General features: G+C 36.1%; 3 protein-coding genes across 3 annotated transcripts in view; all 3 read left to right on the top strand.

The window, feature by feature from the left end:
• Positions 1-15,106: 15,106 nt before the first annotated feature.
• Positions 15,107-89,288, top strand: LOC120626929 (synaptic vesicle glycoprotein 2C-like). The gene is made up of 12 exons (XM_039894737.1): positions 15,107-15,452; positions 52,214-52,267; positions 74,893-75,054; positions 76,174-76,318; positions 77,033-77,172; positions 79,022-79,269; positions 80,987-81,186; positions 82,623-82,749; positions 83,868-84,000; positions 85,314-85,473; positions 87,204-87,331; positions 89,163-89,288. The coding sequence occupies exons 1-12, from the start codon at positions 15,437-15,439 to the stop codon at positions 89,219-89,221; spliced, it is 1,572 nt and encodes a 523-aa protein (XP_039750671.1). The 5' UTR covers positions 15,107-15,436; the 3' UTR covers positions 89,222-89,288.
• A 2,534-nt stretch (positions 89,289-91,822) lies between these two features.
• Positions 91,823-102,997, top strand: LOC120626930 (organic cation/carnitine transporter 7-like). Its single transcript, XM_039894738.1, has 10 exons — positions 91,823-91,989; positions 92,709-92,867; positions 94,712-94,874; positions 95,448-95,569; positions 96,561-96,796; positions 98,099-98,253; positions 99,685-99,817; positions 100,689-100,963; positions 101,259-101,386; positions 102,885-102,997. Exons 1-10 carry the CDS (start codon positions 91,845-91,847, stop codon positions 102,941-102,943), a joined length of 1,575 nt encoding a protein of 524 aa, XP_039750672.1. The 5' UTR covers positions 91,823-91,844; the 3' UTR covers positions 102,944-102,997.
• Positions 102,998-110,090: 7,093 nt separating this feature from the next.
• The window catches only part of LOC120627143 (synaptic vesicle 2-related protein-like), a 19,718-nt gene continuing 12,130 nt past the window's right edge, over positions 110,091-117,678 (top strand). The window contains exons 1-4 of the mRNA XM_039895012.1: positions 110,091-110,845; positions 114,332-114,493; positions 115,188-115,350; positions 116,861-116,982. Coding sequence (XP_039750946.1) covers positions 110,734-110,845; positions 114,332-114,493; positions 115,188-115,350; positions 116,861-116,982 — 559 coding nt within the window. The 5' untranslated portion in view covers positions 110,091-110,733. The remainder of the gene's footprint in view (positions 110,846-114,331; positions 114,494-115,187; positions 115,351-116,860; positions 116,983-117,678) is intronic.

The following is a 117,678-nucleotide window of genomic DNA, read 5'->3' as shown; positions in this document are numbered from 1 at the left end:
TCGTACCGGGAATCAAACTCGGTCTCGCTGAATGGGACAGCCACAGCCAATAGGCTATATTACTGCTATTACTAGCCTATACTTTTTATACTTAACATTAATAGACAAGTTGGGAAATAAGTAATTATTTATAATTTCATTAAAAAACACCGACTATTAATATAATGTACATTATTCTACTAGTCAAGTCCTTTCATTCGATAACAATATTAGGAAAACTGTGATAGAAATTTATCACACTGTGTAGTAGTAGTAGTATTCTACTAGAAAATAAATCATTTGATACCCATATTGATACGTAAAAAAATATGTGTATTTTGGACCGATTTTGAACAAAAAAATCAACCAAATCGGATCACGTGCTCACACACACGCACACACACACGCACAAACACATACACACACACATACACACACTAATAACACCCCGTCGTTTCAGATTAGTTATACAAGCCTGCGTAGCCCGTAGTGCATTACAGTAGTAGGCAGTATGTAGATTACATAGGTAGTCGTATGTAGTAGGCAAACACGCGAAAGCGGCGTGAGTCGTGACTTCAGAATTTCATCAGTATTTCTTGGGCTTCATTACAAATGTCCCTCGCTTGTTTCCAGGGCTGACACTACAAATGAAAATATTTGTCATTTTATTTAATAACTATCTGATATTTATCTTTTTATTTAATAATTCGTTTGATTGCTTTGGTAGGATGTGAAGGAAGAACGATTTATCTTGACAAAATACGAATGTTCCTCTCCATTGGGAGTTTGATGTTATTCCAGGACCAAAATAAGCCTATGTAACTTTACCTCCTTTTAACTAACTGTATGCAACGAAATAAAAACAAATTGTTAAGGCATAAGTTAAGGCGTGAAGGAAGGACAAACAAACAGGAAGGACAAAAAAACAAAAACATTTTCGCATTTATAACAATTACTATGGATGTATTCTTAAAAGGCAAAGATAAAATAGTTGCAAGAAAGATACATTTACTCTTCTGTTCCTCTCTTTCTCTCTCTTTTAAAATGTAACTTGCTTCAACGGTGAAGGAAAACATTGTGAAGAAACCTGCAAACCTGAGAGTTTCTCTATAATGTTCTCAAAGATGTGTGAAGTACACCAATCCGCACTGGGCCAGCGTGGTGGACTACGGCCTTAACCCCCTCATTATAAGATGGAACCCGTGCCCATGTAGTGGGCCGGTAATGAGTTCATATGATAATGTTGATATAGGAGTTTTAATTTTAGAAATAAAAATATTATTGAAACAATATTTTTGAAATATAATCGTTGGATAAGAACCACTTTGCGACCATTACTATTTACAAATATGTGATCTAAACCAGATATTGAGGTATTTCGTTTATTAAAAAGGTTATATTTTTTAGTCTGCTATTTCAGTGGCATATAATTTGAGTGGATTAGGGGTCTGTACACCAGAGCGTCTGACTCGTACACAGTGCCTTGTAGATTTGTTGTTTCTGGCTTCTTATCTCGTTATAAGTCGTGGCAAAGAATCAGCAAGCTGTTGGGAAAATGAGCCACGCCACTGAAATATCGCCAGCAAGCATTTGCGACACTGTTTTTTTGACTGTGGTGATAGCAAAAAAATCGGCTAAGGTAGCTGTGGGCTCTTCTGAGAACAGGACACGCGTTTGAAACTTTAGTTTTAAGTTAATGAATGTAGTTATCACCAACATCTTACAATAATGGTAACATAGTATATGTATGAACGCTTCATAAGTAACTGATAAACAGTGTTTTTAAACCTTTTTATGACACGACCCCTATAGTATGAAGAAATATTTGGCGACCGTTTTTTCGTTTTCATGTATTTTATTTCGTGACAAATATCAATGCATCATATATTAATTTTCATAATAATTAGCGTTCGGGTGAATACTTAATTAAATACGTTAACACATTTTTGTGCATCAAATACATCGCGAATCGGTAACGTAATTTACGAGCATACGTAACCGGTGGAAATCTGATGAAACTTTATTGTTTTTTTACTGCAGACTCACACGTTCAAAAACACTGGTCTACATGAATGAAGCATTTGCATTTGTGTTAAGTGTTCAAGGTAACTATTACACCTCTTCGGAAGCCGTAGAGAATAATATTTAATTCAATGAGAATTCCCTACTTAAAGAAAAGGTATCCTAACTACTAGGTAACTACCGAGTTATAGCGAAGTGCGCTAGAAGTAGACGGACGGAGTCAAGTAAAATACGAGAACTCGCTTTGGTCTGGTAACAAAGAATTTACACCTCCACATAAAATGTGCCAACCCTAAAATATAACATGGACTTTGATCGGTCCATATATTATTGTGTGCAAGTAAATAAATGTCGATGATACAAAGTCCATTCTTAAATAGAAAAATACTCATTGGACTTTGTTTTGATAGTGGTTTTTTTTTATTTTGTTTTATATTAGACTGCCGATTGGCGCAGTGGGCAGCGACCCTGCTTTTTGAGTCCAAGACCGTGGGTTCGATTCCCACAACTGGAAAATGTTTCGTTTAATGATAAGGCCGCCTTTACACCCTAGCACTTAATACTATTACTGTTTTCCTTGTGTTTTCCCTATTGTGTTGTGTTGCAATAAAGTTCTTCTATTCCATTCTATTCTTACGACAGTTTTACGACAGGCATAATCTTGCGATCACTTTTGTGTAACTTCACTTTTCCATACAATAAATAAACAAAAGTGACGTTTGCAAGCAGACGCGCATGCTTAATCAGACACTGCATGGAAGATACATTATTTATGATTTGTAAAATATCACCGATCCAGCACAAATTTAAATTACTCGTACCTATACTGTCGTAACAAGCACATGTCATAAACTGTGAGAAATGTACACAAGGTGATTTGGAAACAAGAAGTAGGTATAATAAGTAGGCAGAAAACGAATTGTACCACGTAAACAGAATTACTTTGGTGGTTGGACAACCAAGTTGCCAGTCTGTTTAATGGCCTTCCTACTGAGTTTAGGGATACAAATATCTCTGCATTTGTGTCCTTAAGCACAGCATACAATAAGTCTTTAAAAAAGGTCCTAAAAGGCTAAGAAATGTTTTTGTGAGGGCCCCGAAAATGCTATTAAAGTAACCATTTGCAGCTCCATCATAAAACCATTGATAAAACATTTGTTTTTATAATCTATCTACTTAACTATTCATAAGTTGAAATAGTTGTAGCATCTGAACATACTGCGTTATTATAAGAGAGTTGTTCCCGTCAACAAACTGTTCTACAGTTTGACGGAATTTTTCTAAAATATCTTACTATAGTAATTGTAACTGAAAATAATAACACACGAAAAACTGGGTTGGTACTTAACTAGGAGAACATTGTTATAAGTTTGCCGTTTTATTTTGCAGTGTTTATGAAACGCATCCGTTTCCGATTATATTGCTAATTGAAGCTAACAATTATTTCTATAAATGTACTCTAAGCTCGCTGCAAACACTGCTTCTATTTAAATAATAATTGTTAAGTAACTTAACAAGTATACATTGTAAATTCAACATCTCCTGAGGATGCTCCGGTTTCGGAGCGAAACGTGCGTAGAGGATCATTGCCGAGGATCTGTTTGGTGTGGAGTATACAGATTGAAGTAATTATAAATTACACCATACAGATTCTCCTGAGTTGAGCAAATTAACCTTAATTTTGATAATATATTATGGATTTCCGTAAAGTATCTGCTTCTATCCAATACTGCTTCTATTTGTAAAGGTTCAGATGCTATCATATCAACCCAATATCGACCCAATACAAGGCACGGGTCTCCTCCCGCAATGAGAAGGGGCTATGGCCGTAGTCCACCACGCTAGCCCAGTGCGGATTGGTGGAATCCTTTTTTTATTTTTTTTCTAAACGAGCGCTTGACTGCAATCACACCTGATGTTAAGTGATGATGCAGCCTAAGGTGGAGCGCGCTTGCCTAGAAGATAGATGCGTTTTCACCCTTGATTTGAAGGTACTCATATTGTAGGTACTGAGGAAAATGGAAGCTGGAAGGGCATTCCAGATCCTAGCGGTGCGAATCAGAAACGAAGATCGCGTCCGCGGTTTATCAACCATGTAGGGATGCAGATCGTTAAGGGGCCCCGCGGTTCGATGGTAAAAAGGTGACTCACCTTTGAGAACATTATGAAGAACCCTTAGGCATGCAGGTTTCCTCACGATGTTTTCCTTCATCGTTGAAGAAAGTGATTAAAACGCATATAACAGAAACGTTAAAGCACTTTTGAACCGTCAAGTCTGTCTGTGTGTAGTGACTACCACAGGTTCGGAAGGCAGATTCTACCGAGAAGAAGCCGGCAAGAAACTCAGCAGTTGCTCTTTTCTAACATTAACAATTTACATTTTACATTTCAAAATTCATTTTTCTATCTTGTGAGAGATGAAAGCGGAGCCGGATGCTTCCAAGCAACCTTGTCATTAAGAAATTCATCAATTGTTTAATAACCTCGCTGTAATAAATGTGTTTTAACACATTCTTTGAACTTATGCATTGGTAAGTCCAAAATTACCTTAGGAATCATATTATAAAAGCGTATACTCAGTCCCACAAATGACTCCTGCACTTTTCGCAGACGATATGCAGATGTCACTAATTTATGACCATTTCTTGTAAGTCGACTGTTCATATCCACTTTTTGTTTATAAAGACTAATATGTTGTCTTACAAATACTAATAAATAAAAATAAAATAAAAAAGCCATTTATTTCTCATTCCAAATATATAAAATTTACATTGATTTTTAAATTCTATTTTATACAAAATTTTACAGATAAGTCTTGACCAGAGTTAATTTTTATTACCGTGCATTTACTCAGCATAAGTTTCATGTTTTCATGTCAATATATATATGTACTTTTTTTTTTTTTGTATACTTAGTATCTTTATATTGTCGCAGTTATATGTATATGTTTTTTTTTTTTTTTTTTGTTTTTGTCATAGTATTTTCTTATTAGTTTGGTCATTTGGTTTTTATTGTTATTGTAACTTATTATTGATATTATTATTATGTTTCATTTATTGTGTTATTTGTCATGTGTGGATGAGAACCCCTTACGGGTATAGGCCTCCTCCAGAGCTTTCCAGGATCCTCGTTGCGAGGCTTTCTTTACCCAGTCTGTTTCATTTATTGTGTTATTTGTCATGTGTGGATGAGAACCCCTTACGGGTATAGGCCTCCTCCAGAGCTTTCCAGGATCCTCGTTGCGAGGCTTTCTTTACCCAGTCTGTCCCGGCTATCCTGCAGATGTCGTCTGCTTATTTAGATTTGGGTCTGCCTCGTTTTCTTTTTCCTTTAGGGCCAGTCCATGTTGTAACTTTCTTGGTCCACCTGTCGTCAGTCAGCCTGGCTGTGTGTCCGGCCCATTGCCATTTTAGTTTCAGCGCGTGTGACAAGAAGTCTATGACTTTCGTTTCTGCTCTGATATCTAGTGAGTTACAAATACTATATTGTTATAAATATATTGTGAGGCTACCGTAAGGATACTTATTTCTTTAAATTTTTCACGGAGGGATTCGAATTCGAAGTCCTTACCTCTGTGCCACAAACACATTACATTCAGGTTAGTGTTGCCCAAATTCAGTCTTGGTCTTGCAGTCTTGGTCTTGTTCTTGCGTTTTTGCAAGACCAAGACCAAGAACAAGACCGCGTATTTTTAGCAAGACCAAGACCAAGACTGACCGTGCAAGACTTGAGCAAGAACAAGACATAGCCTGCAAGACTCTTGCGTCTTGCAGCTAGGACTTAGCGCTATTTCACGGAGTAGTTAGGTGTAACAGTTCGGTGTATAGGTAGGTAGGTACGCTTAGGAATTCTATGAGACGCAAAAAACTATATCAAAGAATATGAAAAACTGGACCTATGCGCATTACGACTAATACCATAAACATAGCGAATAAAAAAATATCTATTAAAATCAAACTGAGTGCATGCATAGTTATGTTTTAACCATCGGCACTTTGATAATGCGGCATCAAAGGTTTTGTACTTACTTCTCAAAGAAATTTGCCGCTTTTCGGAAGTACATGGTTATGATACACGCGCCGGCGGCTTCTTTTGAAATCTAAAACAATCGTTGCCGCCGCGCCGAAATCATAACATTTGACACTATTCATGCAAAATAATTTCGAATTTTAAGAGTACCTACAGGTGTTCCAAAGAATAAATAAGTTTCAGATTGGTGATTTTAGATTGGTGGAGGACGCATGAGACAGAGTATCCGATTTTATCGAAAATGGCCCGTGATTTTCTCTCAATACCTGCAACTTCAGTACCTGCTGAGAGGTTATTTTCTAAAGCATCATTAGTAATTAGAAAACATAGAAATAGGTTAAGTGATGAGTCAGCCAGATGGTTACTTTGTATTAATTCTTGGTCAAAAGAATTGATATAAAGTATCATAACCTAATGATAAAGCTGTTGATTTGTGTTGTATTTTATTTTTTATTCAAATAAATGATAAATCGTAAAACTCTTTTATTAAATTTCTTATAAGTTGAGGGTTCAATCTCTTTCTAGACAGATAAGTATTGTTCTTTAAAATACAGTCAAGTTATTGTAATTAATTTGTTTTTTTACATGTTTTAGCAAATGTAAGCTTATAAATCATAAATGTTTATTAAGAAACAGTTACTTCCATGGAAAACGACATATAGGTCAGTTGATTTTTCGAATTTCTTATCAAATCTTCAGTTATTTATTAATCTGCTTGATCTTTACTATGGCTATGTTAATTCAAGCTCACAATGTTCCAATTCTAATACGTTTTTCTAAGATTTAAAGTAAACTTTAATAAATAGTAATAGACTAACAGGTAATTGCAAGACTTGCAAGACTCTTGCTGCAAGACCAAGACCAAGACCAAGACTGGGAGCGCAAGACCAAGACCAAGACCAAGACCAGGTGTATTGGCGCAAGACCAAGACCAAGACTGGCTAAGTCTCGTCTTGTTCTTGCATTTGGGCAACACTAATTCAGGTAGTCTAAAAATATGAAACTCGTACTCGGTTTTAGTTAATCAAGTAGTATTTCTGTGTTCCGGTCCGATGGGCGTAATTGCATGTTAAGCTGGCTAGTTTCACTAACATGTGATAAACAGCCCACCAACCCGCATAAGAGCAACCTGGTGGGTTTGCACCCTAAAAATAAAAAAAAATAAAAAATTCATTTATTTCAAGTAGGCCCAGTTTATAAGCACTTTTGAAACGTCAAATCAGTCCGTTTATAGTGACTCTACCACCGGTTCGGAAGGCAGATTCCTAGTAGAAAATAGGAGGAGGATAAGAGGCATTTGTCCATCAGCGGGACGTTAGTAAGGTAATCATAGAAATAAATGTAAGGCAAGCAGGCTTCAGTGGTCAAACACATAAAGCTAGCTAAGCCCAAGGTCGGCTAATGGCGGCTGGGTCATGTCAACACTCGTATTTACCCCGCCCTGCCCGTATTTGCCCTCCCGTCCCAGCCAGCTATAGTCAAGGACATAAGTTAGCGTAATTAGTTTATTTACCTACTTCTTTTGCACGTCTACTTTAAGCATTCTTTGTTAATTTGTTTGTTTATATCAATCATTATTGGCCCTACGAGTATAACAGCTTCGCATGGCTTGTAAGCACGTGCTATGAAGTGCCGGGGGCGTAGGTGCTAAGCCTCACGTGTCTGTTATCACGCCGGTAACCACGCCCTTCAGACCTGATCACAGTAATGCTGCTTGACTGCAGAAATTAGTATAAGAGAAAAGCCGAAGCCGAATCTGTGCCACGTCTTAAGAGATGAGCTACAATAACTGCGTCATCTTATAATGATGGACGAAGTACAGAGCAAAAGATTTTGAAGAAGGAAGATGTCCTGTTTGCGCAATATAAACTTAGATCACGTAGAATCCCTTCGTACCAAATTTAAAGAAATATAATCTTTATTAAACAAAACAAGTAATTATAAACAAAAAGTAGATATAAACAGTCGACTAACTAGAAACGGACATAAATTAGTGATATCTGCATATCGTCTGAGAAAAGTACAGAAATCCTTTGTGGGGATGGGTATATGCTTTTATAAAATGATACCGAAGGTAATATTAGATCTACCTTTACCTAAGTTTAAACAATATACTAAAACACAATTAACAAATCGTGGTTACTACAAGATTGATGAATTCCTTAACGACAAGGCTGCTTGGAAGCAGGCCACTCCGTTCTCATCCCTCACAAAACAGAAAAATTCTAAAGATTGTTAAACTTTAAAATGATGTTGGAAAAGAGAAATCTGCTGTTTCTTGCCGGCTCTTCTCAGTGGAATCTGCCTTCCAAACCGGTGGTAGAGTCACTACAAACAGACTGACTTGACGTTTCAAAAGTGCTTATTAATTAGGCCTACTTGTAATAAATGAATTTTGAATTTGAATTTGCAACATCCGTGAAGAGACAAAAATCACTAGCGTGGAAAAATTGTGTCGCGTCTTGTATCTATTGCACAACAACTACTTACCGAGCTCATCATGTCCGTAAATATACTTATGTCAAAACTTTTTTCTTACCCTCATAACCTCTGCTACTACTAACTTGTATATACACCAGTATCGGCAGAAGGTATCTATGGCATAAAACTACTTACCGATCCCTTTGTGTCAATAAATATACTTATGTCAAAACTTTTTTCCTACCCTCATTACATCACTAGCGAGAAAGAATTGTTTCGCAAAAAGCCGCAAAAGTACACCGAGCTGACGGCCAACCTCCAGTTGTGAAGAGGCACTAAATGAAGAAGACAATATTTGCCGGACGAGCTCTTCCACAGAAACCTCTGCTACTACTAACTTGTATATACACTAATATCAGCCGAAGGCACAAAACTTCTTACCGATCCAATCGTGTCCATAAATATACTATGTCAGAACTTTTTTCCTACCCTCATTATCGTTCGATTACCTGTCACTTCACTGTCACCGCTGATTGAAGTGTTCCAGAGTGCTCGGTGAAAGAATAGAGTAACGCGCACAATAATAACCAATGGCCAGGGCTATGTATACTCCATTTTCTAGGGTTCCGTACCCAAAGGGTAATATGGGATCGCATTCCTAAGTCTCCGCTTTTCGTCCGTTTGTCTGCCGTCTGTCACCAGTAGAATTTCACATCAAATATAAGAAAACAAAATAAAATAAAATTGTATAAAGCGTTCTTGGTACGTTATAAGAGCATAAACCTACTCATACTGAAGGTAATATTACATTTATTTTACATAAGTTCAAAGAATGTATTAAAACAAATTTAACACATTGAGGTTATTATACTATAGATAAATTACTTAATGGCAAGGTTGCTTGCAAGCAAGCCGCTCCGCTTTCTTCTCACACAAGACAGAACATTGATTGTTAAATTGTAAAACTTCGTTGGAAATGATCTCCATCCATTATTTCATAATCTAACTATCCCAATGAAGCGCCAACAAGTTGTGATGGCATTGAGACTGCGTGCTGGACATGTTCCTCTAACCAAATTTGGATATCTTATGAAAAGGGTCAGTTCACCTAAGTGTGAAATTTGTAATATAGACGAAGATGTCTTGCATTTGTTGGGGGAGTGTGTTCGGAATAGGCGAATGAGGGACCAATTAATATGTAAATTTAAAATAAATCTTTATGATGTGGGGATTTGGCAAAGTAACCTGGCGGCACCTTATTATACCTTATAGAATCAATTTGGGAGTTAATGAGCTTAAATAAGTAGATCAAATGAAAATATTTTCAACGAAATTGCAAGCTTTGCATCCCAAAGTGTACAAGCCTGTCATGGTAAGTTGTACGTTTATGGCCGAAGTGATGTCGATATGACAATATTCGTAAAAATTTTTTTTGAACAGCTTCTAAACGATCGCAATGAATGGTATAATACGGTGACCATATTAGTGAGTTATACTCCATTATACTACGGACCATAGTTTGATAAAGTTGTATCGAGCTTGTTAGTTTTGTAAAATCTCTCGTTGACCTTAAAATAAATCCCACAAGTTTGTTGCATTTAGCAATGATATACTGATATACTTATTCATAGGTAGCCAGAATGCTATTAGATTCTAAGTTAAGATAAGAGAAAGGAAGTATCAATTTTCGTAAAGGGAACGATGGGGCTGACATTCTTATTGTTAAGAAAAGTCCTGAATAAATAAAGAGTTAAAAAAACACACAAAAACTATCCCAAGGAATGCACATAAGGTAAGTGTAGGAATGCTGTGTTAAAACCTAATCGGAAAAAAAAAGACCAGCAAGATTTTAAAAAAAAAAAAAACTCTTTAGATATATATTGGATATTGGATAGAAGTAGGCGTTACTTTGCGGAAATCCATGATATATTATGAAAACCCGAAACCGAAAGTACAATTATTCATAGTAAAGTCAACATCTCCTGAGGATGCTCCGGTTTTGGAGCGAAACGTGCGTTGAAGGTACATTGCCGAAGATCTGTTTGGTGTGGAGTATAAGGATTGAATAAATTGTAAATTACACCATACAGATTCTCCTCATTTTCGCGGAGTATAGCAAATTAAGCTTTATTTTCATAACTCTCTTTATGTTTTGTAATTTCGACTAGTATTTAACATAGGTACATAAAAAAACGTGAAACCACCTTGTTTTAAGTCAGTTAAAACAAAACAAAATTCGACACGTAAATTCCAACAATGAATGCAAATTACTGAATGATATGAAGTAGGTAGTTAAACTTGAAATTTAATTATCGGTTGTCATTCAAAAAGTAGGTTATCTTTTTTCATTTTCCACAGTTACAGACCTCAGTAAACAATTTTTAAAATAAGTTTGTGTATACTGTAAAGGCGTGTGAAGTCCACCAATCCACACTTGGCCAGCGTGGTGGACTACGGCCTAAACCCTTCTCATTCTGAGAAGAGATCCTTTATTATAGTATAGTATAGTAGTATAGTTAAGTAATATTGTTTAGTAGTATTGCATAGTAGTATATTATAGTTCGGCTTTCATATAGTTTATGACCAGGGTAGGCTTAAAGCAGGAAAATAGCATGAAATGGAAAAATCCTCCTACCTATATCTTATATAATCCTCCTAGGTATATCAAAAAATTAGGGTAGACATTGCTTTTACGAACGTATGAAGTGCACGCCACTGATCCATATACTGTATGTATGTAGTTGGCCGATGATTATGTTAATGACGATACTACTATATGCTATACCACTGAACCGATTCGGATGAAATATCGTCGCTTAGATAACAATACCGCGCTAGTAATTTTCTTTTCTTCGACAATACACACATTGCCATTTAGCGCCAAAGTTAGCGTAGCTTGTGTAGTGGGTACTAAAATCACAGATGAATATTTTTATGAATAATATTGATAAATACTTATAATATAGTGATAAACACCCAGACACTGAAAAACATTTATGTTAAACACACGAACATTTTCCCATTGTGGGAATCGAACCCACAGCCTTAGGTTATAAAACAGGGTCGCTGCGCACTGCGCCAAGAAGGAGTCAGATTAACATTGGGAGTTACTATTGCAACTCTTCTATCATTTTAACAAAAATATCACCTGTCTCTATTGTTAAAAAAAAATATATACCGTTATATAAAGTAATAAATTATAATTTTATATAAAACTAGCGGACCCCAGCGCCATCTGCCGGTCTGATTTGTGAATCTAAACCATCCAAGGTGCCACCAAAACGCATACCGAAAAATTCATTCAAATCGGTCCAGTCGTTTAGGAGGAGTTCAGTGACATACACACACAAGAAATATATATATAAAGACTAGCTGTAACCTGACACGCTTCGCTGTGGCACATTGTGATTGAATGGTTGAGAAAAATAGATGAAAACAATCCTTGATGCGTATTATATATCATGCTAAAATTTCAGCCCGATCGGTGCAGAACTTTTTGAGTTTGTTAAGCACAAACCAACATAACATTCTTATATATATATTTATATATATATAAGAATGTTATGTTATAATTATATTCTTTAATCTATATATATATATATATATATAATTATGTTAAATAAGTCAATGTGCTGGTGCTGAACAATCAGATTATTGAGCAACGAGAGTGCGCGAATGTTGTAGCATTTCGAGCATAATGCGTACGTAAAGAATCTTGTGAAAAAAGTTGTAAAAAAAAACAAAGTCTCTCGCTACGGCTGTCTGTCTGTCTGGGCGCGAAAACTACAAACGGATTTTCATACGGTTTTCCTTAATAGAATATAATATAAATAAATAAATATACTACGACAATTCACACATCGCCATCTTGCCCCAAAGTAACTTTTCCAGTTGTGGGAGTCGAACCCACGGCCTTGGACTCACTCAACATTGCCCGCTCCGAATCCTTGGATCGAGATAGGTATATGAAATTCTGCACATTTTTTTTTTTTACCTAAAGAAGTTGCATCACCACTGAGGCAAAAGAGGCCAGATTTTTCGAAATCCCGCAAGGATAAGTCGTGAGTAAAAATACGCGTTAGCAAAAATTAAGCGTTACTAAAAACCAAATGAATTGTACCCGTAAAGAGTTTAATTTCAGAGTTTGATTATCCGTAAAATTCGCATGAAATTAGATGTCCTTCCAAACTGCGGAAATGCAGGTTATTGTGTTAAGAATTCGGCCTGCCAATCAGACAACTTAAGGCCGCACAATAATATGTATTACATAACGAAATTCCGAATAATTACCATTGGTTTCTACTGTTATGGATTAAATGAATATGCTCTTTCATCACGCTCGTAACGTGGACCTTATTACATGGATATAAGGTTCATAATCCAAGATATACTCGTAAGACACGTGTATTTTGTTTAAAACTACCGTACTTGTGCTTTACGATGACCCGATTAAGTTTAGGGTATGAAGATGGAGCATTTTTAGTTTAGCCGGGTAATACAGATTCTTTTTTTTCAACCTTTAAAGAGGTTTTATGCGACTATAGTAGGCATTGCAAAATTGCAAATTAATTTCCCAATAATGATTAATCAACGTTTAATTTTATCAAATAATTCCTAATTCAAAACTACTTATGTTTTTGAAACGATAATATTCACTTTATCATATTTTTAACATAGGCTGTATACAGCGAACGATGCTGGCTGTATATTGGTTGTCTTGGCGCGCGAAAAAAGCTCACGCGCCTAATACCGCCTCGACTGTAAAATGCAATATAACCATACTTGATGCATAATTTACTATTATAACACCAATCAAAGTAGATACATAAAGGATGGATGGATTATGGAAATGATATTAGAAATGCAGCATCATAACTTGATTAACGGAATTCAAAATTCAAAATTCATTTATTTCAAGTAGGCCTAATATAAGCACTTTTGAAACGTCAAGTCTGTCTGTTTGTAGTGATTCTACCACCGGTTCGGAAGGCAGATTCTACCGAGAAGAAGCCGGCAAGAAACTCAGGAATGAATCAGAACTCAGAATTGGATGATTATATTGAGTCCATTATAATACGCAAAGCGAGCAAAAGGTTTACTTATATGGCTTAAAGCGGTATTATTATATTATTCTTGACGCTTTTGTTTCAGAAATATAATACTTATTTAAGGTTTGTCATATGAAATTGAGATATAATAAAATTTAAAATCATCATCATCAAATCAACCTAATACCGGCCCACTGCAGGGCACAGGTCTCCTCCCACAATGAGAAGCTGTTAAGGCCGTAGTCCGCCACGCTAGACCAGTGCGGATTGGTGGACTCCACACACTTTTAAGAACTTTATGGAGAACTCTCAGCTTGCATGCGTGAGTGTCTAACCTTTGACTGTTATTCTAGCTACAAGGCCAGCCCACGAAGGCATCGATTATTTTGATATGTTGTCCTTTATCCCATCATGCCATAAAACAGTATTATTTTTCATTTATATTAAGCGGTGATTTGATTGGGGCTGGATGGCGATGTGTGCATTGTCGTATATATATATTTTATTTATTTTATTTTGCCTCCATTTAATTAGGAAAATAAACTAATATATAAAGCTTAAACCTGCAACCACACTGTCGTAACTAACGAGAGTCCGAACTCAGTAAAATGAAATAAAACGTTTAATAATTACTTTGAGATATGTATCCGAGGTGCTTAAAAGACTGACTTTCAGCTTCAAACAAAACAAGGTGATACATTAAAATACCAGCCTAGAACGTGTGGGACTTAAGCGACGAAGGTTCCGTACAAGGTAAATTTAATAAACTAAAATAATTGTTAATTGTTTCAAATATAATAATTTGATTTCAAATAACTAAGTATGTTTTATTAAATTAATGTTAATAGCATATTATGTTTCTTAAAGTTGACTTCCTAACGACAAAAAAGCATCTGCAATTTTAAAATCTACACGGTACACAGTATAACGATTGAAATAAATAAATTACTATTTTTTGCTTTGGATATTCGGCGATAAGGAATAAAAAGCATTTAGTGAATGTAGAACCTTTTATTTAAAAGAATGTGTGAATTGTTCATACTCTTTGGCTACGTCAAACCCTGCTTGGAAACAACAATACTTACGTACTAAATAATATATCCTTAACATTGAATTATTATTAAAAATATCGTAGACAAAATGTGAATTTATTAGTGACAATACGCCTATTGCCATCTAGTCCCAAAGTAAGCGTAGCCGTAGTATACATAAAAATACTAATATTAAATATTTTTTTGAATAATATACCTTAATACTTATAATATACAGATAAACCACCAGACTCTGAAAGGCATTCATGTTCAATACACAAACATTTTCCTGTTTTAGGAATCGAACCCAGCCTTGGACTCAGAAAGATAAGTCACTGCTCGGTGTGACAATCGGCCATAAAAAAAAATCCTTTTATTTAACTAGATTATAACGTTTTTTTTTATTTTAGGTACGGAACCCTAAAAAAAATGCCTAATCACACAGAGATAACGTCAACAAAACCAAAACGGCGCTACGTACATTTTCTTTCAGAGCTCAGACGCGCGAAAACTCAACGGAGTAGCGAAATTAATTGCGCGTCCGTCCGTCGATATAATTAGTATCGATAACCGCTTGCGTCCCTAGCGGCCAGTCCTGGTTTGAACGTCGACAAAGTTGCACCTACCCGCCCAATGCCGCCTAAGTACCGAACTCGCGTTAAGCTGAAGTAGAAAAAAAAAACTGTTCAACAAATAAACTACCGACAAATGGGATAAAAGTAAAATAGAAGAAGTAATAAACACTTTTTGGTGGAAAGTGAGACATTTTTCCAAGTGAATTGAATTGTGATTATTAAATTAATAAATAATTAATTAAATTAAATTCCGTGTGATACTAGGTTCTAAGTTATTGTAAGTTTGTGCTTGACTTTTGTGTTTAGTGTACATTCAAATAAATTATTTAGTATGGAAGAGCACGCAGGTATGTATACGTTTTTAAATTTATTTTATTTAAATATCGTATTTTTTTTGGATTAATAAAAATTGCATCATTTTTTATAGGTGATGCAATTTCTACTATTATAATTTAATAATGCGATAATAATAATTTGGATTTATCCTTATACCTTTTATCAATAATTAGGTATTACGCTTGATTATTTTATGATACTTTTTTAAAAGTTCTCTAAAGTATGTATTTTCTATCGTTCTAAGGAGATATTTTATAATTCTTATAAGAATTATAGAAATATGAAAGCCTTACTTTTAGTAGGTCACTATTAAATTTATTGAAAAACCCGCAAAACATATGTAATTAATTACGAAAAATTGCATATCAATAATATTTAAATTGAATTTGCTTGTTTATTTAAATAAACTTTTTAAACGTTCTTTAAAGTATCTTTTTTTATTGTTCTATTTTTGAATCTGACTTTTAGTAAGTTATTGTAATTGTTATTGAAAAATTCTCAAAATTTATGCTCGGTATCTAGAAATATGTACATCTAACTTTAGTGTGTCACTGTAAATTTATACAGAAAGACCCGTAAAAACTCTGTATAAATATTTTCTAAGAATAGCCTTCGAAAGCCTTTGTAGATAACACGATAGACTGTTGATCAAATCAACAGGTTCTGCTCCAATTGTCCGTAGCTTGTCTTTTGAGACATGTTGTTTCAGGAAAATATATTGAGGGCGGTGACGTCATCATGAGAATTTATTCGTTTGATATATTGATTTTTAGCCTTTTATATTATGAAGGTACTGTGTGATAATAATTCGAAGAAATCAGATAATTTATGTGAGAGTAGCCTTAAAGCTAAAGCGTTGATAGCCTTGTGGTTTGGACTTCGACTTTACTCTCGGGGGGCCGACTTCGAATCCCAGCACTTTGACTTTGACACTTAATTTAATGGTGAAGGAAAACATTGTGAGGAAACCTGCATGCCTGACAGCTCACCAAATGTGTGTGGAGTCTACCAATTTGCACTGGACCAGCGTGGTGGACTACGGCCTTAACCAATTTGGGCCGATAATGGGTTGATATGATGGTGATGAAGCTTTTAATATACTTACATTATAAACCTACCAACATTATAAACATTTTATTGTATTATTTGTATCTACCTTACCTTATCGGCATGACGGCCGTCATTTCTGAGTCCAAGGCCGTGGGTTCGATTCCCACTACTGAAAAATGTTTGTGTGATGAGCATTAATGTTTTTCATTGTCTGGGTGTTTATATGTGTATACTTAGTTATATATTAAACTTATAAGTTTTACCCTGATAAGTTTCTATCTTGCACATTGTACGGGAACGCGAAATCGCTTAGCGACACTTCTTTCGACCTACTTTTTAACTACAGAAATGTTTTTTTTTAATTAACATTCGTATAGAACTCTTAAAAAAACCGACATATTTATACCCACAGCCCCCCATAGGGAAAAATATGTTAAAATTATATTTTAATCAGTTCTGTAGTTTTAACGTGATGACAGAGAGACAGACAGACAGACAGATAGACAGATTAAATAAAAATCTGTTTTAGACTTAGTATCGATTATAAAGCATCCCCCGGTCAAAATTTTCAAAATATATTAAATGTACAGAAATCTTCCAGTTACAGTTTTATTATAAGTATAGATAGATAGTATAATAAATTATTTTTGTCTGATATTCTGAAAGACAGGCAACCTTGCCGCGATACTCCAAGCTCTGAAGTATTAAACGTATTTGTTATCTTAGCGGAATGTGTAAACACTGATAACGTAGTGAATCACGAAATAAGTCGTAGTTGAGCTTTTTGTGACAGAGCTCGTCCGGGGAAGTACTACTGCCACGCATATGTCTGCCGCAAAACAACATTGCCGTGTTCCCGGTGCGAAGGGCGTGGTTGCCGGAGCATATTTTATTTATACTGTTATTTATACTCTTTATTTGTACACCACTCAGAAAAACGAGACAAAATAAGAATAAACACATGAAGAATGAAGCAGGATACAAAAGGCGGCCTTATCGCTAAGCAGCGATCTCTGCCAGGCAACCTAAGGATTAGGAAAACTAAAAAGAAAACAAATAGGTTGGGTACACTATTTAGTACAGACATACGAACATCTACATACTAATACATAAACCAGACTACACAAATAAAAAATACTCTTGATAAATATACTAATACATATCTTAATATACCATAAATACTTAAATACGAGTTTGAGTAGATAAATAAATAATAATAGTCGTCTTTACTGACCGAGATAATGAGCATTTTTAAATATGCCCAATGACTTCGACTGTCTTATGTTCAATGGAAAGCATATGAAGCTTAGCAATGCCCCAGTTTGATGTCGGCAATTGTTGGACACGTTCCTTGTATGCCCTGCAAAGAGTTTGCTGTTTACAGTTTTTCCACTTAACATCGGGCCTATCTTCTTGGTCAGTTATTAAAATAAAAAAAAATTGCTGTAAGGCTTTTTTGCTCTTGTTTATATACTCTTTGGACATACAATTGTTTAAACGTAAAACGTTACGTAAACTGCAGTCAGTACTGGTTCTAACCTGCTGGTAAGTGATGATGCAATCTAAGGGGGTATAGTAGTTATATTAAGTCCGTAGCCTAATCGGTTTCGACGCGTAATCGTACCGGAACGCTACATCGCTTAGCGGCACTTTGTCGGTAGGGTGGTAACTAACTAGCATTCCCCGGCCGTGTAACAAAGCCAACAAGAGGGACATGCCGTGGTGGTTTATAGTATTCCTTTAGAGGGGGGAGTCCCTCATAACCTCCGGCCTGCCCAAAGGTCGGAGGTAGCTTTTCCACCAAGCCAAAAAAAAAAACGGACCAGAAAAAATTTTGAAATTATAAATTCCCAAATCACCCTTGCCGGAGATCGAATCCGGACCTCCCACAAACAGAGCGCTGCCCGCTGCACCAGGAAGGTCGTCCATTATAATGTACAGTCTTAATTTGCCGAAATAAAAAACAACCATTTTGATACCCGTGCTTCGACTTACCTTACCTTTCGTCAGACAGTTTTTTAAAGATACACAATGCTACTGATTGTCTTTTTAAAGTTCTGTACCCAAAGTATAGAATGTTACCCTATAACTAATTCTCCGCTGTCCACCAATCAGTCCGTCTGTTAAAGGGCTGTATCTCGTATCTCGGGAACCGTGATAGTGAGCCAGTTCAAATTGTCACAGAAAATGTATGTTACAGTAAATTTTTAAAGTGGGTCAATAATTAATCTTTTGATAACGATAAATTCATATTTGCCAGATATTTTATTAAATAGTTAATAAATAGTTTTCAAGAAAAAATTAAAATTATATTTGATTAACAACCAATGTTCATGACATTGAGTTGGTGGGTATTTCGATATAAATACGACTGCATTATCGATGCACTTCAGTACTACATGGACTCGAACGATGCAAAGATACCTCCCGGTGTCTTAGTCGTTTATCATGTACCTAAATATTTGAGGGGGGTTCTTAAACAACAGACATGATTTTTTTGCCGTTTTTTATAAAAAAATGGTACGGAGCCTTTCGTGCGCGAGTCCGATTCGCACTTGACCGATTTTTCTCTTATTCAAAACCACAAAAAAACCGGCCATGTCGGACTCTGAAAGCCATGTATATGGGTAAGTAATACACCAAGGTTTCGTCAACTGTCACGGTGACTTTCCTACATTATTAATTTTTCATGTCATTTTACGACACGCTTTTGGTCAAAAAAAAAAACAGTAATATATTATTTTAATTTTTTTCCTTGTAACGTAATGTTTTTCTATTATTTCCAGTAAAATTTAATCCATTAAAGATAAGATAACCACTAAATCCGTGCTAGTTTCCGGGGTGTTCATCGAAATCGCTTAATTTGTTAGTGATTTTTTCACTTGGTACTTTATCTATCTGTTTATCTTTTTAATTTTTTACAAATATGTTCTTGCCGCTAAAAAATAATTGAAAAAAAATCATGATGATGATCATCATCATATCAACCCATTACCGGCCCACTACAGAGCACGGGTCTCCCCCCACAAATAGAAGGGATTAAGGCCGTAGTCCACCACGCTGGCCCAGTGCGAATTAGTGGACTCCACACACCTTTGAGAATATAATTAAGATAGATCTCTTAGGCATGCAGGTTCCCTCACAATGTTTTCCTTCACCGTTAAAGCCAGTGATATTTTAATTACTTAAAACGCACATAACTTAGAAAAGTTAAAGATGCGTGCTGGGATTCGAACTCGGCCCCCGGAAAGTGAAGTCGAGCCTACCCAATGCGCTATCACCGCTTCAAATAATATTTTAAGCAAATTTTTTGAAGGCAGATAGTTAAGGAACTGGGCGTCAATTATAAATGAAAAGATAGATATTAATACTATAATGGAAACGAAAAAGAAACAGACATAAACAGATATTGATAAAACAACCTTTAATATAGCGATATACTAATAGTTACTAATCATAACTTACGTTAACTTACTTTAGTTACTTGACTAACTATTTGACACCGATTTTATTCCACTCCATGGCTAAAAGGAAATTATGTTTTAGCCAGGGAAAAGAATGTCTTTCTTTAGAATAATCTCTGCGTGTTTGTTTGTTTCATTGTTCTATAGCAATAGGATTATGTCCCTACCTACAAGATGGCAAAAAGTTATAGAACGTAATGGTACCTACATACTCTAGTTAAATGTAAATAAACTATATTAAAAGATGTTTTGAATTTTCTTAAAAAATGCGAAGAAACTTTTTCCCCAACCTAATATGTTACCGTTGCCGCGTACAATTTAAGATAGAAATAATTTGCATCCTAGAGACGGCCAAAGGATAAATATCATCCCGTAGAAAATAAAGGGTTCGTGAATAATAGATTTAGCTTGTTTATAATATTCCGTTTTTCTAAGCTAGATTGTTTAAGGATCTGAGGTTTACGCCTGTCTCAAGCCTGTTATGAGATACGTAATCACCCAGCCGGTTTTTCAATGCTGAACGAATTTGAATATTTTACAGGAATATTAGTCAAATCATCATCAACATTATCGAGCCATTACTGGCCCACTATATCTCCTGCCAGAATAGTGGGTTTTTTTTTACCACAACAAGTTAGACCTTGACTGTCTTAAGATAGTAGCGGGCTAACCTGTGAGGGAGTCATACCCCTTATCGGTTTCTACGCGACAACGAACCGGAACACTAAATCGCTTAGCGGCACGTCTTGTCAGTAGGGTGGTAACTAGCCACGGCCAAAGCCTCCCACCAGACCAGACCAGAGAAAATTCAGAAATTATAAATTCTCAAATTGTCCCTGCCGGGAATCGAATCCAGGACCTCCGAATTATATTCTCAGCGCTCACCGTTGCGCTAAAGAGGTCGTCAAGAAATGGCGGAAGGTTTCAGCCGTAGTCTACCTGGCGTTAACCTTCACCGTTAAATAAGGTGAAATGTTATTGCTTATAACGCACATAACTCCGAAAAGTTAGAGTTGCGTTCCGGGCTTCGAATTTGTTCCCCTCAAAAGGCAGGCTGAAGTCCTCACCATCACCGCTTCATAACATTAGTCACGCATCAAAGTCATTTCCGCTATAATTGATCGGTAAGTACCTTTATTATAGCCGACTTTATTACCCATTATTGTTCAATAAGCTAATGGGCTTTTGCATAATTTTCATAGGAAGGGTTTTTAACGTTACATAAACAAAATTCTCCTTGATTCATCCCATACTTGTTGATAATTAAATTACCTCAATGTTTGGTAGTTCGACAAAGTATGCAGTCCGGGTTTGATTCCCGGTTCAGGTTAACAACGGTCAGGTATTAACTTTTTCTGTTGTGACGCTTTTGTGATTTTTAACCAGCTTTCGAAAGAGATGGATTTTGTTCTTTCAATGCGTTTTTTACACGCCGATTTTTCAACCTTCAAAGTCTCAGTCTGTTATTTATATATTTAAATCGATCAAGCAGTTATTGTGCTTTCCATTTATTTATTTAAAGTCAAAGTAAAAGTCAAAAATATATTTATTCAAGTATAAGCCCATAGGTGGCACTTTTCATGCGTACATAAGAATTACACGGTAGTGAGATGATGGCGATAACCACATTCGTAAACTTAAAACTAAAGCTACGAGGGTTCCAAACGCGTCCTGGTCTAAGAAGAAGCGCACAACAAACCTAGCCGGGTGTTTTTTTTGTTATCACCATCTCACAATGTCATTTTAAATTATTAGAAAAGCAACCTTATTAGAACAATAATTTACACCCAAGCTTTTTTATCGATTACGTAGGCCTTTATACTATAATAGGACTTTTCTATAAGCTTACGTTTAATACAAACTTTGAAATTTTTAAGAGACATCTCCAAGATGTCAATTGTAGAATTGTATGCAATTCTCTTTAAACGAATTATGAATTTCATGCAACCTAATATATTTAATTAATTATAATGGACAACCATCAGGAGATACATTAAAACTTGCTAATTTTTCTTGTCATGAGTCACATAGTCAATGTTCAACTATTTACAGGTTATCGCAGCATGCATTAAAATGTAAAAAAGTTATTCCTATAAATTATTTACAGTAAATTATTAGTCTGTTAATATAAACCTTTAAAAGTATAACTATTTAAAGCTCTCTCTACGTCGTGTTCTTCATTGCTGGGGGTCGTGACCCCTTCCACTTACAACCTTCTGGACGATTTTGTGCGATTTTACTCGGCTTTGAGCAACGTTTAAAGCAGTATGCACTTTGGTGTCGAGAGCAGTGCGGATTTGATCCGACCAACGAATCGGGCTACGTCCTCGAGGTCTCTTTCCTTCCACTTTGCCAGTGACCACTATTTTGTTCAAGATTGTCTCCATCTTTTCTGGCAATGTGACCGAACTACTCGAGAATCCTCTTAAGACAGGTGGTTGATAGCCTTCTTGTAATTTGAAGCTGTCTCAAAATCGATGCGTTGGTCCTGTGTGCCGTCCACGGGATTCGCAGCATTCTCCTCCAGCACCACATTTAAAGCTAAGTTACAATGAATTGTTTAACTTAATCAATTATTGGGAAACAAAACAAAAATGAATTAAATCGGATTATAATATGTAATATTGATGTCTTAAAATAATAAATAAAATTAAACTTAGACTTAACTAACTAAAATGTAAGTCAGGTTAATAAGTAGAAAATTACGTTTTAATTTACATTACGTATAAACATACAATGATACGAAAAATTAAGTATAGATATAAGTAGGTGACTGTGATATCGACTTCCGGGAGGTATCTTTGCGTCCTCAGACTTTCAACACAAGATTGGAGTGTATATAAAAGCACTATTTATGAAAATACCCACCGTCATATTTTCATGATAAATTTCTGTAAATCAAATATTACTTTTAATTATTTCTTGATACCTGTCCATTTATTAAAAAAAAGCTTACATTCGTTATTATGCCAACCAATTTATTAAGATATATGACTCATATCTAGTTTCAGTTATCAAAAGTTTAATTATATACCATCTATAAAAATAACTGTACCCATTATCTTTAAACGAGCAATTCTTGGAATCGGCTCCAACGATTTTCATGAAATTTCGTATACAACAGGGGGCGATAATTCGATCTAGCTAGGATTCATTTATATTGGAATCTCAGAATCATTTATATTGGGCATACGACTATTTTTATAAGTTGACTCATTCGCGGACGAAGTCGCGCGGTTCTGCTAGTTTACATATATTTGAAATGAAATAAAATAAGACGTAGAATCCTCGTGCGCCGATGCAATTATTATAAAAATAACACTTGTTTTAGTTCAATAAATCATCATTACAAACGGTGAAGTTATCGCGGAGTCAGCGCAAAATGGTCACCGCAGCTGTGCTTCCAATAAAACACAACATGGCGAATAGGGTTGTCACTCACAGTAAATGATTCGAAAAAAGTTATTAAAAGCTCTACTAATAATTAATTACTGATAATACATTGTCTACTCATTGAGAGTACTAGTGCGCAGAAAAATACGCACCGCCCTACCGCAGACATCGCGAACAGATAGGGACTCTGCACTCCGCATCTCTAATCGCCTCGTTGCCCTGTTGGGTTGTCTGTTGTTTGTTTACCACCACGTGAGAAAAAGCACAGCTGGCAACCCTATATCTGTTTGATTGATTTCTTAGTCGTGAGTCCCTTTTACGAGCGTAATGTGTTGCTATTAATATGCCATATTGATGTTCCATATAACTTTGCAATAATAAAAACGAACATCTTACTAATGTCTATTCTATTGTCTTCGTTTACGAGATGGGACGTTAGGATCAATTTGATATCGTAACGTAAGGAAAAATCGTTATGCTCCCTTTAGCAAATAGTTTAGTTCCAACAGGTGAAGTTAGTGATATGAAACTCAGATATATGTTGTCGCTGACATTATATTATACGAAGGAATGAATATATTTGATATAGATTTTGTTTCTTTGGTGTAAACCGTTCAGCGTAAACGATATTATAGATTTTGGGCCGATTTCAATTCCTCGAATTTATGATTGAAATAAAAAATATATTGCCATGTGGTGACGACAGATCAGAATACATTTTTTACCACCCCTATTCATGTGGTTCTCGTACTCTCGTAATCCCTTGATTTTAACGGAAAACAGGCTGCAGCGCACTCTGTGGTACTACTACCATCCACTACGATCACCAACGCGTCAACCCAGCGTGGTGATTATAGACAAACCCTTGCATTGGGAGAGGCCTTTAGCAGTGGACTGTTATCTATATATATAAAAGGCAAAGGTGACTCACTAATTGATCTATCAACGCACATCTCCAACCACTTGACGGATCGGGCTGAAATTTTGCACACAGGTAGTTATTACAACGTAGGCATTCGCTAAGAAAGGATTTTTCAACCCTAGCAGGGTTAAATGGGGTATGAAAGTTTGTATGAAATCCTTCATTTATCAATTTATTTTTCAAGTTACATTTGATTTTAGGTGTTCTATTAAAAATAAAGAAATACGTGTTTAACAAATTTTAAAAATTCCAACTACAAAGGCATCAAATAGGGGATGGAAATTGATATGAAAGTTTCTGATTTTTTAAGTAATTTACGTTCTTATTTTTCTATTAGCAGCAAGGCTTTTGCTTTCGTGATAGTATAGATATCTTCAGCGATAACATACCTAGTATTAAGCTTAAGTTAAGAAAAGGGTTATGGCTTAGGTAATTTTATTTCCACAATATTTTGTTTTTCTTTTCTTAGTAATTTATATTTTTTTTTTGTTATATTATTCTAAATTAGTTTTTCTAGCTGTTTGCAGCAGCCTTATGTACCCAACGGATTTGCATGCTATGTTCGCATCGAGAAGGCACAATTGTATACACATGCCAAATGTCCTATAGTTTATATTAGAGTAAGCAGTAGATTGTCAGTTTTGCGAACTAAATAAAAAAAAAAAAGGCTTTTTTTTAAACCTTTGTAGTTAAAATATACCAATTCAAAAATTGAACTTAATGTGAGCGAAGCCGCGGGCAAATAAAAGGTTATAACTAACCATTAATTTATTGTTAAGTTAAAAAAGCCACGACGGTTCCCAAAGATCCTGGCGGCTAAACACAGTCCTATTAGAAAACTAGAAGCTACTAGGTTTTTCAATCTACTCGATATTGATGTCCGAGGGACAATAAATCTGCAGAGTGATGACGCCGCTAACAGCTCTGATATTTGACGACACTCCCAAAGATTTGAGACAAACATATTTGAGATATTGCACTTTAACTCTTGAACCGTTTCGTGAGTTAAAGCACAGTATGGTTAGGGCTTCGGGCCCCTTTCTGGGGAATGATAATGATTTTTTATACAACAAGGTCGAATTTTCAAAGGAGATAAAACATACTCGTAAATCTGATTTATTTATTTATTTATTTTTATTAGGACTACCAACAAAATTACATGTTTTATAGTTATGAATAAAGCTAGCCTTAGGTTACTAATGACACATAATTTCACTTATAGGTAGTCACAGCATGCACTGGTTAGTATGTACGATAACTCAATTTTATACAAGCTTTATATAAGATACTAGCTGTTGCCCGCGACTTCGTCTGCGTTTGATTTTGTTTTTAAAGTATTCAGTGTCGCTAAGCCTTAAATGAGTATAGTAGTATATATATAACATGTGACTGTCAATCAATTACAGACAAATAATTTGCAATAAAATAAAATTGCGACTATAATTAAAGATCTAAGTTATCCTATCTCTTAAGTTGGACCAGACTGCTCACGGTGTGCCAATTTAATTTAAAATCGGTTAAGTAGTTAAGGAGTCCATCGCGGACAAACATCGTGACAGGAGATTTATATATATAAAGATATGTATATTTATAATAATAAAATTTAAACAGAAAGCTTCATAAGTGCCTGTGATAGGCCTACATGAATAAAGACATTTTGAATATGAATTTGAAATAGAAACTTACATTACCAATGTTAATATTTAAGGAACTTAGATAACAAAGTTGAGGTAGGTACCTAAATATCAGATTACGAGTCACCTTCTACGAGCGGAGTGCCAAACGTTTTAATAATTTTGGTTTTAAATTTTTCTAATGTATCGTTTAACAAATCAATACACTCACTTTTAGCACTAAATTCATTATACAATCTACTTAGCTTCGGTATTAAGGAGTTTTTACAGCCTTGTTCGCAGTCTCATGCGCAGTTGCTTTTGCAGCGTTGTTTGGCGACCTCATTCTTTTACATTACAAGATTGGACAAAATTCGGAATGAGTTTATCAGAGGCTCTTTAAAGTTGCGGAAGTACGCTCGCTGTGTCATGTGGCATGTGGTATGGCATGTGGTTGTGTGTTATTGTGGTAGTAATGGCTATAGATGAAGGCAAAAGAGGTAGAGGACGCCCACTTACCACCTGGACTAGAATCGTTTTCAATGACATGAAAACTCTGGGCCTAACACCAGAAATGACACAAGACCGTATTAAATGGCGGACAAGTATCAGGAGGGCTGAACCCAAATAAGAAAAGCACCAGGAGAACGATGATAAGACTGGAGCGTTTTCAGAAGAGATTCATGTGGCATCTATCATACTCGGCAAAGATTCACAAAACAATGGTGTTCTATCAAAAAATACTATTATTATTTATTTATTTTTATTTGGTAACTATAACCCATCTACACTATTGAATAACAGAATAATTAAAAACTAAACAAAATAAAAAAAACTTACATGAAATATGTAAGTTTTTTATATTTTTTAATATATTTCTGCGTCCAGGCAGCCGTACGTGGAGTTTAATATACAACTTGTAAATCGGAGAGTCTTATCGATTTATTCTTTCAGAATGCCGTTACTCCTTACCCGACGGCCGAGTGGCGCAGTGGGCAGCGACCCTGCTTTCTAAGGCCACGGTCGTGGGTTCGATTCCCACAACTGGAAAATGTTTGTGATGAACATGAATGTTTTTCAGTGTCTGGGTGTTTTTCTGTATATTATAAGTATTTATGTGTATTATATTCATAAAAAAAATATTCATCAGCTATATTGGTTCCCATAACACAAGCTACGCTTACTTTGGGGCTAGATGGCGATGTGTGTATTGTCGTAGTATATTTATTTATTTATTTATTATTACCCACGTTCAATTCATCAAGGATGCTATTCGTTTATTCTGATGGCAAAAAAGTCACCAGTATGAGCCCTCGCGAACATTTCTGATGCACTACAATAACGTGGTAAGCCCAACAGCATTCTGAAACCATCATTATAATTTATAGTGAACTCGTTGGTAGGGCGTTTAGCGATGCCTGTGATATATTTACCATAAAGAAAACAGATTTTTTTTTACAAATAAGAACCGACTTTGTTTTTCGTTGAATATTTATTTCTTGCTATTTAGTTGTATAACAAAGCCTGTTTTATTATGCAAAAAAAAAAAAATTTTTCTATTTATTTCTTACTTAATACCGTAATGGAAACGAAACCAGTTTAATACTTATTATTGTGTATATACCACCACGGATAAATACTTATATCCGTGGTCTTCATCATCGGTCTTACTCGACCAATTTTCGATAGCAAATGCTCAAGTTACTTTAAAAAATACTCAAATCGCTATATATTCGTAACGGTTTATTTAACATTTTCAGTTGTGTTAAACATGCCTGTTGTCGAATATCGTAAATCTTTATAACAATTGAATTTTATGACGATTAGGCAATACCGAATGATAAGCGCGGAATAGAATTGAAGTAATTAGTAAAAATAAATCGATAAACTGGTGGATCTTTGAAGACAAAGTAGTTAATTACTTAAATCATGCCATGTGCCCGAGGATTAACGGTCTTATCAGTAACATGCCCTATTTATCTATAATTAATCTACTTTTATCTTTTTCTTTACTTAATTATATACACCTGAGTAGCCATTATGGCGTTTGTTGAAACTACACTGGATTTTGAATTTGCACGGGAGCTAGGTAATTATCTAATCGGTTAATTTATAGCGATTTTTGATACTTTTTAGGAGTCGTTGAGGTCTTCATAAATAACCTAAATGTTTATTGAAGTGTTTATTACACTTGGAGAAAATAATATCAGAATAAATAAGTAATAAAGAAAGATCGAAACAACAAAAATACTCTGAAGTCTTTACATGTGTAGTATTTTTTTTCAGTCCCGAAATTTAATAAACAAGTAAGGAAAACGTTCTTAGTATTTTTGTCAGGTAACCTCGAATTTGTTTGCTAATTCTTGTAATTCTTGTAAAATATGTCGTTTCACAGAGAATATATATAAACTTGTCTCTTATTTAACATTGTTAGAGGGTCAATAGATAGTCCGGAATTACTTACTAAGTTAGATTTAATTGTACCCTCACGATTACCTAGGCATAAAAAGATTCTGCACGTACCCTTAACTAAAACTAAGAATAAATTTAATTACTTCGTAATCCGTGTCTCTCGCCTTCTTAATTCTGTTTAAAATGACCCCGAAATTGACTTATTTTATGGTTATATGAACAGTGTACGTCGCAACTTGTAGATAAACTGTTGCATGCTAGGTAAACTTTACACTTATTTATAGTTTGCTGCGTTATTCCTGGGTTCTATCAGGTACCCTTGTTTATATAAGACTCATCTTTGGAAACCTGTTATTAGTTTTAAGTCAACCAATTTGTTAACTATTTAGTATCTACAACTGTTGGTTTTCCAATAAAAAAAAAAAAAAAAAATTAAAAGTTGAAGTTCTTTCAACCTCATAGAGAAGCTTACAAGCATCTTATAGCAGAATTATTTTAAAACGGATGCTTTAATGACAGACAATGTCGCCCCGCAAATAAGAATTAAAATTCAGAATCTAAACTTAAACATTATATTACTGCTTAAAGCAATGCTAGTAAGCCCACAAATTGAAATATGCATCGACGTCGACGTTTCCTCTGTAAACGAGGTTCTCGTCTAGTTTACTACAGTGGTGATGGCAAACAAACAAACACAACTTTCAAATAATATAAAATATATTAGGGTCTTAGATAGGTAAATGGCTGAAAAACATATAATGCATAAAATAATTTGAAGGGTTAAAGTCCATCCACTTAGGGCCTACGAGGATAAGAGATAAGATAATAATGTAATTAAGTAGGGCTAAGTAGGAAAGGTATTTTTAAGATAAAGAAAATTCTAGAAATACCTACTTACTAACATAATCGCGTTAGAATGTATTCTGGTTTGGACGAGAGCTTTTACTATATCAGCCTGTACACGTTCACTGTTGAATATAGACCTTCTTCATCCACCCACGGCCCTGTTACTCTCTTTATGTAGTCTGTCCATGCTAGAACGATGCCCACACTACGTTTGCTCGTTCGCGGTCCACACTCTAAAACTTTGCTGGTTAAATGGCCGTCGCGCTCAAACGGCGTCAACTTGTTGATAGGGCCATGTCAATGACTTTGATTCTCCAGCGGATCTCTTCGATTCAGGGAAACCCCTGACATAGCTCTCTCCAAAACCCGTTGAGTGACTTTAAATTAGTGGATCAGTTGGTTTGAAGCGTCCAAGTTTCAGTTCTATACCTAAGTGAAGACAACCAATGTGTTGATTACTAAAGTTTTCAGGTACTGAAGATGAGAAGACCTGACTAACTATCCCAAATGCTGTCCAGCCCAGCCGCATTCTTCTGTTCAATAGTCCTTCTTCTTTTGTGGTACAATTAAGGTCTACGTATTTTTCTGTAACATAATTTCACACGAGGAAAAGAGAAAAAAAAATAATTTGAATTTATCAATGTGAAAGCATTGATAAACTCAATTTTTTTTTTTTCATTTCATTGAATTTAATTCAAAAGGTTTTTAGGTTTCTATTTTTATTAATCTCACTAGATTTAATTTAAGTGTATGGTTTCCGCACCAGAGACGGGCGATAATAACTGCGACTCAGTTTTGCACTATAGCAGTATTATCGAATTTGGGTTTCATGATACACATTACCTTATGTATCGCCTTATTTTGTATTATTTTTAATTTACTGTGTAACTGTTAATTGAAATAAACTTATTATTACCTGTGTCAGCAAATAAATAAAATTGTTTGATTTATCTATTTGACTATGGTATTTTTACTATGTAGAAGTTGGAGCTTTTTGTGACATACTTCATCCGGCTTCTATCGCCGTGCTTATTTTGTTTCGCCAAGTATTGCTCTGTTCTGGTCTGCAGAAGGTGGTTGCCGGTAATTACTTAACGTGAGGCTCACGAAACAGGTTAATGGAGCGGTGGTTAAGGCGGAGCTTTGCAGGACACGTTCGTTTTTTGCCTTGCGCAGTGTTCCTCTGTTTGTTTGTTTTTTTTAACAAAGTTTGTACTAAACGTAAGCTTATAGAAAAGTCCTATTGTAGTATAAAGGACTACGTAATCGATAAAAAAGCTTGGGTGTAAATTATTGATCTAACCAGGTTGCTCTTCTAATAGTTTAAAATGAGAGATGAGATGGTGATAACAAAAAAAAAACACCCGGCTAAGTTTGTTGTGGGCTTCTTCTTAGACCAGGACACGTTTGGAAACCTTTAGCTTTAGTTTTACGTTTACGAATATGGTTCACATGTACGTTCTTATGTACGCATCAAAAGTGCCACCTATGGGCCTACTTGAATAAAGATATTTTTGACTTTGACTTTGACTTTGACTTAAATATCTAGTGAGCCATCTACTTGGTACGTCAATTATTTCTAAGGGTCGTTGATGTGTACTTACAAAAAAATGATTACTTATCGAATGTACCTATCCCAAAGTGACTCAACGTTTTGACAAAATAATATATGTATTTACAATGCTAAGTATACTTACTATTTGACACAATTATAAATAAAACAAGGCGATAACGCCATATTTACGTCTGAGAAAGTTGATTGACCCAATTTTATTGACTTATCTTAAATATACTTTATTTTATATGTTTATGCAAGTGACTTTATTTGCGTGTACTGGTGTTATTTGAACCGCCGAAGCTATAAGTGTAGTTTGTCAAATCATCATCTTAAAAACTTAACAAATTTGGTTTTTTTTTATTTCACTACATGTTAGCACTGGGCTGCAATCTCACCTGGTGGTAAGTGATGACGTAGTAAATAGCAACAAGGCTAACAAGTTTTATGGCAGTAATATTAAACCAATACCTCTACTTAATTGGTTTTTAAGCGCCATCGTACCGAAACGCTAAATAACCTAGCAGCAGGTTTTGTTCGCCAGGGTGGTAGTTAAACACGGGTTAAGCCCACCAGACCAAACATAGTTTTATATATTTTGAGTTAGGTAGTGTTTCATACCCGTCCATAAACCTACCGGAACCAAAAAGGTGAATGTACTAGAACACAATTTATGATTCACATAGATTATTACGGAACATCGTAGGTAGTACGATGTTTTATCGTTATCAATAAACTGTTAAATCCATCATTTGGGTCCCTAGATAGGCGTTAAAGTGACAGCTTCGATGTGACGAAAAATATTTAATTTTTGTGTATAAGGATGAAAATGAAAATACACTTTATTGTACACGTAACAGAATGAAATTATAAACAAAAAAAACACTGAATATAACACAGGTACAATGGTCGGCCTTATTGCTAAAAAGCGATCTCTGCCAGGCAACCTAAAGAATTTAGGGTTAGGTTGTACACAAGAAGTTATTTAATTATTTATACTCTTTATTTGCACACAAATAAAAATACAGAAGAAGAATAAAAGAAAACACAGACAGACGAAGTATACAAAAGGCGGCCTTATCGCTTTGTAGCGATCTCTTCCAGGCAACCTTAGGATAAGGAAAACAAAAGGATAACATACTGCAGGTTGTGCATATTAAAAAAAAAAATACATACTAATAACTACATACTAATACTTAAACTAGATTACACAAATAAAATAATACATAATATATTAAATATTAAAAAATAAAAAATAATAATAAACTAATATATACTATAACATATCATAAATACATTAACAACAGTAAACTATAATTACTATTACAAGTTGTCTTCAATGTAAACTATAGTGGTTTTTGACAGCTTTCTTAAAAATACAAAGTTACCAAATTAAAAAAAAATATATCAATAATTATATCATACAAAGTAGCAAGAAGCAAAAAAAACTAATTAGGGTGGCATAAAATACTTCTTAAGAAGTCTCTTGAAAATCGGTAGTGACTGCGCGCGCCTAATTTGAAAGGGGAGAGAGTTCCATAGCCAAACAGCTTCAACTGAAACGGATTACTAGTCATGAGACATCAAAATTCATTTATTTCAAGTAGGCCTAATATAAGCACTTTTGAAACGTCAAGTCTGTCTGTTTGTAGTGATTCTACCACCGGTTCGGAAGGCAGATTCTACCGAGAAGAAGCCGGCAAGAAACTCAGCAGTTGCTCTTTTCCAACATCAACAATTTACATTTTGCATTTTAACATTCATTTTTCTATCTTGTGAGAGCTGAAAGCGGAGCCGGATGCTTCCAAGCAACCTTGTCATTAAAAAATTCATCAATTGTATAGTAACCTCGCTGTAATAAATGTGTTTTAACAAATTCTTTAAACTTGTGCATTGGCAGGTCCAAAAAATCGCGTCGATCGCGTCGCGTCTTTATAACATAGAGTACGTGCTTATTTACACCTTTATAGTGGGCTTTTAAGGCTAAATTATTACGAGGACTAGCTGTGATGGATAAGAAGCCATCATCATCATATCAACCCAACTATGCCCACAGCTGGACATAGGTCTTTTGTAATGAGTTCCCAAATCCACAGTCGTGAGTCACTTGTTTCCAGCGGCTCCCAGCTGCACGCTTGATGTCGTCAGTCCACCTAGTTGAGGTCGACCATCACTGCATTTACCGATAGGGGTCGCTTTTCCAGAACCTTGGGACCTCAACGTCTATGGGTTCAGCCTGCTATGATATAGATAAGAATCAATTTGTTAGAAATTATTTTGGGTACCATTACGTTTCGCATGTAAAGAACATTGAAAGAAAACTAGTTTTTCGGCTCAAAATCGACAAAATGTTCAAAAAGGTAAATGAAACTGCACTTCACATTAAATTACATTAAAACAATTTTTAAATTATACTATAGTAGGGGAGCCCACGAGGCTAAATGGGGATTTACTCGAGCGTCGTAGAGACCTATTGGGATGCAAAGCTTAGATGATAAGAAGAAAAAAATGTTATATGATATATACCTTTACATCGGTGGGGGAAGCGGCTATAGATTTTTAAATATGTAAAAAAAAACTGTTGCATAGACATCCTCGAGCGCATCAGATATTGATAGCATCAATGCCCTACGTATTTTTAATAATGTACGTATGTTAATCTGATCGTTTGCACGATGCGGGTGGTTGTAAATGAAAAAAAAAAAAATTTAATCGAGCGCGTCAGATTTTCTAAGGGAGTGTTAAGTACACCAAAAAAAAGCTCTCATTCACTAATCTGACGATTTCGATGGGACGCAAACTCGCGGCCATTTTCATAATGTGCAAAAAAAAATCGCCATTTCGAAATACTCAAGCGCGTCAGATTAAGATATATATGGTTCATCTTTATGTTCTAAACGTACTGTCTCATAATCTGACGATTATCTAGAGGGATTCGCCTGATCTGACAAAAAAAAATTAGAAAAACGGTTCACTTTAAAGGCCATCCCTGCAACTTCCCGCTAATTCCATTCCTGGGCGCTTGAAATTGTACTTATGACATTTTTGAGCTCAAAATATAATTTATGTTATATTTTGAGTTCGCTGAGTTCAAAGAAGTAATATTTCTATGCATTTGAGCTCTCCCAGCTCGAAAGTCTGATAAAAGTTTCATAGAACACTATTTTTGGAATTTCCAAACCGCAATAACTTTTGAATGGATCAACCAATTTTCACGCGGTTGGCACCATTCGACGCAGTTTTATCATCCTCGTAAGTAATTTTGCAATTTTAATTGTTCGAACCACAAATTTCGGAGTAATCCCGAAAAAATACTTTTTCGGGTTTCTTTCGTTCACGAAATCTCTCGAACGAATCAACCGATTTTGACCAGCTTGGTAGCGATCGACGTGGTTTCTCAAGCTCAAAGGCGGATTAGTTTTTGAAGTTAATCGATAAAGCCGGAATGTTATTCCAAAAAAACCACTTTCAAAAAATTTTTTTTTCTTATTTTTTTAAATCATTGAACTTAATTAATTAAAAAGCTCAGGAAATAGCATGCAAATAAATAAATGTATGCTTTTTTAGTAAATTACTATGCTCCGACGATATTCCAAAATATTTACACATTTTATTAATGTTTCTATCGTAAATTTAATTGTTTTTTGTAATGTACTTTCACCACAAAATACACATTTCAAATTAATATCACTCATATTAAATATTTATAAACTTTAACTCACACAAATAATATTAAAATAGCAAAAAAAGCCAAAACGTTGGAAACACGTTGTAAACAGTATGCCACGAACGAGTCTTTATGATCAGCTGTGATGGCGTCATGGCAACAGAAACCAGAGTGGGGACGGAGTGAGAGAGTAAAAATAGAGAAAGAGTGAGAGAGGAATAGAAACGCGGAGAAGGAAATGAAGGCATCAAGCAGCTGCACGCATTTAACTTTAGCGACGAATTTTTGTTATTTCGGCTTGCGGAAATCATCAGATTATATATTTTTCATTATTCTTGAATTATTTCCTTCAAAATAAAAAAAATTTAGCTACGCTCGAGAATGTCGAGATGACGTTTTTTTTTTTACAACTTTGTTGCCCTCCCCTTTTTTTACGTCACTCTCAAATTGTCAGATTAGTGAAATATACACTTTTTAGGATGTAATTAACTCACCCTACCTTAATCTGAAGCGCTCGAGAATTTCTGATGGTCAATTTTTTTTTACTAATCTGATCCTGTATGCTTCACGGGCGGCCTTATATATGGGCCTTATGTTTTGTGGAGGTACTTAACCGGGTACAAGGTATCCCCCTGTATATTAATCTGCCGCGCTTTAGTAAATCCCGAAATCCCCGCTTGGGCTCCCCTACTACTACATTATATTTTAAAAAACAACCGACTTTCAATATCGCGTAGGTATATTATTCTAGTTTCTATTAGTCAAGTCCTTTCATTTGATACCCATATTGAGGGTATTGTGATAAAAATAATTGAATTTGCCAATATTGTTATGTTCAGTGGCCATTTTGTTGCCTCGGCCATATCAGGCCGATTTTTATCAAACATACCTAATCACTCCCGACTAATTCACCTTTCAAATAAAAATAAAACACAATCAAAATCAAACACGTCAAACTAATGCAAAAACGGCGAGGTGTTATATCCTCATCGTTTTTGCATCTGGGGCTAAAAGCACGTAGATACCGACTTCCTAATGTTTTTAAGGTGTTTCAACTGTCTAGAAAAATCTACTTATTCGAACCACAAGATTGCCAAGGTTTTATTTTCTGCTTCTAAATGTAAGAAACAAACAAACAATTCCAAATATTGACTTAAAGTATAGAGTAAATTCCACTGAGTAATTTTGACACGTCCCTTAAAAGGCTCAGTCGGTTCGGTGAGGTGTAATACTTGGAGCATACTGTCTTACCTAATATATTAACTTACTTCTTATTATATTTTTATTGCGGTTCTAAACATCTTATATTATTCAATGAATGTCAACAACATTTTAACATCCACACAAGGTACCTATTTGCGAGATAAAATCGAAATTTAATCTGTCTATGATACCTTTATATTATGAAAATTAAGCTTAATTTGCGGTAGGTACTTCGCAAAAAGCAGGAGAATCTGTATGAATCTAAAATCTTTATACTCAACACTGGTTGGCGTGAAATTTATATCTGTATCTTCGGCAATGTACTCTAAGCACGTTTCGCTCCGACATACACCGCGGTGTATGTCGTCTTCAGAAGACGTTGACTTTACAATGAAATTGTTAAGCTTAATTTTTATAATATTGCCCGCAAAATAATGCCTGTTTTTATCCTAAGTAGAACCTCTATGTATATTTATTTAGAAAAACCAACAGCCAATACATTTTTTCATGTCCAAGTTTCTACGTTGTGAGCTAAGTGAATTTTCAGCTTATTACAGGTGTTCACAACGTTAAAAAATAATTTCAACATTAATTATATTTGAAATATTAGCAAAGCGAGATATGAGTGAGTCTATGTTATAAACGGATCTCTAACTTTTCTAAGTCATATGCGTTTTATGTATTAAAAATATCACTTGCTATAACGGTGAAAGAAAATATCGTGGACTTGCATAATTAATTAAGAGTACTCCCTATCAAAGGCGTGTGAAGTCCACCAATCCGCCATGACAATCGTGGTGGACTAAGCGACCTGTGTCCTCTAATTGGCCACTAATGGGTTGATCACAATGAACTTTAGTATTAATAGGTATACGCTTAAAAAGTGCATAGGTACCTATACAAAAAAATTGCATTAACTTTTTGATTTTGAACGTAAGTTTCGCCCCTCATATATATATGTAAAGAACTCTTTTCTCGAGTTCATGTTCTTGTTTTAAGAAAAAAATTATATGATTTTAAAGACCTGAAGTAAATGTTGTTTCTTGTATTTTCACAGAAACGCATTTAAGTCTTTATTTCAACTACGCATTGAAGGGAGTATTATAAACATTATTATATGTATATATATATATATATAAATATAATACGTGATACATCCAAGGTCATCGCCACTGTAAGTCTTCAATATCTAGATACAACCAGACATATATACGCACGAAAGCTTTTATCTACTTAATAACACCGCCCTCCTGATGATTCTATAAAACCATATATTGAATTTATATGCTCCGTATTATATTTGGCTTTATATAGTGATAATATGACAATCTAATCCACGAATTCATATTTGAAGAGCTCTGTGGCATTCAAATCTATACTTAATATTATAAACTAGATGTGTCCTGCGGTTTTCCCCGCGTAAATTACGGGACGCAGCGTACTGCTAAATGTGTTCAGGATCGTTAGGCCTTAAGTGAGGGGTTTGCTGCTGTCTGCTGAGGATCATTTTCGCGGCGTTCGCCAGAAAAACTCTAAGTCTGTATGACATCTTTAGAAAACATCGTTATATTTCAGCCAATTTATAGAAAACCATAGTAAAATAAACACTAAAACCATATATCTAAACTTAGATCCATCCATCCATATATCCATCCTCAGAAACTTTTGTATTTATAATATCACTAGGATGGTACACATGCATTCGATCGTTGTACCATATGCCTTGCGACTTGCTAGTATCTGTGAAGAGTTATGTCTTTTATCTTCGACAATATTTATCAGATCTTCATTAAAACTAGACGATACATGCTTGTTAATATACACTTTCTAATAAAAAAAGAATGGTTAAAATCGGTTCAAATTTAACGGAGCTATGAAGTAAAATTCATAAAAACTTTCATTCCATTTCCCGAAGGCAACTTTTTGTTTATCGGGATAAAAAGAAGCCTATATGTTGACCCGGAATATCAGCTACCACTACACTTTTATTTAAATCCGTTTAGTAGTTTTCACGTGATGCCCGGACAGACAGACAGACAGACAGACAAAAATTAAATAAAAATCTGTTTTGGACTCAGCATCGATTATAAAGCATCCCCCGATCAAAATTTTCAAAATATATTAAATGTACAGAAATCTTCCAGTTACAGTTTTATTATAAGTATAGATAGTCGTAGGACCAAAAATATGGACCAACTGATAGTAAGAGGAAAAACCATGGCATGCAAGGAACACTTCCATTCGCTGCCCTTTGTCCACTAACCAGAAGCGTAGGTTTAACACCTCATATGCCTGGAATCACTTTAGACCTGAACAGAGCAACGCTGCTTCTCCATGCTTGTCAGCAACTGTTTGAGGGAGTCATATAAAAAGTCCATTTTTATAATACACTTATGTAATGAATTCAAAACAAGACCAATATAATAGCTTATTAAATTGATAAAAGCTTTTGTACTTTATATAGCCGTTATCGTGCGTGGACAATGGCATTCACCTTGGATTAGTGACGTGTAGTCGAATCGTTCATAATCGATAAGTTAATTAGGTTTAGAGGTATTTTCAATCACCTATCTTATCTAACGTGTATCTAACAGACCTTGTCTGTGAAGCTTTTGAAAATATGTAAACATTTTGTTTTAATCATATTATGAGTCCTTATGCATACTGTGATACGAACTTATCCGTTATGAAGCAGTGTTTTGCAGGTTTTTTTTCTTTGTTTTTTATTTAGAACGGACACCGGCATGACCCTCTTCGGTTCACATCGGCGTCCATTATTCCACGCCATTTTATTTTAATATCACTGGATTTAATGGACCTGCGGCTACAATTCTACCATGTTCGCAAAACTATTTAAAAAATGTGAATATTCAAGACGGAAGTTCGCGCCGACTAATACTGTTTCAAATTACCGAAATAGACGACTGTTTGGTCATGGTTTTTTTTTGTTAAATTTTAGGCCGTTACTGTGTTATAATTGCAAGTTGCGTCAAATTAGTGATGACACAAAGTTTGCTGTCAGCCCCCGTTGTCAATTACGGTAATAACAACCGTTTAAGCCCTCCATCCCGCATCGGAACAGCGTGGTGGTTACAAGCCCCTAATACCTCACGCCTATGACAGAGGCCTGTACAGGAGCTTACTAAAAGCAGTAATGCTCTGAGAATCACAGTTAATTTGACATACCTTGATGTCCTAAAAATAAGTGTACGCATCAAAAGTGCCACCTATTGGCCTACTTGAATAAAGATATTTTTGACTTTTGACTTTTAAGGAATATAATTCTGACACAAAACAACAATTTAAAATTGAAAATTGAAAAGTTATTTATTGTGGCAACATGATTACATTTAGTAATACACAAACAAAAAGTATGGACGGTCTCTGCTGCCTAATTTAGGTAACCCTGTGCTATAGGCATAAGCGACCTACCCTCCTTAATATTGATTAAGTACTAAAATTTATTTTTTATTTATTTATTTTTATTAGGACTACCAACAAAATTACATGTATTATTATGTTATGAATAAAGCTAGCCTTAGGTTACAACTGACACATAATTTCACTTATAGGTAGTCACAGCATGCACTGGTTAGTATGTACGATAACACAATTTTATACAAGCAAAAATTGTGTTATTAAAATAAAAAAATCACTGCATTCTTAATTAACTAATTTACTTTATGTGCGTGTGTGTGATTGCGTGAGTGCGAGTATGTGAGTGTGGCGTGTGTGTGTGGCGTATGTGTGTGAGTGTGGCGTGTGTGTGTGAGTGTGTGTGATTGCCTTAATATGAATTCAACAGTATCAGAATAAAGCTTCTTAAAGAAATGGTAGTAACTTACAGTAGGATCTTAATATACCATGAATGATGATGATCAAGACATGACTGGAGAAACATTTTCGGAGTAATTCTGTTAACAAAATAACTGAATCAAATATCTAGTTATGTATTGATTGTGGAATTTTATTATTGAAACTGGACCATTACGCCCCAGACATCCCTCCGGGGGGCAGCGTGGCGTCACCGGCGGCGCTTTCCCATAACCACATACTCGTAGTAACCTAATTGTTCAATGGTGACTTCGAAATATATGATGTCATTGTTCTTACATAACTTTTGTGTTTTTTTTTATATTCCGTAATGGATGGACCAATCAGATGGTCCAATCAAAGGTTAATGGAAAACCATGGCCAATTAAAAGAGCAACACAAGGAACACGTAAGCATTGTGCCGCCCTGTGTCTATTAACCTCCCTGGTGCAACAATACAACCTTTAGGCGTGTCACTCACTGCAAAGTCGAGGCGAAGACGTGGTGCGGCACGGCAGTATTCAAGTCGCGGGCGGTAATGCTTTCTTTAGACATCCCATTCAACATGTCGTTATCAGAGGATGAACACGTACTTGCACTTATGCAAGATACGTGAGTAAATTCAAATTTCATTTATTTCAAGTAGGCCTAATATAAGCACTTTTGAAACGTCAAGTCTGTCTGTTTGTAGTGATTCTACCACCGGTTCGGAAGGCAGATTCTACCGAGAAGAAGCCGGCAAGAAACTCAGCAGTTGCTCTTTTACAACATCAACAATTTACATTTTACATTATAACATTCATTTTTCTATCTTGTGAGAGCTGAAAGCGGAGCCAGATGCTTCCAAGCAACCTTGTCATTAAAAAATTCATCAATTGTATAGTAACCTCGCTGTAATAAATGTGTTTTAACAAATTCTTTAAACTTGTGCATTGGCAGGTCCAAAATCACCTTAGGAATCATATTATAAAAGCGTATACTCAATCCCACAAATGACCTCTGTACCTTACGCAGACGATATGCAGATGACACTAATTTATGACCATTTCTTGTAAGTCGACTGTTTATGTCCACTTTTTGTTTATAAAGACTACACTAGTAATTAACTAAATTACTCAAGTATATATAATATCGATAATTATATACGTTGACGGCCGGCTGGCGCAGTGGGCAGTTACTCTGCTTTCTGAGTCCAAGGCTGTGGGTTCGAACCCCACAACTGGAAAATGGTTGTGTGATGAACGTAAATGTTTATCAGTGTCTGGGTGTTTATCTGTACATTGTATGTATTATTTATTTATTTATTTATTTATACTCTTTATTTGCACACAAAAGAATACAGAAGAAGAATTAAAAAAGAATTATATTCATAAAAATATTCATCAGCTATCTCAGTACCCATAACACAAGCTACGCTTACTTTGGGGCTAGACGGCGATGTGTTAATTGTCGTAGTATATAGATGATTTTGGGTGCACTACGCCTCCGCTTCGACTTTACGACGTCGGTGCTGCGACGCTGTTAGTAAGCGGACTGTCTTGTTATTTTTCTTATTTAATAGAAAATTTAGATACGGTGCGCCACTTATGTACCCGCTCCTCGACTTGTATGCATGTGGGCGGCCTAAGTAGCTAATTCAGGAATCGTTGATAGGCAATTAAACGACGGCGTCCAAAAGCTCGTACACGTCACTCATACTCAAAATGATTAAGGCTTAACCAACACGGGTCACCCGTTGGCCCTGTAATGTACCATGGCGGTCTTGCACTGTCATCATCATCATCATGTCAACCAATCGACGTCCACTGCTGGACATAGGTCTTTTGTAGGGAGTTCCACAATACACGGTCCTGGGCCGCTTGCCTCCAGTGGCTCCCAGCGACTCGCCTGATGTCATCCGTCCACCTCGTTGGGGGGCGACCTACGCTGCGTTTACCAGCGCCATTCCAGCACCTTAAGACCCCAACGTTTATCGGTTCTCCGAGCTATGTGCCCTGCCCATTGCCACTCTAGTTCTTCTACGGTTATCCTCATTTCTGATTTGATCACGTAGAGATACTCCTAGCATAGCTCTCTCCATCGCCCGCTGGGTGACTCTGAGCCTACTTATGAGGCCCATAGTTAGTTACTTGCACTGTACCGCACAAGAACACTACAATGGCAACAAAATAACCATAGAAGTAGTAGAGTCCTTTTGTGACAGAGCTCGTCCGGGGAAGTAAATCACCATTATTATTTCTATTCCGCCACAGATCCGGTCTGAAGGGTCTGGTGTAATTACAATCACATGAAGCTTAACACCTACGCCTCAGTTGACATACTTGGGGTGTCAGTTTGTAGGACGAGTTTTTTGATTGCTTGGTGGACTATGTTGATATTGGTATGACTTGGTCCGTTTACTAGTACTATAAAAAAGGGGGTAAATTACATCATTGGCTGCGATCCTCTTGCTAGGATGGTTATTCACTGGTACAGGCCGGGCCAGCAGGCCAGGCTGCCAGTGCCAGGCTGGCAGGTCTGTTGTACATAAACTTCCTATATGAGTCGTCTGAAAGAATGAAAAATATACAAACCAACAAATAGTTTAATAGTACATATATATAAACCAATAAACAGCTTAATAATAGGGAAAGCGTTACCCACCTGGAAATTACCGTCAAAAATTGGGCGTACACATTTGTAGTTAGTCACAAATAAGCAATTTTAATTTTGTTTTAAATGGTTATAAAAATACATATAAAGTATAAGCGCTTTTGTTTAAATGTAAATCGCTTTACTTAAACATTCCTTTTCACATTCCTTAACATTTAACGGGATATAATTAAAGAAAGATATAAAACCATAGCCAAATTTGAGGTTATTTTACTTATTATACCTGATTACAGGATAAAATTGAAGATAGTTATAATTTAAGATAGCCTTTTTTTGATATTTCGTTTATGAAATAAATAAAATTGCGGTTTAGATATTTTTCCACAGCGCCTTCAATATGGATATCAAATGTAAGGGCTTGGCTAGTAGAATACTAGAAACTATAACTAATTTCAAATTTAAGATGGCCGCCAACACAAAATGGAAAATTACATTTATTTTTCACAACTCTCTCAATATGGGTATCAAATCAAAGGGACATGACTAGTAGAATAATTTACACGATATTAAAAGACGGGGATTTTAAAATTCAAATTGATTTATATATTATTTTAAGTACCCGGATGACCGAGATTGTTCGATCTATTTTTTTTAAATGAATAAAATAATCTCGAACCGGGGTTTTCTGTTTTGTTCTGGGAAAAACATCCTCATCCGGACTCAAACAAGGGTTTTCTGGTTTCTAGACAGCACGATTTCCCGTCTGAGGTATTATAAACTTTAGATTTGTAGATTGCGAAAATTACCTTTGTATTCTAATGATATTGTAGGATTTCTTCATTGCCTGAAAACACGGATAGAACGTCTAAGTTATATGAAAATCGCCGGCCCGTTTCCAAGATTCATATTAATTAAATACATTATAGATTTTATTGACTCACTTTGAAAATTATTAGTCCATAAGCGAAATTAGCATGTATTTGCATGCATTATTACCTTTAAATGGTTTTGCATACTATGTGTAATGTATATATGATAAGGAATAATATTTTTATTTATGTGAAGTCGCTAGTAGACCTAATAAATAAATAAGACCCGTGTGTGGCAAGCCTAGATACCACGGGAATGTCATGACAATGGTATTATCTGATGTCTCCCATACTCTTTGACCGCCGCATCATCACCAATCAACGCTAATCAATGCGGTTTAACTCCAGACGGTTTTGGTTATAAACTGGTTCCATCTGGAGTTTATTAATAGTGACATTCCAATAGCGGCCATTTCGTTACGTAGGTATACTTGAAAGTTATTGTAACAAGAAGTTTCAAATTCGTCGTCACTGTATGCATGACATAAACGTACTTTTTTATATCCCGCAGTTCCATTTTCTTTTTTTTTAATCCCCGGGTAAACTATGTTATTTAAAAGTACCTATCCTATTCATCTTCGGGAGGATATCTATGCTAAAATTAACAAAGGCTGTATATTTAAATAACCCCAAAATACCTTGGTTTATTATGAAAATTAAGCTTAATTTGCTATACACCACGAAAAGCAGGAGAATCTGTATGGCGTAATTTATAATTTCTTCAATCCTTATACTCCACTCCATACAGACCTTCGGCAAATGTACACACTAGTTTAATTTTCATAATATATCATAGAATTCCGCGAAGTAACGCCTGCTTCTATCCAATATTTCAATACCTTGGTGTTTTCCGGGATAAACAATACTTACCCTATATCTATCTCTAGGATGCATGCGATGTATCTCTTCTCTTCTTCTCTTTAAACAAGATTTGTGCAAGGTCATATGTCATCATCATCATCATCATCACACCATCCCACTACCAGCCCACTACTGGTCGCACACAATTAGAGGGGCTTAGTCCAAGTCCACCACACTGGCCCTTTGCGGATTGGTGGACTTCACAAGCCTTTGAGAAAAGGTATGGTTTATGTAGGCGAAATTAATTAATTTTATAAATTTAAAATGCATATAAAAAATTTTGAGCGCTTTCTCCAATTAAGCCACGGCTCTCCTAACGTCGATGCCGAAATTAGTATATGTCTTTCACATCAGTCTTATAGCGACTGTATTTTAAATTTATAAAATTGATAATTCCTCCAAGTGTAGGTAAAAACATAAATTAAAAAAAAAAATATAGAAATTAATAAATGTTTGCTATATTGTTCTTAATATTTCTATATGTTTATGTGGTGTTTAACAAAAGTGTATTCATTCATACAGTCATTCATTCATTGTTTACTATATATATATTGCATTTATTTTATGTGCTGCGCTGCCATTAAGAAATTCCGAACTCCTTAATCAGTTCTTTATCTTTATTGAACTGACAGTAGGCCTTTTGAAATGAGAAAAACAGTTTCGATTTCAGGGACATTTGTCCGATGGGCTTTTGACAAAAACGTGCAGCTAAATACGGAAAATCTGCGTTCCTGTACGATGTCGCGTAGAAACCGATTAGGAAGAAATAAGAACATACGGAGACCGTTTATGTATTTTTTATGGTGTGCCTTTAAAGTATATTCATTCATTCATTCATTGACGGCCGATTGGTGCAGTTTGCAGCGACCCTGCTTTCTGAGTCCAAGGCCGTTGGTTCGATTCCCACTACTGGAAAATGTTTGTGTGATGAGCATGAATGTTTTTCAGTGTTTGGGTGTGTGTTTATATGTATATTCTAAGTATTTATCCATATCTTTATATATATAAAAGAGAAAGTGTGTGGGTATGTTCCGTATAGGCTCCGAAACGGCTGGACCGATTTCAATGAAACTTTCAGGGAATCTCCTGATTGACCTGGCGAGTAGCCCTGTTAAGTTTGGTGACGATCGGAGCACTCCTATTTTTGAACTGTCAACCTGTCAAATACAGCTTTTATTTACTATGATGATATTCTATTGTTGGGTGTACATGGTTGTAGATAATGATCTTCACCCACTCGAGAAGAGAATGAATACGGAGAGAAATAAATGATTTAATATATTATGAGACTTAAATTAAAAATTTAATGATGTAAGTTTATTGTTTAAATAAAATAAAGCAAAATCCAGCCCGGCGAAGCGGGCTGGGTACGCTAGTTATTTATAAAAAATATTCATCAGTCATCTTAGTACCCATAACGCTTACAAAGTAATACGGGGCTAGATGGCGATGTGTGTATTGTCGTAGTATATTTATTTATATTTATTTATTCATACTACTTTAAAATTTTTGATCCATAATGAAATAGAGCACCGAGACAGACAGGTGGGAGTAGATAACATTCTTACAATAGTGGCATTGTGAAATGTGCTGGGATATGGTAACACGACTTTGTTATGTCTGCGGCTAATGGACCGCCCGCTTGCCTCTTTGTTCGACGGATTAGTCTGCATCGATAGTCTAAATAAAATACCCTTAGCTGCCTTCAAAAGAAAGGCTAAGTTTGAGGCATGTTTTTCGCGTTGATACTCAATATTTCCGTGGAATCGGAACCGATTTTCTGAATGAGTAGATCTACTATTTTCTGCTCCTAGTATGCATATTAAAAATTAGTAAAAATCTGATCTAGTTTAGGAATTCCCTATTGTAAAATAGCATAACTTAGTATTTTTTTGATACAAGTTATCCCTTGACTGCAATCTCACCTATTAGTATGATGGTAAAGGGGCTAACCTGTTTGGGGTATGGCAGTTATATTAAACACATAGGAAATAACTAAGAACATACGGAACCCTTATTCAGCCATTTGAATCCAGTGCATTGTGTCCAAACACCCAACGCACGTGTCTCTTTACACCTGCGGAATGTTGCTAGCTCAAAAACTTTTCCTATTTTCCCCGTTTTTAGTAAATTTTTATAACTTTCGAGGTTAAATAATTAGTGACTAACCGCCTGTCCAAGAAACACTATGAAAGTCGAGTGGTTTGTGATTATGCAATATTAGTCGTGTTCACGATTTCTGTACGTTCTTAATTCTGTGGCTTATGAAGCAAATAACATCTGCTCCAAACAGCGTCTCTTAGTGATTACCACGTTCACTCTGGGAAGATTGTAATGACGATGATGTTACGTAACGGGCGCTGGGATAAATCCCAAGCAAACGAAAGATTTAAGAGTAACTCCCGATAGCGAGGGTGTCACATCTAGAATCCTGAGCGTAGTAAGTGTTTTAGGGGCGCCCAAAATGTAGGGAACTTTAACCCTGACTTGAATACTCTAACTCTCTCTCTCTTTTTATTTACAATCTTTACTCTATGGTTTGCGCTTACCAGGCTCTGGTGAGTGACAGGGTCGGTATCATACGTTAGAGCGAGATTGTAATATTAGAGTGAACTGATTTTATTCTAATACGCGAATAATTAATACGTAAGCGATGTTCCTTATTCGAATCATAAAAGCCCCTAGGGACTCCAGTACAAAATTACTTACCCGCTCAGCCTACAGAATGTGTTGTCTTACTTGACCTTTCAATACTAGGTTATGTAATAAAGCATTGTGGAGCGAGTGGTGTGAAATGGGTATTTTTGGTTTTTCCCCTAATTATAATATCTCTAACATATTCCACATTCAAAACTATTCTTACAACGCCATACTACGAATAAAAACTTAGCTTTATTCTGTTTTACGTAAGTGTCAGTTCATCATCGCTCATTGAATGAATGAACGAATGAAATTTATTGTATACCACAGAAAAAAGTTACAGAGATATGAATAGAGTGAGATAGAGCTATATATAAGATAAGACTAGATAGACATAGGCTAAGAAGCCCATAAGAAACTTGCACGCTTTTTTTAGCACCAGCTTTTAGCTATAGCAAAACCAAGCTTTTTTTCGGTTATGTAATCCTTTATTGCGAAACCATTGCGTATTTTTCCAAATACAACAATCCTACAAGCTAATTTATTCGCTGAACGGAATTTTAATCAAAATATGCGTAGGCGCAACGGCGCGTTAATGTGCAAAAAGCTCGCTAACGTGTAAACACATCTAACGTTTCGTTACAAAGCAAAACAAACCCAAACTCAATTAATTTATACTCGCAATAAAAGAGAGGTGGGTCATGACGTCTGTACGTATATTGGAGAGCTCGGATGAAATCACATTTGTAAGCATCGTTTCAACGATTAATTCGATCTCATTATAATTAATAGGAGTTCCGTGGAAGAAGTATAGTTATCGACATGGCTCACCGAGTGGCGAAGTTGAAGTGGCAACGGGCGAATAGCTAGGAGAAAACAATAGACGTTGTTGGGGTGCCAAGGTGCTCATTCCGCACCGGTAATCTTAGTGATTTCTCTTAAAAAGGTACAAAGTTTGTACACGTATTAAACTTGTATTAAAGTGTCACAAAAAACCGGCACCCTGGAGTTAGCTATAGTCGACATTTTAGTATTTCCAAAAAGGTTTGACAGTGTACAAATACAATTGTTAAAGTCTTCGGGCTGATTCCGTTGATTTAATTGATTCAATTGTACAAAAATCTCAAATTTTAATGTTCAGTGAAACTTCGTGGTCCGATAATGAGACAACTAAATAATAAAACTTTCAATGTATTAAATAACTATTGTCTATTGTTGGTGTCGTATTCTCTACACGTATCTGTACTTACACATACGTTTTTTGTTTTCCTATCATCAGTTCAACCGGGGAACCAATGTTCACGAAATTTATCATTCGTGCAATGTATTCTTCATTGCATCTAGCGAAAAAATAAATGGTTCCTGCAGGATTTTTAAAAAGCGGCCTAAATCGCAGGCAAAAGCTATAACAATAAAAACTCGCTTTTCTCCATAGTAAAGCGACTCAATCAAAAACAATCCGGTCTGGATTTTGCTATAAAAATATTAGCTAGTTAATAATGATTTAACATGTTGAGCCAATTATTCACGTAAACATCCGCTGCCAGGTCGCGTTCGATAAGAAACTGCTTCGCAAAAGATACTCGTATCTTTAGCGAGCAGTTTCTCATACTACGAGTAGTGTTGTAGGTACTATGGCGATCTATTTTGGAAGTGTCTATGCCAAACAATGCATTTAATACGATTGACACGTAAATAACGTTATTTTTTTCCACGCAGTTCCACGCATGAGTGTTCTGTGTTCCACAGAGTCCTCGTTCAGCCATTATTGTTTGCAGTGCATTGTGTCCTAAAACAGTGAAAACGTCTCACGCCTCATATATAATGAAAATTAAGCTTAAATTACTATAGTCCACAAAAAGCAGGAGAATCTGTATGGTGTTATATAATTTCTTCAATCCTTATACTCCACACCAGACAGATCTTCGGCAATGTACCCTCTACGCACGTTTCGCTCCGAATCCGGAGCATCCTCTCGAGCTTGCTTTTTGCGGAGTATAGCAATCTAAGCATAATTTTAATAATATATCATGCAATTCCGCAAAGTAACGCTTGCTTCTATCCAATATGTAGACATTTAAAATTTCGATTGAATATTGTCTGAGTAAATACTCTTTTTAAATTGTACCCTCAAGGGTGTTCAACAAAGACAAACAGTTTGTAAATTGCCATGCCTGAATTTATAAAGTTATAGCCATGAAACTTGGTATTTGATTATAAAGTACGTGTCATAATTTCTTAAAAATCTACCCCCGTCTATAATTTAAAAAGTTTGCAGAAAAGTATTTAATTTTTCATGTTATATTCACGCTTTAAGCTTTGCATGTAGCTTGCTTTCTAGAGACGAGCAGATAGGGGCGCTACGGAAAAGTTTCTTAATTTCACGGGATTCTAGGCACTTCGGAAGTTGCTGGCATTTGCTAATCCATACTAATACTACAAATGAAACAGTGATTTTGTTTGTTTGTCCTTACTTTACGCCCTAACTAAGCAACCAATCATGATTTTTGGCTTGGAATTAGTAATGACGGAGAGACATAGCCTACTTTTTATCCCAGTAGAGCTAGCATGCGCACCATGAGATACGAGTAGTATCTCTACCCGTTTATAGATATTGAAGAGTGGGTATAAATAACTTTTTTATTTTTTTATTTATCAAATAAAACAATTACATTGAAATGGTTAGTATGAAATCACCGAAAGAACCGCAGAGGTTTGTCCTCGGTGCCTATCTGCAAAAATTACCTTCGGTGTTAATTAGAAGAATAAAACCAACTGTGGGAAAAACATACTGCTACATTGTAACAAATCAAGACAATGACCTCTCCTTCCTGTAAGCGCTTGGAAGCAGCTACGAAGGCCTGCGATGTCATAACACAGACCAAACAATTTTCGGTTCTCATGGGATTTGTAAAAAATTCTAATAAAAGCAGACAAAGAACACTGGCAATAGTATTTAATATGTTAGCTAGTTTGAAGTAGTAGGTGAGCCAATTATTCACGTAAACATCCGTCGCCGGGCCGCTCTGAAGGCGGGCCGATAAGATGCGGCACTGAAGATACTCGTAGTTCTAGGGCGAGCTATTTCGGACCAGTGCTCTTTGTCAATGGCAGGCCGAGTTGATATTTTGTACACCTGACAGTTCACTGAACTACGGACTTTTTTTCGGAACATTTATTCGTAAGCTCACTCGTTTAACATGATCAACGTTTTTTTTATTGGTTCAAAGAAGTGTCTTTGGATGTGTTTCTTCAGAATTTGCAGTTGCCCCATTCGTCAATCCGGTCCACAATTTTTAATTTAATTATTTAATGACTATACGTCTATATTATAATATCTACTGAGGGCTGAGTTAAGACTCGCCAACATATAGTCTCTAAGGAATTATTCTCAGACTGATTATTTATCTGCCTATTGAATCTTAAGCTTTAAGTAATTTAAATAATCAAATTATTGAAGTTATACTACTTTTGGCGCGTTAGAGAAAAAAGGTATGGGTAAATTTTTTCGATGCGCGCGCAAACCGTCACAAAAAACCGACACCATGAAGATAGCTATAATTAACATTTTAGTTTTTCTAAAAAAGGTTTTACGGTTGACTTTCAATAATTCAAACAATATATTTTTTATATTGTTAGTGTCGTTTTTCTACAAACGTGGAATAAGGCGAAAGATAAAATTTTTGAAAAAAAAATTATCTTGTGAAGTATATCTTCTATCGCGTGTACATAAGTACACACACGTTTTTTTAAATATCGGGGTATTAAGACTTCTAAAAGAAATAGTTTTCCACTTACTCTATAAATAACACCTTTTATAAATTAATACTAAACATGTCATCGATAAAAATAGAAATATGCTCTTATAAAAATAGTAGTTAGTCCGATTAGAATTAATTAGGTTTATAAGAATAAAGGTATTATGGTAATTATAAAATGTAATCCTTTTATCTCTTGTACATAGACTGGTATTAGATCGAGAATATAGATCATTCATAATAATAATTATTGTACGGTGTCTTATTATTTCAAAATATGTTGTAATTAATGTGCAATAGGCAAAAAGTTTACTTGAATGAAAATTATAGAGAATTCTGAAAGTTTGAAAACAGAATTCGATTTTCAAAATCGACTGACAAGTGACATAAAATTAACTCTACTTTTATTGTACCTAACCATTCATTGTTCTGACTTTTAGCCCTCTTTTTAGTTTGGTATAAGTGATGATTCAGTCTAAGATGGTATCGGGCTAACCTATGCTGTGGCAGTTATTTATACCCATATCCCTAATTAGCTTCTACGCGTAGCTGTATCAAAAATATATCCATGCGTTTCGCAGACCTAACGACCTTCTGTCATGAAATCATTGAATTTTATACAAAAATCTGACAATAAAGATGATTTTACTACGTCAGCGGACATGTTTTTTGTCAATGAAAATATTTAAAATTGATATTATCATTGTTAAATAATTACTATATATATAAGTCCGGCTCCCGATCTGGTAACAGCGCCCTCACAGGGTTCCAGTTCATTTCCATTATGGAGGGTAGAGGTAAGGAGGATCATCTGTGTATATGAAAAAGTGTCGTTAAAATTTATTAAATTAGGATGGCGCCACATTTGCATCAAGGTAACTCTTGAAAGAAGCCAAACCAAATATTGTTAGAGTAGGCTTGAAAAATAAACAAGGAAGTAAGGTTATATTTACCACAATATTTTGTACAACGTAAGTTGTTGAAATTCTCAATAATTAACTACTTTAGTCGATAATGACATTACATTTTTTAACTCGGCATACTTCAATTCATCTACGATTGCTACATTCATACCATACCCTGCATGTGCATGCTGTGCATCCACCAGCGCCATTGTGGAGGATTTTTGAACTGTTATTTAGCGCATACAACTGGACACTTTTTCAACTTTTCTCCCATATAAGATGACTCTCCTTACCTCTACCCTCCATAATTTCCACAGCCTATGTAGACATTTGATTGGAATTCCTTTTTTGAAATTATAAAAAATATACAATTGAATTGTACCTGTATAGTGTTAATTTTCTATATTCAATCTATTTATAATCTGTTGATAAGCATAGATTGAATATAGACAATGAACACTATATATACTAAGCAAAGTTGTAATACAATAAAAAATGTAGATATAGCTATTTTTTGACAATAACGACGTTGCTAAGAAATAATCTATACCAACCTATACAGAGTTAATATTTCAGACTGACAGTATGACTAGTCCATATTCAAATTAATGTTTTAAACAACGAGCATAAGATTATATTAAACAACATAGAATTTAAAATAGCTGTTAAAAAAATAATCGAATTACAATATTTCTAAAGTCATATCATTAAAATCAAATCAATCGTTGACTCTGTGCAATTGTCGGCAGCCCCAGCAGCAGGGCTAGACCGGGCAGGAGACAAATATTATATCCCCCGATTATATGACCCTGACAAGGGATTTAATAAACGTGCCCACCTGCCCGGAACCAGGCAATAGAAGAAGTCTACCCCGGTTTATTAATACACATATATTTTGTTTGGTTATTATTTCCACTTTTGTGACAATGCCCTGAAAGTTGATAAAGCTGTGAGAGAAGATACATTTTTATTCTTTCCTCCAGGAGATAATTGTCTCCTGCCCATGTTAGCCGTGCTCAGCTCTAAATGCATTGTTGAATTGTACTCTGAGATTCTCAAATCGTATGTAGTAGGTACCAATAATATAAACATTGGAATTCATTGTGTTCAAACGACAGCGACTGGTATCACCTCGTCTGAATCGAATATTAGTTGTGTAGTGAGCCGACACTTGGCACTGTGCTAATCTATTTGTGTGTTTGTTGGCAGAGAGCAAGGAGCGACTGCAGAGAGCGCCCTTCGAGACCGCACTTCACCACGCCGGTGAGTTACCTTTGAACTTACAACTTATCTATCTATACTGGTCATGAAGCTGAAGAGTTTGTATAAACGCTAATAGGCTATGGAACTTAAAAAAAACTCTATACATACTCATTATGGAGTTGAAGAGTCCGTGTATAAACGCTATGGGCTGTAGATTGTTTTAAATAAATCTCTATACATACTGTTCATAAAGTAGAAGATACGGTATGGGCTGTATGTAGATTTTTTAAAACAAATCATACGCATACTGATCATAAAGTAGAAGAGTTTGTGTGTGTGTTTTTAAACGTAACGTACATCCCGCTGACAGGTAGACGGACGGACAGACGGACAGACGGACAGCAGGGGAGCGAATAACGCGAATAGAATTATCTTGAAACTCAGATTTAGATACTTTCTGTACGACTGAATGTAAGTTTGTGTGTAAAGATAACTCAGCAAGACATCTATCAATTCGTCATAATTTATAACAATCTTTCATAATTCAAAGCCACGAAGATTATACAAAGAATACGCAGAAAATCTCTTGGAAGTTCAGTTTAGAGGATTGCAAAAATATCTTTTAAATGTACTAGAACAATAAATGATGGCAGCATTTTATTTATCATCAAAAGAAACAATAAAAACCCAAGTGGTAAAAGTTCGCGTTTTTGATCCTCATGACAAGTTGTTTTGGCGGGAAAGCTTTATTTAGGACGAGCGCGACGGCCACATCTTATGAGGTAACACATTTTTTAGACTTTAAGTTGGTATGTTTGTAAATTAAAAATGTATATAGTTTCAAGCTAGCTATAAATTAATAGCTTTTTAATAAATAAATATACTACGACAGTACAAACATCGCCATCTACCCTAAAGTAAGCGTAGATTGTATGATGAAAATGAATGTTTTTCAGTGTCTGGGTGTTTATATATTCATCATCTTACTAACATTCATTTTCATAACACAAATATTTTCCAGTTGTGGGAATCGAATCCACGGCCTTTGACTCGGAAAGCAGGATCGCTGTCCACTGCGCCAATCGGCTGTGATATAACAAATCATCATTATCAACAAATTACGGGCCCACTACAGGGCACGGGTCTCCGTTCAGAATGAAAACAGATTAGGCCGTAGTCCACAACACTGGCCATGTGCGGATTGGTTGTCTTCATACGCCTTTGAGAACGTTATATAGAATTCTTAGTCATACAGGTTTCTTTCAGATGTTATTGTCCATACGTGCGCGAGGGCGTGCGCGTGTGCCGTGTGTGTGTGTGTGCTGTGGCATCGTAGCTCCCTATCGGACGAACCGATTTTGATTTGGCTTGTTTGTTTCGTTAGCAGGGTGAATTACGGGAGTATTCTTAGCTGTGATTGAGCAAAATCGGTCCTCAAAGTGACAGATTAGAGTTGTTTTTTCATAACTCCTTAAATATAGATGGGTAGTATATTTATAGGCCAGAGAATAATAATTAAGGTTTTTGATCCTGGAAAAATATAATTTTCCCAAGGAAGGAAGGAAAATTTGTATTTTTCCAGGAAATACTGACATTCCTGCACGTCCTAACAAAGCCACCACACGATTTGTTCACCACCGGTAACACCGCAGGGCGCATTTAGTCAATAATAACCTCTAATTATACCTATATGGCTACTATTAGGTTACCTTAGGTAAAAGTAGATGTCCTTTTTTGACGTTTAATTCTTGTTTCCTTTTGTAATTAACGTATATTGGTCTGGTAATTGAAGATTTGAAACTAAGTTTTTCTGGTTAATCAACTATATTTAAGAAATTTTTGCCTGGAAAATAAACTAAATGTATATTAAAACTTTAAGGAAACTCATGATAGACAAGAATGAGTTTTGTGACAAAAGTTCCACTCAGACAGCGGAATTATATTGAGTCATTAAAATAAATGAAAACAAGTGTAGTAGAAATTAACTTTCTTCCCCAATGCCAAAGACATAAAGTCCGTGTACGATATCGTAGGCATTATAGTTTACGAGCGACCATTAAGTCCTAGGTCACAGTCTTTACTTTCATACTGCTGCTATTCGTGGACAAACGAGTATATATTGATGGCCAGTTTGAAATAAAATTAAATTAAAAACCACCGGCAAAAATATCACTTATCCTCATTCCCTTTTAATATAGTGTGCATTATTCTACTGATGAAGCCCTTTCATTTTATACCGTTATTGTGGGAATTATGAAATAAAAAGGGAATCCGCCATTTTGTGCCGGCGGCCATCTTGAACCGATTTTCATCAAACATAGCTAAGAATACAGATTTAATTCACCTTTCCAAAATAACAAAATCAAAATGGTCCGTTGTGGACTCCGATGCCCAGACAGATACACTCACACAGACACACGCACACAGACACGTCAAACTTGTTAACACCCCGCCGTTTCGCGTCGTGGGTTAATAGTAGATTATGAATCTAGTTTTGTATCATCGCATTTTACAATCGAGATATTAGGCGCATGAGCTAAAAGCAAATGTGCTAAGAAAGCCGAGAGTGTAACAAGTAATGCGTTTCATACGACGGTTTTTATCACACTTGTGAGGAAAAAACAGGATTAACTTTTAAATACGATGATTTTTGCTGTTTTTTTCACCGTATGATAGTTTCCTAGGCCGCTCTCTAGATTTTGGTCGAAACAGGTTATTCACTCGCAATTATTGCCTTGATTATTATTCCCGACGGATTAAAATCTACTATTGCTCTACTTTCCAATACCCTGGACACTTTAGGGGAAAGGAGTATTTTCATATTTAAAACATTTCTAAAATATAGGTATTGAATAATGTGATAAAAATAAACGTTTATTTTTTATCATAATTGAAAAGGTAAAAATATTAATTTATGAAAATGCCTACTATATTAAACAGAATAAAACCTTTTAGTTGGTTAAAAAAAACCCGGCTCCATCTTCATTCTTTTTTCGTTTTTTTATAGCATTAGTACCAAGCAGATGGCCTACCGATGTTTATAGGCTATGGCTTAAACGAACCTAATGGGGTTTTTAGCCATAGCCTGTAAACAGAGCAACCTTAACTCCTTTCGAACAAAAATTACGGAGTTATGCCTAACATCGCAGAATTAAAAACAGACAGAACCCTCATTCAACCGTTATTGCATGCAGTGTGTCCACAAACAGTAAAACACTCTGCGCACGTCTCACTTCACACTGGCGGAAAGTTACAAATGGTATGAAGCGGCTTGCCCTTTGTTCGACAAACCATACTAAAGTGGAGTGGTTTTTGATGCTTCTATATTAGTCGCGTACACGATTTCTGTATCTTATATATATATATTTCTTGTGTGCGTGTGTATGTCACTGAACTCCTCCTAAACGTCTGGACCGATTTGAATAAATTTTTTGGTATGCGTTTGGGTGGCACCCTAGATGGTTTAGATTCACAAATCAGCCCGACAGATGGCGCTGGGGTCCGCTAGTATTTTATAATATTTTAAATGCATATAAACATTTTCGGAACCGACTCTCTGGCAATCGCGGCCTGAGCGCCTTCTCCAATTAGGCTACAGCTCTCCTACCGTCGATGCCGAAATTAGTATATGAATTTCACATCAGTCTCATAGCGACTGTAGCGTCATCTTATTTTTTTTTTATAAAATATTATTAGTGTTTTTACCTACACTTGGAGGAATTATCAATTTTATAAATTTAAAATGCATATAAAAACCTGCGACTCTCGGGCATCATAAGCATGGCATTTTTAGGTGTTTCAACAGTTCAGCATCGTAAACGCAACGACTATTATTTCACTGAAGATTGTAATGTTTTATTGCCAACACCAGCCGGCGAGACGATACCCAGTGTTTATCGTTTACCTTTTTCAGGTACCAAAATAGATGCATTTTTTTTTCTCATACATATTATATGGAGACTTGCGCACTCATCTATCGTGATGCGGTCGTAACCTAGCTAGCGTTACGCAAAATGGCATAACGCTATCCCTTGTGTGTGCGCACACACATTCGTATCACCCACACGACTATGCTTTGTGACACCGCATCTGTAACAGAAATGGGATTATTATTTGACATCATGACATGGCTTCAATACTCAGGATTGGCTCTAGACGAAGAAATCGTAAACGACTAAGATCGTAGACATAAAATTTATAAAGGAAATGAAAGGCAAATGAAAGCACTTATTAAATTTATGCTCGTTTTCATTAAACCTAGGCATCGCCTAAACAAATGCCTAATAATCGAGGCCATGTCTATAAAACGTTTCACCAACTCTCAGGTGATAACTATTGGTGAAAGGTTGATGTATCCCAAGGAATCTCCTTACTTATGTAGGCATTGCCTTATATGTCATTATTGAAAACGGTCATCAATCTTTAATTTCCAGATTTCGGATTATATTGTCTATTCGGTCTAAAATGGTAGCGGGGAGAGGCTAGTGATAATTTTCCTCTCCCATCGAGAAGTCTAGCTTTTAATCATCACGCGTTGCTGGGCAGATCGCAGTAGACAGTAGTAGAGGGTGCTGCGGGAAGGGGAGGGGTGGTGACAACTGTATAACTTTTTTTTTGTGATCTTTCACCACAAGGCACTTCAATAGCAATTATACCGACCTATCGAAATGGTATCACTGTATAAGACCATCTCTTGTTATGATACATTACAAAACGTATGCAGAAGCCTCCGTTAAAATGCCTAAATAACTTCGATATGTCTGAAATCCGAAAAACAACAGCTTCTGCGGCTGTTACTTACGATATAACGAGCGTGTTGTTTTTCACAAACTTTATTATAAACAAAAATGTCGGACAAGCGGAGAGACGTTTACCAGTGCACTACAATCATATTATCCTTTATTGTTATACGGTTCGGTTAGCAAAGCTCAGAATAACATCTATACTCCAATATTATTAAGTGAAACTGTTTCACTTAATATATTATCTTTATAAAATAGATAAATAAAGTCTAAACTTGCATATAGTTTCGAACAGAACACAACAGAAAAACATCGTCATTAACCCATTTCTTCCGTGTCTCATTATGAAAATTAATCTTGGTTTGCTATTCTCCGCGAAAGCAGGAGAATCTGTATTATTATTATTTCTTCAATCTTTATTTTCCACGCCAAAAAGATCTTCGGCAATATCTCTACGCAAATTTCGCTCCAACAGCGGAGCTTCAAAATTTAAAATTAATTTATTTCAAGTATACCCAGTTTATAAGCACATTTGAAACGTCAAGTCAGCGTGTTTGTAGTGACTCTACCACCGGTTCGGAAGGCAGCCTTTGTGAACCTTTGTTTTTTTGTTGTGCAATAAACAGTTTCAAAAAAGTCGAACGTAGTATAGCAAATTAAGCGTAATTTTCATAATATATCATGGACTCCCGCAAAGTAACGCCAGCTTCTATCCAAAACGTATATCCTGTCAGAATGAAGAAGGAATGAGAACGCCCACCACGCTGGCCAAGTGCGGATTGGTAGAACTCTCAGGAAAGCAAGTCTCACGATGTTTCCCTTACCCGTTGAAGCAAGTGATATTTACTTGAAACGTATATAACTCCTAAAAATTCGATGTGCGTGCGGGAGATCGAACCCGGGCCCCCGAAACATAGACTGAACTCATAACAACCAGGCAATCGTCTCTTACGATATAAACGTTATAGTAATCATACTGTCTCATTACTGCACGACTACAGGGCACGGGTCTCTGCCCACCATGAGAGTTAAGGCCCTAGTCCACCACGCTGGCCCAGTGCGGACTGGCGGACTTCACACAACTTTGAGAACATTATGGCGAACGCTCATATATTATACAGGTTTCCTCGCGATGTTTTCCTTCACCGTTAAAGCAAGTAACATTTGAATTTTTTAAAACGCATATAAATTAGATAAGTTAGCGGTGCGTGCGTGATAAGAACTCGCCCCCCCCCGAAAGTGAAGTGGAAGTCCTACCCACTGCGCTATCACCGCTTCAGTTATAAATGTTATAGTAATGTGACGCAATTAACCTCTTTATTTCTAAGACTTTCAGATGTCTACTTTAAATCTATTTCGTTACCATTACGCAAAATTTATTATGAAAATGTCGACACTGAAATAAGTGTAGGTTGAGATTGGGACCGGCCAGTGAACTTCTGTATATTTGGAAAATACCGTGTTACTAATTTAGAAACGTTTCGGGACGTACGATTTCTTTGTTTGCTTTTAAAACATATCTCAGTAGTTCTATCAGAACTGTAGGGTCAATTCTGTAGGGTGGTAGCGTATAGCGTAAGATTGTCAGTGGATCTATAAAGAAAAATTCTCATTCCGTTAACTTATATTGAGTCAAAAGTCAAAAATATTTTTATTCAAGCCCACAGGCGGCACTTTTGATGCGTACATGAATGCAAATTTTATAACCAACTTATTAATTCCACCACCATTTTGGACCATTTTGGTCCAATCTATACTTATAATAAAACTATAACTGAAAGATTTCTGTACATTTAATATATTTTGAAAATTTTGGGGGATGCTTTATAATGGATACTAATCAAAAACAAATTTTTATTTCCTTTTTGTTTGTCTGTCGGTCTGTCTGTCACGTGAAAACTACTGAACGGAATTAAATAAAATTTGGTATTTTGGTAGCTGATATCCCGGGTCAGATAAACAATAAGTTTCCCCCGGGCAATGGGATAATTTTTTTTATCAATTTCACTTCATATATCCGTTTAATTTGCACCGATTTTAATAATTCTCTTTTTATTTGACAGTGTATTACCAAGCATGTATTGTCTCATTTTAATGAAGATCTGATGAATATTATCGGAGATCAAGGACATAATTCTTGACAGATAACATCAAGTCGCAAGGCATATGGGACAACGATCGAATGCATGCGTACCATCCTACTAATATTATAAATACAAAAGTTTGTAAGAATAGATGTATGGATGGATAGATGGATGAATATTTGTTAAGCTTTTACGCCACAACGAATGAACCGATTTGGCTAAAATTTGGCAGAGATACCTACAATATAGTCTGGAATAGCTCATAGGCTTCTTTATATCCAGGAAAATCAAACAGCTTTTACAGGATAGCATCGCTATTTTTTTCCGCTTTTGTCTTTCAAAATCCGTGCAATGGAGATTTAGATTGATGTGGTTTTTTGCATAGGCATAATTTAAATATTATAAAGCTTTTAAATTTTGTTGGGTTGAACGCGCTAATCTCAAAAATTCTGTTCCGTTTTTGTTTTTTGATTGGTAGTAACAAGTATCAAAAAGGCAGGGTTCAGGGGCTGCTTTCGATTCGCTGCGGCCAAGATCTGGAATGATCTTCCTCCTCCGTTCCGTACATGTGATAATATTCTTGGCGAAATAGTATTTAAACACAAGCTAAAAAATTTATACCTTAACTTACAAATTGAAGCAGCGAGATTTGTCTATGCAAAATGAGTACTGTTTGGAATTATGTATATGTTATGTATTTATTTTTTGTTTTTTCTACAAATGTCATTTTTTTTTTTTTTTAATTACTTTTATTTACCTACTTGTTTAATTTAAGTTTGCGTTAGTTTTAATTTTATTGGCTCTCTTTTACAGTTTATTTGGATTTTTTTTTTCTTTTATTTAAATTTCTTTCTTAAATTTACTCGGGCGTCGCGGTTGTTTGCTCAGTCGGATACTGGTGCAGACTGAAAATCAGCGCTGAGCATTGTTGCTAATGCACAGCATAAGGCTGAGTTTGCGGCCATTTGCCATATTGTTAATATTAATGGATGATTCTTTTAGTTATTAATCTTGTATTAGCAATAGTGTATGGCATTAAAGGATTTTTATTATTATTATTATTCTATATAACATCACGCTCCGACCAATGGCTACTATGTTTATGAGAAATGTTGCAAACACTGCAAACAATTTCCTTTTTGAGAGATTCTGATGTGTGCGATGCGTGAACGGTAAACGTTACGCCTAACGACGGAACTATGTAATAAGTATATCGGATTTGTCGGAATTGTTGTTTCTTTAAAGTTCTATAAAACAGTCCGCGACAACATACGACTATGTTTGTAAGTCGACTCATTCGCGGACGAAGTCGTGCGGACAAGTCACTAATACACTGAAAAAGGGACCAAAATCGTTACTGATCTTAGTAATGTATACGATCAAAATCGTGATGCATTTAAGAAATATACAATTGGAATTAACAGTTTGATAATATATATAAATCTCCTGTCACGATGTTTGTCCTCAATGGACACCTAAACTACTTAACCGATTTTAAATTAAATTGGCACACCGTGAGCAGTCTGGTCCAACTTAAGAGATAGGATAGCTTAGATCTTTAATTATAGTCGCAATTTTATTTTATTGCAAATTATTTGTCTATAATTAATTGACAGTCACATGTTATATATATACTACTATACTCATTTAAGGCTTAGCGATACTGAATACTTTAAAAACAATATCAAACGCAGACGAAGTCGCGGGCAATAGCTAGTAATATATATAAATCTCCTGTCACGATGTTTGTCCGCGATGGACTCCTAAACTACTTAACCGATTTTAAATTAAATTGGCACACCGTGAGCAGTCTGGTCCAACTTAAGAGATAGGATATCTTAGATCTTTAATTATAGTCGCAATTTTATTTTATTGCATATTATTTGTCACATATTATATATATATGTATATATTTACTACAATACTCACTTAAGGCTAAGCGATACTGAATACTTTAAAAACAAAATCAAACGCAGACGAAGTTGCGGGCAACAGCTAGTTAAACCATATATTTTAAGCTCTTAAATTAACATTATTTTACACAAATCGCCCGCACCTTGGTTAGGCAATCCCAATTTCACATACATACAATTTTGACGACCTCCCTTGTCGTAGGAGGAGGAAGTAGGGTTTGATTTCCGGCAGCGAAAATTCGGGAATTTATAATTTATGAATTTTCGCTGGTCTGGTCTGGTGGGACAAAGACGTGCCGCTAAGTGATTAAGTTTTCCGGTGCGATGTCGCGTAGAAACCGATTAGGGGTATGACTACCATACTCCCTTACAGGTTAGCCCGCCATCTTAGACTGCATCATCTCTTACTACCAGGTGAGATTGCAGTGAAGAGCTAACTTATAGTGGAATAAAAAAAAAGGTTAATGCTGTACTACTGACTACCATACTCCCTTACAGGTAAGCCCGCCATCTTAGACTGCATCATCACTTACTACCAGGTGAGATTGCAGTGAAGGGCTAAGGTTAATGCAGTACATCGGAAACAATTACTTATAAATAAAAGGTAGTTTAAAGTAAACTATGCACGCTATGGGACTTTCCACACCAGGGAAATCCGCGCCGTTCAATACCGACCCCTTTGTATCCATAACCCGTCGATAGCTCATGGAAACCATGTTGCTTTTGTTCACATAAATGCATAATGGCGCCATTGACGGTATTTATGTGGCTATTACTTTTCACCTAATATCTAATAGTAGCGGTCCCGGCGAACTTCGGACCGCGGATAATTTTTTTTTATGAATGTTATATTTTAATACTTATTGTCCTATTCCGGTCTAAGAGGAATCCAAAAAATCAAATATCATAAAAATTGGTCCAGCCGTTCTCGTGTTATAAAAGGTGTAATTAACACAACTTTCTTTTATATATATAGATAATATAATGTTGTCTTAGTTTAAAACTCCGATGTAGTTATCCATAATTAAACTGAATATTCTTCTCGTAAGTAGTTATATTGTGACTATGTTACTCTGATAGCTATGATACTATGTTTTATCTGAAAGTTTACCTAACTAAAAAAGATTAAATATATCGAGTTAGCGACAAAAACAGCCTTTGCCTCTAGGCAACTAAAGAAACAATCTTGTCTGCTGTATAATAGAATAAATAGAGTTTTGAATATTTATCCACTGAAACTGCATGACTGTAAAAAACAGTAACAAATTGGTTAAAATCATTAACGTACGATGAGACAGAATCTCTCTTCCTGATTATAAAGAAAAGCTCACACATAAACACACACACACACTCAAACACTTACACACACACACTCACATATTTGCATGCTTGCATGATTGATTTTGAAAAATTCTAAACAAAAAAAACAAGTATAAAATTGTAAAATGTAATGGTTAAGTCATGTTATTAGTATATGTGTAAACTTTATATCAGAAAGAGCGAGACCTCCAAATACAGGTTTTTTCCAAACTTAAATGGAGGTTTTAGCCTATTGTTTTGTAATGAAATTTAGATAACAAATAAATAATTTTTCATTTTTTTCATTTTTATTTTCATTTTCATTTTCAGCGATACTATGAGTAAGTTCCTAGTCTAGATCCACGATGTAGTCTTATATATAAAAGGCAAAGGTGACTGACTGACTGATTGACTGACTGATCTATCCACTAAGAGAGGATTTTTGAAAATTCCAACCCTAAGGGTTAAATGAGGGATGAAAGTTTCTATAAAATCTTTCATTTATCAATTTATTTTTCAAGTTCATTCCATGAGACTTTGATACTAGGTTTTCGATTAAAAATAAAGAAATACGTTTATCACATATTTTAAAAATTCCAACTCCAAAGGCATTAAATAGGGGATGCAAATTTATATGAAAGTTTCTGATTTTTTACGTTCATATTTTTCAATGCCGCGGGCAAAAGCTAGTAACCTATAATTTGACTGAAAATTCTCCTTTTACGTAGTCGTATATTCTGACTGTTTTACTCTGAAAGCTATCATACCATGTTATCTGTAAGTTTACCTTCCTACAATAGATTACCTTTATCGAGTTAGCGACACTATAATTCAGTTCCTAGTTTAGGGCGGGCGGGCGTTGGGAAAGTCAATGCCAGCTTTTAGCTAATGAAGGGCGTCGCCGTGACGTCACAAGGTTGGTTTCCAAGGGCAGGTGCAATTTAATGACCGGAGGTAATTGCTACGTGATAACGCTTTAAGGGCCCACCTAGGTAAATATATATATATATATATATATATTGGGACTCTGTTAACCCCTATTGAAAATGATGTGTATGTTAAGGCGAAGCGTCTGTTGGTTTATTACCATTCCAGATCAGGATGAAATTTGGCACAGTGATAGTTTGCATCCTGGACACTGACAGAGTACAAAAATAATACGGGGGATTTCTAAAAAAACGATAATAAATACGGATGAAGGCAACTAGTTAACATAACATACTCGTATAGTAGATGTTTCTGTGGAAGTTTAACATTAATTTCATGAAGTAGGTAAGGAAAAAAATATTGTTGTAAACATTGAATTATGAACGTACAGAATCCTCATTCAGCCACTATAAATATGCAGTGCATTGTGTCCAAGAAAAGTGAATACAGCGAATATATTAGAGTATGTTTGCCTCATTGGTTTATTAGTTAGTGTGTTCGACTGTAGATCTAAACCGCCTGGGTTCCATTTTTGGGTTGGGCCCATATCATCACATATGTGTGATGATACATTAGGACTGACATATCGACTATTCTTGGCACGGCCCGCTATTGATATATTAAAAAAAAAGTTCGCAATAAAGAGTTTGTATTTGAAAGGTTAATAAAACGAGTAGTTTACGACGTACATACATGCTCCAAATAATATAACCACATAAATCAATTTTGCCACTTCGGAATATTCCTTCACTTCAGAACGTCATAGGCGACTCCATCAGATCATCAGATGGTGGTAGTAACGTTTTAATAGATCGTAAAACGGTTTTAATGATCATACATATAAACAGAATAACGTAGATATGAACGATGATATCTTACGGGAGTGTACCTACTTAAGGGTAAATCGTGTTTTTTTAAATAGTTAAACTTGACTGACTAAGAAAATGGCCCACCTCATGATAAGTTGAGAACCGTCGTTTAAACAGGACAATACTTCGCAAAGCATGCAACGAATATGACCTGCAACGTGCCGCACTGTGCCTATATTTATTATATGCCTATAATTACAGCGGCAACTACACCTTTCAGGCCAGAACACAGTATTGCAAATGTTGCTTAGCGGCAGAAATAAGCAGGGTGGTACTAACTACCTCGGACGAGTTCCGCCACAAGAAGCTCGACTAGTACTCATTAGAGCTCGCTAACTAGCTAGGAGTGTAATTCAAAATTTAATAGTAACGATTACTTTAGTACAACAGGTATATATATAGGTATAGGATTATATTTATTTAGTATATTTATTTATTTATTTACAGGTGTATTTAGATCAGTTTCTCTGCCCAGAAGCTGCAAGCTCTAGATAATGTAACTCACCAAGTTGCAGAGTTCTTTTATTCATACCATAAGATAATGATTTTACACCACCTATACGTTCACGCTCATGTTGTCCTAATCCTAAGGTTGCCTGGTAGAAATCGCTTCTAAGCGATAAGGCCGCCTTTTGTACTCTACTTCCGTCTTTGCATTCCTATTATTCTTTTATTTCCCTAACTTCATTGTGGTGTACAAATAAAGATTTAAATAATAATAATAATGATGTAATAGTAAATGTCTTACGTTACCAGCGTCAGGACAACTTCGAAACAAACGTGGGATTTTAGAGAAACTCCCGAGCGTACTGAAGGTGTAGCATCTAGAATCCTGAGTGTAGCAAGACGTTTAGGGGCGCCCAAAACTAAGGCAGCATTATCCCTGAGTTGAATCTCCTACTCGCACCTTGTGAAACAACACAATCAAGGCACACACTTTCTACTGTTCGGACTATTCTCTTGCCTGAGGACTATGGGGACTTGCAGTTTATTTTGTTTTTATTTAATTTTATAATCCAATCCGTACTGTCACAAATAATTACACTAATTAAAATTATAATTTCTAAATACAAATTTATCTGAAATAAAAAATACTACAAACCTTTTAATTTATTAATTAAATCGAGCGCTATAGGTAGTACATTTGTATGAGATTGCAAAAGATTCGTTGCAAATAACAAAAATAAAGTAATATATTTTCACAAAAATGGCATGGTTATCGGTGCTGGCGGTCTCATTGCTGAAATAATATCTTCCAGACAGCCGCTTGGGTAAGTAATTAAAGGTTATAAAAGGTAGTTAAGAAGGCAAAATAAAAATTCTTCAGTGTGGAATTATGAAATACTCTTCTCCATAATGTAGAAGTGGCGTATGAAGTCTACTAATTCGCACTAGGTCAGCGTGGATTAAGCCCTAAACCCTTCTCATTCTGAGAAGAGACCCGTGTCCTGTAGTAAGCCGGTAATCATTTCTTCGTTAGACGTTAGACGGACGACTGGTGCAGTGGACAGCGACCCTGCTTTCTGAGTTCAAGGAAGTGGGTTCGATTCCAACAACTGGAAACAGTGTGTTATGAACATTAATGTTTTTCAGTGTCTTTATCTGTATATTTTAGGTGTTTATGTATATATAAATAATCATCTGTCATCTTAGTACCCATAACACAAGCTACGCTTACTTTGGGGCTAGATGGCGATGTTCGTTTTGTCGTAGTATATTTATTTATTTCGTTATCATTCGTTATTATTACACAAAATATATAGGCAACATTTTAAAGATTTTTATAAATGTTACGAAATTTCATAATTAATTTCGCGTAGTTTATTTACATCGCAGTGTACAGAGTCGCAATTTAGGACAATGTCCGTGTAGAGCCGGGTATAAATAGGCGCAAACCTTGTTGCGAGCATGAATCGTACATGTAGCGATATGTCGCATTACGCAGATTTATAACTCGGATGCTTTGCGGAACTAAAGTTAAGGCCATCCTAACTCGTCCAACTCGCGTTCGCAATGGAATGCTTTTCTACCAATCACAGGGTAACACGAGTGATTATTGGATAGAATATTGGCTAGAAGCTGGCGTTTGCGGAAATCCATGATATATTATGAAAACTAAACTTACTTTTGGCATAGTCCGCGAAAAGCAGGAGAATCTGTATGGTTTAATTTATAATTTCTTCAATGCTTACGACTTTACCACTGTTGACTTTACAATGAATAATTATTAAAACAACTATTCATTGTAAGGTCAACATCTCCTGAGGATGTAAGATGCTCTGGTTTCGAAGCGAAACGTGCGTAGAGGGAAATTGCCGAAGATCTGTTTGGTGTGGAGTATAAGGATTGAAGAAATTATAAATTACACCATACAGATTCTCCTGCTTTTCGTGGAGTATAGCAAATTAAGCTTAATTTTCATAAATCGAGTGATTGGTTGCAAGTAGGCCGTAAACTTGCAAGCTACCAAAGGCTGAACGCGTCTGTTTGACCTTTTCTTAAGTATTGTTCCACCGTAAGGTTGTGTCATAATAACTTCAACCGATTGACGTCTACTGCAAGACTCTTATAGTCCCCGATTTCTTACGTCACCCGGACGTGGACTCAATCCACGGCCACGGGGACGTACGCACTAATAGTAATCACCGTCCGATCAGTCCTCCAAATTCCGACGTCCGCCTAAGCCGAGGTCCGAGTCTCGCAGGAGACGCCCCTAGTTAGATGTCACCCTATATTCCTCGAGCCCTGGGGCTCGAGGAAACCCTTCATCAGGCGACGCTTCGCGCTCGCCCCGACCCACCGGTGACGCTGTTGAAACCCGTAAGGTTCACAGCTAATAACATTTCGAATCCACAGACTCGTGTAGAGAGATCCTAACGCGTGTTCTTGTTTGCTGCGTCTCTCAGCGACTCGTTTGATGTCGTTTATTCACCTCGTTGGTATCGACAATGCATTATATAATATTGTTTCATCATCATCATCAAACCGTTACCGGTTTTTCTCATAACACTACAAGTTAGCCCTTGACTGCAACCTCACCTGGTGGTAAATCGTGATGCAGTCTAATCAGAGTCGAGTCGGAGTATGGCCGTTATGTTTAACGCATACTCCTAAGCGGTTTCTAAGCGACATCATACGCTAAATCGCTTAGCGGCTTTTTTCGGTGGTCTTTGTGAGTGGCGTTGTAACTAGCCACGGCCGAAGCCTCCCACCAGACTAGACAAGAGAAAATTCGGAAATAATAAATTCCCAACTCTCCCCTGCCGGGAATCGAAGCCGGGACCTCCAACTTATAACCACAGCGCTTACCGCTGCACCAGGAGGTCGACAAAAGGAATTCTCCGGTCAGAATGAGAAGGGTTTGGACTATAGTCCTTGAGAACATTATGGAGAACTCTCAGGCATGCAAGTTTCTTTTTACCGTTAAAGCATGTTTTATTTAATTTCTTAAAATAAAACGCACTTAACTCTAAAAAGTAACAGGTGCGTGGCAGGGTTCGAACTCAGTCCCCCCGAAAGGGAACCGGAAGCCATACCCACTAGGCTATCACCGCTTCCACTAGGCTACGAGTATCACCGCTAAGCATTGTTGAATACAAGTAAAAATGTTGAAAGTATAACAACACCGGCTATTCAAATCATGACGCAAATGGAACCAGAAGAACTGTCAAATTGTACGTGACAAATTCGTGTAACAAAGTATCGTATCCATGACCACTTTTCGCTGTGACATTCAAATCTTAGCACGCTCGTAAACTTAATGTTTGACGTCAGAGTTGGCGTCTAGAACGAGTATTCACACTTGGCGGTCTGACGCCGCTGCAAGCCCGAAAGCACTTAACTAAAGCTTTCATAGTAGAGTAGTCCGGCTGCATGTTTACCTCCTCCAAATTATAGAAGCCTAGTATTTTTTGTTAATGAGCGGTCACAGTCTGGTTACGACTTAAGCATCCCTTACTCCCGTAAGGGATGCTTTGGGGAAGTAAAGGGGGAACTGGCCCGTAAGGTGGGAACTTCAAGCCCCTAATGTGTAGGAGCTATGTGCGTTTTACAATATAGGATATATTAAAACACTCATCAGCATCAACATCAAGTTATCAACCTATTACCGGGCCACTATATGGCACGGGTCTCCTCCCATAATAAAAAGGACTTAGGCCGTAGGCAACAATGCCAGCCAAGATTGGTAGACTGGATAAACCTTTAAGATCATGAAATTAAATTAAATAAAGTGAACATACAGGTTTTCCTTCATCGTTGAAGCAAGTGATATTTAAATTGCTTATAATGCATACCACTCAGAAAAGTTGGAGGTGCGTGCAGGGATCCGAACTTGCCCCCCCGAAAGTAAAGTCGAAGTCTTACTTGGCCTACTTGGCTATAAACGCTTAGCCTTAGCCTATGTTACTTCGTGATAATTTAGCTTCCTATTCTTGAAACAATAGTTAAATTTTGCTCCAGTAGTTTCGCTACAAACTCCAATTTTGCTCTTAAATAGTTAAACTCCAAAATCTTTCCTTCTACTTATATAGTATATTAGTACAGTTGTCGCTTAATATGGTCCTCATAAGAAGGCTCAGAGTCTCTCAGCGGGCGATGAAGAGAGCTATGCTAAGAGTATCTCTACGTGATCAAATCAAATGAGGAGATCCGTAGAAATACTAGAGTTATCGACATAGCTCAGCGAGTCGCGAAGCTGAAGTGGCAATAGGCGGTATATCGGACACCGATATCTCGGATACATATCTCGGAGAACCGATGGACATCTGTGTCTTAAGCTGCTGGAATAGCGACCCCCCCACCGGTAAACGCAACGTAACGAGGCAAGCGACCGTAGATTGTAGAATACCCTCCAAAAGTCCTATGTCCAGCAGTGGAAGTCAATTGGTTGAATGATGATGATAATACTCGTAGAAGTATAGATTATAAGTTACAGTTTAATTTTGGACAATGTCCGTGTGGACCCGATTATAAATAGGCGCAGAAACCTTGTTGCGAGTTTGAATCGTTCATCTAGCGATGTGTCGCGTTACGTAGATCTGAGGCTCGTGCGGTACGCGCTAGGTCGCTTGTGACGCCGGTGCCAATTTTTTGGCATACTGTCAACGTGTGGCACGAAGTGTAAGCGGCGCGGGTGCACTTGTCAACCTCTTTGTATTTAAACTCAAACTCAGTTCGCATCGCATACCAGACTTTTTTATATTACGAGCTGTTTACAGCTGTTTACATATACCTATGCTTATTTTATATGTAAGAAAAAAATTAATAGAATGGAAGCGGCGATTGAGCATTGGGTAGGAGCGCGAATTAACTTTTAGGGGGCAGAGTTCGAATCCCAGCACGCACTTCTAACTTTTCAAAGTTATGTGCGTTTTAAGTAATTAAAATATCACGTGCTTCAACGGTGAAGGAAAATATCGTGAGGAAACCTACTTGCCTAAGATTTCTACATAATGTTCTGAAAGGTGTGTGGAGTCCGCCAATCCGCACTGGGCCAGCGGGTCGGACTACGGCTTTTACCCCTTCTCATTTTGGGAGGAGACCCGTGAATGAATTTACAATATTAAAATTACTTATAATTAAGTTACAACTCGCTAACAATAGGTCTCATAAGAAGGCTCAGAGTTACTTAGCGGGCGATGGAGTATCACTAGTACTTAAATCAAGGTGGAAGAGTTCCGTAATTACCAATATAGCTCAACGAGTCGCGAAGCTGAAGTGGCTTTAGCGGGGCGTATAGCTCGGAGAACCGTTGGGGTCCCAAAGTGATGTGTTTGCATTGTACGACCTCGCACCATACAAACACAGCGATGGCAGTGGTTGACTATGGCCTAAACCCTCAAGTAATGGATGGATATGATGAAATACTGTAATACCTCATCAGCAAAACGTATAACTACTTTCAAAATTCCAACTGACTTGTATAACATTTCTTAAATATAGTTCAACGGGTACATACCACGATAATATTTTTGGATTTGTCGATATTTCGACCCAGTTGCATGGATCGTGGTCACGACGGGAATCTCGTGACCACGATTGGGTGACGGGTCCCGTCGTGACCACTGAAAATATTATCGTGTTATGCACCCGTTGAACTATTTTTAAGAAATGTTGATTAACCACGAATATCTTAGTTTAAAATCTTTAATGACTTGTATAATTTAACGTGACTGATATGACACTGTGGACGCTTATAACTTGCGCCACATGGCAGCGTTCTTGTTATTGAGGAGCGCGCTGTTTGTAAATACAGAGACAGCTGACAGAAAGCACATCGCGGCTAAATTTAGCCGCGGCGGAAAAAAACAATGAAATCACGTGCTCGAGTTTGTTACGAGCTGATTTTACCAGACGCTTGGAATTCCATACACATGAAGTATTACATTTTACATAAACTAGAGGATGCAAGCAATTTCGTCTGCGTAGAATTTCTTATATAGATTGTTATTCCCCGACGCAAAAACGATGGGTTGTTATAAGTTATAGGTTAGCCCGCTACCATCTTAGACTTAAACGAAATTGTAGTGAGATAAAAAAGCTAATCCTTCGCGGATGTAGGGTAGTACTTTTTATCACGCAAAACGTACCGGTATCAAATATAACTGCGAAATCGTATACGTACAGTATTGGTAAAGTATACACGAAGGCGCGGGTAAAACTTTTCGTGTTATGAAAGCATAGACAGGTGACTTTATCAGCATCATATCAGCATGCAAAATGGTTAAACTGAAAACAAGTTAAAACATGAACAAGCAACGTGATTACCGGAGTAATATTACCTACGATGCTAGCTATAGTTACCGAATAGTGTAATATTACCCGGGTAATCCCAACCGGACTGGTTTTAGGCAGGGTTTAGAGCTAAAACTAACAGGATTTCGTGACGAAACTGCCCGATCCAATTAATTGGATGTAGGCGCCTGGGGGTCGCGCGGTGCAATGTAACTACACTATACACGAGTATAGAAGGCAAATTCGAAAAGGGGTGCGATGACGATCGCGTATTACAGTTTTCAGGAAAAACTTTTTTTTATAACGTTTTAAACGAAATAAGACTATTATATTATACTAGCTGTTGCCCGCGACTTTGTCCGCGTTTTTTTTGTTTGACAAGCATATGAACAGTTTATTTATACAGTACTTTAGCATAGGAAAAGTTTTTTTATTTATTTTTTTATTACAGACGTGTGGTATTCAATTAAGATGTACTACTGAGTTTAAAAAAATAAATAAATAAAGTAATTCGCTTTTTATATAAACAAATAAAAACTCAAGTGGCTCCCTATTCGCCGTCGACGAGATTTGTTAAAAACTGTTCTTTCTGAGCCTATTGGATACAAACAAACATAAAATCTTTCCTCTTTAGAATATTAGTTTGGATTATCTTAATATTGTGATATTTTAAATGCTTGGAACGCGCATAACTTCGAACTCAATCCCCCGAAAAAAATAATTTAAGTAGGAGGAGAATCCAAATTAATATTGTTATCAAATAAAATCTAATAGTGTGGGTTCGATTCCCGGGAAATTGGGAATTTATTATTTCTCAATTTTCTCTGGTCTGGATGCAGGCTTTGGCCGTGGCACCAGAAGGCACTACTACCCTAACGACAAAGACGTCCCGCTAAGCGATTTAGTGTTCCGGTGCGATGTCGAGTAGAAACCAATGAGGGGTTTGACTACCATACTCCCTATTCTGTATCTGTTTTATAACTAAATCCCTCTTAACATGACTGATCTTTCGGATAGTAAATTAAAGGCACACGTTAAAATCGTTTTAATATAGAAAGCCTACTATTTAGTTAAAGACTATTTAAATCTTAAGGAAGTTTGGACATAGGTTATTGATGGAGGAGTATTTTTTTTTTTCTTATTTTAATATTAATATGTCTTATTATTATACAAGCTGTTGGCCGCGACTTCGCCCGCGTTTGATTTTGTTTTTAGATGTGGCATTCAATTTAGTTGTAGTTCTAAAATAAATTAAAGTATTCAGTATCGCTAAGCCTTAAATTAGGGGTTTGCTGCTGTCCGTTGATGAGTTCTGTCGTCTATCTCCAACCACATTCATCAGATCTACACAAAGTTTGGGCAAAATTAAACACATATTATAACCTCTATAGTACAAAAATAATCATTTCAATCGGTTAAAATTTATCCGAGTTATGGTGTAAAATCGTCTAACACTTTCATCCCCTCTCCCAAAGGAACCGAGCTTAATGGCGGGATAAAAAGTATCCTATATTACTTCTAACACTTTCAAGAATATGTGTACAAAGTTTCATGAGGATCGGCTAAGTAGTTTTTGCTTGAAAGCGTAACAAACAAACTTACATTCACATTTATAATATTAGTAGGGTTAGGGATAGGTATAGATAAACTGAATAAAGATTTGATTTATTGATTGATTGATAACAAGTTAGGCCGCTATCTAGCTTGGCTCCTCAGCAACACTCCATGAAGCACTCGGCGACCTAGGCGGCCTGCTAAGCTTTTGGAGCGAGCTCGGCTGGCTGGAGTGATCCAGCGGGGAGCCGCATCAGTGGCCATACGTACAACGGACGGTCCCAGACCAACCAAGTGCGGAAAAGGCCCAGGAACAGAAGAAGAAGAAGAAGAAGGCCGCTATCATCTTAGACTGCGTCATCACTAACCAGTTGAGATTGCAGTCACGGGCTAACTTGTAGTGGAATAGATTACATATATTGTATAACTTACTTTGTTTGAGTCCCTCATAGTTACACCACAATGATATGTTAAAAGCTTTCAGGGTTGACCTTGATTTAGCTTGATGGCAAATCGTTTGGACAAGCCTTTCACGAGCAACTCACTCGGAAGTAATTTTAATTAGATCACGGCGCTACCTCAGTTGTTCGCGTGTAAGATTTAATGTAACAAGAAATAGTAATTTTCCTAATAAATTAAAATAATGTTAAAGTTACTGATGTGTGATATTTGCTTGAAAGGAAGGTTAGGTTTACAGGATTTGCGTGACGCAATGAATATGTAGGTGGGGATTTTGTTTTACAATTTTACTTTGGTGACATTGTATTGTGTATGGTTGTCCGACCGGATGTCATAGAAACTAGAACTTCTACGGTATTATCTGGGTATTAAACCCAAAGCCAAAATATAAATATCTTGATAACATATTTTAATAGATTAACAGCCTCCTCTATGATACTAAAGACTGTTTTAGAGAATAGACCCACCACGCCGCTCCAATGCGGTTTGGGGTATGCGAAAAAATAAAGGTCAATTTTTTTTATTTATATATTAATTTATTTATTTACCTACTTGCATGACTTAACATATAAAATAACTACATTAATAATAATACATAAACCCGATAACACACATTAAACAATAATTGCCTTTGCCCGTGTTTCATTATCTGCGTTTATTATGGTTTTTATATAAATTCCATGGTAATCTTTTGTTTTCCTGGAATAAAAAGTCGTATATTACACTCTTTCTTTTCAACTAACTCTATACTAAAAATCAATTTGGACTGGTTGCATAATTAGGTAGTTCAGGAAGGAAAAACAAACAAACAATATAAATATGTATACTTAATATATAATACAGTGCAACCTCGATATAACAAATCGGAGGGAACAAGAAAATATTCGTAATATCAAGTAATTCGTTGAACTGAGGTTCTTGATAGTTGAAAATTTTTTATAAAGAGGTTGTACGCAAAGAATGTTCGCAATGTAAAGGTATATTTTATATTGACTCTTATGGACAATTCAAGGGGATTACGAAGAATTTGTTAAATCGAGGAAGTCGTTATATTGAGGTACGTCATATTAAGGTTGCACTGTATTAATAATTTGTAATGATGTCGCAACGACCTTCACGCCAGAGTAACTGACCTTACCACTTGATTGGCTATTGATGGCTTTATTAACGCGAAGCTAATGGTAGCACAAACAAAGTGCATCTATTGAGCCTTGTTAATATTAAGTGATCTCAATATATTTCATGAACGTTTGCAAATAAATATAATTTGAGTAATACTCAATGACAGGAAGTGACGTCTGTGCACAGTATTTAATGTAGGCAATTGTTTTGTATCGGCGCGGAATTAACAGTATTATAATCTGTATGAAATATTATTTATGCAACTGTTTTGTAACAAGTAAGGGAAGTACTATAGCTAGGCTTCTGCCGCTAAGCAGCATTGTCCCAATGCTGCTACAGGCACATGAGGCTTAACACCTACGGCTCAGATTGATGGCCACGGGGCGGCATGTTGCAGGACGTGCTCCATGCATGCTACAATTTGCCTATTATAATCAGCGGCATGCAATTCATACATGCACAAAAGCTCTGCCTACCCTAAATCTTCGTATAGGAGGACCATTTTTCCATTTCATGCTATCTTTCTGCTTTATGCCTACCCTGTTTAAAAGCCTTGTGCACGCCACTAATTATAATGTTAATGATTGCTTAAACGATTTAAAAAGCTTGGGTGCGAATTGCTCTAACTTCAAAGCTTAGTATTAATTAATTGTGAGATGGTGATAGCAAAAAAAAACCCGGCTAAGTTTGTTGTGGGCTCTTCTCGGGGGCGCGTTTGGAACTTTCGTAGCTGTAGGTTAAAGTTGGCGAACGAAGTCATCACCATCCTCTTACAGTTATGTAAACATATATGTATGAACGCTTCATAAGTGCCTGTGATAGGCCTAAAAGAACATTTTAAATTTAAATTTAAATTTTGTTTTTTTTTCTCATTTCTTTTATTGCTGTAACTCGGAATTTACCCTAGTAGCTCGTAAATCAACTTATTAAATTTGGAATGCTGTTTCTGGAATTGAGAATTTTTTTTTTGTTTTTTTGCAGGTTATGGATGTTTCCAATGGCTGCTCCTCATGTCTTGTGGGGCGGTGTACGCGGTTTGCGCTCTCAGCACCACCACCCTCAGTTTCGTGCTGCCAGCGGCTGAATGCGACTTTAATCTCAGCTCTAGCGATAAGGGAAGGCTTACCGCTACGCCACTTATTGGTAAGCTAATAAGCATTTAGTAACTTGTCATCATCATCATATAAACCCATTACCAGCCCACTGTAGGCTAAGGGTCTCCTCCCACATTGGGGAGGGTTAGGGCCATAGTCCACGAAGCCTTTGAGAATAAATAAATATAAAATATATAAATATACTAGTTGTACCCTGCCACGCTTCGCTGTGTTTGGCACACTTTTATGGAATGGTTGAGAAATGAGAAACGAAAAAAAAATACATTACAAATGTCAGCGAGTGTTTTTCTCGCTTTCGGCAGATGGCGCGGTCACTGGTACATCGATCTTTAAAAAAACTGTAGTTTCGCGGTCGCAGATATGTGATTTATGCAAAAAATAGACAAAAACAATCCTTGATGCGGATTATATATCATGCTAAAATTTCAGCTCGATCGGTGCAGAACTTTTTGAGTTTTTGAGGCGTACACAAACGAACATAACATTTTTATATAAATATACTACGAAAATACACATATCGCTATCTAGCCCCAAAGTAAGCGTAGCTTGTGTTATGGGTACTGAGATGACTGATAAATATTTTTAAGAATAATACAAATTTATTTGTATTCATCATATATGTATGTATGTCATCTTAGTACCCATACCACAACATTACTGTGGGGCTAGATGGCCATGTGTGTATTGTCGTAGTATGTTTATATATCTATATATATAAAAGAAATTTGTGTTAGTTACACCATTTGTAACTTAAGAACGGCTGGACCAATTTTTATGATATTTGATTTTTTGGATTCCTTTTACTCCCAACATTGCTCTTTCCATCGCCCGCTGAGTGATTCGGATCCGTAATTCATCACTGGCAACACGCACTGTTCGAAGACTTTGGTCTTCAGGCACTGAGAGATTTTGGACGAAAAGATGTCTCGAAGTTTCCCGAACGCTGCCCATCCGAGTTGGATACGGCGGGACACCTCTTTCTAAAAAGGATTGTATGAGTTATAAAAATCCTACCCTCAAGTATTTATATTTCGCACTGGAGATTTTATTTAATTTTATATCATCTGCATACCCTGTGCACTTCAAAGAAGTATTAAGAGGTTGAGAAAAAAGCTGCCATCTGTAAACTTCAAACTCTCTTTTTCAGGCATGTGCGTGGGCTCCTACTTCTGGGGTAACCTAGCGGACGCCCGTGGCCGCAGAAAGGCCATAATCGGTGCTCTGCTGCTGGACGCCCTCGCAGCGTTTTTGTCTAGTCTTATGCAATCTTTTCCCGCGTTCCTTGCTTGCAGGTACAGACTTTATTCATTCAGATTTCAGCGCGAGTTTACAACTGTTTATTATTTATGCAACTGTTTAAAAATAAGTACATATCAATCAACTATCGGCCCACTATAGGGCACGGGCCTCCTCCCCCAATGAGCACGGTTAAGGCTGTCTTCCAACACGCTGGCCTATAGCGAATTGGTGGACTTCCCACGCCTCTGAGAACATTATGGAGAACTCTGCATGTAGGATTCCTCACGATGTTACTTTCATCGTTGAAGCAAGTGATATTTGAATTGCTTAAAACACACATAACTTTGAATAGTTGGAGGAGCCTGCTTGGATTCGAACTCTGCCCCCCTAAGTCCTACCCACTGGGATATCATCGCTTTACTTTGAATATGTACTGCCACTTTTTTAATCTAAGATGGCCACCAACGCAAATTGGTAAATTACCGTTTTTTATTACAAATCCGTCAATATGGGTGTCAAAGAAAAGGACCCGACTAGTAGAATGATGTACACTATATAATATGCCACTTTTTTAATCTAAGATGGCCACCAACGCAAATTGGTAAATTTTTTTTTTTTTTACAAATACGTCAATATGGGTGACAAATAAAAGGACTCGACTAGTAGACTAATGTACATTATATATAAAGGCGGAGGTTTTTTAATTTTATATAATATTATTACAGCATAAGCAACTACTATTAATGTATGATGTGATCTATTTGCAGGTTCTTCTCGGGCTTCGGTATAATCGGAGCAACTGGCCTCGTATTCCCTTATTTCGGTGACTTTCTCTCGTTAAGGCATCGAGATGTCATGTTGTGCCGGCTAGAAGTGTTCTGGACATTCGGAACTATTTTGTTACCAGGTTCGTGCATAGCCGTCTATACGTTATGAGTACCTACCACAGTAAATGTTTAAAAAAAATTTTTTAGGTTATTTAGTTTAGCTTTAGAAGATCTACCTGTGACTGAGCCAGGGTTGCCAGATTCTTCCTGTTATCAATAACCGATTTTTCGGGATTTTAGGGCTTTGGTCGGGAGAAATAAAACAAATAAGTTAATAATATTAATTAATTATACATAATATATTAAGTAAACAAACATATTTTTGCATTGCACTGTAGATATAAGAAAAAAAAAAACATAGTAGGTATTTGTGACACATAAGATAAGAACCGAATGAGCATGTTTATTGTTTTTGTTCTTGCCATAAGTATTTGTCATTTTTTTCTGTGCGTTGTTTGCAAGTTTCGTTTGACGAAAATGTGAATTTAAAATTATCGATCTGGTTTTTCGGGAGTTTATTTGCTTTGTCGGGAGTCGGGAGGACATACAAAAATTCGGGAGAATCCCGCCAATTCCCGACCGTCTGGCAACCCTATACTGAGCTCGTCGAGATAAGTAATAACGTCTTGCATATTTCTGCCTCCAAGCCGCATTGTTGTGATCCGGTCTGAATAGTGTGGTTGCCGGTGAAATTGCCGGTACATAAGGCATAAGGCTGTGCTCACAAATGCATATGTGATGCGTCAGGTTGTTGGGAACAGCAGGACTCTTTGTATGACATGTTTCTTGCATGCCATGCTAACTGTTGCACTGTTTATCGGTGAAGGGTGCATAAATATATTTCATAAGGAATCACTCTGTAAAAATATTAAATCAATGAAGCATATTTATTTTTCCATACAAACTAATTCAAAACATTCTAAGTGTTAACTTATAACAACCCTACTGAAGATAAAAGACCGACACGCGCATAGTACCTCCGCTACGCCACACGTAGCTAATAAAGGTTTTTTAGTTTTTTTTTTAATAAAAAAATATACTACGACAATACACATATCTCCATCTAGCCCCAAAGTAAGCGGAGCTTGTGTTACGGGTAGGTACTAAGATGACTGATGAATAATTTTATGAATAATATACATAAATACGTCTTGTCGTAGTTGTATGTGTTTGTATCAAAAATAATTATATAGTGGAGAGCACTGATATCTATAGTACGAGTTTTTACTCAGTTTAGGTATCATAGATTCCACCAAACATAGTATTAAGCTATGATTTGTGTCACTATTTAATAATCGTGTAAATAAGTGAATTTTATATTTTATACTTATAAAATACAGATAACTGAAAAACATTCATGTTCATCACAGAAACAATTTCCAGTTTTGGGAATCGAACCCACGGCCTTGGACTCAGAAAGCAGGGTCGCTGCCGACTGCGCCAATCGGCCGTCAAAAAGTGACAGGAGTCACTTGATTTTAATTTTGCATGGGATGTTAGGGCTATATCTGATTTCTTCAGTCAAAATTGTGGCAGTGGTGTACTCAAAATCTTTTAGCGTTTCAGTTCCACAGATGAGTCTCAGAGACAGTAAATAATGTGTCTTTAAAGTCTGTGAAGTAGTATTTCGGTTTCCATTTACACGTTGTATAGTTTATCATAGAGACATTTTTTATTATTAACGATAGGCTAGCGCTTGTCGACAATCATGCCGTTTAGAAAGCAATGATGAGTTCTAGGTTGGAGCACGCTTGCCTAGAAAAAGCCTATTCACTCTAGCCTTGAAGGTACTCAAATTATACGTGGCAAGAAACACAATTGCCGGAAGGGCGTTCCACGTCTTAGTGGTACGTATCAGAAACTTAGATAAAATACGTATTCAATCAATGAGTTTGTCATACAAGTTGAATAATCATGCTTTCCCTTCAGGTATCGCCTGGCTCATCATCCAAGACCCGCGCTTCAATCTCACAGACCCAGGCGCGGACTTCCAGTACACTTCCTGGCGAGTGTTCGTCTTCGCGTGTGGTATCCCCAGTCTACTGGTGGTACTACTGCTACTGCCGTTTCCGGAGAGTCCGCGATACTTATTGCACGCGGACAAGACGGAGCAGGCTTTGCAAGTCCTCCAGAGGATATTCGTTGTTAACAGCAGGCTGTCTGAGAAAGACTTTCCAGTAAGTTTTTTATGTTTGGGAATTTTATTGTAACAACCGGTCCGGTTTCTTGATTTTTAGCAAATTGAAACATAAAATATTGACAAAATTTAAAGTGGCAGGTTTTTCACGTTTCTCTCTCTTTTTGTGCCTCTCCACTACTGCATACTGGCCGTCAGCTCAGCGAACTTCTTGCGGTCTTGCGCCAAGCGAAACAATGTTTCCACGCTTACAATATTGCTCCATTCACGGATGTTGCGCAACCATGACTTCTTCCTCCTATTTTGCGCATCATAAGTTACACGTTTAAGTAATACGTAAAATTACGACTATTAATTAACCTTAAAGAATTTTCAAAAATTCAAGTGGTGATAGCCCAGTGGGTAGGACTTGGACTTAACTTTCGGGGCGCCGAGTTCAAATCCCAGCACACACCTCTAACTTTTCTGAGTTATGTGCGTTATGAGTTATATTTTAAGTATTTGAAGTATCACTTGCTACAACGGTGAAGGAAAACATCGTGAGGACACCTACATGTCTGGGAGTTTTCCATAATGTTCTCAAAGGTGTGCGGAGCCCACCAATCCGCACTGGGCTAGCGTGGTGGACTACGGCCTTAACCCCTTACAAATGCGAATACTTGTTTGTTTGTTAAGCTTTCACGCCGTAGGCGTAACGTCTCAACCGATCATCAGAGCGAAACCTAATGCAAAAGCTAATATAAATATAAAACGGTACATGAAATTTACTTTATTGCTAAATAGACAAACAAGAAAAAACAAAAAAAAATACATAACTTTTTTTTTTATTATTAACTTACTTAGCTATCTTCATCTAAAAAATAATTAGAAACCGCGACAACTTAACTACGTATTGTACATATATTCCATCATGTAGAGTGGCCAAGGCCTGTATCGCCACGCCAATTAACTGTTTTACCCTCGCTACCCTATTAAATTTCACATCAAAACTAAATAATAGAACTCAATTTATTCCATAATTGTAAAGTTTAGAAATGGGCATATAAAAAAAATTATATGTACTTAGTTTAAATTTATAAAATTAATGATTCCTCCAAGTGTAGGTAAAAAAACTAATAAAAATTATAATAAAAGAGCAATGTCATGACATCTCTTTCACCTACTCATTTCGGCATCGCAGGTTAAAATGCTGCATTTTAAATTTATAGAATTTAGAAGTGGGGTCCGATATTTGGTTATATAATGAAATGAAATGAAATATATATTTGCTAAATATGGGTTAATTATTGGTGTTTAGGATATAAAGTTCCAACATATTCAGTTAATACATTAACATGCAAAATTTAGACATTAAGATTTGGTTTAGACATTAAGTAATATTAATATTAATCTTATTTGTTTTCAATTATATAAACTACTAGCTGTGGCCCGCGACTTCGTCTGCGTTTGATTTTGTTTTTAAAGTATTCAGTATCGCTAAGCCTTAAATGAGTATAGTAGTATGACTGTCATGTGACTGTCAATTAATTATAGACAAATAATTTGCAATAGAATAAAATTGCAACTATAACTAAAGATCTAAGCTATCCTATCTCTTAAGTTGGACCAGACTGCTCACGGTGTGCCAATTTAATTTAAAATCGGTTAAGTAGTTTAGGAGTCCATCGCGGACAAACATCGTGACAGGAGATTTATATATATTAAGATATATAAACTATATAAATATAGTTAACTATATAAACTATATAAATTTTCAGGTAGAATCAATGATCAGTGCGGCCGACGGCGAGGAAGAGGAGATAGTTTCAGCAGACAACAACGGCAATGAAACAAAGTCCCCCCTAACATGGAACCAGAGGTGGCAGGCCTTCTGGTTTAGGAAGAAGATGCTGGTCACCCCACCGTACATTGGCCTGCTCGTTCTTTGCTGCTTTGTCGATTTCGGGCTCATGTTTAGGTAAGAAATCATCCATGTATTGTCTATTCTTTGGATATTGGATAGAAGCAGCCGTTACTTTGCGGAATTTCATGATATGTTATGAAAAAAGGGCCTTATTTGCTATACTTACTCCGCGAAAATCAGGAGTAGGTTCTGGTTTGAATCTTTATGGCGTAATTTATATTTTTTTAAGTTTTATACTACGTTGCCGAAGATCAGTAGTGTAGGGGTTCGCACCAAATAGATCTTCGGCAACGTATTCCCTCCTCTTCCTATGGATGCTCTATTCTCGGAGCGAAACGTGCGAAGGGTACATTGCTGAGGATCTGTTACCATACACAAAAGCAAAAAGCAGGAGAAACTGTACAATACAGATTCTCCTGCTTTTCGCGGAGTATAGCAAATTAAGCTTAATTTCCATAATACAGCTATTTTTTATTATCAAAAAAGATGCATAAATGTTACTTTAAAAAAAACTTAACATAACTATTAAGACTAGTAAAGTTTATTTTAAATTGTTAATAAAAACACACTTGCATAAATAAAATTTAGGTTTTTTTTTATCACACTTGTTCTTTTATATTTTTAAAACATTATATACAATGTATAATATTATTTATTAATAAACCATTAAACTTTTAATACAGTAGAGAGTTAGTTGCATGCTTCCTTTCTCATTATTCATCCCTTTCTATAATCATCGACTGACTTATGCCTGTAATTAATTATTGACTATCATTAATCAATGATAGTCAATGATTATAGAAATGGATGAATAATGAGGGATGAATAAGGGATGAATAGTCAAACAAATCCAACCCTCTTTGGACCCCAGATTGAATTCAGTAGACATCGCTTTTAAGCGATAAGGCAGCCTATAGCACCATTTTTTTCAGTTGTATTTGTTATTACTTTATGTATGGTGTGCAATAAAGTTTATTTTCAATTGATTTTATTAATCCAAAATCTTCGGAGCCCAGATTGAATTCAGTAGACATTACTTTTAAGCGATAAGGCAGCCTATAGTACCATTTTTTTCAGTTGTATTTGTGCAAAAAAAACAAAATGTATTTTTAATTTTTAACCGACCTAAAAAAGGAGGAGGTTCTCAATTCGTCGGAATCTTTTTTTTTTACGAATGTTACCCGATTACTCGAAGACGCCTGAACAGATTTAAAAATTCCTTTTTGTTTTAAAGGGCATACTTTCCAGGTGGTCCCATTTAAATTTAATCTAAATCGGTCGAGCTATTGTTAAAATATCAACAATAATGTAACAAATTTAGTAGTAGCAAATTTGCTTTTTAGTTCCCGGGCGTATATTGAAGTCGGTTTTTTTTTAAATTTAAAAATAATATTTTTAATCTTTAGACGTTTATTTGTGTACACTTAAAATCACTCATACCTCTTTGTAAACGCTAACAAATAGTTTATATTTCATGCTTTTGTTTGCAGTTACTATACACTTATGATGTGGTTCCCGGATCTCTTCGAGAGATTCAGTCAGTTCTCGTCGCTTTTCGAAGGTGTATCGGCAGGAGTCTGCGAGGTATCTGCTAACGTCACAAGGAGTGAACTGTTGGTACGTAAACTTTTTTTTGTTTTTTTTCTGGCTTTACACAGGTTAGCCAATGTCAAGTGTCTATATTTTTAATAAAAGTTAGAGAAACTTAAAATATAAAACAAAAGGGGGCGGGAAACTTCCCCCTTGGCGGACGCGGCCCAAAAAAAAACTCACTTGCTTAGAAGACTCCTTGCATGCCTTTAAAACTTTAAAAAGGGGAACTTCTTTATGACCACTGTACTATGCATTACTTGAAATGATAATGATATCTCTAACTTGAGGGTGAAACATTTTATTACCAACTATGACCATGTATCACAATTTTATTCTCGTCTCAAATCCACCCATCCGAGTTCGCCGGAATTTTCATATTCTTTTATTTAACCATCCGACGGCCGACTGGCGCAGTGGGCAGCGACCCTGCTTTCTGAGTCCAAGGCCGTGGGTTCGATTCCCACAACTGGAAAATGTTTGTGTGATGAGCATTAAGTGTTTTTCAGTGTCTGGGTGTTTATATGTATTTTCTAAGTATTTATGTATATATAATTCATAAAAATATTCATCAGTCATCTTAGTACCCATAACACAAGCTACGCTTACTTTGGGGCTAGGTGGCGATGTGTGTATTGTCGTAGTATATTTATTTATTTATTATTTATTTATCCTTTAATATGTTATATTGATATTGGTATTTATTTATTTGTATTTGGATGTGCTATATATATGCTATATATATCAGTATATATATTTATTTATTTATTTGGGTTCACAAACAACAACACAGTATTACATTACACAATAGTATACATAGTACAAATAATTACACTGCGGCGTCAACTGCGTAAACCACATAACTAAATACATTTTTTTTTATGGGTATATGTATATATGCACCACCTACCTATTGTCTGTATGTTTTCTTCGCCATATTTGCCTGGAAGAAATCGCTATGAAGCGATAAGGTCGCCAAATTGTATACGTTGTTTTGTTATACTTTTCTTTTTTTATGTACTTTTTGTGGTGTATATAAAAGTATATTCATTCATTCATTTATAAGTGGAGGTCCACAACCTAAATGACCTCGCATACAGATGGATATGTCAGAATTAAGATGAATATAAGAAAATTTGTTCCAGGGAAAACAAGAGTGTCCCCAGGTTATAGATGACAGGGTATTCATCCACACTCTCGTGGTTGCACTAAGTTGCTTACCCACCGCTTTATTGGTTGGTCTCACTATCAATAAGATCGGAAAGAAAATTATGCTTGGTAAGTTTATTATATACAATAGCTTGAATATAGCTTATAAACTTTTGATAAAATTCGTATTTGCCAGATATTTATATTCATGACATTGAGTTGATGGGTATTTTGATATAAATACGACTGCATTACGCACCGCAGTCCTGCATGGACTCGAACGATGCAAAGATACCTCCCAGCGTCTTAGGCGTTTATCACTAATTCGAAATTGTCGTGTAAGCATAGTACATAGACATAAAATTAATCAATGTGTTTGCATTAGCACCATTTTTCCATATATCAACTTTGGGGCAAAGGTATCCGGAAGTCTGAGAAATCCTCGCATAACTTACATTTCTAATCTTATACTAATATATAAATCTTATCCTAACGAGTTGATCTCAGGAACTATTGGTCCGATTTGAAAAATTCTTCCAGTGTTGGAAAGCTCATTTATCGTCGGAGGCTATATATCATCACGCGAAGACCAATAGGAGCATAGCACCTATGAAGAATGTTTTAAAAACGGAGTTTTTTTTTCCTTTTGCGATAAAATCATGCATGATATAGCTGTTCCCCTTTAAAAGTAAAAAAAAAAAACACAGCTTATGTCTATCTTTAAGGTTTATCCGTAAACGAAGTAGCGAGTGGCCGCTAGTAATAGAACTGTAAAAGCTATGAGAGGCAGTGGCAGTGCACTTCATACATGCACAAAAGCGCTGCCTACCCAAACATTTTCATATAACTGGAAACAGAGAAGGATTTTGTTATTTTATGCCATTTAATTGCTTTATACCTACCCTGGTCCAAATTCCTGAGAGGAGAGAGAGATCCACTGATGAGAGGATTTCACGTTTAAGTCTCGTAACTGTGCCATCATCATCATCATCATCTCAACCAATCGACGTCCACTGCTGGACATAGGTCTTTTTTAGGGAGTTCCACAATACACGGTCCTGGGCCGCTTCGACGGCGGCTCCCAGCGACTCTCCTGATGTCATCTGTCCACCTCATTGGGGGCCGACCTACGCTGCGCTTACCGGTGCGGGGTCGCTATTCCAGCACCTTAAGACCCCAACGTCCATCGGTTCTCCGAGCTATGTGCCCTGCCCATTGCACTTTAGCTTCGCGACTCACTGAGCTATGTCGGTAACTCTAGTTCTTCTACGGATCTCCTCATTTCTGATTTGATCACGTAGAGATACTCCTAGCATAGCTCTCTCCATCGCGAGCTGAGTGACTCTGAGCCTTGTTATGAGGCCCATAGTTAGCGGCCATAATCACTTATTGCAATCATAATCATAAATCTGTGTATGCTGAATTATGATATTTCTTTGCAGTGGGGATGTTGATCATCTCCGGTTTGGCCGCGCTAGGTCTGAATCTGGTCGCGTCTTCGCTCCAGAACCTGGTGCTGTCGTGCGTGTTTGAGGCTATCGTGAGTTGTACCGAAGCAGTGCTGTTCTGCGTCATCTGCGAGATCTTCCCCACTAAAGTTGCGTAAGTAGCTTTATCATCATCGACATTATGGGGCTGGTATGTCTTCGAGGATAAAAGTCCCCAAAAAAAATAAAAATCATCAACATTATTATCAGTCTTTAATGGCCCACTATAGGGAGAAACTTTAAGGAAAAAATTAGCCAGACACTTATCGGTGTTGAATTTTTTGACAAATTAAGTTTACATGACGCTTTTTCAATTCTATAAGTTTTATAATAATAAATCTTTTATTTGGGAAAAAAACAACAGATATGAATTAACATATGGAGTACCTACACGAGTAATTTACTTGCCTATAAAGAAATAACTTATCTTTAATTATATTATGGGGGGGAGGTGTTTGTTCCTTTGATGGGAACAGTGCTGTGCGCTTAAGATAAGTTATTGTATTATGAAAATTAAGCTTAATTTGCTATACTCCGCGAACAGCAGTTAAGACTTGTGTTATGAATTGTTTGACTTAACAATTATTCATTGCAAATTACACACGCAAATTTGCTCGGAATTTGTTTAAAAAAATGTATGGATACTATCCGTATCTATACCCGTCATTATTTGTAGCGGGTATGGTGGGTTTGGATACTTAGGAACAAAGGCCTGTCTCTTACACTATTTCTTACTCGTTTACAATAAGGTTGAAAATCCAGACACACTTAGAAAATGCTCGTTAGCTGTGCGAGTGCCTGGTAAAACGGTACGAAGTTGCAGGGAAAGATTACCACTATTTCACTCGATTCGTTACGTACGCACTATGCTCGAAATGCTCCAACATTTCGCGCGCTCCGGTATTTTTAATATGATTTTTAATAATTTGTCAATTATTTGGTGCTGAGCCATATAAGTTTAGCTAAGTTCCTAAATTATATTCAGACAAATGAACTAATATTTTTGTAATGTACATCTGTACATCTGTAACTGACTTAGTATACGTTTTGGCTAGCTGTAAGTATACTAAGGAAATTCGTAAATAAATAAATTGTAAAGTCAACATCTCCTGAGGATGCTTCGGTTTCGGAGCGAAACGTGCGTAGAGGGTCCATTGCCGAGGATCTGTTTGGTGTGGAGTATACGGATTGAAGTAATTATAAATTACACCATACAGATTCTGCTGCTGCCCGCGGAGTATAGCAAATTAAGTTTAATTTTCATAATATATTATTGATTTCCGCAAAGTAGGTAACGCCTGCTTCTATCCAATATAAGTTATTGTGTAATTGTTATGTCTTTCCTTACACTGGACTTAACTCATAGAAATTTTGTATCTTTAAATGCTTTTTGATTGGAAGCAAAAAATGTTTTATATTGGAAAAGAGCAACTGCTGAGTTTCTGTTGAGAACTGGTGGTAGAGTCACTACACACAGACAGACATGACGTTTAAAAAGTGCTTATATTAGGCCTACTTGAAATAAATGAATTTTGAATTTTTTTGAATAAGTGGTACAGCTTTTTGTAAACGAGTTCGTCTGGGGAACTACCACCATACATACCACCAGCATTGCTGCTATATTTACCTTTATGAGGCTTAGCAGCAGCTTTGAGGTTGATGGAAACGGGGCGGCCTTCAAAGTGTTCCTCTGTTTATAGCTTTTCCACTTATCTGCCTAGTCTGTCAATTATCACCTTATAAAAAAATTAGAAATGGGACGATAAAATGGTGGACATATTTATCTCGTGGCACGTATGTTTTATCACGTATGCCCTATCGTATCACGTGCGTTTGCTTCCACAGCGCAACGGCCATGGCGGTGACGGTAATGTGCGGTCGAATCGGCGCCATCGTCGGCAACGTGGTGTTCGGCGCACTCGTCGACGAACACTGCATCGTGCCGATATACATGTTCGGCTCGCTGCTCATAAGTAAGTAGATAGATAGATACATGATTTATTGCACATAATTCATCATCGTCATCACATCAGCCTTCTACCGACCCACTACAGAGCTCGGGTTTCCTCCCACAATGAGAAATGGTTAAGGCCGCAGTCCACCACGCTGGTTCAGTGCGGATTGATGGACTCCACACACCTTTGATAACATTATGTAGGTTTCCTCACGATGTTTTCCTTCACCGTTGAAGCAAGTGATATTTTTATTAATTAAATCGCACATAACTTAGAAAAGTTAGAGGTGCGTGCTGGTATTCGAACTCGGCCCCCGGAAATTGAAGTCGAGCTTCTACCCAATGCGCTACGACCACTTCATAAAAACAATAAATATTGGAAATACAAAAAGGATAAAGTTAAAATGCGCAAAGGCGGTCTTATCGCTTTAAGCGATCCAGACAACCCTTAATGACAGAAGCAAATAATTAAGGAAACTAGTCATAACATAAAAATAATGATTTAGTATCAAGTAATCGTAATATTGTCATTTTTAACAAAAGGATAAATATTTCTAAAAAATAAATTATTAAGCACCATTCCACATAACTTTAGGGAAATTATATATAAATATTATTTTTTGTTTGAACTTTAATTTTATCTTAACTTTTTGTTCAATTTAATTCCAAGTTGTGTACACATACTTTGGATCGTAGATTAGAACAAAACTTGTTATTACTTATATTTAGATCTACCTTTAGTTATTACCTGTTTTGTGTACCTAATAAGAATATACAATAACATCTCCGCTGTTTATTGCGTTGAACGTGAGATGGCTGGATTTAGATTTCAGTGTGCAACGTTGCAATTTACAATTATGTTTTATTTTCTGCATTCAAGGAATCGTTGAGTATTTACTTCAGTTAAGAATAATGATTCTTATTCTGAAACAAGTGCGTCCATAATATTATTAAGATAGTACTTTGTAATACTGCTTTAAATAATGGTAGTAAGTTGAATCTTAAATTTGTATTTGGTGAAGTCGCTTTTAAGTAACTAATAAGGATAGTTATGATAATTATAGATAAGTTATTTCCGTTCTCCCAATTTTGTCAAAACGACTTCTAACAACAAACATAAGTGTGTTATTAAGCAAAGATGTATAATAATAATAATACAATTTAAATATTCATGCATAATAATAAAATATAATAATTCTTTATTTGAAACAGTTACAGTGGCAACTTAAAATATTAGCAAGGGTGGCACTGCAATAGTAAAAACTGTGCTGCATGTACCACCGCCCACCTCCGAGTTACAAAGTTATAGTACACTAATTATACAAATGCTCAGATGCACTAGATTCAGTGTATTTTATATGTGTGAGTTGTTTTGTGTGTATACACTCACACACAAACACACAAAACAACTCACACATATAAAATACACAAGTAAGCAATGAAATTCCAAAAATAAAATGTATTTCTACGACTTTCAAAATATCTGTTTTGTAAAAAAAGATACGGTTATTAGGTTGTCAGGACGCATAGCGCGCGCAGTGGTGCCATCTTTAGAAAAAAACCCAAGGAAATCTATGCTGCCCAAACATTAACATAATTCATCAATAACTTATAACAACCCACTGCAGCACTAATCTTACATTTATATATATATATATATATGTATGTCATCATCATCATCATCCGCAGCCTTTTAACGTTCCTCTTCTGGGCACAGGCCTTGTCTTGATGGTTTTTAGAGCATAGACTCACCACGCTGCTATAATGCGGGTTGGTGGGCTACAAAATATATATATATATATATATATTATCATGATAACAGTGTTTTCAATGCCGTCTGTTTGTTGCAGCGAGCGGCCTCCTCTGCATCATCTTACCAAAAAGCACGCGGCCAGAGCGGCCGCAGTGATAGCCTTTTGTTATATTATTTTTATCTGTATCGTGATAAATAAAATAGCTACTATAAGCACCGTTCATGTTGTTTTTATTATTTTAATAAGAATCCTTTTTAACTGTTAAACATATATTTCTTTACTTAAATAAAATATTAAAAATTATAGCTGTGAATCCTATTTTACTAATATTATAAATGCGAAAATTTGTAAGGATAGATAATAATATAAATAATAAATAAATATACTACGACAATAGACACAACGCCATCTATCCCCAAAGTAAGCGTAGCTTGTATTATGGGTACTAAGATAGCTGTTGAGTATTTTTATGAATATAATACACATAAATACTTATAATGTTCAGATAAACACCCAGACACCCAAACATTTTCCAGTTGTGGGAATCGAACCGATGGCCTAGGACTCAAAAAGCAGGGTCGCTGCCCACTGCGCCATTCGGCCATCTTGGATGGATGTGTGTTACTCTTTCACGTAAAAACTACTGAACCAATTTGACTGAGTTTTGGAATGGAGATAGATTATACCCTGGATTAACACCAAGGCTACTTCTGATCCCGGGAAATGTACGGTTTCCGCAGGATTCATGAAACACCAAAATACCGAGTACGAAGCTGCGGCTAAAAGCTTATCAGTCTAAACACGTACCTAATGGCAACATTAATGAAAAATTTCTACAACTGTAGTCAAGGATGGTAGCGGGCTAACCTGTTACGGAGTATGGCAGTCATACCCCTAATCGTTTTCTACGCCACATCGCACCGGAACACTTAATCACATAGCGGTACTAGTAACTAGCCTCGGCCAAAGCCTCCCACCAGACCAGACCAGAGAAAATTTAGAAATTATAAATTCCCAAATTGCCCCTGGCAGGAATCGAACCCGGGGTCTCCTACTTAAATTCAATGCGCTTACCGCTGCACCAGGGAGGTCGTCGAAACTTCCATCACACCATCACTAAGCAATTAATCAACTTCATGTTTGGCACAGAGTTAGTTGAAAGGACGGAAAGTAACATAGCCTTCTTTCTATCCCAGGGTAACTAACGGTTCCGACGGGGTTTGTGAAAAACGTTATAAACGTAACGGACATGGCGGGCAATAGCTAGTATGGCTTATCTTTTGAAATGTTGAAGTTATACTTCTTTAGCGGCGTTAGGAAAAATACATGAGGTGAAATTATACGATGTAACGAAATGCGTCCGCACATGGTTAAACGATTTTAACAGGATGAAGGTAGTTGCGCAAGAGGGGAATACATCGTCCGCCAGCTCGCTTTTTACGATGCGCGCGACGTAAAACCGACACCTTGAAGTTAGCTATAGTCGACATTTTAGTTTATCAAAAAAAGGTCTGATAGTGTACACCTTCAATGGTTAAAGTCTGCTCATTCCGGTGACTTAATTGATTTAATTGTACAAAAATCGCAAATTTTAATTTTCAGTGAAAATAGATAATGCCAAATATAACTTTCAATGTATTAAATACCTTTTTTCTATTGTTAGTGTCGTTTTCTCTACAAACATAGAATAATATGATATATGATAAAAATTATGAAAATATTTTTACCTTGCTACGGCAAACAAGCATAACAACACGCACATCTGTACATGAGTACACACAAGTCTTTTTTTTAACTCGGGTATAAGCGCGGGGTGCAACTAGTCACATACTAAAAAATTAAACGTGACATCGCATATCCTTATCTAACCAGTTATTGGTATTTTATTTTGTTTGAGTTTTACTTAAGTCATTATGCTGAGGTTCATTAACCTCTAATCGCACGAGTACCTCTAATTAGTTTGAAGTCAAGATATAATTCAGTTTTTTTACTAGTAGTTGTATTCGACTGCGCTTTGGGATATACTTTTTTAATCTATAACGGCTGGTGTACACGAAGCGAAGCGGTACGCGCGGTACTTGATGTACCGCTGCGGCTTTATACATCATGCGCACCATTGATTGGCTAAGAGCCGCATGGTTACCTACGTATGGTTATGCTGAAGAACAGCTGAACGGATCTGAATGAAATTCAGCACAGAGTTAGATTAAAATGAAAGAAAACTTTTATTTAAGTCAATATAAATCAACTTTATTTTATTTTTTAATTTATTTATACTCTTTATTTTTACACCACTCAGAAAAACGAGACAAAAAAAAGAAACACATGAAGAATGAAGCAGGATACAAAAGGCAGCCTTATCGCTAAGTAGCGATCTCTGCCAGGCAACCTTAGGATTAGGGAAACTAAAAAGAAAAACGAACTTTCTCACTTATAATATTACTAGCTGCTGCCCGCGACTTCGTCTGCGTGGACTTCAGAATTGGTCCTTAAAAGCTTCGCTCGTTAACAATTTTTATCATTCAATGAAAGAAACGATCATCATCTGTAAAAGTATAAAACATAGTCATTAAACTACATAAACATTAAAACTTCCACGAGAACGATGTGGCACGCAAATAAAAAAAAAAGTTTAGGTAGTACTAATTATCTTTATTTCATCACTCAGTCCTTATATTTCAATGCAATGTTAAAGAAGTGCCATTGAAATTATAGTATTTGCATACGCTTACATAACGTGAAGTTGATTGTACCTACTGATGTGTGAAGAAAAATAAAATGTCGGTGGCGGGGAAATATTTGCACAAAAATGTTGAGTTCTTGGATAGGAGTGGAGACAGCTCGGAGTATGCTGGTTGGAGTTTTAATGGTCACAAGAATACGGATAAGGTTTATACATTTGAAGAAGCTCTAGATTTGGCAGGTGAGTAATTAACATGTCTCCTCTCTCTTGAAAAAGTTCCATTCCTTGGAGATAAAGTAACAGATAATTTTCGTTGAGATTAATACATCCAAATCATTATCAATTATTACCGGCCCTCACTCGTGGCAGGGCCCGAGTCCCCTGTCAGAATGGGAAAGGGCTCAGGCAGTAGTTCATCAGACAGAAAAGCGCGGAATGGTGGAATTCACACGCTATTTAAAACTTTATGGAGAATTTTCAGGCATACAGGTTTCCTCACGAAATTTTCCTACAAAGTTACAGCAGGTGATATTTGATTGCTTATTGCAATTAACTGCAAATAGTTCTAGTTTCGTGCTGTGGATCAAACTCGGGCCCTCTAGAAATGCTACAGTTGTATACATTAATAAATACTGAAGTAGATGATTAGATTATATTTCATTTATTTTATACCAGTTAATATATATTTCTTCTAACAAGATTATTGAAAGTTAAAAGTGAATTTGTGACCATATAAACTAGCTATATTTTTAAAAGATTGATTAATAAACAAAATCTAAATTAAATTAAACAATTACATTTGGACAGCCGGTTGGCGCAGTCAGCAGCGACCCTGCTTTCTGCGTGCAAGGCCGTGGGTTCGACTCCCACAACCGGAAAAAAATGTTTGTGTGATGATCATAAATGTTTTTCAGTGTTTGGGTGTTAATCTGCATTTATGTGTATTATATTCTTTCCAGGACGCGGATGGTACACTTATGGCCTTGTAGCCTTTCTTATTTTGGCACTCCACGGGATAACCCTGGACATGTTTGGTATATCCGTGGTGCTGACCGGGGCATGTGATATGAATCTCACCCACAATCAGAAGACAATTCTTCTCTCGACGCCTTTTGCAGGTGGGTGAATTGTAGTATACATACGAGTAAGTATTAAAAACTTTTGTTCTACAACTTTTACCGGAGATTAATATTTTTTAGAGAAATACGCAGTGTCAACCATAACATCAGGTGTCGGTTGAACTGTAAGGTTCAAATGAGGCCATTGTTTACTATGACAACAGCATGGTAATGCTTCTAGACAATATCTATATACTTATAAAACAGTAACGGATCAAATTCTGTACATTGAAGATTATTTTATTTGGAGTTCACTCTATAGTGGATCCTGAACCCATCTGTATTTTTTTTCGTTCGTGTCAGTCTGTTTGTATCTGGGCCGCGCATTACGCTGAAACTTCTGAATTAATTCGAACGAAACTTCACACGAAATGAAATCATATTACGAGGAAGGACATAGGCTACTTGTTATCCTTTAAATTCGGTTCAGTTGTTCTGGGAGAGGAAATGAAAGTGTTTGACGATTTTACACCAAAACTCCGTCCGTGTAAAAGGATGAAAGATTGTGTCGCGATTGTTGATGCATTGTTTCCGTTTTGATCGTAGTCTTCAGCTTCTGTGAACTTAAAAAAGATAAATTATTTAGAAAGCAATTACCGTTTACAGAACCATAATAGGTGGTCTGGATATTTTTTTGTTCGTATTTTCCTAAAAAGTGACGTAAATATAAAGGAATAAAATAGCCAAACTTTATGGCAACTGACAAAAAAAACCTTCTAAAATTAATGGGTTAATAAGATTGGATACCTCTCTTGGTACATATTCAAAATTAACTATTCATTAGTTTCACCGATCAATCTCCTTCGTGCCTTCTCCATCTACAAGACATTGGCGTACTACCTTGTGCCCGGTTGGCACAGACAAAAGCCATTAACAAGAATCGAATTGAAGGTTGGATAGTAGCCGGTTGTCTAGTATTTTTTGTAGCAATTAACGGACCAAGTACACCTGATAGTAAATGGTAAACCATCGCCTTTTAAAAGAGCAACACGTCACAGGGCATGCGAGGAACACGTCCCGCAACGTGTCGCCCTGTGTCCAGCAACCTGAGGCGTAGGTGTTCAGCCTGTAATAACACTGGCTACCACGCCCTTCAGTCCGAAACACCCCATCGCTGCTTTCTGGCAGAAATAAGCATGTCGATAGTAATTCCCCGTACGAATATATATAAAATCTTAAATCACGCGAATCCCTCCGTGAGAAGTTTAAAGAAATAGTTATACTTACTGTAGCTTCACAATATATTTATAATAATATTGTAAGACAATAATATTGTAGTATTTGTAAGACAACATATTAGTCTTTATAAACAAAAAGTGGATATAAACAGTCGACTTGCAAGAAATGGTCATAAATTAGTGACATCTGCATATCGTCTGCGAAAGGTACAGAAGTCATTTGTGGGATTGAGTATAAGCTTTTTTTAATATGATTCCCACGGTAATTTTGGACCTACCAATGCATAAATTTGAAGAATGTGCTAAAACACATTTATTACAGCGAGGTTACTATACAATTGATGAATTTCTTAATGACAAGGTTGCTTGGAAGCATCCGGCTCCGCTTTCATCTCTCACAAGATAGAAAAATGAATGTTAAAATGTAAAATGTAAATGTTTGATGTTGGAAAAGAGCAACTGCTGATTTTCTTGCTAGCTTCTTCTCGGTAGAATCTGCCTTCCGAACCGGTGGTAGAGTCACTACAAACAGACAGACTTTACGTTTCAAAAGTGCTTATATTAGGCCTACTTGAAATAAATGAATTTTGAATTTTGAATACATAGTGTATGAACCCTAAAAAGAAAACAGCTTCCTTGAAATAATATTAGTCATGTCGTGCTCAGGTTCCATAGTCACGGCTTGGCCATGGGGATTTGCTGCGGATACTCAAGGTCGTCGAAGAGCATTAGCTTTCTCACTATGGGGAAGTTTTATTTTATCTACGCTAAGCACCTTCTCACCGAATTGGATAGTTCTGGCTGTATTGAAATTTGGAAGCTGTGGTTTGTAAGTGGTGATTTATTTATTAATTAAAAAAAATCAGTTTCTGTCCTTTCCTCGGCTGCAAATGTCAGGTGGTGCCAACCTTTTTTTCATTTTATATCTGTAATCAAATCGGTTGAATCATTCGATGGCAGATTTTTTTTGAATGGAGAAAGAAATCATGGAGTTTAGGCTCGATTGATTCGTCGTCACAGTGACTCTTCTGATGTTTATGTTGGGCTATTAATAAAATGAATTTTACCGGCCCAACAGGGCACGGGTCTCCTGCCACAATAAGAAGGCCGTAGTCCCCCACTGGCCCATTGCGGAGTGGTGAACTACACACACCTTTGAGAACATTATGGAGAAATTGCAGGCGTGCAGGTTTCCTTACAATGTTTTCAGTTCACCGTTGAAGCAAGTTATATTTTAATTGTTTAAAGCGTACATAACTAAGGAAAATTAGGTGCGCGCTGGGATTGGAACTCGGCCCCCCGAAACTAACCTAAACTTCCAAACTTTTCTTTTTATAACAATTAAAAACTTTGTTTAAATGAATTGAAGTTTAATAGAGCTGTCAAATGGTTTTTTTTTTAGTTCAAGCGGTACTCAGTCATTGGGTTTTACATTGTTGGGAGAGTCATGCAGTCAGAAATTGAGAGCTTCTTTAATAATAATAGTGTCTACTTCTCTTATAATTACATTTGGATCATATATAGGTAACAGACACTTTAATTTTAATCATTTAATTTAGTCCTACAATGCTGCTCCAATATTGATAACGGTTGCGGTAACCCTAACAATTATTATTATGTGTTAGTGATAATAACCGGTATTGACAGCTTAAAGTGCTAAATAAAGAATAAATAAATTGGGTGTTTTCTAATTTGCTCCTATTTGCTCCTTTCTCCTATTGCTTCTACATCGTGTAAATGAAAACCGAAATAATTCACAGGCTTTAGGAGAACATTATGTACTGTCTCTGAGACTTATCTGTGAAAACCGAAAACCTAATAGTTTATAAGTAAACCAGTTCCATTGTTTTACGGAAAGAAATCAGATACAGCTCGAACAAAATTACACAACAAACAAAAATAATGCAAAATTAAAATCATGTGACTTCTGTCACTTTATTAGATACGCGTTGCGTAGCGTATGTATTATGCACGTGTCGGTATTTTTTCTTCAATAGGGTTGTCATAAGTAAACACTTAATGTTTCGAATTCGTTTGTATGGAAAAATGTGTATGCTTCTTTTGATTTAATATTTTTACAGGGTTCCTTATGAAAGTAAAAAATATCTTTATTCAAGTAGGCCCATAGGTGGCACTTTTGATGCGTACATAAGAATTACACGGTAGTGAGATGATGGCGATAACCACATTCGTAAACTTAAAACTAAAGCTACGAGGGTTCCAAACGCGTCCTGGTCTAAGAAGAAGCCCACAACAAACTTAGCCGGGTGTTTTTTTTTTATTATCACCATCTCACAATGTGATTTTAAATTATTAGAAGAGCAACCTGGTTAGAGCAATAATTTACACCCAAGCTTTTTTATCGTTTACGTAGTCCTTTATACTATAATAGGACTTTTCTATAAGCTTACGTTTAATACAAACTTTGAACTTTTTAAGAGACATCTCCTAATACTTATGTATATTATTATTACTTCTATATGTGATTTTTTATTTTGCTAATAATTCTTTTTAGTAATTGGATATTTAATACTGAATCTGGACGTATCATTTGATCTTGAATTCATAACATTTAGCAATTGGCGGTTGCTTAATCTAGTGTTCACTTTGCCACTCGGTTTGTCCGCAACGTTGCTGGGTTTCATTTACGAAAGCCCAAAGTACTTGGTGAATGCTGGAAACGTGAAAAAGGCTTTGGATACTCTTAAGAATATTACGAGGAGAAACGGCGGGGATGTATCGAAGTATCCGGTGAGTATGTTTTTTAATTATTTTTTTATTATATATAATATAATTATTTATTATAATTATTCCACTACAAGTTAGCACTTGACTGCAATCTCACTTGCTGGTAAATTATGACGCAGTCTAGTATGGTGGCGGGCTAACCTGTTCGGGAGTATGGCAGTTATAATTAACCCTACGGTTTCTACTCGACATGGTACCGGAACGCCAAATCGCTTAGCGATACGTCTTTTTCGGAAGCGTGGTAAACAACCACGGCCAAAGCCTCCAACCAGTGCGGACCAGAGACAATTCAGAAATTATGAATTCCCAAATTGCCTCTACCGGTAATTGAACCATTCACAGCGCTCACCGTTGCGGGTAGAAGGTCGTCAAATGATATTATTGTAGTCATGAAATTTGAAAATGCAGCCTCGACTTATATAACCAGTCGGTGTACAATACCTTAAAAAATGCATAGATGAGATATCCGTGTAGGTATATAGTAAAATAATAAATAAATAAATATACTACGACAATACACACATCGCCATCTAGCCCCAAAGTAAGCGTAGCTTGTGTTATGGGTACTAAGATAGCTGATGAATACTTTTTTTATGAATATAATACACATAAATACTAACAATATACAGATAAACACCCAGACACTGAAACCATTCATGTTCATCACACAAACATTTTCCAGTTGTGGAAATCGAACCTACGACCTTGGACTCAGAAAGCAGGGTCGCTGCCCACTGCGCCACTCGGCCACTCGGCCGTCGATAAGTCGGTTTTCGTTAATAAATATAATAAAATTTGTAATTAAAGAAAAGTAGTATTTAGGGAACCTTATAAACAAGCACAAACTCACGACTCATTTTACCAGTGAGTGGCTTATTTTTTTAAGAATGTATGTAACCTACTCTAGCAATAAATATTTGTTGCCAAAACTTTATTTTGTTAGATAAAATGCATATACAAAAAGTATGAATTTATGTTAAGTACCTACTTAAAATAGAAAATTTTGCGATTAACTCAGTTTAAGTTCCTTTATCAACCAGATTAACATAAAGGAGCAAACTAGAAAAACTAGTCTTACTTAAAACTTGGTTTGGTAATAGAAGTTAAAAGTTATCTTTACAACAAATTATGGTGATGTATTTCTTTTTTTTCGTAGAATAAGTTTCCACTGTAAAGATCAGAGATTCACGGAATAACACAAAATCTACATACTAATTTATTTATTTGTTAGAGATAATATATTTAGGTGTATAGATTGCGTTAAACGCTTGTTTTAAAAATACTTAAAATTGTTTATCTTACAAGGTGAAGAGGATAGTTCTAGAAGAGACCAAGACGTTACGGATGGAGAATGTTCCACTTTGGAAGTCGTTGAAAGATCAAACTGTACCACTATTCAAGCCTCCGCTTCTATACAAAACGATCCAGTTGTTTTACATAACTGCAGTCATCTATTCAACGTATGTATTTAATGTGCTAAGTATTACATTAAATTAAATTAAATTAAAAATATTTATTTCGTTTCGTACCTACAGCAAAATAATACATTGAAATTGGGGGCATCCTAGTAAGTTACTAGTATTACTACTAGCACTTGTGGCAGGCGGCCCCGCTCTTCCATAACATAATATACAAATTGAAATAAATAAGTTGATCAAAGTTATATAAATCAAAATTAAGTATAATTTAAAGTTATAAAGGTTAACCAAAGATAATTACAACATGTGTGTCTACTTGTGGTGCGTTTGCGCGCGCGTGTGTGTGTGTGTGTGTGTGTGTGTGTGTGTGTGTGTGTTTGTTGCGTAATTATATACACCGCAATCACTGCTGTCATCATTAATCATTTTGCATGCCACATAAGCGAAGCGTTTAGGTTATGCTCTACTCCAGATATATGAAAGTCAAGGAATTTTTTTAAAATGACTGTATTTTTCTCACATTGCACGTATAGGATAACATTATCATAAATGTATCAAGAAAAAAATGTATTTGATATTTTTAAAATACAATTATTTTGTTTAAAGTAAAAGAAAAATTAAATTACAAAAATATTTGAGGACGTCCGAATGTCTGTCCGTATCCGGATCTGGCACTTTCTTTTTAAACAATACAGTAATATTTTATATAGTAAATGATAAAAAAAAAAAATAATAATAATAAAAAAAAAAAATATTTTTTTCTTAGTTTCCTTTTTTTTATCTTTATTGCGCCTTTTGATCTTCAGTTTATATAAAAAGTTTCATCAATTTATTTTTTAACTATTTTTTATTTTTTAGTGATAAATTAGATTTGATTTCTAATTCTATTATTTTGTAAATAATAACATTTGGAAAATATTATTTGATTTTCCAAATTTTTTATTTAATACGACGGCATAACGTACATCAATATCAGATCTTCTATTATACCTTATATATTATTATATTCAATCAGTTTATAATCAATAAATGTGTGGCGTCCCATAGCTGGGTCATCCCATATTTGTAGGGTTCCTTACCTACCCAAAGGGAGTCTGTCAATCCGTCCGTAAGCGGACTGTATCTCATGATAGGTACTGCTGAAAATAATAATAGTTCTGTTCTCGTGTTTCACCATTGCTACTATAATAACCAATAATAAAAAAAAACCAAGATAGTGAATTTCAAAATGGCCAACGTGCAAATTTAAAAAAGAAGTTCGACTCGCACTTTCTTCTCATCTTTTTTTGTATCTTAAAATGTAACAATTGCAATTTAAATGTGCTAATATATTATACTTTCGATCCTTTTTTCTATACGGCATTCCGAAGCGAATTCATCGCTCACATTTTTCAGGGGTTGATCAAGAAGTAACACGATTTTAACCTTGTCGACTAGACTATAGATTTGTTTTCAATTCTCCATTTGTTTTAGGAATAACGGTTTCTTTATTTGGTTGCCATTTGTAATGGACACATTCTACTCGGGATATAATGAGAATGCAACTGCTGCCGCTGGAGTTTGTGATATGATTGTTAACTCCAACAAACTAGATGCAGGCATGGAGGTAAGAAAGTTTGTCGCTGAACAAGAGTGCATTAAGGGTGATAATATGATTATCTACACTACAACATTTTCTACACTATTAACATAAACATTAAATACCGAATTCGTTTAAGTTAGTTTCAAAATAAAAAAGCTCAAAAAGTGAGACTTTATTTAGCTTATATTATGCGGAAGTTAGTTTTTTTTACACTCAAGTGCGTTTTATTTTTCCTTCGTTTTAATTTTACAATTGTTCTAAGCTATCCATATCACCCTTTGGTTAAGTTTCGAACATTTTATTTATTTTTAAAATTAATTAAAAACTGCATATATTATGTTTAAATTATATAAGCAATAATAGATAAAAACTAAAATTAATATTTACAATAAATATAATTTATGTTATTGTTTACAAATAAATAAATAAGCCATCTAACTGTACTGTGACAAACAAATAAACACACAACAAAGTCAAAAGTCAAAGTCAAATATTTCTTCATTCAAATAGGCACACACTTTTGATGCGTATATAACATGTAAAATATGACATACTTAGAAGTAAGTTGATGGCGATAAATGAATTCGTCAACTTAAAACTAAAGCTTCGAGCGTTCTAATCGCGCCCTGGTCTAAGAAGAAGCCCACAACAAACTTAGCCGGTTGTTATTTTGTTTTTGTTATCACCATCTCACATCGTCATACACACACACACACATTACCAAAAAGAGCACTAGGAGAGACCGTCTGAATCTCTTATAGTACTCCTTTAGCCTAAAGTTATTCATAATATTTGTGTTTACCGGCAAATGTGTTAAAAACGTCGTTTGGTATACTTGTGGAAATTTATTGCACTAGTGTGAAATGACATGTTTTCTACCCTTTTTTTATTTCAGACCTGCGTCGGTACAGTCAGTGAGTTGGTACTCTGGATGGCTGTAGCTCAATCTTCGGTGTATACTATAATAAATATTGGAGTGTTCTCCTTATCACGGTGGAAGAAGTCAGTGTTTATCAGCCTCATGCTGTTCTGCTTCGCATGCGGCGTGGTGATCCCGGCGGTGACTGACAGGATTGCCAGTATGATCCTACTGGAGGGGTTCATGATTAGTTGTGTCTGTATATCGATCATTTTCTCCTACTACGTGGACATGTTCCCTACGTCATACCGGTAAGTTCCTTTTACATTGATGTCAAGTTTATTAGACGCGTGAGTGCTTGCTACGTTTTCTTACGGTTTTCGTAGTTTCGTTTTTGTTTTACTAAGTACAAGATGGCCCTTGACTACATTCTCACCTGGTCATGATGAAGTTTAAGATGGTAGCGGACTGAATGATTAGGGGTGTGAATACCTAAACGAATTATATACAATTTTTTAGGGAAGGCAATGCTTTGACGCATATATGAAATGCCAGCCACATTGGTACCGGTCACGTAACGAATCTCTGGTGCATTATATTCCATAGTGGCATGGCCGCGTGTCTCGGAGTGATGGTCGCCAGAGGCAGTGCACTGGTCGGCAGCAACCTGGTCGGCAGCTACCTCGACTCCCATTGCACCACCTCCTTCTACGCCTGGTCTTTTTACGTGCTGAGTAAGTATTACTGTCCTATCTGAAGTCTACTGCTGGACACAGACCACCTTTCTCGAGATTGAAATGTGTATAAGTACACCCAATTTTTTTTTATTGGTCAACTTAAGAGTAAAGCAATTTACGACAACTAGGTCAATCACCTCTTCTCAAACTACACAGAGTTTATGTGTGGTATAGAACAATGATATTCATTTTAGAAACAAATTATTTATTTATTATTTAAGTTGCAATCACAACCCTACCAGTAGTCAGTACACAACAGTTAGATAGCAAGTTTATGATTACAACTTGTACATAGATGACATACCAGGTACATAGGTAGGTGTGAGAGGATTATTCAGAACCACTTTATTTAGCTTTAAGGCGCAATTATACTTAGAGTAATATTTTTCAAATTCTTTTTCTTAACTGTTTCAAATTTTTATTTTTTTTTTATTTTAATTTTAATCATTATTTTCATTTGTTTAATCTTACTATTTTTGTTTTTGACTTAATTTAATTATTTTTAACCGGACTTACCTCAATGTTGTGTATACCTGTAAGTGATAACTGTACTGTATTAAACTATAATGTAAAATGATTAATGATAATACAGTGTATCGTTGGTATATCTAATGAAATAAATAAATAAAAATAAACCGTGAACAAGGTGCATGGATCCTTTGTTGCCGGCGGCCCGAACCAGGAGCCAGTTGAACTGAGAGCGGAAATGCGAAACATTGACATCGATGTACAAGCTTTATATTAAACTCCACGTAGGTCTGGAGGCAGAAATTCTAATTTGTAACTTTTTGTATATTGAATATTAATATTTCATGTAAGTTTTTTTGACTTAGTTTAGTTTTTAATTATTCTGTTACTAGCTGTTGCCCGCGACTTTATCTGCGTTTGATTATGTTTTTTGATGTGGCATTAAATTTGGTTGTAGTTCTAAAAAAATTTAAAGTACCTACTCAGTATCGCTAAGCCTTGAATGAGGAGTTTGCTGCTGTCCGCTGAGGAGTTCTGTCCTCTATCTCCAACCACAGTTTGGACAAAATTAAACACATATTATAACGTCTATAGTACAAAAATAATTATTTAAATCGGTTATAATTTTTCGGAGTTATGGTATAAATCATCAAACACTTTCATCCCCTTTCCCAATGTAACCGAGCTTAATATCGGGATGAAGAGTAACCTATATTACTTCTAACACTTCCAAGAATATGTTTACAAAGTTTCTTGAGGATCGGTTAAGTAGTTTTTGCGTGAAAGCGAAGAAACAAACTTACATTCACATTTATAATAGTAGTAAAAATAAGGATAATGATGTAATAGTGTAGATGTGTCATAGTTACCAAATTAAAATTAAATTATTTTTATTATTATTTACGAAAGTTAAATATAAGCTCAGCAGTTGCTCTTAATGCCTCTTTATTATGGAGGCCTGTGCCCCGCAGTGGGTTATTAGCTGCTGATAAGGATTATAGTGATATTGCTCTTTGTTTTCTCGCAGGCGGTGTCGTCGTGAGCTGGTTTCTTCCACCGGACAACGTGAAAAGAGAAAGTCAATAAGATATCTGTTGTTATTAGCGTAGTTTGTAAGGTTTACTTTATAATAATCAGGAAATTTTATGATGAATGTTTTGTTTGAATTTTTATGGTGTAACTAGCTGTTGCCCGGGACTTCGTCTGCGGTTGTTTTTGTTTTTCGAAAGACATGTGGCATTTGAGTGGTGTAATTCTACGCACTTTATGTATTTAGCCTTAAACGACGTGTTGGCTGTCGTCCGCTGAGGAGTTGTGTCCTCTATCTCCAATCACATTCATCAGATCTACACGAAATTTGGGCAGAATTAAACAGACATTATAACATCTGAAGGACAAATGTAGTTATTTAAATCGGTATCATTTGACGGCGTTATGGTGTAAAATCGTCAAACATCTTCTACCCCACTCCCAAAAGAACTGAGCTTAATTTCGGGATAAAAAGCATCCTATATTAATTCTAATACCTTCAGAAATATGTGTTCAAAGTTTCATGATGATCGGTTTAGTAGTTTTTGCGTGAAAGCGTAACAAACAAACTTACATTCACATTTATAATATTAGTAGGGAGTAGGGATAGGGATAGGGATAAATCACTTTATAAGACTAAATGGGGCAGTAGTTAGAACTTTTACAACTACTGATAAAGAGGTATTGCCACATCGCATTCCAGCCCCAAAGTAAGCGTAGTTTGTGTAATGGGTACTAAGTACATAGGCTAGTACTGGTAAATATTTCATGAATAACCTACTAATATTATAAATGTGAAAGTGTGGATGTTTGTTACTCAATCACGCAAATATTTCTGAACGGATTTGGATAAAATTTGGCATGCATCCATGCAAGGCTACAGCATTTGACATGGAAAAGAACATATAAGACTTCTTCCTGGTTGAATCTTCCTACTGCATAAGTTTGAATCGTCTATTGATGAACAGATATACCTGATGCCCCTTGAATAAGCCTCTTGCTTCCTCGTTTCTAAACGCACACGACAAAGTCGTTGGAAACACATGTTAGAGGCCTAAGGACTTTCACACAAGGTACTATGTAAAAGCGCCATTATGTAAGTCGGAGTTATGCTATAAATCGTCAAACACTTTCATCCCCTCTCCCAAAGGAACCGAGCTTAATGTCGGGATAAAAAGTATCCTATATTACTTCTAACACTTCCAAGAATATGTGTACAAAGTTTTATGAGGATCGGTTCAGTAGTTTTTGCGTGAAAGCGTAATTATCCTTATCAAACAAACTTACATTCACATTTATAATATTGGGGATAGGGAAGTAGGGATTGCTAGTTTAGCTATGAGTTCACAATTTTTTCACGCACGTTTAAATTTCTTTCTAGTTTCTGCCATCGCAATCGTAAGGATCTCCATCGTTACTTACGTAGTTGATATCCCATAAACACGTTCGAAGCGTTTTGCTTTCACGTCTCTAATACGCACCGCAAATATTTGGAATGCCGTTTTCACCGCCACCTGTAATACAGGTATCTTCCAAACATGATTTAAAAGGCCTTCAGCTGATCGCACACAGTCAATATTTTTGACAATATAAATACTGACAATATTTTTTACCAATACTTCAACTCTTCAATATGCAAAATATTGTCTCTATATTATAGTCACTTCTAGTACCTACATAGTTAGGTCTCAAAGATGCAAGAAGAAGAAACACTTTACTGCAGTAAAACACAATGTAGACATGCAAAGACGGCCTTATTGCAGCAAGCAATCCTTTACAGGCAACCTTTGTAGACAGGACTTATACATCAAGAGAACGGGCTACTGCCAAAATACAAATACATTTAATTACCCTGTGTACCCTGCCACGCTTCGCTGCGGCACATTGTGATTGAATGGTTGAAATGAGAAACAAAATACCGAATACATTTCATATAAGTATAATTTTGCAATACTTGTGGATGTACAATTTTTTTTGTTTTTCCACTGTCTGCTATATGACTGATGCAAAAAAGAGATAAAAACAATCCTTGATGTAGTAGTATTATTAAATATCATGCTAAAATTTCTACTCGATCGGTGCAGAACTTATTGAGTTTTTGAAGCGTACACAAACCAACATAACATTTTTATATATATAGATAACGTACTGATAATTTATAACATAATATATAGCATACGTAAGCAAGCAAGCATGATGTTGAAAAAGAGCAATCTGCTGCTTTCCTGGAGGCTCTTCTCGGTAGAATCTGCCTTCTTAACCTGTGCTCGAGTCACTAGAATCATGGATTTAATATCTTACTATGACTACAAACATATCATCATCATCATCACATCAACCGATAGACGTCCACTGCTGGACATAGGTCTTTTGTAGGGAGTTCCAAGTTCCACGGTTCTGAGCCGCTTGGATCCAGCGGCTACCTGCGACGCGCTTAATGTCGTCTGTCCACCTCGTTGGGGGCCGACCAACGATGCGCTTACCAGTTCGGGGCTGCCATTCCAGCACCTTGGGACCCCAACGTGCATCTGTTTTTGCACCAACACTCCGCTTTTCCTCGTAGGGCTGAAATCTTACAGACAACTAATGTATTTTTTTGCGTCTAAGAGTGAGATATCGTAGTAAAAATTGCTAGCAACTTATAGACGTATGGGTGTAAATTATTGTTCTAACCAGGTTGCATTTCTAATAATTTAAAATGACATTGTGAGATGGTAATAACAAAAAAAAAACACCGAAACTATGTGACCATTTTAACAAATACTAATATACTAATGCTTTTATTCACCTACGTTGAACAAGACAATGCCTAAGTCATCATATCGACCCATTATCGACCCAGTATAGGGTACGGGTCTCCTTTCTCAATGAGAAGTGCAGTTTCGTGCATAGAGGGTATGCAGATGATATAAAATTAAAAAAAAACTCCAGTACGAGTTATAAAAACTTAAGGGTAGGTTTTTTATAACTCGAACTGTAGACTTTCTTCATTTTATATCATCTGCATACCCTGTGCATACCCTCTATGCACGAAACTGGAGAAGGGGTTAAGGGCCGTGGCCCACCATGCTGGCCCAGTGCGGACTCCATACCATTGAAAACATAACGTAGAACTCTCAGGCATGGCAGGCAGGCATCTATCTATAATATTTTCCTTCACCGTCCAAGCAAGTGATATTTTTAATTACTTAAAACGCACATTTAGTAATTGATATATATATTTATTTTTAATTTGTTAACTGCTTTTCTCTTGTGTACAACCTAACCCTTAAGTCTGTGTTTTTTTGTTTTTTCCTTTCCTTGGTGGGTTGCCTGGCAGAGATCGCTTTTTAGCGATAAGGCCGCCCATTGTACCTGTGTTTTATTGTGTTGTTTTTGTTTATAATTTAATTTCTGTTAGGTGTACAATAAAGTGTATTTTAATTTCATTTCATTTCATTTCATTTCACATTAATTAGAAAAGTTAGAGGTGCGAACTCCTACCCACTGCGCTATCACAGCTTAACAAGTAACACATAATCCAAGGAGATTCCTAGGCATACATCCACTTTACACCAAACGTTATAGAGATAGATAGATAGACACATTCTTTATTGCACACAATTAAGGGATAAAATTAATAAGTACTCGTATATATTGAAAACATAAATACAAGAAAATTTTTCCTGCTGTATGCATACCTTGGTAAGAAACCCGGTGCACGCCACAAGCGTTCGATTTAGCCGATTCCAAGGTTTAGTGAAAACGGCAGGGTTATTACGTATCTTGCGACAGGCGTAAATCTTGCAACCACTGCTGTCAAACGTCACTTTTTCATACAATAAGTAAACAAAAGTGACGTTTGACAGCAGTGATTGCAAGATTTACGTCTGTCGCAATCCTGTCGTGAGATACGTAATACCCCTGCCGTAAGTGCCAGGGCTACAACGCTAAGGAGGAGGGGATCAGGACAGCTTGACCCTCCCCTCAGTAGGGATACTCATATAGTGACGGGCAGCTAAGCCACGGCCAAAGTCTCCTACCAGACCAGCCCAGAGAAATTCAATAATTCGGTTTATTTTAAAGTATTTAAGCTTTATCTATATTTCTTACAAGTTTCCCCTGACGTTCAGTCCACCAGCGACAAAGTAGTGGAAAACACGGGTTATAGGCCTGAGGACTTTTACAAAACTTACTTACCATGTAAAAGCGCCATTGTGTTTTAGCTATGAGATCATTCTTGCTGGTGTGTAGTGTGGCCGCTAATCTGCATCATATCAACTCATTACCGACCCACTTCAGGGCACAGGTCTCCTCCCACAATGTGAAGGAAGTCAGGCTGTAGTCCACCACACTGGCCCAGTGCGGATTGGTGGACAGCCCGCGAATGGTTTTATAATAATTATGATGTTGATAAAAGTAAAAATAAAAGGATTTTTCTATTTTTATTTTTATACTGTACAGCATTTATTTTATGTGACTCGTACTATATAAGATTACTCTACATATTATTTTGTCATTATAGGTTTAGTAATTAAACTAGAATGAAGAAAATGAAATTTTAACTGTTTAACCGCATAATTAGTGATAACGACACCGGGAGGTGATAAATGCATAAGTTTAAAGAATGTGTTAAAACACATTTATTACAGCGAGGTTATTATACAATTGATGAATTTCTTAATGACAAGGTTGCTTGGAAGCATCCGGCTCCGCTTTCATCTCTCACAAGATAGAAAAATGAATTTTAAAATGTAAAATGTAAATTGTTGATAGTGGAAAAGAGCAACTGCTGAGTTTCTTGCCGGCTTCTTCTCGGTAGAATCTGCCTTCCGAACCGGTGGTAGAGAAACTACACACAGACGGACTTGACGTTTCAAAAGTGCTTATATTAGGCCTACTTGAAATAAATGTAAAATAAATAAATTTTTGAAATTTTGATGATAGAGTCTCAATACTCAGATGGCGTGAAGATACTTCCCGATGTCTTAGTCAAGAATTACTTAGACCATAAAAAGCTTGGGTATGAATTGCTCTAATTTGAGATCGTGATAACAAAAAAATTACCCGGCTAAGTTAGTTGTGGGCTCTTCATAGACCAGGGCGCGTTTGGAACCCTCGTAGTTTTAGGTTTAAGTTGGCAAACGAAGTTCAACATTCACTTACAGTTATGTACACATATATGTTCAGACATAGCGTTCATACGCTTCGTAAGTGCCTGTGATAGGCCTACATTAATAAAGAATTTTTGCGTTTGAATTTACTTTCCTGGACGAGCTCTGTCACATAAAGCTTCACTACTACTTGAGTTGTATCTCAGAGAGCTCTTTGTCCAGCAGTGGGATAATTATAATCTGAGGATATAAGAAGAGGTTGTATAAGTTGCAATTGTATTGATTCTTGAATTTTTTCAATCGAATTTTAAGAAACTAAAATGGATTTAATTGGTTATAGGTGAAACGTTTATTATAGAAAAAAAACACAAAATAAATTACATACACCACAATCAACTAGGAATTACGAACTGTAACACAATTCTTATACAATGTACCGCACGTCCTTCTATAACGTCGCTCGCAAGCGGAGTGCGGGGGTCGGGCAAGAAGTAAGGAGTTATTCCGCGCGGAGGCCCATACGGTTGCTATAGCAACGGACCAAGGACACCGCCGACATCACGCGCTAAATAATATCTACGCCTTACATATTTAAATAAAAAAAATTAGCAGCAGTAGCTGGTGTACGTAAGCTGTATAATAAATCTTGCAGGTACCGTTTGTAACTATCAGAATGTATTATGTGTTCACGATAATAGTAATTAAAAGATAAAAAAATAATAGTGCAAAAAAATATAATAAAAAAACGCTTGCTATAAAAACGAAACTAATTACTACCTTCTAGTTTTGTTTATTTATAAAAGGGTGTTTTAGTTTTTCTTTGAACTATTATTTTTGTTAGAGCGGAATTAATGGTAACCTATTCTCCATCAAATTTGTTAATACTATTAGTGAAATCGGCTTCAGGTAATGGTTGGAAACAATAATTAACATCATTCCTGCCTTAACGACTATAGATCAAAATTATATAAATTAACAAAATCTTATTTTGAGAGTTGAAAAATGGAATAATCTTATCAAATTAGTGTATTGTCATCGATCCTGGATATAGCGACAAAGTTTGAATTAAATCAGGCCGTTTGAAGAGGGTCAAAATAAAGTCCAATCAAACACAAACATACAGGTGAAGCTAAATAATAAAAAGCGTGTAAAAGGTTTATTTTTAAGACCTTGGGAACAATATCAGTGAATATCCGCAAAAAAAAAGCGTACGTTTGTTATCAGGTTACCAGCTATCTCCGTACCTACTTTTCATCAAGACCGAGGTGCAGCAATTCAGCCAAACATAGATAAATAATACAGAAACGATTAACAGACACTTCTCTATGGTCATTGTCATCATCATGATAAAACCACTGCCGGCTGCAAGGCGTTGGTCTCCTCTCAGATTGGGATGGTTTAGGCCTCCACGCTGGCCAAGTGTGGACTTCACCTTTGATAACTTAGTGAAGAACTCAGGTATGCAGGTTTCCTCACGATGTTGTCCTTCACCATTAAGCAAATGATATTTTTTTATTACTAAAATTTAAAACGCACATTACTCCGAAAAGTAAAAGTACAGCACTAGTAGAGGTGCGTACCGAGTACGAACTTGGACACCCCGAGAGGGAGCTCTAACGATTGCTTTTAGAGTATCAGTAGGGATATGGATATACGGTATACCCAGTGGCGTGCATTGGGTTTCTTACCAGGGCATGCATACACTAGAGAAGTTGCAGAAAAAGATATCTATGTAAGGGTATGCAGTGCTTTTGTGCATGTATGGAGTGCACGCCACTGGGTATACCAATGACCCATTTCGGGCTGTTTCAAAAGATAGCCGGGCTTCGGCATACTTTCTAGCGAATTAGGTCACTATCAACATTAACTTATTGGATTGGGTTGATATTATAAAATGTGTTTGTAATACATTTTTGACGAGCAATAAAAAAAATAAAAAGTACCTACTTGATACTATGATACGTATTTGCGTCATCAAAGGTCTTAAGTGGTCTCATTTATTTAAATTCGCAAAAATACACAACCTGTGCGAAATAAATGCAGAAACCTTGTTTTTTAATATATTTTTTATTGACAAACGACCTTCCGTCCATCTCGCGCAGAACGTCTTGGTCAGTTACGCGAGGCTTACCAAACACGGACGTCATGTGGAAACAGCTTGTGATATATTAAGTGTTATAACGTATTTATATGAACAGTAAATGAAACAAAAATGTACATCAAGGACATATAGGTTAATAAAACGGATTTTTAAATAATTACAAGTAAAATCAAAAGAGGTAAATCGCCGGTGTGAAAAATAAATTCAATTATAAATAGAAAAAAAGAATTCAAACTTAAAATCATTATTCTAATAAACATTGAGACGTGCTTTGAATATGAATACATTAAATTACAGAGCTAAAACCACATTTTTTTTTTTATTATACCAATGTTAGTTAACCAATAATTAAATCTTAAAATCTATAAAACATATTTCTGAACTAGTGACATAATTTATCGTATTACCCAAAAAACGAAATAATAAAATCAACGAATAATAGTTAATTTAGTTTATCAATAAAGTGAACCGAATTAAAATAAAGAATTAAAAATAAAAATGCATCGTTAATTCGGCTCATCTTCGGAATACAAAATTTGAATTATTTGTGGAATGGAATTATTGAAGAAACTTTAACATAAATTAAAAAATAATGCATCAAATATAGAGTTAAAATTTGACAGTAATTTTAAAATAATACTTCATAAAGTAAAATGGCGCCACATACAAAAAAAAAATATTGTGTCAATGAAATAGAGATGAGCCACCATACCGATTTGAAAGATGGGAAGTGTTATAGCTACGAGGAGGCCTTGGATTTGTCTGGTAAGTACCTAGTAGAAACAAATAACTTATTATTCAAAAGGTACTGTTTAAAAGACCTGAAATTTAATGCTTGAGTTGTTAAGAGTAAAATAAATGGTTAGGGTTGTCACTTTCACACAGAATGTATATTTAATTGTTTTGTGGCGTAACTTCTACTGCACAAAAAGCTTGATTGACCTAGTTCAGCAACGTTGGTTTGCGTCTGTAACTAGCTAGGTGGCCGACTCTCGCGGTTACTTAAATTGTGCTAGGCGGTATTAGGTGGCACGCCACGCGAACGAATTGATAATAACGCTTACGCGTCCAAGGCTATAAGAAATAACAGAGCATATACGATTATGAAGTGATGATAATTTAAAAAGAATTAAACAAACTGTAAAAGTTCTAAGATCACAACCCTAGGTACTTTTCGAGGTAACGGTATGCAATTTTCCTTAAAAAATAAACCTTGAGTGATTTAAGTCAGCTAACATTTATTTACTATAATACGGTAACTACTGTATGTAGTTCAATGTTTATCCTCTATTTCTGGCATTGTATAAAACTAACTTATACTATAATTACGTTGACTTTATGTAGAGGCATTCTCTTAATTTTCATATCCTAATCCTCGATGTGAAAATAACGTCGTTTCTTGGACGAACAATATATATATTGATAAATAAAAACTGTGGCTGTTTAAATTGTAAAAAATAAATAACTTTGTAGGTTTGAACCGTTGCTGCTTGAAATAAAAACAAACTAACACAAATATGCATATAGTGACAACCCTATATTGTTTATCTATACAGGTCAATGACTCTGTGTACCTTAGGCAATGATCCACGTTTATTTTATCAACTTATGCAGATAATTGTTTCAATGTAGTGACTACTGGTTACTGTCTGAGTTCACAAGATGGAATCATCGTTATCATTATCAACATAAGGGCACGGATCTCCTCTTAGAATGAGAAGGGTTTAGTCCACCACGCTGGACAAGTCCAGTTGGGTGGGCTTTACACGCCTATGAGAACATTATAGAGAATTCTCAGGCATGCAGGTTTCCTCACGATGTTTTCCTTCACCGTTGAAGCAGGTGATATTTTAATTAAAACAAACCAAGCCAAGTTTCACTCAACATTAAAGTTTAAGATTTTTGTACAATTGAATAAATTAAATCACGGGAATGAGCCCCAAATTTTGACAATTGAATAGCTAACTTCAGGGTGTCGGTTTTTGTGACGGTGTGCGCGCGCATCGTAAGAATTTACACTCATCGTTTTTCCATAACGCGCTAAAACGAAATATAACTTCAAAATAATCAATGAAAACAAATACATAGATGAAAGTTGGACGAAATATATTAGACAAATGTAAATACGGCATATTAGACGCTTAGTTATGTCCACAAGCCTGGTTCCTGGCCCGTATAAACTGTGTAATACACAGTATAAACCAGATATAAACCAGTATTTTTAGACAAAAAAAATTACTACGGTTTTATATCGTCCGATTCGATACTTAGATTTTATACGACATACACACTATCTGACGTGAACTTCTTAGACTACGCCTATCTTTAACCTCAAAATGTGATCTAGGTTTTAGCGAGTTATAAATATATAAGGATAGGCATTATAAGAGTTATAAAAAGCCTTAAGTTTTTATAACTCGTACTGGAGATTTTCTTCATTTCATACCATCTGCATACCTTGTGCATACCCTCACTGCACGCCACTAAATGTACCTACCTACATTCTAGTGAATAAATTATTATTATATAAGATCTATTATATAAGAGCTTCACATAACTTACATTATACAGTTTGCCTTTTATTATATTATTTGGTTAGAAAATCCACATTATTACATGTGTGTAAAATACCTATATTTTGATGGCATATCCAGCTAGGCATATATATCCTATTTAGACGACACATGCGGGAAGTGGAAGGGTGGCGACAAATCCATTCTGATCTGCCGTCACCATACCGCTAGAAACTTATTAAGAGGCAGTTAGTTAGTTTGAAATTCCGTAAAAACATTTCAGTTTAAGTTATTTAGAATATATCAAATATTTTGTTCATGTAAATATGGCCTGGGATTGCCTTTGAACCATAGTCGGATCCGACATCGAATACGGATCGGATGGTGTGGAAACGCTTTCACAATAATCATGGAGTCTAAAAAGTTTTAAATCTCGTTTATTAGCATATTATTGCGATAAAGGAAAACATTGCGGACGCACGTGAATGTTTAAAAACTTTTGCACGTGTTCAAGACCCCGCAGATTTTTTCTTGATGTCCTATTAGTAAAAAGGTTATGAATGAGAACACTTTTATTAAACAAAACGAAAAATAGCGTAAAAAGAAACTACAAAGATGAGGTGGGTAGTGCATTTACAGGTGCGCTATTATAAATAAACATTTAGATATACAAGTTGAGTCCCGTCGTGACCACGATCTATGCAACTGAGTCGAAATATCGACAAATCCAAAATATTATCGTGTTATGTACCCGTTGAACTGTATTTAAGAAAAAAATTGTTGAAAGGTGAATAAGTAAGGAAATGATAAGTTCATAAGGACTCAATAAAAGCTTATTTATTTTTCCATACAAACTTATTCAAAAAAATCTAAGTAAGTATTTACTTATGCCAACCCTATTGTAGTTTGTAGTGTGCGTAATACCTACTTTTCGCGACGCGTACCATTTAAGTAAATATTAAATACTAGATGTGTCCTGCGGCTTCGCCCGCGGGACGCAGCGTACAGCTACATAGTCACCTATAGTCTTACATGAGATTTTGTCAAACATTTTTCTATCTTTTGTAAAAAAAAATATATATTTTTTTTTACAAAAGATAGAAAAATGCCTGCCATTCTGGCCTGAGTCAGGCCAAAATGATATATGCTTTATTCTGTGAAAGAATTTTCAGTACCCGCCCGGCGTTAGGGAATTGTGTCAACCTCCGACCCTCGGAGAGCTCGTAAAGCCATCGGCACTGGTTATTATCACTTACTTGTGGTAGTAAAGCCCAACGAGCCGCACAGGAGCAGCGTGGTGGGTCTGTACTCTAAAACCGTTTCTCCTATTAGAGACGAGCCCTGTGCCCAGCACAAAACGCGTCGCAAACGCGGTCGCTATAGAGCTGCGGATGATTATGATGATGACGATGGATGAGGAAGCACGAGGACCAGGTGTGGTGGCAGTTTTTGGGAAAGTTCTATATTCAGTAGTAGTTAAGCATTTTGTGACAGAGCTCGACCGAGGAAGTTCGAGCGCCATGCTTATTTCTGCCGCTAAGCAGCATTGTTGCAATGTTGTGTTGCGGTCTGAAGGGCATTATTGGCGGTGTAATAACAGACACTTAAGGCTTTCCACCGACGCTTAGGCGCCACTTAGCATCAAAAAATCAGCAATGGACGTCCGCAATCTGAAATCATGATGACATATCCAACTTAATTAACTGAAACCTAGCTTACAGTTTTATCTTCTTTTCAGGTCACGGTAAATACAACTACGGGCTCCTTTTCGCCTGTTTCATGGTAATAGTCGCCATGGGTGTCGACATCTTCGGCCTAGGCATCATAGTGACCGCGGCGACCTGCGACCTGGGGTTGAGCTTAAAGCAGATCGGAGTCTTGTCGTCTATGCCTTTTGCTGGTATGTTGAAATAGATGAGTGCAAGCTTAAAAATGAAAGAAGGTAAATCGAATAGAACACTTCTTAAATTTAGTTCAACGGGTACATACCACGTTAGTTTAAAATCTTTAATAGAATAGAAAATAAAAGAATAGAATATAATAGAATTTTATTGTTCACTGTTTACTCTGTTTACTCATAGAAAGGCAGTTGACAATGCCTAGACAAGCATTAAAAAAACCCACAATGAAATGAATGAGTGAAAGCTTAAAAGTAAAAGAAGGTAAATAAAATAGAACATAATAGAATTTTATCGTTCACTGTTTACATATAGAAAGGTAGTTGAACAGACCTAGAAAAGCATTGGAAACAGTATACCCACAGTCGTGCGTAAAATAAGATTATTTATTGATTTAAGTATCATCACAATGAAGAAGAGGTGATAGCGCAGTGGGTAGGAGCTTGACTTCACTTTCGGGGGGCCTAGTTCGAATCCCAGGACGCACCTCTAACTTCCAGTCACGGCCAGAGCCTTCAACCAGACCTGACTGGAGAAAATACTGAAATTATAAATTCCCAAATTGTCCCTGTCCGAATTGAACTCACCGTTGCGTCAGAGAGGTCGTCATAACCGTAAAATATTAAAACCTACCCACCTAACCTACCCCTAACTGTCTCTAGTAGTACGACTACTACTAAAATGTTATAATTTCAGGTATAATAGTGATGTCGTATCCATGGGGTTACCTGTCAGATACTAAGGGAAGGAGACTGGTGCTGCTATGGGCAATGGGGGGTAGCTTTGCCAGTGCAGTCCTTAGTAGCCTGGCTCCCAATTGGCAAGTCCTGGCAGCCCTACGGTTCATAAGTTCTGCATTGTGAGTACGTCTAAAATATCCTAATTAAGTCTAGTTTGTAATACATATTTTAGTAAAACTAATTAAAAAAAATTGTCATTCTGGCTTTTTAAGTTTTTAAGCTACTTACCTGGTGCTTAACTTACTTATGATTTTGGCCGTCAAATTTTATGCATCGAACAGCAAGGCACTGGGCGGGTTTACATCCGTATGTTGTCAACATCTCAAAAACACGCACAAAGCGAATTGCGTCTTCTTTTCTTATACGCATGGCTGGGATTTCGACCGCCCTCTCGAGTTCTGTGTTTCCAAACTTTTACAACCTCTTTAAAACAAGAGTAAATAGGCATCTTCTAGGCAAGCGCATCCCATATTAGGCCAAAAAATCCCTATCCCTATCCCTATCCCTATCCCTATCCCTACTAATATTATAAATGTGAATGTAAGTTTGCTTGTTACGCTTTCACGCGCAAACTACTAAACCGATCCTCATGAAACTCTGTACACATATTCTTGGAAGTGTTAGAAGTAATATAGGATATTTTTTATCCAGACGCACCTCTTGACTTTCCGCTCGGTTCCTTTGGGAGGGGGGAGTGTTTGGCGATTTTACACCATAGCTGCGACAAATTATAACCGATTTAAATAATTATTTTTGTACTATAGAGGTTATAATATGTGTTTAATTTTGCCCAAACTTCGTGTGGATCCGAATGTAGTTGGAGATAGAGGACAGAACTCCTCAGCGGACAGCAGCAAACCCCTCATTTAACGCTTAGCGATACTGAATACTTTAATTTTTTTTAGAACTACAACTGAATTGAATGCCACATCAAAAAAACAAAATCAAATGCAGACGAACGCTAGTAAAAAATAAAGAAAATGCATTGTGTGCAACTTTTTATTTCGAATTTTCCTGTACCTTAAGTGGTGTACAATACAAGTGTATTTATTCAATCAGTTGATTATTAGCGCGAACTTTGGAAGACCGTCAAAAAGAAAAAAGTTGCTTATCTAGGGCATGTGCTTCGGCATGACAGATACATGCTACTGCAACTGATTGACGGCCGACTGGCGCAGTGGGCAGCGACCCTGCTTTCTGAGTCCAAGGCCGTGGGTTCGATTCCCACAACTGGAAAATGTTTGTGTGATGAGCGTTAAGTGTTTTTCAGTGTCTGGGTGTTTATATGTATTTTCTAAGTATTTATGTATATATAATTCATAAAAATATTCACAACACAAGCTACGCTTACTTTGGGGCTAGATGGCGATGTGTGTATTGTCGTAGTATATTTATTTATTTATTTATTTACTGATAATCATGGGCAAAGTTGCTGGAGAGAGACGCATCGGTTGCAAGAGGAAGTCTTGGTTGCGAAACATTAGAAAGTTGACTGGGAACGCGAGTGCCGCCCAGCTGTTTAGCTTCGCGAGAGAAAAGGCGAAGTATCTAAAACTGACAGCCAACCTTCACTAGTCGGAGAGGCACCTAAAGAAGAAGATTCAATCATTCATTCATTGTCATTTTCAGATCAAGCGCGGCGGAGTCAGCAACGTACGCGCTGCTGGGGGAATGCTGTAACTCGAGATCCCGTGCCAAGTACATGCTCTTGATGACCAGCGCTCTTATGTTGACGCCTACGCTATATTATGGTAATGTATATATACACTTTTACTGTACACAAAATAAAAAAGTAGTTACAGTGATATAAATCTTATATCTTTAAACGAGCAATTCTTGTATATAATTGGAACCTCGGAATCGGCTAGAACGATTTTAATGAAATTTAGTATACAGGGCGATATATCGATCTAGCTAGGATTCATTTTTACAAAATGTAATTTTATTCGTGTTTTCCGGTAATAACCGATTTAGTGCAGACGAAATTGCACGGGTCATCTAGTATAATATATAAATTGATAAATTGACAGCCGGCTGGCGCAGTGGGCAGCGACCCTGCTTTCTGAGTCCAAGGCCTTGGGTTCGATTCCCACAACTGAAAAATTTTTGTGTAAAGAACATGTGTTTATCTGTATATTATAAGTATTTATGTGTAATATATATTATTCCTAAAAAATATTCATCAGTCATCTTAGTACCCATAACACAAGCTACGCTTACTTTGGGGTCATATGGCGATGTGTGTATTGTCGTAGTATATTTGTATTTATTTTATATTGTTTATTATTTATAAACATACAAAACATTGAGCAAGAGGGTGCAATTTGGTGGCCTTATAGCTATATAGCGAACTCTTCCAGGCAACCAAAGGTTTAAAGGTAAAAACATAGATAAGAGGTAGGTAATCATATTACCATATGACATCTTATCAATTACCACCCCACCAT

The sequence above is a fragment of the Pararge aegeria genome, chromosome 10 (assembly GCF_905163445.1).
Source record: "Pararge aegeria chromosome 10, ilParAegt1.1, whole genome shotgun sequence".
Taxonomy (NCBI): Eukaryota; Metazoa; Arthropoda; class Insecta; order Lepidoptera; family Nymphalidae; genus Pararge; species Pararge aegeria.
The sequence above is the reverse complement of the archived record's forward strand: the minus strand, read 5'-3'. Positions and strand labels throughout refer to the sequence as shown.

Excerpts from the sequence above, each read along its gene's own strand:
- LOC120626929 (XM_039894737.1), top strand. Across the intron at positions 79,270-80,986 it reads TGTCTGAGAAAGACTTTCCA|GTAGAATCAATGATCAGTGC; the intron begins GTAAGTTTTTTA and ends ATAAATTTTCAG. Across the intron at positions 85,474-87,203 it reads ATCTTCCCCACTAAAGTTGC|CGCAACGGCCATGGCGGTGA; the intron begins GTAAGTAGCTTT and ends TTGCTTCCACAG.
- LOC120626930 (XM_039894738.1), top strand. The coding sequence starts at position 91,845 with ATGTCGGTGGCGGGGAAATATTTGCACAAAAATGTTGAGTTCTTGGAT. Across the intron at positions 99,818-100,688 it reads AACTAGATGCAGGCATGGAG|ACCTGCGTCGGTACAGTCAG; the intron begins GTAAGAAAGTTT and ends TTTTTATTTCAG. Across the intron at positions 100,964-101,258 it reads ATGTTCCCTACGTCATACCG|TGGCATGGCCGCGTGTCTCG; the intron begins GTAAGTTCCTTT and ends TATATTCCATAG.